This window comes from Copadichromis virginalis, linkage group LG14 (genome assembly GCF_057382275.1).
Source record: "Copadichromis virginalis isolate Kocher_CV1m ecotype Utaka linkage group LG14, C_Virginalis_male_GT1.1, whole genome shotgun sequence".
In the NCBI taxonomy this organism is placed as follows: Eukaryota; Metazoa; Chordata; class Actinopteri; order Cichliformes; family Cichlidae; genus Copadichromis; species Copadichromis virginalis.
Genome location: NC_140631.1, coordinates 26,004,752 through 26,148,930, shown reverse-complemented (window position 1 = coordinate 26,148,930; position 144,179 = coordinate 26,004,752). Strand labels below are relative to the sequence as shown.

The window sequence follows — 144,179 nt, the reverse complement described above, 5'->3', positions numbered from 1 at the left end:
TTGGAGAAGCACCTGCCCACCCTCACCACCTGAGTTCTGCCGGTGAGGAAGTCCAACACCCATGCACACAGACGGCTGTTAAGTCCCAGATCCCTCAGCTTTGCGAACAGTCTGCAGGGCACTATTGTGTTAAACGCTGAACTGTAATCAACAAACAGCATTCACACATAGTTACCCTGTTTCTTGTCCACATGGCTGAGAGTGGTGTGTAGGACGTGGGCGATGGCATCCTCTGTGGATCTGTTGGATCTGTAGGCGAACTGCAGCGGATCTGTGGTGTCTGGGATGGAGGAGGAGATGATGTTCTTCAGCAGCCTCTCAAACACCTTTATTACTACCGAGGTCAGTGCAACTGGCCGGTAATCGTTCAGGGATGAGGGTTTGCTGTTCTTGGGCACAGGGATGATGGTGGATCTTTTGAAGCATGTGGGGACCACAGACTTCGCACAGACTTCGCCACAGACTTCTAATGTGCTCCCTTTGCTAAACTTGCTATGTGTGCATTTGCTATACTAAAACAACAAGTAGTGAAAATAATAATTGTAAAGTGAATATGTTTTTGTTTTGTTTTTAATCAAATTCTCTTATTCTGTCAGCTTTTATTTTCTGTGACAAAAATTACTGAAGGGTAAACAAAGCCCCAAACTGAAAACTAAAAACAAGGAACTCAGAACTGGGAGACAAGGAAACAGGAACTAGAAGCCAACTAGGAAACAAGTAGCATGGAGGAAACACACAGCAACATAGGACGACATGACAACGAGCACAGGAAGACAAAGAGCTTAAATACACAGAGGGTTAATGAGGAATGCAGAAACACAGAACACAGCTGGGAGAGATCAAACATTATGACAAGGGAGGAAGGATGTGAAACTGTCAAAGTAAAACAGGAAACATAAGACACACATGAAGACATGGACTAACCGAACAAGGGGAGCAGATGGAGCAAGAGAAATGACTGGCAGACAAATGAATAACCAGGGAGAACTTCACGTCTAGCCTGTCTTGTCTTGTTGAGGCACACAAAGGGAAACAGACTAAATGAAACAAGAAACTCAGAACTAGAAATACAACTGTCTAAACTAGAAAAAACAAGGAAACTGAACCATAAATAATATTAAAGTATAAATTAAACCAGAAAAACACAAGCACTAGATCACAGACCTTTGACATGACATTTGGCATGCTTTACAAATATTTGATTTTTAGGTTTAAGGGGGTTTTAACAGATGTTTTTAAACAAAAACTTGTTAAAAATGGAACCTGTGAGATTTATAGGGCCAGTAAAGGGGTCTAGCAATATTGCACAAATAAAATATAATTTTCTCATTGTATGCTTTTATGCTCTGCTAAATTTAGAGCTGATGCAAGCTACAGATGACGTTACATTTTAATCCAGATTACTTTGATATACAAAGGAGTTCATGGTTGATGAAATGACTGCAAGGTGCCCTGGTCCTGTGCAAAACGTGCCCAAACATCACCCTTCTACCACCATGCTTGACAGCTGGTATGAGGTGTTTGTGCTGATATGCTGTGTTTTGTTTTTGCTAAATATAACGCTGTGCATCTTACCCAAACATCTCCATTTTAGTTTTGTCTAGCTAAAGGACACTTTATCCTGATAACCCTTCCAAACAAGCCATACATGTTCAGCCTTTTTCTTTCAATTTCTCTGAGTTTTGTAGGGTCTTCTGGAAAGACACATCTACCTGAATGCTCCAGACAGGGAAACCGTGGAAAAATGAGTGTGTGTTTAGATTTGTATAGGATTCTATGTAGTCCTCTTAACATCCTCGCAGTCGTCTGTCTGCAAGAGGCAAAAAGAAAATCAAATACAAATGCTCACAGTGCACAATAACAGTAGGACACTCTTTGCGATGTGTTTGAGATTGTTTTTTGGTTTATCTTTGTATTCTTTTATGAATTACCTAGTGTGCTCTTTTTTATCAGCTATGTGAACATCGGGGATATGCAGCGCATGCACAAGAATCGTTATGGATCAGTAAGTGTGTCAGGGGGCCGGGTCTGTGACCCAGCATTTTGAATTATTTTGTATTTTTTGATTACTTATGAGATAATGTTAAGGTCTGGGGTTATTATTAGTTTGTCTTAGTTGAAGTTTAGTCTAGTTTACGTTATCGTCTATGTCTCCTTGTTTATGAGTCTTTTTCTGTGCGTCATGTTTTATCACCTTGTCTATGTAGGTTCCCCTTGTGTCTCTCCCCTTTCTGTTCCTTTTCCTCTCTCGCTCCCTCTCTCTGTCTCTTGTGTCAAGCTTGCTTGTCCCAGTTCATGTTGCTTCATGTGTCCTGTTTTATTTTGAAAGTGTTGTTTCCCTGTTCAGTGTGTTCACTTTTGCTTCCCCTGTGGCATCATGTTCATTGTGTCAGCTGTACCCCCCCCCCCCCCCACACACACACACACACACACACCACCACCACTTCCCTCATTATCCTCCTGTGTATTTAAGTCCTACGTCTCCCTCTGTTCAGTGTTGGGTCATCTGTTTGTATTGCTTCATGTCACGTCAGGTTCGTGTTCATGTTTTTTTTTTACTCAAGTCTTGTTTTTTTTCATGGTTCTGCTCAGATTCATGTTCTTAGATTAGATAGAACTTTATTAATCCCTCGGGTGGGTTCCTCTGGGAAATTCGATTTCCAAAAAAGCACAGCACCGACAGAAGTTACAGAGTTACAGAATATTATATATATATATATATATATACACACACACACACATATATATATATATTCTCGTTTTCATGTCATATTTTTCACAGTTAGTCTTAGATATTCCCAGTTTAATTTCTAGTTTAGTTTTGCCCCAGTTCGCCTTGCCTTTGTTTTTTCTTTTTCTTTTTCCTTATCAGCCAAATAAACGTCTCGCTTTTTGTTATGCCCTAGTTTTCTCTCTACCGTGTCTGCTTTTGATTTTGCTCCGCAAACACACTGGCCATCCCGGCCGTGACAATATGTCAAAGCAAATGGCAGTTGTGGTTTATGATACTTGACTAACCTGTTACAGGAAAATTAAACTTCATTAGCATGCCAATACTATTACATTCTGTGCTACAAAAGCTTAGTTCTTTCATATACTTAAGGCTTTTATTCATACAAACATATATGAGTAGAGACTGAGGTCCTTTTTTTAATGCAATGGCTAAAACAATGTCTGTAGTTGTTTTGCTTATGATGCTGTCATGTGAAATAAAGGGTTATTAGATTTTCTGGTTGATGTAAAAGCATGAAAAAACACAAGCTGAAGATAATGAGTGGCATTCTGAATTTTTTTGTGTGTTAAACTGTACTTGTTTGGTCTTATAGTTAAGCTACTTCATGATTGTTCACAGTCTTTCACAGTTTTAATGCCCAAAAGGAGACTATTTATTTTTGCTGAGATTGCAGAGTTCTCACGGCAGCTGTGTGACTCTACCGCTACAGCTGACTCAGAATGTCATTATACTGCTGATCACAAGATGCTCAGTGAGTTAGTTCTTGGCAGGAAGAAACCTCTTGCACAATCAGGCTCCAGAGCAGGCAGCAAATGAGTGGGTGGAGGGGCAAAAGAAAACATTACACTTTTGGGGACTGTAAAGCATCAAATGGCCAAACACATGCATTTTAAATAGGCACTTTCTACTTATGTTTAGGACAAATTCTTGTTAAAACGGTTCCAGATCCCTTATTTATCACAAAAATGCTGTGTACTGTAAACATCCAGCTATCCTTTATTAATGTGCCACCCAATGTGTGGGAGGCACAGTATCTTGCTGACCAGCAACATGCATGTGCGAAGTTAACTCTACTTGGACAAACTGCCCAAAATGCGTTGACAGAACTCCAGATGCGTTAAATGCGTTAAAAATTTTAATCGCATTCACCGTGATGGCGGATTCATTTGCGTTAAAGCGCTAATTTTGATAGCACTAATATATTTATGTAATTTTAATTATGCTATTGGTAATCAAAAGACTAAGGATATAGTCGAAAATACAAGATATGAACGGGAAAACAATAATTATATCAGTATTTCTTTTTAGTTAACACACAACAAGAAATGAATAGTTGTTTTGAAAATGTAAGTATTTAATCAACTTAATAAAAGAAGTGATAAAGAAGTCTTGAAGTTTATTTTTCCTCATTCAGTGCGAAAACTAAAGTCTGTTTTGGGCTTCAACAAGTGCACTGATTTATCTGGACAAATTAACACTTCAGAATCCACGTAGCACTCTTTAATAAACTTTCCATCAGAAGATGGTTCAATTCCTCTTTTAAGATTTTGTGGGATATGACATAACTTGCCAGCTGCAAACCTGGATGTGTGTAGTTTTGTAAAAAAAAAATTCTTGTTGGTTTTGCAGTTTAGCTAGCAAAGCATCCGACTCCTTGAGCGGCTATTCAAAAGACAAGTTCTTGTATTTTTCTGCACGTCTGGTCACTGAGTGATTTAAATTATATCAGAATCAGAATCAGAAAGACTTTATTTATCCCCAAGGGGCAATTAAGATACAACAGAGCAGCATGACGTTGAAGATAAGGACAGGGTATAAACAGGCAATAAGAGTGAGATAATAAATACACAGAATATACAGTATATACACAGTTTTAAATTTAAGTTGAGTGAAAGGTTAATAAATAACTGTAAGTGAGTAAAGTGTTGGCAGTATAAAAAGAGTGTTTACGTTTATGGGTGTGTGAGATGGTCTTATTGGCTGGAGTTAAAAAGGCTTTCGGGAAAAGGTGGCTTTCCTTCTCTCAGTCCTGCAGGAAATACAGCAGAGGCGGAGGCCAGAGGGGAGCCATTGAAATGTGAGAGGGGTCTTTGATGTTTTTGGCTGCCTTTCTAAGGGCCTGTAGACTGAAAACCTGTGCCAGAGTTCTGACAGGCAGGCCAATGATTTTAGAGCACACTGATGCAGTCTGCTGCAGTCTTTAACATCATGGAAAAGCATGAGTGATAAAGCTTAGATTTAGCCGGCAGCACCTGGAAGCAGACAGATGTGAGACCATAATTCTTCCTTATTGAACTTACACATAAAGTAACCCCAAATTGCTCTCCGATGCATCCATCGGAGTATGAATGTGTGTGACCGTGGGCGACCGTGGCTCAGGGGGTTGGGAAGCGTATCTGTAACCGGAAGGTCGCCGGTTCGATCCCGGGGCTCTCTGTCCTGGTCGTTGTGTCCTTGGGCAAGACACTTTACCCTACTTGCCTACTGGTGTTGGCCAGAGGGGCCGATGGCGCGATATGGCAGCCTCGCTTCTGTCAGTCTGCCCCAGGGCAGCTGTGGCTACAACCGTAGCTGCCTCCACCAGTGTGTGAATGTGAGAGTGAATGAATAGTGGCATTGTAAAGCGCTTTGGGTGCCTTGAAAAGCGCTATATAAATCCAATCCATTATTATTATTATTATTATTATTATGAATGTCAGTTAGAAAGCACCTAGGAAAACGTGATTGTGCGAATGGGTGTGAATGGGTGAATGCTCAAGGACACCTCTAGGGAAGGATCTGGCTGTTTCTGGTGGTCCTCTGCTTGGGCTACCAGAGAATTACTCCCTAATAGAGTGGGCTGAATAAGACTTTAATCAAAGCCCATGATTTCTAAGTTAATTCGTGAGGATGAACACAATTCATCCTCTAGACCAGTGGTTCTTAACCTTGTTGGAGGTACCGAACCCCACCAGTTTCATATGCGCATTCACCGAACCCCTCTTTAGTGAAATTTTTTTTTTTTTTTCAAATTCAAGACATAGATATGTTTTTTTACTGGTGCACAAAATGAGCCGTACAAGAACATCACCTTGTTCAAAGAACAAAACCAACACAATGCATGAACTTACAACAAATTACATACCTGCAAATCAGTGTGACTTCTGCTGTTGCCTTTGAGAGACCAGTTCAGATATGCGTGGCTTCACCTTGGCAAGTGCCAGTCTCATGTCATTTTCACAGAAAAGTCTGTTCCTTTTCTTCGTTTTTATGTCCAGCATCGTCGAAAAGGATTGCTCGCAAAGATATGTTGTAACAAATGGTATAAAAAAATCCAGGGCTTTCTTAGCAATAATTGGATACTTGTCCATTTGTCGACACCAAAACGTTGAGAGTGTTGTTGTTCTGAAGAGTTGCTGTTGAACCTGGCTCTGCTGAATTTCAATGATTTCGTCAAGGTATTCATCATTGACATCTGCTGTCTCAACAGCAAACGTGAACGGCTGTCTCACCCATGCTGGATATGACTCTCTTGTAGGGAAATATCTGTCGAGAGACTTTGCAAGCTCATCTAAGTGCGTTGCAATTGTTTGCTTCAGTTCCGTGGATACAGAAACATCTCCGATTCCAGACACATCTTCGACCTTACTTACACAGTTGTCCAGAAGGGGGAAGTTTGCAAAGTTGTTGTTCTCTGTTCGTCGTTTCCATAACGTTAGCTTTTTTTGAAAAGCCTTCAGGTGTTCTTCCGCTTCTATGATATTGACTCCACCACCCTGCATCTGCTGATTGAGATGATTGAGAGCTGCGAATATATCAGCCATGTACGCTAAAATGAGAATGAACTCAGGATTTTTGAAGCAATCTGCATGACAGTGTTGGTGCTCTTGCAAAAACAGGGCTAATTCCACACGCATGGCAAAAACACGATTCAGCACCTGTCCCCGGGATAACCACCGAACATTAGAATGGTACAGAAGTACCTCGAATTCAGAGCCCATTTCTTTACACAGCTCACTGAAGATGCGGTGCCTCAGAGCACTATTTCGCACATAGTTCACACATTCCACCACGGTTTTTAATACTTCTGCCATTTTTGGAGGCAAGGTTTTTGTTGCCAATGCATGCCTGTGCAAAATACAATGAGTCACAATGATGTGTGGTGCATCGGCTTTTACTAGCGCACCAAAACCAGAGTTTCTTCCCAGCATGACGGGAGCTCCGTCTGTACAAACTGCAGAAACCATGTCCCATGAAAGATTGTTGTCTCCGAAGAAGTCATCCACAAGCTTCTTCACATCGGCTGCCTTAGTTGTTGTTGTAAGAGGCTTACAAAATAAAAAAATCTTCTTTTATCATGTCATCTTTCACATAGCGCACAAAAACAGTAAGCTGGCTTAGATTAGCAACGTCTGTGCTCTCATCGAGCTGAAGGCTGAATTTTGCCGGGCTTGAAATCAGATCGGCGACTACTTGAGCCAAGATGTCTTTACTCATGTCTTCTATTCTGTCGCTGACGGTGTCATTTGAAAGAGGAATTTGTGATAATTTACCTTCGGCCGCTGTTCCGAGTATCAGATTTGCCATCTTTAACGCGGCTGGTTTCACGAGTGTTTCACCAATGGTGTGTGGCTTGCCCTGCTTTGCGATCAGGTAAGCAAATTCGTACGATGCTGTGAGGATCGGTTTGTTAACGGGTACAAATCCAAGAGCAGGCAGAGTGGGCCTTTCATCGAATCTGGCTCTCTTCACCTTGAATTCAGCAAGTGTTGTGTTCTTGTATTCCCCGTCTCCATGCAGCTTCAAGAAGTGTTCCTTTAGTTTTGCCGGTGCGAGACTAGAGTTGCTCAACTTGGCGTTGCAAATCATGCAGATAGGACGCTCACTCCCATCACGTTCCGTGATACATGTAAATCCATATTGTACATATTCGTCCAACCACTTTCTTTTTTTGCCCGACATAGTTAGTATGGATTAAAATGTTAAAAAAAAAATCACGCGAAGTACTACCACGACATTCACATGTTGACTACTGCGCGCGCTACATTCCCCGCAGCCCTGATTGGCCAAGCAGTGTAGCATGATCGTCTGCAGCCAGTGATGGCCAGAAGGGGGCGTGTCATCACAAATTTACACGATAATTCGGGCGTGGCTGGACCTCTGCGACCTCCGCAGTGGAGGCTCTGCCGAACCCCTGAGACCGACTCACCGAACCCCTAGGGTTCGATCGAACCCAGGTTAAGAACCACTGCTCTAGACCATCTGTTGTTTGCAGTGTGGGAGGTGCCCCAGGCCTCCACTGGATTTTTTCCCCCCTTTGAGTTGTTGTTTGGCAGGAAGCCGCAGGGGGTGTTAGACTTAATAAAAAAATTAAAAAAAAACTAGGAGGAAGGTCCAAGCCCATAAGTAAAAATGAAATTCAAAAGACTTGAGAGCAAAGCTACAAATATTGGGGAGGTTATGATGGGAGAATTTGCTCCAGGCCCAGGAACGTCAGCAGTACCTGTAAAACAGTGCTTGGCTATCCGGTGGGTGTTGGCTCCCTTCACTATTACCTCCTCTGCCGATTTTGAACCTGCTGTTTAGATCACACCCTGCTACAATGAATCCATCGTATGAAGAATGCCAGTGCAGGCTGAGACATTCTGAAAAGGTGTAGCACAAAACAGATGTGAAAGACTTCTGTTTGTCAAGTGCAATGGTAAAATAATTATTATGTGTGAATGTGTGCGTGAATGGGTGGATGACTGGATATGTAAAGCGCTTTGGGGTCCTTAGGGACTAGTAAAGCGCTATATAAATACAGGCCATTTACCATACAGGCCATTTACCATTATCCAAACTGGAAGAGCTTAACAAACTGGCACTCCAAAATTCGTTCTTTGCTTGGCAGTTCTTTATGCATATTTTAAGGTTTCAGTTTTGTTTTCAGTTGAGAATGTTTCATTACCACAATTGTTAAAAAGCAATAATATAAAAGTAATTGGAATCATTACAGTGTAGCTCAGTTTTTCAGTGTTGTCAGGGTCCTTATATTTCAACTGTATTTGTTTGCAGTGCCCATCCTGAGTGCAGATGCCTGGGCCAACATGATTGTTACTATCTCCTAAAACAGGGGTCACCAACCTTTAACACCCAAAGAGCCATTTGGACCCGGTTTCCACGAAAAAAGCCCAAAAAACCCCACTGGGAGTAGCAAACACTTTTTGACATCTAAAATGAAGGTAACACTATATATTGTTTTGTTTTTTTACCTTTACACTTTGTATAAACAACTATAGTGTGTTGCTTATGAAATCCATGAAGTGCTACAGAGAAAATTGAATTTTATTTATGAAATAAACACATTTTGAACATTTTGTACTTTTAATAAATAATAACAAAAAAGAAAAACAATTAAAAAGCTATACTTAAATGATTCATGTAGCAAACAAAAGCTGTTGTGAGCCATCATCCTTATATCGCCTTTGGGCTTTTGCAGTATGTAGGGGAGCAATGACCTGAATTTTAAAAATGAACTGGAAAAAGGCACTATGCCACTAAACAATGAAGAATAAATATTTGCAGAATATCGGCATAAATATATATTCTACCTGGTTAATGTTACGTCTGCTCCTGAACCTCTGCACACAGCATCTGCAAATCAGGGCTGTACGAAGTCACTTTCATCTTTCCGCAGGACTGTAAGCCGTCATCTGAGAGGCGTGAGCGATGTTTGTTTTTAACATAGTTCATGGTGGAGAATAGCTGCTCGCATACATACTTGGATCAGAGGATCGACATGACTCCAAATGCATATTTCTTCCTGTTTATGTGTCGGGGATGGCATTCCATGTTTCAAATACGAGTTTGTCCGGTCTTGGGTTCTCAATATCCCTCCAATTGTGATTCTGAACAACAGTGGCCTTCTGATGTAAAGTGTGACACTTATTTTGAGCTACAAAAAATAATAAAATATAATTTTATTTTAATATTTCTAGATCACAGTAATCTCCCAATTTAAAACTACAATTTTCATAAAAGAACAAACACAAATCAATACACTTTAATTAAATACTTGTAATATACTTTCCCAAGCCACCCGGAGCCTTAGTATAAGGTTGAAAGAGCCGCACGCAGGTTGCCAACGCCTGCTCAAAAAGGTCCAGGGGATGAGGGGAAAGTAACAAAAGATGTCCAGGTTGAAAAAGTAGATAGGGAGGCAAAATGGTTTAATTAAAGGGTTTTATTAATGTTTCTATTACTAACTAAACTAAGAGAGACAGACAAACCACTGCCACCTTTTAGAGAAGGAAAACAACAAACCCAGGCATTAGTCAATAAACTGAAAAGTAAGTCAAAAAAGGGTTAGTCACTAAAACACTCCTCTCCATAGAGCACAGAGCTCCACACACACACACACACACACACACACACACACACACACACACACACACACACACACACACACACACACACACACACACGCAAAGCTCTCTGGCACTAGCAGAGATGACAATAAAGTTTACTTTGAGTTTAACCTTTCTCTGGCCTTAAGTACCCTTAAAAAGGAGAGTTGTTATGATCACAGCAATAAGCAACAAGAAAGACATAAAGAAGCAAAGTAGCACGTAAAAGCACTGCGTCTAGCTATACTGCAATTTGGTTAAAAAAATACTGAAGGTCAGTGTGCGGCACACTGAAATATGCATTCTTCTTCTGATTCACAGTTGTCAATGATCCTGTCATCTGCCAGTAGACAGCACTCATTGTGCAACTTAAAGCAGGGATAGGCAACCTTTCTGATGATGAGTGCCATTTAACATTTCCTCAGAGGTCAGTGTGCCATATGATTGCATTAGCAATAAATTTAATAACGCTCTATATTAACAGTTACACACTATATAGAACCACTTTATAGAATTATATTTGTTTGCAGATGTTAGCAGCTATCAGTGAATGGTTATTAGCTATTTTGAAACAAAAAAAAGACACTCTGGTCTCCCACTCAGAGACACAGGTCTCCGAGTGTCCAGCATTCAGACGGCTACCTGAGGACTCTCTTCATGTGAGAGAAAATCTCCTCATACAGATGTGTAGAGCCAAATACTGTCAATAAGGCCTCTGCAATGTTCTGAAGACAGTTAAACTTGTCAGGTAGTGATGTCCAGCAGGTGAAAATGCAAGCTCACGCACAGCTGTGGATTCCAGCTGCTTCGATGTTGCATTAACTGGCATTAACTCAGCCAGTTAATACGAGACAAATCTAACTGCTCATTAAAGATTTCTGGTTTGATCAGAAAATAAAACATTGGTCCATACACCTGAAAGTCCCAAAAACGCATTGTGCATTCTATCTCGAGCCTACGGATGTATCCGTGTATTTCCATGGTGCTGATGCTGCGCTGAGCACCAGGTATTACAGCCATAAAGCCTTTGAATGAAAATGCTGTTGTGACAGTGATGTACGGTGTCTTGTTGGTATATGTATGATTTCTATACATTTTACGTCAGATAAAAACTTTGGTTGTAAGCTTCAGATAATTATTTAATAACAGCCAGACATTTTAAATGAGAATAAGAAAGAGAAGTATTTCTTTGTGCCCCCCTTTCCCTGTTAATGTCCTTCATGGCCCCTTGGCAAAACTTTGCTAGACCTGCCCCTGCACAGTTCCCAGCTGTCAGCTGGTAACTGGTGTTAACTGGATCCTGGTGTTATTTGTCTCTCAGAAACAGTTCATAACTTCCCTTCAACTCATTCATGTCACCTAGGGTTGCCAACTCCCTGAAAAATAAATAAGGGACACCTCGTGGCCAGGGCCGGGCAACCCAGTTCACCCTTCCCAGTGTGGTAGCTCTTTTTTTTGTGTGTGAAATTATTTTTTAATCATTTGACTTGAATTTGATTTAAGCAGATGCATATTCTTTGTGATATGACCATATGGGAAACAAATGATCATTTAGCCATTTATTTTTAGCTCACAAATAACAACATTAACACAGTAAAACAGGTCTCTTTCTTAAACAGAAGCCTGTCATGCTTAACTTTTGAGAATATAAGTAAATCTTTCTTTAAAAGAACTCTGTCCTGCCTAACTTAAAATTATATAAATTAATAGAAAACAATAGAACAAAGAATATTCTTGTAACTGTGCACATATAGTGCATTTAGTACAATTGGCTTCAGTTGAAGTATTATTTCAGCTTTTCTAATGCTAATCAGCTGCTCCCGTTTGTAAACCCACTTGTTCCCATGATTACGCATCATAAATGGTAAATGGCCTGTATTTATATAGCGCTTTACTAGTCCCTAAGGACCCCAAAGCGCTTTACATATCCAGTCATCCACCCATTCACTCACACATTCACACACTGGTGATGGCAAGCTACATTGTAGCCACAGCCACCCTGGGGCGCACTGACAGAGGCGAGGCTGCCGGACACTGGCGCCACCGGGCCCTCTGACCACCACCAGTAGGCGGCAACGGGTGAAGTGTCTTGCCCAAGGACACAATGACCAAGACTGTCCAAGCCGGGGCTTGAACCGGCAACCTTCCGATTACAAGATGAACTCCCAACTCTTGAGCCACGATCGCCCACATCATAACTCATTATCATTATTAATCTATGTATTACTTTTATGTATTAGTGATCTATTTGTTGTAATCATCCATCCTTGCAGTTGTTTATTACACAAAATAAATTATATTATCACACTTCTGGCCACATGGCGCTGATATCCACTGCACATGCCCATATTAACCTTAACCAGAGGGTTTAAAAAAAACAAACCAGTGTTTACATACCATATCTGCTTCTGCCGTGGCCTGGTGGACAAAAAATTGGTTAAGGGTTCCCCGAGCTTTCACGCCCCTCATGTTCTTCATGTGCCCACCACTAGAAGCATGCTTATGGAAAAAGTGCGCCGGCACACAGTGCAGTGTGCTTTATAGGTGTTATCGTGCATTTTCCCAGCCAGGTGTTTTCCTTTTCCCATTCCTCCCAGTACTTTTGCAGCCTTTTTTTCTTTCTCTGAGCGAACAAACATTGCTGGTCTAATGCTGGGCTTACACTGTGCGATTTTTGGCCCATTTTGAGCCGATTTTTGAGTCGTGTGACCGATTTGGTGATCGGCCCGATTTTGGCCTTCATCGTGCGTCGTGTAGTATACGTGGGGTAACGAGAAGCGATTAACACCTCACGACCAGCTCCCGATCATCAATCGCTCGTGAGGGTGTCACCACAGCCGCTCACACTGCTCACGCGCAAACATGTAAACGTCGGTGAAAAAGACGGCACAGCACGGCAGTGCAGCGTGTGATCCGGACACAAGCGATGGAGGCACAACTTGTAGAACTTTGGAAAGCTCATCCGAGCCTTTTCGATGTGGCATCACAAAATTATCACGACCACAACAACCGTGAAAATAGTTGGATTTACATTGCTGCTCAGTCACAGCTGCCTGATCAGTGTTTTAGCAATTTAGCAAAGTTGATGGTGGTGGCATGTCTGTGTGAGTGAAAGACAGAGAGAGAGAGAGGGAGAGCGACAGAATTTCTGTTATAACCTTCATGTTATGGAGGCACAGTGTGAGCACTCAGGTCGCATCAGAGCATCGGGCGGTATAGTGTGAGACCTGCATCGTGACCTACCAACTTCTAACCCCTGCGAGTCAATCGTGCAGTTTGAGCAGGAGCTGAATAACGTGACTGAAAAAATCGCACAGTGTTTGCCCAGCATTAGGTGTACTGTCGTCCGAGACTTGCACCGCGGTGTCTGCGTTTGTTTCCCTGTTGGCCATGCTTCTTGTTGTGGTCATCTGTTGTCTTCCGTTATTTTCTCCGTAAGCGACCTTTCCTCGACCAATGAGATGAGCGGTAATCTGAACTGTCATACTCGAATTGTCATAAGTGTGCTGTCAGCTCATTGGTCACAAAGCAGGAGAGGGGCTGGGAATTATGTTTTCAAACAAAGCGTTAATTCCATAAACATTTATAGACTACTTTTGATTCTCACTGTATTACGGGACAAAGTGCGTCCCTTATTAGCTCAATACGGGACGTGTACTTTTGTTTCTAAATACGGGACGATTCCGTTTTTTAAGGGACGGTTGGCAACCCTAATGTCACCTAAGGTACAGGTAAACCTGTTTCTCCATCACCTGTTCAGTAAGGACATCTCCTGGTTTAATCTTCATGTTTCCCTCACACCAGATAACCAAACAGACATCATGACCAGCAGCTTTTACAGCTGTGGCTCCAGCAAACATCAGCTGACACTAGAAAGTAATATTAAATACATGCTAACAACAGCTGATCAAGCTTAAACGTGCTGCTGTTGTTTAGCGCGGACGGTTGGCAACTCTACTAACTAACCTTATGAATAAAATAAAGTTCACTATCAGTAACATCATAGCACCCACCCAGCTGTATAGAAACTCCGTCATGCTAGCTAGCTAGTTATTGTAACTGACTGTAAAAAGTCAGCACAACGAAAATAAACTACACCTAAACTTGGTTTATATATGACCCAGATAGACTGCAGGTTATAACTTCTTACCTGAAGTTCAGTTCACCTGACACTCGGACCGGCGACTGCCTTGGGTCTCTCCTCCTCCTGCCTCCCCTCTCCCTCATTCACCTGCTGGCCCCCATCACTTGCTAATGTCACTGAATCTGTGGAAGCTACGCCATAGCCACCACCAAACAACTAAGTTATTTTTACACACCAACCAGCATCTGGCCAATCCACCACCTTTCATTATTTATACCGTTGCAAAAAAAAAAAAAAAAAAATCATTGGGCCATCGAGCAAATGCCGGGTATGCCCGATGGCCAGTCCAGCTATAGTCGTGCCATCAGTTAACCCTTCACGTGCCAACTGTGACACGCGTGCCTAGGGTTGCCAACCCCTAGCTTGAAGGTTATTTAAAATGTATTACAAGTCACAGGTTTGCTATCATTGCAGCTTAGTTTTGTTCATATCCTGATTTTATGTAATCTGCAAAGAAAATTAAAAGTATACAATAAAAGTGTACATACAGTGTCAAAAGTATATGCAGACTTCCACTAATATCTGGTTAAATGTCTTTTAGCAAACTGTACTTTGACCAGATGGTTTTGTTAGTCAGCAGCAAGTTTCTGGGAATTGGAATTTATTCACATTAGCTGGTTTCCCGACACAGTTCAAGCTTAAGCTTAGTCTACAAATTTGTATTATGCTGAGGTTGGTGTTTTGGCAAGGGCATTACTGAAGCTTTGTATGTTTCAGAAATAGTTTTGAAAAAACTAAAAAAAAAATAAGAAAGAAAAAAGTTATATTAAAAAAGTAGTTGTGTAGTCCTATGAAAGTGTAAAATTGAAGTTATTCAGTAAGTCACTATGCTATCCTGTACAATTTTCTTAAGATAAGATAAGATATGATAACCTTTATTATTCCCACACGTGGGGAATTTGTTGTGTCACAGCAGAAAATGGACAGTGCAAAGTTATAGTAGCAAAAATTAATACAAATACTGGCATAGAGTAAGATATTAAGAATAAGATGCTATATGCAATAGAATAAAATACTACATTATCAGGAAAAAGAGAATTGCACTTAGTGTTATTGCACATTTGTGGATGTGTGTGTTTGGTCATCTGCAGTGTTGGGACTAACACGTTATTAAGTAACGCGTTACAGTAACTACGTTATTATTGTGGTAAAGAGCACGGTAACTAGTTATTATGCCAAAATCAGGAACGCGTTAGTCGTTACTGAGATTTAGATAGGCTCGTTACTCGTTACTTCGTGTGGTGGCTATCGCGGAGCTTCCACAGATTCAGTAACATTAGCAAGTGGTGGAAGCCAGCAGGTGGATGAAGGATAAGGGACGCAGAAGGAAAAGAGACCCTAGGCGGCCGCCGGTCCAAGTGTGAACTGAACTTCAGGTAAGAAGTTATGACCTGCAGTCTCTCTGGGTCAGATATAAACCAAGTTTAGGTGGAGTTTATTTTCGTTATTCTGACTTTTTCCGTACTGCGCGCTAGCTAGCATGACGGAGTTTCTATACAGCTGGGTGGTGCTATGAAGTTAATGATGTTGAACTTTATTTTGTTCATAAGTTATTAGAGTTGCCAACCGTCCCGTCTGGTATTCAGAGAAAATATTACGCGTTTCTTATTGAGGTGAAAAGGAACAGTTTGTCCTGTAATTCAGCTACAATGAAAAAGGCACAAAGCTGGAGTTATTCTGTGTTTACGCTGCACAGCTGCCTCTTCTTCTCTCATTCTCCCCCCCTCCCTCTCCCGTTTCTACTTCAATCATGAAAACTGATCAATGATCAGCTGATCGGCTTTTCTCTCGTTTGTTTATCGCTCACTTTGCGCCGAAAGAGGAAACCAGCGGATGTCGCACTAAACAACAGCAGCACGTTTAAGCTTGATCAGCTGTTGTTAGAATTTATTTAATATTAATTTCTAGTATCAGCTGATGTTTGCTGGAGCCACAGCTGCAAAAAAGCTGCTGGTCATGATATGGTTTGGTTATCTGGTGAGAGGGAAACATGAAGATGAAACCAGGAGATGTCCTTACTGGATCATCAGAGCTGAACAGGTGATGGAGAAACAGGTTTACCTTTTAGGTGACATGAGTGAGTTGAAGTTTTGAACTGTTTCTGAGAGACAAATAACACCAGGATCCTTTTTTAGGTAGCTGACAGCTGGTTACTGTGCAGGGGCGGGTCTAGCAAAGTGTTGCCAGGGGGGCATGTAGGGCATTAACAGGGAAAGGGGGGCACAAATAAATACTTTTCTTTCTTATTCTCATTTAAAATGTCTACCTTTTAAAAAATAATTATCTGAATCTTACAACAAACGATTGATAGATTGATGCATATATACCATCAGAACAGTGAACATCACTGTCACAACAGTGTTTATTTTCATTCAAAGGCTTCATGATTTTTCCTATAATGGCGGCCAGTCTCTAGTCAAAATGCCCGGGCCAATTTTTGTCCCAGTCCAGCCCTGTATGCAGCTCATCTGCAGTCTGGTGTTACCTACATCTTCCTATTCAGAAGGCAGAATTTCTGAGTTCTGAGTACAATCGAAAGCACCACGACTGCAGTTTTTGTGTTGGATGTAAAAAGTGCACATGACACTGTGACGTAGGCTAGAATCATGGCAGCAGTCAATGACGGTCCAGGCGTGGGATTTCTCTCGTGGAAATATGCACATTATCTTTTCCTTTCTATTGGTAGGTGGCACAGTGCACTTGTGGCAAGTAAGCAAGCTAGAAGACTGGCAAAGTTATGGAAGAAACACATTAACAAGAGAATTCTGAGTAAAACCAAAGTTACTTTCCTTAGTAACTAGTTACTTTGAAAGTAACGAGTAACTTGAAGTAACTGAGTTACTTTTGAGAGAAGTAACTAGTGATGTAACTAAGTTACTATTTTAAAGTAACTTACCCAACACTGGTCATCTGTAAAGTCTTTGTTGTGGAGTCTAACAGCAGTAGGAAGGAAAGACCTGCGGAATCTCTCCGTCAGTCTTGCAGTCTTCGTTCAGTATATGCACAAGGACTTGGTGATCCATGCTTGTGTGGTATGTATAAAATTACTATGGAAGCTTATGTTTACTCCTTTACACAAAAGCTAAGGTAGACACTGAACTCAGCAGACATTCAATTGATGTCAACACATAAAATTATAACTTGCCTGCACATTTCTAGGACAAAAAAAATTACTGCTTTCATTTTCATGCAGTGACTCTTTGTAGTGATCACAACACCATCACAACCCAAATTACTGACGCTCATGCCTAGTCAATTACCTTGTAGTCATGTTCTGGTGTGTATGTAAGGCCAAGGATAATAGAAACAAACAAAATTGTGGGATTTTTTTCACTGCTGGATTCTCACTCTTTGTGGTCATTTTTTTCTTTATCTTCCCTGAAACAAAAAGATATTTGTGATGTGAGGGAATGCACGAAGAAATTAAAAAAGTTTTTTTCAATTATTGTGCACATCCCCTCAAACAAAGTATGAACAAATTACTTAATCTGTAACATAATAAAATATAAAGAAACTTGAGTATTTGCCTTCTCCATGGCAGAAGCCCTGCCTCTGCCATGGAGACTTCATGTTTTGGAGTCCTTTGTACAGATTGGTGTAATAATTATCTAACTCAACTTTAGATATTGTAGTGGGAAAAGAATGAATAATGTATGGCATTTGTTTGTTTAGGATAAAAAATTTGGTGTTTCAGTTTTTACCAACTAGTACTACAAAAACAACCAGCACTGTGGAAATATTGCTGGTGGATCTTTACCTGAAGCACAGTAACCTCAGGTTGTTGACAGCCTGGTCACAGTAAGTGTTAAACTACCTAAATAAAATGTAGTGTGATTTCTAATGACCAATTTAGCCATGTCTAAGGCCTCGTATTTGGTCCTGTACAGAGATGGGCACCAATCCTTTGACCATCTCTGTAGAGGTGAATGGACTACGCCATTCACCTCTAGATGGCTCAATGACTCCCATGTCAAGCATGTCTTCCACCTCTTGTTTTAATGCTGGCATCAGCTTTGCAGGAACCCGTGAGGTCATGTCCCTAATAGGTTTTTGATTGGGACAGTGGAGTCGTATTTCATGTTGGATGAGATTGGTGCAACCTGGTTTGGTGCTAAAAAGATCAGCAGGCATAATTGCTTTCAACTCTTTCTGTTGTTTGGAAGTAAGATGGCTCACATCAGGAACTGGCTGTTGACCTGCTGTAGAAGGAAAGAACAGCTCCCGTGGTTCCTCCTCTTCGACCGTGGCATGGGCCCAAAACTCTAGCGAAGATGCTGGCTGATCAAACCATTCTTTCAACAAATTTACATGAAATATTTGATACTTCTTGCGATGCTCAGGCATGTACAGTTCATAGGTAACTGGACCCACTTTCCTACTGATCGCATATGGTCCCTGTCACTTGGCAAGGAGACTGTTCTGGGATGATGGAAGAAGCAGCAAAACCTTTTGTCCCTCATGAAAAATCCTCCTACGACCTGCCTTGTCATAACTCTGCTTCTGACGTTGTTGGACACCAACCAGATGAGTATTGGCCAGCTCTTGGAGCTCCTCAGGCTTATCTCTCATTTTCAGCACGTATTAAAGAACATTGCATTGTTTTCTGGGATTTGGAGCCTCCCAAGCCTCTTTCAACACATTGAGGACCCGGCCTTCGCGGTCTAAAGAAAGCCGGGTAGTACGTCACGAGCTCCCTAGGTGGAGTGAAACTTGCCGTCTGCTCCTTGCTATCTAAAATATAACAGGGCGCTGGCGTAAACTCTCGACCGTCTCACACTTTCTTTAATTAGTTTTCTGTTTGACGTTTATTCAGCTGTGTGAAAACCCTGGAGGAACCCACCCGGGGGATTATTAAAGTTACATTTAATTTAATCTAATCTAATTACTTTAATCTCAGCCAAACCGATTTACTCACAAACAAATAAAACACTGAAAAAGCCAAACAATAACATTTTAAGTTATCAATGTGACTTATATATCATGTTTAACCTGAATAGTGAAAGACAGTGGGGGTTTGAAGACGATGTGTCGGTCGGCTCAGATATTTGAAGTTTACACAGCTACATCCTCACCTGAAAATATGTTAAAGGTTTTTTTGCGAACCAGAAAGAGAAATAAGAGTATTAACTAAGTAGCTGCCGTCATTGTTGTAAACTGGAATTGGCTGGGCCATGCTATGAATTCTGCGATATGGTTTTTCAATTTTGTTGTCCGGGTGGAAATTCGGGAGAATGGTGGCTCCGGGATTCTCCCGGAAAAATCAGGAGGGTTTGCATGTATGGTTGTGGCAACATCACTAACCTTGTCAAACACCTCAGAGTAAATCATATCACAGAATATGAGGAGTGTATGTTGAGACGAAGAGGAGGACAGGGACAGGTGATGCTAGGGTGAGACAGACGTCTCTCACGGAGTCCTTTAGTGCTGCAGGCAGGCAAGGTGTTCAAATAGCGCACAACTTCAGTTTTTTTTATTTATATATGATGAACCCTGCATTATTAAGTGATAAGAACAAGTAATCTGATGTCCTATAATCATTATGACGCTATAATGTGAGATACAATAAATAAAATAAGTTTTTGTACAAAGTATCGGTATCGGATCAGTATCGTCGATACCACCCTGAATATTACTTGGTATTGGATCGGAAAGGAAATCAGTGGTATCGCACATCACTACTGTTTGCGTTTTTCCCCTCCTTCGTCCAGAGTGGTTTTGCTGCGTCTGTCTACGTCTCCCTGCATCTCCATTTGTGTCTCTAGGTTTCTGGTTTGTTTTCTATTCTTAGTTTTCCCAGTTTAGGTTTACTCAGTTCTGTTTTTCGCCACCCTCGCCTTTGTTACTTGAACACGCTTCTTCAATAAAGCTTCCTCACCTCAGTTGTGCTGCATCTTGGGTCCTTCAATAATTTACACACATCTTGTCCCGCAAACCGTGACACTATGTACATTTCATTTATCCACCATCATACAATAAGCCAAAAAGAGGTCAGACCAGATAATGCAAAGCATTAAATAATCAATATTCATCTGAAGAAAGCTTACCAGTTAGAAAAAACGGTGGTATAGTGGTTAGCACTGTCGCTTAGCTAGAAGGACTCAGGTTTGATTCCGGGGGTCAACCGGGTGCCTTTCTGTGTGGAGTTTGCATGTTCTCCATGTGTCTGCGTGGGTTTCCTCTGGGTACTGTGGTTTTCTCCCACAATCCAAAGACATACATATCTGTATGATGTACTGGCGACCTGTCCAGGGTTCCCCACCTCTCACTGTCTCAAAGACAGCTGGGATACGCTCCAGGACCCCTGTGACCGTTACGGGGATAAAGCAGCTTGGAAAATGAATGAATGAAAAAAAAAAGGTTTCTGATGTCACAGAATAAATCAGTGTAATGTGGGTTTTGTTTTGTTTTAACAGATCATGGCTCAGCAGTGGACTGTTGGAGAAGTATCTCTTTGGCTTGAGGAAAATGAATTGGCAGATTTTCAACAGGTCTTTGTAGGTGAGCATTTCTGTGGATGTGCCATATCATTTTCCATAGTGCCGCACAAGAAAACCAACAAATGAAAAATAGCTGAAATATCAACAGATATATTATGAAAGTAAATAGGGATTCTTCAGTGCCTGCGGACCAAAAGACTGTCCCAGAAAATTCTTGTCTGTGAAATCTTTGAAAAATCACATAAGGAAGAAACAATAATATATTAGAGTCTGCCCCAGACTGTGACACTGTGACCCTGTCATCCAGGAAACTGTTGAATCTCCCGGATCATCTGAACTAGCTCTGAGTGAACTTATAGAGAACTTTACAGAGACTGTGAGAAACCAATTGGCATTGTTTTCTTTGAATCTTCAAGAGAAAAGCATTGTAAATAGAAAAGTTCAAACATTTGTTCTTAATGAAGTAGAGTCACTTTTCAAGTATTTTATTGAAAACTATAGGGAGATATTTACTCAATGTTTGCAGACTCTTAATTTTGATATATCAAGTCTTCATTATATTGATGGCAGTAGTTTGGTAGAACATTGCTTCAGTGCAGTCAGGAATACATATCAACTAGACAGATACCGTGTTGAGAAATTAAACTTGATTGAACCTGTTGAATGCATCCTGGGGATAGATCCTTTTTACTGGGAAACAGGAGACTTTTAAGTATATTCCACTTCTAAAAGTTTTACAATTATTATGTAATGATCCTAACATTTTAAAACAAATATTTAAGCCAGATCCCTGTGCTCCTGAAACCTTAACAGATTTTAGTGAAATTTTAGTGAAATTTACAAAGAACATGAGTTTTTTAACACACGCAACCTACAAACTACAGATGACCGTGGCCTTCAGCGGATTGTCAGACAGAAGATTCAAGAATCTGGCAGATTGGAATGAGCCAATGTCGGAAGCAACTCAACTGAACCAAGGAGAAGATGGACTGGACTGTTGGCCAGTGGTCAAACGTCCTGTTTTCCGATAAAAGTAAAGTGTGCCTTTCATTCAGGAATCAAGGTCCAAGGGTTTGGAGGAAGATGGGTGAGGAACAGAACCCAAGCTGCTTGAGGTCCAGTGTGAAATATCGACAGTCAGTCATGATTTGGGGTGTAGTGTCCGGTGCAGGTGTTGATAAACTCTGTTTTCTTAAATCCAAGGTCACCGCAACAGTCTACCAGAATGTTTTAGAGGATTTCATGAATCCTTCTGCTGAGGATCTGTATGGAGATGCAGATTTACATCTATACACAATACTAGAACAATGGCTGCAGCCTACAGCCTTTAAACTCATCATTAAAATGATGTCTGTAAACACATCAGTCCAGATGTATGTTACCCCATTACTTTATGATACTCAGAGTTAAAAGAACCGAGACAGAGTGATTAAAATAATAGCTCTCAGTTCTCTCATTCAGTATATTATTGCCTTCTAACAAGACGGGAGATGACACTACTCATTTCAATTAATCTATTTTAATACACGAATATACACATTCATTTTCAGATGGACAAAAATTATGATGATCAAGAACCATGTGCAGTTTTTTATGCCTGTCTTTATTAATGCATTTTGAAAATGAATACACGAAAGCTAGATGTTTTATAAATTAATCAAATCCCTGCATCTAACACAGTATGCTTAATATGAGCATTGAATGTCCACTATATTTCAATGAGTATAATTTAAGCATCTACAGCATCTGTACCTGGTCAAATGTGTGGTAAAGATACAGATAATCAAAAAGAATGAAAAACGTTGAAATTGATTCCGTTCACCACTTTTCTCTGTATGCTCTGTCATTATAGAGGCCCTGAATGTTGTGCTATATACAATAAATGATGTGAAATGATTAGATCAGTAACTTTCCAGTAGAGATGATCCACTGTTATCTACTTTTTCCCAGGCAAGCATGAGCGAGAATCTACAGCTTTCTACTTCCCAAGGACACGTAGTCTAATGCCTTTATTTTTCAGGGCTGTGTTCACTTAATACTATACTATATAACTTTATAACACTTATTAATAAAAAGCATAGCATTATTCAGGCACTTCAATTAATTTTTCTCAACACCTGTTGAAAATCATGCAAGCATCTCACCACATATGGCAAATAAGTTCCATTTTATAAAGTACACTGTTGAAATTATAAACTTATCAGTAATTTTTTAGTAAATGGATGTCACTGATAAATCAGTGGTGATTCACCGGCAATTGTTTAACAAACTTTGTTTTTTGTTGAATTCATCAGCAGCTTTGGAGGGATGCATTCGAATATCTTCTGTTCCACTTTTTCAGCTTTCAGGTGGTGAAAAAGCTAAAAAATTGTGCTAAAAAGAGGTGAAAAAGCTGAAAATTGTGCTAAAAAGAGGTGAAAAAGCAGAACTTTGTGCTGAAAAAAGGTGAATTGGCAGATTTTCTGCTGAAAAGAGGTAAAGAAGCTGAAGTTTGTGCTGAAAACAGCTGAAGAAGCTGGAATTTGTGCTGAAAAGTAGTGAAAAACTACTCACGGCATTCACACAATAAAGAATAAAGAGAAATAGGAATGCATTCACACAATGAGTTTGGGTGTTGGGAGGATGATCTGTAATTGGTTAGGGAACTAACACTTATGGAGGGGGTCAGTTTCATCTATGTTGCAAGGACCTTCACTTTCCCTCAGCTTTAGTGAGCATTTCAGCATCTAACAGTTCTCTTAACTTTAAAAAGGTTGATTGAATTCAACTAGACACAATGCTTTTCAGTGGGAGAATCATTTCATCCCTCATCCATTAGTTGTGTGTGATACTGCATATTTTGATATTGATCCGATACCAAGTAAATACGGGCCAGTACCGCCGATACCAATACCGATACTTTTTCAATAAAGGTGGATGCATCACTGAATTGCTAAATCTCAATTAATTTTCATGACCTGAAGTGTTTTTTGTGATGATTCCTTTTTTATTCTTAAGTAGTAAAAACCCAGGACATAATTAGGACAAAGTTTATAATTAAATTAAAAAATACTTTATTATTGTGGCGGGGCATGGTCTGCAATGCAGCTGCCTCGCTGGTTTAAAATCTGTGCTCTGCTTGTGCTGTCGTTGTTGTCGGTGGTGATGTGTACGGCTGGCTTCGGAAGAGCTGCAGCCGTTGAATGTACTGTTACAGCAACCGTGTGATTATTGTAAGGGTGGACGGTGCGCAACTCGGGATGAGCCGGAGGCTGGCAAGCCAGCAGGACAGACATCATTTTAATCATGAGTTAAAAGGCTGTATTCTGTGCATAAATATAACAGGGCTCAGTGCTGGTTCTTGGTCTGAGCTACTTGAAGATTTATTTGTGAAGAGCACATTAGTTTACACAAAATGGTAGCTAGCTTGTACTGTTGGAAAGTAATATTAACATAAGCTAATGTGATCTTAAAAGAATGGGGGTACATGGGGTCATGCAAGCGTTAGCTAGGTTAGCATGTTACTCCAACTGGTCTCCAGGCTGTCCACAGGTGCACACTCTGATGTTCAGCCTTCCATTTCATTGCAGAGTCCCTTCATTCTTCATACATCTGTGTTGGGCAGAGTGTAAATCCCGAGGCTGTATGGCCTTTTGTACAAGCACGTGTACACTTCATAGCAGTGCAAAGCTATTGGCACAAACAGCAGTGTAGCAAAATCCATTCAAACAGCTTGCTTCAGTCTTACAAATCAGAGTGCTCATTACATCGCATAATTTGCATTGCTTCTGGATTTTGGAAACGAGAACCAAAATCCAAAAGTTAATCTGTTAGCTAATCCAGTAGTTAACCCAAAGCTAATACATTTGCTAATATAATACCTAATCCATGAGCTAACAGGAAAGGAAATCCAGTGAGGAAATTGGTTTTCAAATCAGAATCGCTATTTTCAGTCGCAAATAAACATTTGATTTTTTTAATACATTTACTTTTTTCCCTTTTTAAATTGTATTTTTTTTTTTAAATAAATTCATTCTTTTTTGTGAAATGAATTGTTCATTTGAAATATTTGTTAATGGATTCATCATTTGTTTTTGAAATATTTATTTATAAATAGTGTTTTTATGTTAAACTATTAAATAATAAATTACTTCAGTAATGTTCAAATAAGATGAGATAAGATGCTTTTCATACAAGTTTCACACAAGACAGATACAAACTTTATAAGATTTCAATATGGACAGTGTTAGTCAAGTTACTTGAAAATAGTAATTAGTTAATAATTATTGATTACTTCTTTAAGAAAGTAATCCTGTTACTTTACTGATTACCCATTTTCAAAAGTAGTACTTTATTACTTAGTTACTTTTTAAAAACATGACACACAACCTAATTAAATTTGTAATGGTCTTTTGCATTTAATGCTTCATTGAGCTGTATGTCCGGATCTTGCTCTTTTTCACCATCTGGTGGTGCACTGTGGAGGCTACAGTTGTTTGCAGTTTGGGTCTCCACCCGACCGTTTTATTTGCTAACGCACATGGTGTCTGCTAGTGATGTGGATTAACAGTAGTCCTGTGCCATGCTACAAATTTTGGTATATATCCAATACCCAGTCAATACAGGGCCAGTATTGCTGATATCAGTACCAATAATTTTAATTCATTCAGGGAGCTAATATCAGCAGAATAGAATGCCATGACTTATGAGGTGAATTCTCAATCTGCAATTTTCTGAACATATTTTAATCACTACTATATTACTGTGGTTGTTACTTTCCAAAATAATTGCTTAACACAGTGGCTCCCAAATTTGGGGGGGGGGGGGGGGGGGGGTTCCCAAAATGCAAAGCCATTGTAGGGAGGTGCGGTATAAATTAAAAAAAAAAAAGACACTGCTAGCATAATGGACAGGTTTTTTTAAGGGGTTCCCACACAAATGAAAAGCAGAAGATGAAGCATCGCCAAATATGCTTCCAAACCAACTTCCTTCCAAGCCAAAGACTATAAAATATGATGAAGCGTATCTACCTTTGGCGTCAGCTGCATAGCGGTGGTGCCAAGTAGGGGTGGGTTTCAATAATCGAATTTCCGATTAAAATCGTTTTTATCTTTTAAAAAAAAGGTATTGATTCATTAAATCCTGAATTGATTTTTAAATATAAACATACGGTGCCAGAAACGCCAGGATCTTAGGTTAATTACCTTTAATTACCACGGGCTTGCCGGCGGGCCCAATTTACAAGCACTGTTAAATGATCCTAACTCCGTCATCGTTTATGCTAGAATAAAAATGCGAACGGTTTTGAAAAGAAGAGAAGCAGAGCTTTACGGGGATATGCGGTGCTTTACGCTAGCATGAAGCATACACAAGCTAATCCTGTCTGAACTGAGAAGCAAAACTCCACCTCCAATTTTACCATGTGTGCATCACGCTACTGTAACTCTTCAAGCATTTGAGCAAGAGATGAATTTTAAACAGCGACTGAAAGCTGAGAAGACGAGCTTTACAAGACTTTATGGTGCATTATTCAAATGCACATGCAAAGACGGTCCCATCACTGAGCAGAGACCGGTGTTGCGCAGCGGAAGGTTCGGAATTTTGAAAAATCTTATAGTGAACAGAGAAAGAAGAGAGAGAAAATGTCAAGAAAAAGTAAAAGACCGAGAAAGCTACCCAGAAGGTTCATAGAGGAGGAAAATGACCTGGAAGGAACAGGAACAGAAGGAACCAAGCTCGTCTGGAGTTGCTCAATCTAAACAAAAGTAAGTAATGAATTTTGCAAACATAAGAAAATGGAGATTTACTTACCTGGGTGATTGAGAATGCATCAAGATAAGAAAATAACAATTTTGCTAAACCCAAGTTTCTGCTTTGTGTGATTTTTTTGTTATTATTATCTGTAACTTTATTTGTTTCAATTATCAATTATTTTTTACATATTCTATACATACTTTCCATTATTATTATGCTATTTTACAATTCTTTTAGTTTTTTTGTCTCTATGTATGCACTTACCTTTACCTTTAGTTACCTTTATTCACAGCTAATGCATGATTATCTTTTAGTCAAGTTTCTGCTGTACAGACCTCCTCTGTAATGGAGAGGAGTCTCAGCCAGGGTCAGACTTGCGGACAGCGGGATCAAACATCTGGGAATCCTATTCGCTGAAAAACTGCTAAAACCCTGATGTGGTTCCCCAGCCACCAAGGTTTATCCCCAAAAGAACCCCTGGTGTACAGCCACCTCTAAATTGTGGAAATCCATCAGCTGGTGAAATATTTTCACATTTTTTTATGCTGATGTCCTCAAAATGCTGTGTACAAACACCAACAAAAATGCAGCAAGAAATCTATAGAGAGGGAGGAGGTTTGAATGGAAGGAGCTAACACCAGTAGATATCCAGAAATATCTTGGACTGCTACTCTACATGGCTGTTTTGCGCCTCCCAAAGAAGACTTCTGGAGGACAAAAACAATTTTTCAAACTCCCTTTCCTGTCTCTATTATGTCCAGGAATCAGTTTTTTTATAATATCAGCTAATACTGGATCACATGAGTGATCCAGCTGAAGATGTCAAAAATGACAAGAAAAAAAGGCAGGTCTCCATTAGGTCAGGCCTCTTCTTGAAATGATGAGGAGCATGTCCCTGTATCATCCGAGGCAGAATATTTCTGTGGATGAGAGTATGGTTGCTACAAAGGCCAGGTTGGGAATCAAAAAATATATGAGAGACAAACCAACTAAATGAGGGCTCAAGTTTTTTGTACTAGCTGATGTAAATGGGTACACCATAGATTTCAAGCTATACACAGGCAAATCCAAAGTGGCCTCTGGATCTCCTTTGATGTGGTCACATCTCTCATCAAGAAGGACTACGTTGGCTCTGCCTACATCATATACTGTGACAATTTCTACACAAGCCCCCTCCTCTTCCATCACTTGGGCCAGCAGGGATTTGGGGCTTGTGGCACCTACAGGCAAGGGAGAACAGATGTTCCATCCACCCAAGAAAATGCCCTAACTAAAAAAATCACAGAGAGGGTCAATAAGGTGGATTAGAGATGGTGACTTATTATTTATGAAGTGGATGGACACCAGAGAAGTGTCAATCTGCAACAACATCTACATGGCTGTTTTGCGCCTCCCAAAGAAGACTTCTGGAGGACAAAAACAATTTTTCAAACTCCCTTTCCTGTCTCTATTATGTCCAGGAATCAGTTTTTTAATAATATCAGCTAATACATGCTAAGACATGTCAATCTGTCTGTGCCTGGCTGGTACCTGTCATCGGCCTAGATGGGATGTCCCGAAAACCCTGCTCTCCTCGCCCCCGCCGACGTGGTGTGAATCTGCGGAACCTGCGGCCTCTGTGTCAGGCTTCTAGGACGGCTAGCGACGGGGATCCGCTGCTTACCACCAGGATTGGCATGGTAAATGCTAGGTCCCTAGCGAACAAAACGTTTATCCTGAAGGATTTTTTCACATCCCGAGGACTGGATTTTCTTTGTGTGTGCGAGACGTGGCTGAGCGCCGGTGAGTGCAGCATCTTCTCGGATCTTCTACCTGGCGATTGCTGCTATTTTAATTCCCCACGTATGTTGGGCCGAGGAGGAGGAATAGCTACGATCTTTAAAAGTCATTTTAAATGTAAGCAGCTATCAACCCCGTCATTCACCAGCTTTGAACTGTCGGTGTTTGAGCTGGGCTGCTCTCACACAGTGTTGTGTGCGGTGGTTTACCGGCCTCCAAAATACAATAAGGACTTTGTGAGTGACTTTGCTGACTTCTTGGCTGAATTCATGCCAAAATATGATCGTGTTCTTATTGCTGGGGATTTTAATATTCACGTGTGTTGTCCTGACATGCCCATGGCGAAGGGCTTTTTAAACCTTATTGATTCGTTTAATCTGGTGCAATGTGTGACAGGTCCCACACATGAACGTGGACACACGCTTGATCTTGTTTTATCTCATGGTTTTTCTGTTTTTAACATAGAGATTTGTGATACTGTGTTTTCTGACCACAGTCCTGTGATGTTTGAAGTTCCTCTTGCCTGTGCCTCAGTTAAAACTCGCGCTGCTGCTCATCGCTGTCGTGTTTTTAACTCCTCCACTGCTGAACACTTTTCAACAGTCTTTGACCAGATCTGTAAGATCCCGGATTTTTTATGCAGCCAGACTGAGGAACTGAGCTCATGGTTTTATTCTACCTGTCGGACTGCTTTGGACACTGTGGCTCCATTAAAATCCAGACTGCCTAAAACTAAATCTGAGCCCTGGCTGAACGACTTGACCCGAGCTGTCAGACGCGACTGCCGTCGAGCTGAGCGCAAGTGGAAAAAGGACAAACTACAAGTGTCATTCCAGATGCTGAAGGACTGTTGGCGTCAATATCAAAGAACTGTAAAAGATGCCAAAAGAAAACACTTATCTGACATTATTTTGTCAAACTGCCACAACCCACGTGTTTTATTTAAAACTATTAACTCTGTTCTTAATGCACCATATACTGACTGTATTGAGCCCTCATCAGAAGCCTGTGAAAATTTTTTACACTTTTTTATCGAGAAGGTCTCCTCCACAAGGGCTCAAATCTCTCCTCATGCTCACGACCTCTCAGTCTCTGTTTCCTGCTCTGCTGTCTTTGACAGGTTTGAGCCTGTGACTCTGTCCTTTTTAAAGGAGACTGTTGGTCATCTTAAGCCTGCAGGGTCTCCAAATGATGCTGTCCCTCCTCGACTTCTAAAAGAGGTGTTACCTACAGTTGGTCCTTTGGTGCTTGAGCTGGTAAACCATAGTCTGATGTCAGGTGTTGTCCCTAAAGATTTTAAACATGCAGTAGTCAAACCCCTGATTAAAAAACCTGCTCTTGATCCTATGGTTCTTGCAAATTACAGGCCTATCTCCAAACTACCTTTTCTTTCCAAAATTCTTGAAAAGGTAGTTTACAACAAAATAATGGCCTTCCTGGAAAAGCAAAATGTTTTAGAGGTTTTCCAATCTGGTTTTAAACCCTTTCATAGCACTGAATCAGCCCTTTTAAAAGTTTTTAATGACATATTTTTAGCGACTGATGCTGGGGACTGTGTTGTTCTTGTGCTTTTAGATTTGACAGCTGCGTTTGATACCGTGGATCATGCCATTTTATTCTCTCGTTTGGAGCACTGGGTGGGCATTAGGGGCACAGCACTGGAGTGGTTCAGGTCCTACTTGACGGGGCGAACTTTTTGTGTCAGCCTTGGTGACTATGTGTCGTCCTCCGCTCCCCTCTTGTGTGGTGTCCCACAGGGCTCAGTTCTAGGCCCCCTCCTCTTCTCTTTATATCTGCTTCCTCTTGGTTCTGTACTGAGAAAGCACGGCATTGCTTTCCACTTTTATGCTGATGACTGTCAGATCTATGTCCCTCTAAAGGAAAAAGGCAGATACCTTACACAGCCATTACTTCAGTGTCTCGATGACATTAAGGCTTGGATGTCTGTTAACTTTTTAAAATTCAATGATAAAAAGACAGAGGTGATGGTTTTTGGCAGCCCCACTGAGACCCCCAATGTGTATGTAGATTCCCTGGCACAGTATGTTAAGCCAACTGTCACAAATCTGGGGGTCAAAGTGGACTGTGATCTGAAGTTTGATAATCAAATTAAGGCCGTGGTAAAATCTAGCTTCTTTCACCTCAGGCAGCTGGCAAAAATAAAGCCAATTCTTTCACGGCAGCACTTTGAGACAGTGATCCACGCCTTTGTTAGCACTCGGCTGGATTACTGTAATGCACTTTATATAGGGGTCAGTGCATTATATATTAGTCATCTACAGAGGGTGCAAAATGCCGCAGCTCGTCTTTTAACTGGCACTCGAAAGTTTGAGCACATTTCCCCTGTTTTAGCTTCACTTCACTGGCTGCCCATTTCTTTTAGGATTCATTTTAAAATTCTTTTATTTACTTTTAAAGCTCTCCATGGCCTAGCTCCATCTTATCTCTCTGAGCTGCTACAGCCTTATACACCCACCCGCTCTCTCAGGTCAGCTGATCAGCTGCTCCTGAAGATACCCAGGACTGGGCGTAAACTTAGAGGAGATCGTGCTTTTGCTGTAGCAGCTCCCAAACGGTGGAACGAGCTTCCTTTAGAGATTAGACAGGCCACTTCTTTATCTGTTTTTAAGTCACTCTTGAAAACCCACCTCTTTACCCTGGCCTTTGACACCACGTGAGATGTTGGTTTTTTTAATTTTTATTTTATTTTAGTTGTTTTTAGGTGATTCGATGCTGTTTTATCTTGTTTTTGCTTTAACATAGGGCTGTTTTAATTTTATGTCTTATGTGTTTTATTTATTTAATTTGCTGTTTTTTGTTATTCTATTGTTTTAACTTATTTTCTGTACAGCACTTTGTTCCTGTGCTGGGTATTTTAAAGTGCTTTATAAATAAAATTGGATTGGATTGGAACATCCACACTGTCTACACCGGTGACACAGTGTTACAATGGCAGAAAGGGGAAGATGGTGAGCATCGAAGGGTCCCTGTCCCTAGGCCCCTAGCAGTGGCTGACTACAGCCGCTACATGGGAGGAGTGGACACGTCGGACCAGATGCTGGCAACTCACTCAGTCCTCCGTAAAACCCGGAGGTGGTACATTACAGTTTTCCCGCATTTCCTGGACATTGCTGTGACCAACAGCTACAATAATTCATAAAGAATCATGTGCCAAACAGCAGCAGAAACAGCAAAGTCGCCAGGAGTTCCAGGAAGCCTTATTTGCTCATCTTCTTGGTGTTTCTCTGAAACCTGAATGCCCACCAGCACCTGGCTCCAACCATTTTCTTGTCCCCACTAGCAGCAGGGAAGGACAGTTCAAAGGGAAGCATGGCCACCCAGGGAAGGCGAAAGTGCATTCTGCGCAAAAGAAAAACTCCCTGGCTTTGTGAGCAGTGCAGTGTAGCTCTCTGTCTCCAGGTGAGTAGGAACTGCTTCAGGATCATTCACACAGGCCCAAAAACGCCTGGATATTTGTAATATAAAAAGGCCAATAAATGAAAAACTGAAAGAGCAGGGCTAAAATACTTTTTTGTATATATTTATTATAGTTCATATTGCAAGTTGATGTTGTGTTATATTTTGTTCATGTTGAATATCAGTTTCCAGTTAATTATAAATCTCAAAAAACAAAGTTCATTTTTTTGTTTTAAACAATATAAAACACGTACAAACTCTTTGTGCTTTGTCTCTAGGGGCCACCGCATATATAAACATATATAAATAAAACTCCTTTTTTTTTTACATTAGTAATTCCTTGTGTGCAGAATTTTATATTATTGTTAATAATAAATTAATTAAAGCAACAAAACAAGCTGAAGAGCCGGTTGGGAGCCGAAAGAGCCGGTTCTTTTTAGTGAGCCGAGCCGAAAGAGCCGGTTCTCCAAAAAGTGCTGGAAATCCCATCACTAGTAAACACAAAGTGCGGACCTGACGTATCAGAATCTGTGAGATGTCGGCTTTCTCACCTCACACCAACATGCCGTAGTTCTGACCAAAATTGACTGAACCAGCAGCAAAAGAAGATTCAAAACACATTTCTAGCATTAACTGAACTTCCAAAACAGAGCTACCTAGATCACTTAAATTACACAATTGAAAGCATATGTGTATGTTTGTGTATTTATACACAAGCACTCATATATATTCAAATAATTAAAAAAAAAAAAAAAAAGTTAATTTACCTGTTACTACCACACACCAAATCCGGTCGTTGGTACTTTCTGGCTTGTGTAGCCACTGAGTAACAAAAGCTCAACACTGCGCCTAGCATCCTGGAACACTTCTGTTGTGTTTTGTACGTGCTTCGGAGTTTGTACGTGCTTTGTCTTTAGGGGCCACCATAAATATTCTTTTATTTATTCACTCCACATAAAATGTAATAAATAAATCATATAATACAAAAACCAAATATTCACATTTCAACTTTTAACTATTTAAATAATGTTTTTTAAACTGTTGTTCCATTGTCATAACAATAAAATAACGTAAAATGTCTACCAGGTATTGAACGCTAAGGTTATTCTGAATAAAGGGGCAAAAGCATTCACTTATAGTATGATTTCTGGCACTTTTACAGCCAAAACTACCAAATAAGTCCAGGCAGCCTAAATGATGCTTGGACAGTTTCAACAACCACCAAACAGCTAAAACAGTAGTGATGGGATTTCCGGCTCTTTTTGGAGAACCGGCTCTTTCGGCTCGGCTCACTAAAAAGAGCCGGCTCTTTCGGCTCCCAACTGGCTCTTCGGGTTGTTTTGTTGCTTTAATTAATTAATTAATTATCAACAACAATGTAAAATTACACACAAAAGGAATTAGTAATACAAAAAAAAATGTGGTTTTCTTTATGTATGTTTATATATAAATATTTATGGGGGCCCCTAGAGACAAAAACACGTACAAACTCCAAAGCACGTACAAACTCCAAAACACATTGCTAGTGTTAACTGAACTTCCAAAACAGAGCTACCTAGATCACTTAAATTACACAATTGAAAGCATGTGTTTATTGTTTTTGTATTAATACACAAATACTCATTCAAATAATTTAAAAAAGAAATTCATTTACCTGTTACTACCACACACCCAATCCGATTGTTGGTAGTGATGTGCGGATCGATCCTGAAATATCGATTCCTCCGATACCAGTCATTTATGTTCTAGAATCGATTCTCACATTAAAATATCAATATTTTAGTAATTTAGACTAAATTTGTAGTTTATCATTAACAGGAACACAGTGGAAAGAAACTATAACATTCGGATTGTCTACATTCAAAGGAACTACTTTCTCTTCCGCCTTTCATAGTCATGTGCGAAATACGGATGTATAAATGCCTCGCAGCGCCTTGGCGTGCGCACTCACAACAATGGCTGAGCGTAATTGTGCGGACGTATTTTACCTCCACAAACAGCTGAGATGTGGATTACGATACATGTGGCAAAAAAGTGCTCCAAGAGTGAGGTGTTGTGGCCGTAGCCTACTAGGGAGACATTCAAAAGGTCTGTTGGGGGGGGGTGTAGTAAATACATTTTACAGGGTTTATTTATCGGATAAAATACGTTCAGAGGCTGCTTCCACCTAAGGACCCAGCCTTCGCGGTCTAAAGAAAGCCGGGTTGTACGTCACGAGCCCCCTCGGTGGAGGGTGAATACAACTGGGCGCTGACGTAAACTCTCGACCGTCTCACACTTCTGTTTAATCATTTTCTGTTTGATGTTTTTCAGCTGTGTGAAAACCCCGGAGGAACTAGGGATTAATAAAGTTTAATTTAATCTAATCTAATAACTTTAATCTCAGCCAAACCGATTTACTCACGAACAAATAAAACACTGAAAAAGCCAAACAATAACATTTTTAAGTTATCAAAGTGACTTGTATATCATGTTTAACCCGAGTAGCGAAAGACCGCGGGGGTTTGAAAACAATGTGTCAGTTGGCTCAGATATTTGAAGTTTACACAGCTACATTCTCACCTGAAAATATGTTAAAAGTTTTTTGCGACCCAGAAAGAGAAATAAGAGTGATATTAAAACTAAGTAGCTGCCGGCATTGTTGGAAACTGGAATTGGCTGGGCCCGCTATGAATTCTGCGATATGGTTTTTCAATTTTGTTGTCCGGGTGGAAAATCGGAAGAAATTCAGGAAAATGGTGGCTCCGGGAGATTTTCGGGAAGGGCACTGAAATTCGGTATTCTCCCAGAAAAATCGGGAGGGTTGGCATGTATGGTAACACATATGGCAACATCACTAACCTTGTCAAACACCTCAGAGTAAATCATATCACAGAATATGAGGAGTGTATGTTGAGGCGAACTGAAGAGAAGAACAGGGACAGGTGCTGCTAGGGCGAGACAGACGTCTCTCACGGAGTCCTTTAGTGCTGCAGGCAGGCAAGGTGTTCAAATAGGCACAACTTCAGTTTTTTTTTTTTTATTTCTACATGATGAACTCTGCATTATTAAGTGATAAGAACAAGTAATCTGATGCCCTTTAATCATTATGACGCTATAATTTGAGATACAGTAAATAAAATACATTTTTGTACAAAGTATCGGTATCGGATCAGTATCGTCGATACCACCCTGAATATTACTTGGTATTGGATCGGAAAGGAAATCAGTGGTATCGCACATCACTAATTGTTGGTACTTCCTGGCTTATGTAGCCACTAGGAAACAACAGTTCAACACTGCCCCTAGCATCCAGCACTTCCGTTGTGTTTTGGAATTTGTACGTGTTTTGGAGTTTGTACGTGGCTCAGGCGATTAGAGGATCATCAGGGGGTCCTTTTGTCCCTCTGTGGGGGGTCACTCCCACTAGGTTTATATCTGGGACTCTCCACCATTTGACCTTAGAACTGAAGAAGCTTCTCGGATGAGAGGTGAAACATCTTCAAGCAACTTAAAGAAGTCCAGACGCTTTTCTTTGCAAGCTCCTTTGACTACGATGACCTGGATGACTGAGAACCTTCACAGACATCTTGTACGTGCTTTGTCTCTAGGGGCCACTGTAAATATACTTTTATTTATTCACTCCACATAAAATTAATAAATAAATTATAAAATACAAAAAGCAACTATTTACATTTCAACTTTTAACTACTTAAATTTTCAGCTTTTTCCTTTTAAACAAATTTAAAGTGAAACAACACAAAACACTGCAAACCACAACACAGTAAAATATAAATTGAAATATGAAAAAAGAAAAAGAAAGATCACCCAGATATTTAGTTAAGGGAAAGGTTGGCATTTAGAAATATTAATATCACACTCAACTGACTGCGTTTTATCTTCCCTGGGTGGACAGTTCTTAGGTGCCTGTGCATGTTGTTTGTGGAAACGGCTCTATATGATATCCTTTTCTTGCAGACTCTACAAACTGCCTTTGTTTTGTCAATAAGATTGAAATGGTTCCAGACTTTGCTTCTTTTCTTAGTGTCACTTATTTTCTTTACCGTACTTTTCCAATGTGACGGTGTTGTCTCTTGTAGTTGCTCCTAGCTCTATTTCTTTTCCTCTCCCTCCTGCTCTATTTGTGTGCAGTGTTGCCAACTCCTCAGTAAGGAAAATCGCTATTGGCTGTCCTAAAAGTCGCTAGAAGTCGCTAAATGACGCCATCGCCTAATTTGCATAATTGGTCATGCTAATCTAATTGTAACCTATGTTGTTGGAGAGAGAAATAACATCGTGGAAGAGATGTAAAGTGAGTAAAAAACGTCCTAAATGCATTTAGAGTTTATTTAGAACTACAAATTAAATTTCTTTTAGCAATTATTGTTTTTTTTAATGTCACAATTCCAACCCTGCTGCTTTACCTGGGCTTGGACCGGCAAAAGTGACCCGAAATAGGTGCTCTGGTGGAGTTACTTTGTGTGTGTGTGTGTGTGTGTGTGTGTGTGTTTTGTTTTTTTTTTAGAGAAAAAGTCGCTAAGGGGTCTGAAAACTGCTAACTATAGGGACAAAGTCGCTAAGTTGGCAACACTGGTTGTGTGCTACTGCCGTTGTGAGTGTAACTACCGCCCCTCAGCTCAGCGCTGAGCAGAGGGGGAGGGGCGCAAACGCAAGGCTCTGTTTGGCGTCTCTGCTCCGCGCAAACACAAGGCACAAGGGTGACTTGCAGCGTGAAGCGAAAAAAAAAAAAAGTGAAAGAGAGGGCAAGAGAAAGAAAAAAACAAAACAAAAACCATGGCTCCCAATAAGGAGCTGGCTCGCATCGTTCACTTCAAAGACCCGGCTCTAAGAGCCATTTCGTTCGCGACCGACCTATCACTATAAAACAGCAAAGGAGAGCAGGTAAATGGATTCTGCACAAAGACGTAAACACCAGTGATGACTGCGAATGAAATGGCTCTTAGAGCCAAAAGCACGTACAAACTCCAAAACACGTAAAACTTGTAAAAGAAAAAGTGGTTTTTTTTTAATATATATATATATATATATATATATATATATATATATATATAAATATAAACCAACCCATATTAAAGGCCACACGCTTGATTTGGTACTATCCTACGGTTTGGACATTTGCATTACGGACATTTATAATCCTGGGATATCGGACCATTTCCCGGTTTTGTTTAATGTCAATGTGTGCAATATGGAGCTGAAACGTGAGGGTCCTGTGCAAAATATACGCATGATTAACTCAGAGACTATTGCTCAGTTTTCTATGGCTCTGACCAACACTGCCTTCTGCGAAATTAACTGGGATACAGCTACACCGGTTAATGATCTCGCTAACTCCTTCATCGCCACCTGTACTTCTATTTTAGACACTGTAGCTCCCTTAAAGACCAAACGCCTTAAACCATTCCGTCAACCGTGGATGAATGACTATACTCGTACCCTCCGACGTGAATGCCGCCAAGCGGAGAGGAGATGGAAGAAAGACAAACTCCAGATCTCCTTTGACATTCTCCACAATTGTCTGAAGAAATATCAGAAGGCTGTTAAAACTGCAAAAGCCTCCTTCCTTTCGGAGATCATTGCGACTAATAGTCATAAGCCGCAGGTCCTTTTTGGCATTTTTAATTCGTTAATAAATCCACTCTCCACTCAGACCGAGACCTCCCAAGCTTTATGTGAAAAATTCCTAAACTATTTTTCAGATAAAACTATAGCACTAAGATCCACACATCTACCCATTGAGGACACATCTTTAACATCCGAACCCTCGTCGGTACTAGAACAGTTTGAATTTGTTTCCTTTCCGACCCTTAAGGAAATAATAGCTCAAACGAAAAATTCCAATTCCCGTCATGATGTGCTCCCTTCTCGCATTATCAAAAACGCCCTGAATATTGTAGGACCCTGGATTTTACTTATAATGAATTCATCACTACTATCAGGCTGCGTCCCTGCCGTGTTCAAACATGCAGTTATCCAACCTGTAATCAAGAAAAGTAATCTTGATCCTAATGTCCTCTCAAACTATAGGCCGGTATCGAAACTCCCTTTTATGGCTAAAGTCTTAGAGAAAATTGTTCTCAAGCAATTGCAATCTTTCTTAGAGGCAAATGGAATCAATGAAAAATTCCAATCTGGTTTTAAACCTCACCACAGTACCGAGACAGCTTTACTGAGAGTTTTTAACGATCTCCTCGTAACTGTTGATACAGGGCGCCCTGTGGTTTTAGTTCTTTTAGACTTGTCCTCTGCTTTTGATACGGTTGACCATGATATTCTCCTTTCAAGACTTGAACATGTAGTTGGCCTTAAAGGCAAAGTACTCTCATGGTTTAAATCATACCTATCCGAGCGGTTTTTCTCTGTCTCTATGGGAAATCACTCCTCTTCCCCCGCACCCCTTCGTTGCGGTGTTCCCCAGGGGTCTGTGTTAAGTCCCACGTTGTTCTCTCTCTATCTGTTACCCCTGGGAAAAATCTTTAGAAATCACAATATCTCTTTTCACTGCTATGCGGATGATATCCAAATCTATTTCCCTTTGGATTTGGATCTTCAATCCCCGCTATTGCCGTTGCTTAATTGCCTGTGTGACGTCAGAGACTGGCTACTGCATAATTCGCTCACCCTCAATGAAAACAAAACAGAAATTATCGTCTTTGGTAGCCACATGCCGTTGAAACAGCTTTCGGAGACTTTAGGTTCCTATGCCAGCCACTTATCACCCACTGTCAGAAATCTCGGAGTAATGCTGGACAGCTCCCTCAAATTAGATAAGCAAGTGGCTGCAGTGGTAAAAACCAGCTTCTACCAACTACGCCAAATTTCGAAGGCAATGCCTTACCTACGACATAAAGACCTTGAAAGGCTCATTCATGCTTTTATAACCTCTAGACTGGACTACTGTAATTCTCTTTACTTAGGCCTCCAACTCTCTCTTATTCAACGCCTACAATTAGTCCAGAATGCCGCAGCACGCCTTTTAAGCGGCGCTAGAAGACAGGATCATATTACTCCCATTCTAGCTGACCTCCACTGGCTTCCTGTCAAATACCGTATTGTTTTTAAAATTCTTTTATATACTTTTAAAATCTTAAATAACTTGGCACCCAGTTATTTGATTGACCTTCTTAATCTATATATCCCTACAAGGGCACTCAGATCCTCTAATCAGGGGCTTCTAATGCAACCAATGTCTTGATTAAAGACGAAGGGGGATCGGGCCTTTGCTTTCGCTGCACCAAAACTCTGGAACAGCCTACCGGTTGATGTCCGTGTGTCGGAAACTATCCAATCTTTTAAATCTCGGTTAAAAACCCATCTGTTTAAGCTCGCTTTTCAAACTACTTAGCTTAATTTTCCCTGATTCATGTCTGTTCTTATATTATTATTTTATAATTTTATTCTTTGTTAACTGTTTTCTCCTGTTGTAAATTGCAAGTATGGTTCGTTTGTGAAGCACTTTGTTGTACTTGTGACTTTTAAATGTGCTATAGAAATAAAATTGAAAATTGAAATATATATATATATATATATATATATATATATATATATATATATATATATATATATACGCGGTGGTCCCTAGAGACAAAGCACGTACAAATTCCAAAGTAAGATCAAACTTTTCTTTTTTAAATTATTTGAATATATAATGAGTGCTTGTGTATAAATACACAAACAATACACATATTCTTTCAATTGTGTAATTTAAGTGATCTAGGTAGCTCTGTTTTGGAAGTTCAGTTAACGCTAGAAATGTGTTTTGGAGTTTGTACGTGCTTTGTCTCTAGGGGCCACCGCATATATAAACATATATAAATAAAACTCCTTTTTTTTTTTACATTAGTAATTCCTTGTGTGCAGAATTTTATATTATTGTTAATAATAAATTAATTAAAGCAACAAAACAAGCTGAAGAGCCGGTTGGGAGCCAAAAGAGCCGGTTCTTTTTAGTGAGCCGAGCCGAAAGAGCCGGTTCTCCAAAAAGTGCTGGAAATCCCATCACTAGTAAACACAAAGTGCGGACCTGACGTATCAGAATCTGTGAGATGTCGGCTTTCTCACCTCACACCAACATGCCGTAGTTCTGACCAAAATTGACTGAACCAGCAGCAAAAGAAGATTCAAAACACATTTCTAGCATTAACTGAACTTCCAAAACAGAGCTACCTAGATCACTTAAATTACACAATTGAAAGCATATGTGTATGTTTGTGTATTTATACACAAGCACTCATATATATTCAAATAATTTAAAAAAAAAAAAAAAAAGTTAATTTACCTGTTACTACCACACACCAAATCCGGTCGTTGGTACTTTCTGGCTTGTGTAGCCACTGAGTAACAAAAGCTCAACACTGCGCCTAGCATCCTGGAACACTTCTGTTGTGTTTTGTACGTGCTTCGGAGTTTGTACGTGCTTTGTGTTTAGGGGCCACCGTAAATATTCTTTTATTTATTCACTCCACATAAAATGTAATAAATAAATCATATAATACAAAAACCAAATATTCACATTTCAACTTTTAACTATTTAAATTTTCAGCTTTTTCCTTTTAAAAAAATTTAAAGTGAAACAACACAAAATACTGCAAATCACAACACAATTAAATATAAATTAAATTAAAATATGAAAACAAAAAGAAGCTGCACATTCTCTGTCATATGGAATGCATGAATAAACTTTCTGAAGCCTTTATCATCTGCAACTGAAAATAGTTTTGGATGATTATTATATCTTTCTAATGTGACGTTGTTGTCCCTGGCTCTCTTTCGGTCTCTCCCTGTTCCTGTGCTACTGCCAGTGTAACTACCACCCCTTCCCCCTCTAGAAATTGACAGACCACAAAAAAAACAAATTACACTACACTACTGAAACCTTCTGCTGCTCTTTTTAAAGTTCCCATGTTACCAATATACGGAGCCCCGCAGGGGACATGGGAGGAAAAAAAATTAAGACGGACTTTTGCGAGATCTCGCAAAACAAACTCGGGATCTCGCTAAAGTTTTAGCCGCATTCTTCCCGTTAGCTTCGAGCTAACGGGAGGTCTTGACCTACTACAGCCGGGAGGAACACCGCTTTCCCGGCACATCGTGCCTCGACCTCCTGGTCGGCTTCGAGCCGCAAAACTTTTGCGAGATCCCGCAAAACTTTTGCGAGATCCCGAGTTTGTTTTGCGAGATCCCGAGTTTGTTTTGCGAGATCCCGAGTTTGTTTTGCGAGATCTCGCAAAAGTCCGTCTTAATTTTTTTTTCTCCCATGTCCCCTGCGGGGCTCCGTACCAAACTGTAAAGTGCTCTGAAGATTTAAACGGTTTTAGATCCATTACACTCTGTCTTATGTTGAAATGTCTGTTACGGTGCCAACATGCATTTTTTGGTGAACACTAACCTAAACTGGGTGAACTAGAACTAAACATGAAAAACCTTAAGCATAGTGAACTGACAGCGATACCTGGAGATGAGACATGGATGCGCAGACGACCTGACCAGGAATGACTGAAAGCACGCGGACTAAATACACACAGGAGGATAATGAGGAAAGTGGGAACACATGGGGAAACAGCTGACACACATGAACATAACGACGTGACAAGGGGAGCGTAACATTAACAACATTGAACCTAGGGACACAGGAACCCTTCAAAATAAAACAGGAAATCTAATGAAACGCAGACCTGACAACATAAGACACATAGATAAGAAACACACGAAGCGAAGGGCAAGGGAGACTTCACAGGGTATGACAATACAAGGGGGAACTGATAAACAGATAGGAAACACATAGGAAACATAATAAGCTAGAACATACACTAACAGCATCAAAAGAACTGAAACTCAAAACACTGGGCCATAAGACCCAGGACCGTGACACTCAGAGTGATCCACTGAAACACTGAAAACATCTTTGGGGTAGGAAAGGTTGCGGATCCTCCACTGAAAGCTGGTCTTTGTGTCTTTACGCATGAACATGGGATTTGAGCTGTTCTCTTTGATCATATCAGAGTCCAAAGATGCCACAGAGCCTGCAAGGGGCTCCCCAACCTCCACCAGCCACAAGCCCTGAACTCCAAGCGTGCTTTTATGGCGCCATTTTCTCACGAGGAGCTCATCTGTCTTTAAGTCATATTCGTCTGCCATTTCTTTTCCATCTGTGAAGAGATAGTGGATCTTCCTTTTTCCATCATGTACACTGCAAAAAACGATTTTCAAGAAAGTAAAAAAAACCTTGTTTATGGACATTTTTTCTTATTTTTTGCCTAAAAAGAAAATATATTCTTAACAAGCAAGTTTTGGACAAGAAAATAAAGCTTATTCTAGGACAATATGTCTAACTTTTCCTTAAAAGGATATTTCAGCTCATTTTGAGCTTTATTTACCAGTTACAAGGCATGACAATGGTTTGGTTGAATTTCCAGAATAAAAATAAGATTATTTTTCTCTTTTCAAGAGTAAGGGCATTTAAACAGCTGCTCAGTTTAAGAAATGTATTTATTGACACTAAAGTTTAATATAATTGCTGTCAAGTTTGACACAATATGCAGTATATGAACAAAGGCAGGAACTAAAAGCACATGGTAAACATGAAATACAGGCCCATTTGAAAAACAGAAACAGCACAACTCATTCACTTTAGGCCATGTCAAACAGAATAATAGATCAGCATCAGTATATCTATACTATGGCAATCGCATTCAACTGTCAGAATTTATAGGAAAACAACAACTTCATTTCAAAAATTGTCACAAAACTGTCCAAAACAATAACCTGAAAATACAGTTCATGCATGTAAAGCAGTGTACCTTTTATAAAACATATGTTGAGCTCACGTGTAGTCCAATTACATCACCCAGGTAATATTTCATGACCGCACATGTCATATCTTTGTGTGTGAAACTGTAATATGGAATGAAATCTCATATCATATCATTGTTGGCTGGCTTTCCACCACTGAATCGGTCCTGTATGCCCACATGTTACTCAGATTTCTGTTCACTGCTGATGAGGGTTCCCTCCTAGAACTGCAATTGAGATTGGTTGATTAATTGACTAGTTGCGGATAAGGAAATTAAATACAAGGTACACTGATAATCGTCAAAGAAAACGGCTTTAACATATTAAAGCCGTTTTCTTTGACGATTTTAGGATATCACTCCAGCTCTGCCACCAACATGCATTTGACTGTACCAAGTCTCTCCTTTGCAGTGCCCCTGTACTGGCTGCTCTGGACTTTGAAAAAAAAAAAAGATTCAAGCTGCATTTATTTATATTTCCTGTCACCTTAGATCTTCACTCAAAGACAGGTTCCTTTGACACTGTATATATAAATGTATTATATATAAGAGACAAATATTGTTCTTTCAATATGTTGGCATTGCTAAATTTCTCTCAGTGCTTACTTTAAATATCCATGAAATTATCACATTCTCTGTAAGATTAAGGTCAACTATTGAACGGCGTATATTTTAAAGTAAAGGCTTTAAAACCAAGTTAGTACAAACATCGCTAATGTCACATAACTTTGTCGACATGTGGCCAACAGTAATGTTTTAATGTTCTTCATTATTAAACATCTGCACATAAATAAGTGACATAATATTCAGTACTTACTTTTAAAAGTTTACTCTTCGGACGCCCCTCATCCGCCGTTTTTTTTTTCTGGCAAAATTATCCACACCCACCGCCGCGATATGTATTCTGGGATATGTTGGGCCACGAAGTCAACACCGCCACATCCTTAAAATTCAGGGAAATGAAGGACGCATTTGAGGGCCACATTTCGAGCAGCCTTTGAATTTGGACAGCCTTTGTCGCGTCGCTGTGACGTAATCGGGCTTAAAATGCGACCTTTAAGGCTGCAGACCCTGAATTGGGATACAGCCATAGTCTGCCATCCCAAACTGCCACGCCCCTTCCACTTCCCTCATTTTGCCAGAGCTGTGAGCTACAGTGGATTGGGCAGCAGGCTTTAGTGTGTGTGTGTGTGTGTATTTAAACTCTGTGTAACTTTGGTTTTCTTTCTTTATTGTGAGCAAAGGTATGCCTTTACTAGGGATGGGTATTGATAAGATTTTCACGATTCCAATTCCATTTTCGATTCTGTTTAACGATTTGATTCTTATTTTTAAAAAAGGAGAACACTAAGGTCGATTAGCTTAGAACTTTGTTTTATATCTTCTCTTTGCCCTGTTGTCATCCGTTCTTGTAAAGTATAACCAAACTTTTGAGCTTTTGAGCCGCTTAGGCGCTGTGTTTCCTGCCAGGTAAATGACGCTCCGCAATGTGGCGACGTCATTCGGGGCGACTGGAATCGATAAGGGAATCGTTTGCAAAAATGGCAAACAATTCCAAGGAATTGAAACAGTGGGAACCCGTTCTCAACAAGAACCGGGTTTCAATACCCATTCCTAGCTTTTACTGTGTAAATTGGTTCATCACAGTGGAAGCAGGTAGGGGTTCTCTGCCATTTTTGTTCAATCATTTTGCTGTCGCGTCGTCCATGTTTTCTACAGTCACCGGATTCGATCCCTGGCTCCTCCAGTTTGCATTTCAAGAGTGTAAATGTGTATGAATGTAGTTAGGAAGCACTTAGTTTAGAGAGATTGGGTGAATGTGGCATTTTGTATAGAGAGAGTAGAAAAAAGTGCTATATAAGAATCAGTCCATTCACTGTCTGAAAAGAGTTTCGTCATGTTACTTTTGCACTATTATGCACATTTTGTTATTAGATGGCTTGATTAAGGTTCACATTAGGCTAACATCTGTAACTTTTCTGGGCCAGCAGTGTGTCTGTAACTGGCCCGTGGCTGCACACAGCTTACACATGGCCCACATATCGCAGAGGTAATCCACACATGGGCCAGCACAGGACCACCAGTGTGTCTGCAACTTGCCTTGTGCTGCCCAATATGTGGGCCACCTCTGGCAAACCAGATATGGGCCACTAAAGGGCCGTCATTCCTTGTGGTATGCGGGCCAAGTGTGAGCACATTGTGTGGGCCATATACGGGCCATACCGGTTTTGCTATGTGGGAATAAGGAGGATTTCAGTTTTATTCTCATTACACTTAAGGAAATTAGAGCTGAACCAGGATTTTAATTTGGATAAGCATTCTGTAAGAGAATAAGGTGGGAGGGAGGAATCAGGCCTGAAATATAACTGGGTGTCATTGGCAAAACAGTGAAAATGAAGATCAAATTTATGGAAAATGCTACCAAGAGGGAGGATGAAAATTAGGCAAGGCTAGGACAGTGACATGTCTGCTATCTTGCTGCTGCTACATCTGCTACCACCATCTTCACAAGGGCGAAAGAGAAATATGTCTGCCTGTTAAGCTGTCAATAACCTCATCAAATTCCTATAGGTATGCTGTTTAAAATATACCTTCCATCACCTCCATCGTTAAGTTGTGATCTAAAGATCACAGTGATGTGATCTAATCTACTGTCAGAGGATAATCTGTAAATACTGCTGTTTAATGTGTTGTTGTAGGCTGGAACTACATTTAGACAACATCACCTGAAGCAGTCAGCCCTACCTTCTTGCTAGGGACCCACAAGAAACACCATTCATGCCTTCTTCATTGTGATTGAAAAGCATATACTTCCATGTAAAGTGACAGGTTCAGTAGGAGCCCTTAATGAACTCCTTAAGGCCCATTATATCTTTTGTACATCATTTTGAGTCCAAAACAAAACGTCCACAAAAGGCACAGGAGCACAGAACAGTCCCAAACAGGATAGGTGTCAAGACCCAAAAACACATAGATCTGGAGGCCGTGGCACAACATTTCAGGAGGCCGACAGAGCAGGTCCGGAGGCCGGCCGCGAAGCCAGCGGTGGCGACGAACCCGTTCAGGGGACCACCCTCGACGGCGATGACATCCAGCTGGTGGCCTGGAAAGTGGCCGGTGAAGGCGAGGTGGTACAAGCCGAGCTGCATCAGATGGCACTGTAGCAACTGCAGGACCAGACGAGGCGGGACCAGACGGCAGCATGGCAGCTGCGGAACCAGACGCTGCAGGCGACGATGTGGTAGTTGCAGATGGTGGAGCGGGTGGTGGCTGAACAGACTCCCCAGAGTCGTCAGCGGACACGAGGATGTGCTTTCTGGGTCCTCCAGGACCCCCAGCTGACGAGGCGTGATGCTGGCTGGGTTCCCCTGAACCCCTAGCAGACGTGGCTTGATGCTGGCCGGGCTCCTCAGAACCTCCAGCTAACTTGACATGATGCTGAAACAGTTCTCCTGAACTGCCAGCGGAGACATGCAGCGGAATGGGAGCTGCGAAGTAATGGATAAGCTCACCCAAGCTTTCAGCAGGAGCAGAGGGTGCAGAAACCCCTGGCAGCATAGGTAGCTGAATTGATGTTTGCACTAATTGCTGAGCTACCGGCTGGGCAGTTGACTGAAACAGAAGTTGTAGTGGTGGTCGTGATGATGGTTGTGCTGGTGGTACTGATGGTTGTTGAACTTGCAACGGAGCTAGTAACCGACTCTCAGCAACTCTTCTCCGGGGAACAGGGACGGGTACTGTGCCTGGCCGAACACCAGCCATCCCCACCTGAAGAACAGATACAGGTGCAGGGATGAGCTGTGTTCTGGCTGCCTTTACCCTCGGAGTCAGTGTGGGTGCAGGAGCTAGCTGGACCTCCGCTGCTCCCACCCGAGGAACTGAAACGGGTGCAGGAGTCAGCAGGGTCGTAGTTGCCCTCACCTGGGGAACCGGCACAGGCAACGACGGAGTGCCCGCCATTCCCACCCGAGGAGCAAGTATGGGTGCAGGGATGAATGGAGCCTCAGTTTGCCTAGGAACTGAAGCAGGGTCCAGCTGGACCTCAGCCACCCCCACCCACGGAGCTGGTACGGGTGCAAGGGAAAGCTAGGCCCGAGCTGCCCTGGGAACCGGAACTGGAGGCGGAGAGCAGAGCAGAGGAGCCGTAACAGTCACGGGGAAAACCAGATTTATGGTATCAGACATAGTTCTAGAAAACCGAGACTTATGGCAGGCTGACCTTGGAAAAATTGCTACCCTTAAGCCGTCCAGGTTGACAGTCTTAGGAAAGGTGAGTTCAGGAGCAGTCACAGGTGCTGGGGAATTCATACAAGCAGTGTCTGAATAAACTGGGTGTGAATCAACATTAAACACAGTCTTACCAAACGCAGTCTGGGAAGTTGCACACATAGTTTCCAGGACTACTGGCTGAAAAGCATGGCACGAGTTATGCAGACATGATCGTGGAACTAAAACTTTAACTCTGCAGTGTTCAAACCAAGTGCTTTTGCCAGCTTGTTAACAGCAGATGACACCTTGTTGCTCTTAACCTGGACAGTCACAGAATGCACAGTGAAGAGTTCACAATCAGCAACACAAACTTGAATGAATATTCTGGGCTTGTGATTTTTAACTCAGGACAGGTTATGAAAACATGAGGTTTTTCACAGGCAGCCTCAGAATGAACTGGCTGGTAAGCTGCGTAACTGATGGGTAAAGCAACACCAACAACAGTCTCATGAGGTGTAGCCTGAAAAGCATAGATGGAATTTGGCTGGAAAATTGAACTGTCCATGTTTAGTTAAGCAGTAGGAGAAATTGTCTTTTGAGCAGTGCAGCAGATAGTCTTTTGAACAGCATTTTTAATGTCCTGAGTGAGATTATGATTGTCCAAGTCATAAAATTCCATAACAGATTCACACATGTAATCTACATCTGAAAGCTCACTATTAATTAGTACTACCGAAGCCATCCATTAGAATACTCAGAGTCCCAAAAAGCAACCTCAGAGTCAGCCATCTTAGGATCATGAGTTTCTATCCTTACAGACTCGGAGTTAACGGTCAAAAAGTTAACTGAGTCTTGATTCACTGGCTCTGAGCTTAATAATCCCAGCATGGAAGAAGCCAGGTGAAAACTGTTCTGTTCACTCACCACGTCCAGCTCTTCAGAGCAGGACCTGGACACGATTGCGGTGAGGGACAGCAATGACAGCTTTCTCTTAGAAATAGGACTGGCAGAGAAAACGGAGGGTGTTGGAGCAACGGTGACTGGCCCCTCACCCTCCGACCGGGTGGTTGGAACCAGACGTGAGGGAGGAAGGAGTCCGATGCTACATGACGGAGTTTCTATACAGCTGGGAGGGTGCTATGATGTTACTGATGTTGAACTTTATTTTGTTCATACGGTTAATTATTAGAGTTGCCAACCGTCCCATAAAAACGGAATCGTCTCGTATTCAGAGAAAATATTACGCGTTTCGTATTGAGGTGAAAAGGAACACAGTATGTCCCGTTCTTCAGCTACAATGAAAAAGACACTAAGCTGGAATTATTCTGTCTTTACGCTGCAGCTGCCTCTTCTTCTCTCATTCTCTCCCCCTCCCTCTCCCGTTTCTACTTCAACCACGAAACTGATCAATGATCAGCTGATTGGCTTTTCTCTCTTGTTTGTTTATCGCCCACTTTGTGTCAGAAAGAAGAAACCAGTGGAGGTCGCGCTAAACAACAGCTGCACGTTTAAGCTTGATCAGCTGTTGTTAGAATTTATTTAATATTAATTTCTAGTATCAGCTGATGTTTGCTGGAGCCACAGCTGTAAAAGCTGCTGGTCATGATGTCGGTTTGGTTATCTGGTGAGAGGGAAACATGAAGATGAAACCAGGAGATGTCCTTACTGAATCATCAGAGCTGAACAGGTGATGGAGAAACAGGTTTACCTTTTAGGTGACCTGAATGAGTTGAAGGGAAGTTATGAACTGTTTCTGAGAGACAAATAACACCAGGATCATCTTCTATGTAGCTGACAGCTGCTGGTAACTGTGCAGGGGCGGGTCTAGCAAAGTTTTGCCAGGGGGCCAGGTAGGGCATTAACAGGGAAAGGGGGGCACAAAGAAATTTTTCTTTCTTATTCTCATTTAAAATGTGTTGCTTTTAATAAGTAATTATCTGAATCTTACAACAAATGATTGATAGATTGATACATATACACCATCAGAACAGTGTACATCACTGTCACAACAGCGTTTGTTTTCATTCAAAGGCTTTATAATTTTTCCTATAGTCAAAACGCCCGGGCCGATTTTTTGTCCCAGTCCAGCCCTGTATGCAGCTCATCTGCAGTCTGGTGTTACCTACATCTTCCTATTCAGAAGGCAGAATTTCCGAGTTCTGAGTACAATCGAAAGCCCCACAACTGCAATTTTTTGTGTTGGATGTAAAAAGCGCACATGACACTGTGACGTAGGCTAGAATCATGGCGGCGGTCAACGACGGTCCAGGCATGGGATTTCTCTTGTAGAAATATGCACATTATCTTTTGCTTTCTGTTGGTAGGTGGCACAGTGCACTTGTGGCAAGTAAGCAAGCTAGAAGACTGGCAATCTTGCGGGGTATCCAGTTATGGAAAGCATCACACTAACAAGAGAATTCTGAGTAAAACCAAAGTTACTTTCCCTAGTAACTAGTTACTTTGAAAGTAACGAGTAACTTGAAGTAACTGAGTTACTTTTGATAGAAGTAACTAGTAATGTAACTAAGTTACTAATTTAAAGTAACTTACCCAACACTGCCTATTACATCGTATGCCATTTCCTCTGTGCATTCATTCATAAATGTTTCCATGTCTACTGGCATCCTTGAGAGGCTTTCTGCATCCACATTTTCCTTACCAGGGCGATATTTAATTGTGAAGTGGGAATCTGCCAGTTCTGCTACCCATCGACAACCTGTTGCATTCAGTTTGGCAGTGGACAGTACATAGGTAAGTGGATTATTGTCGGTGTACACAGTGAAGAATGGTGCATAATATAGGTAATCACGGAATTTTGCTGTGATAGCCCACTTGAGAGCAAGAAACTCTAAGTTGCCTGAATACAGATGGTAATTCTTCACAGCTCCAGTTAAAGTGCGGGAACCATACGCAATCACACAAAGCTTTCCATTCTGCTTTTGGTACAACACGGCACGTAATCCCTGGTTTGATGCATCAGTGTGAAGGGTAAATGGCTGTGAAAATTCTGGAAAGCCTAGAACAGGGGCTGAGTTAGACAGTATATCAACTGCTCTAGTGCTAACTGGTGCATGTCGGTCCACTCAAAGGGACACTACACCTGTTTCGCTTTCTTTGCCACTTTAATCTTGTGTTTCGCTGGGTTTCACCATCTGCAGGTCCCTTGAGCAAGTCATACAAATACAGAGGATTTGCAATTCTGGCAAAATCCTTGATGTATTGTCTGTAATAACTTAATAGGCCCAACATTGCTTTTAGTGAACTGTAGTTCACCAACAGTACCTGGCCGTTGTTTTTCAAAGCTGTCACAACAGCGGTATCTGCGGGATCTATCCTGCTTCCCTCTGCTGACACAATCCTGCCTCACACCAGAGAAGAGTAAGATGAGTTTTATTTTTCCACCCACCCCTGAGCTATTAGGTCCTGTAGGTAGTTTTTCATTTCCTGATACAAGGGTTTTGGTACAGAGATATAAGTCCGTGTGACTGGCTCATTATCTTTCAATGAAATGTTCATTTGCAAGTTTTCAACACAGCCTATCTCATTATCAGATTTAGAGAATGATTCTGATTCTTCTCTTAACATCTGACTAACAGCTCGTCTCTGGTGGTCATTCACATGAGTCAAATCGACAGATGGGTCCCATTGTTCACTTTTAGGTGTGTTCTCACCTGAGCTCTTAGCCTGGATGGGATGGACTGATGCATTAGGGAGACAGACAGTTTTGAATACATTAGCAGGATATATTGATGCAACAGACTGCACAGTTCCAATAACATTCCTACTTGGCAGTGTGATGTCATGGCTATGGGATTTTGTACACTAATGACAATTTTTGTGTCATACCAGTCTTTACTAAAACAAGGGTATCACAGAACTCGAGTCCTTCAGGCCACTGTGGGTTCTCACAAGGCTCGAAGATGAGGGTTCTATCTTCTTTGAAAGGTGGGACTTGCACTCGACACTCGATTTGGATGGAGCTGTGTTTAGGCACTTCAACTCTCTCATTTGTTATTCTTACGCTGTGCTCACATGGCTGTCCCACTGTCACTGCATTAACAAAAGCTCTTGCCCTACTCTTTCTGAGGTGAGGAAAAGCTACTTTTACTGTTTTCATGAGTTTCTCTATATTCTTATTGTTTGTCTGATCCTGTACTCTGTTTGCAACTAGGTGTGAAATCACATTGAAGCTAATTATTGTCAGTGTTGGGAAGGTTACTTTTAAAATGTATTCCACTACAGATTACAAAATACATGCCCCAAAATGTATTTTGTTCCGTTCCGTTACTCAATGACAGTAACATATTCTGAATACTTTGGATTACCTATTATATTATCGTGCTTTTTATAACTACATGAATGTACTACTGCTGTATGAATTATTACTTTTACTGAAGGTTACTCGCCATACCAATACCGACTAGATTTTTAAATCTTAATATAAAATGAGTAACAGTAGGGTGGACACTAGGTAAGGCTGCACTTTTTGCACTCTGGTGGCCCAGATCTGGTTTGCCAAAGGTGGCCCACACATTGGCCAGCACAAGGCCAGTTGCAGACACACTGGTGGTCCTTTGCTGGCCCATGTGTGGATTACCTCTGGAAAACCTGGTCTGAGCAACCAAAGGGCTGTCATTCTTTGCGGTATGTGGGCCATGTGTAAGTTGTGTGCAGCCACGGGCCAGTTGCAGACACACTGCTAGCCCAGAACAGTTTCAGCTCTGGCCCCAGATGTCAGCCTAATGTGTATCTTAATTAAGCCATGTAATAACAAAATGTGCATAATAGTGCAAAAGGAACATGACAAAACTCTGTTCAGCCAGTGAATGGACTGATTCTTATATAGTGTTTTTCAATTCTCCCACATTACTCAAAGTGCTTTATACAACATTTACCACACACTTTCCCTTAACTGGGTGCTTCCTACCTACAGTCATACACATTCACGCAATGCAGATTGGAGGAGCCAAGGATCAAACCACTAACCTTCCGATCAATAGGTGACCTGCTCTACCGCCTGAGCTACAGCCACCCACTGGCAAAGCTGAGTAAACCCTCACTAGATTTTGGATAAAGTGTACACTCACAAACCTGTCAAACCTGCATTTGAAACGTTGGCTACCAGAGCAGTATAGTATTGCAACATGGCATTTGTTGCAATGACACATCTGCTTACCTGTATCTTTTGCTCGTTTCTCCTCCTCTTCTTTAATCATAAATACATAATGGGCTTGGATTTACAACATTATACATGAAATATGCTCTATTTGGAAGTGCCCCCCACCCCTTTGACAGGTTGTGTGTGAGACTTCATCATCAAACTGTAAATTATAAATTTTAAATTGTCATTGATACCTTTACCCCTAGTCCTAAAGTGTATATTTATTTTCTTACTCTTCTTATATATATTGTTTGTTTACTTGCACTGCTGTAATTGGGGCGTCATCATCTCGTCTCTCTGTATACTGTACTGTATGTAGCGGAGATGACAATAAGGTTTACTTTGACTTCAGCAGCAAGCAGGCGCACCGAGGGCTCTCGCGCTCACTTTTCACGTATAGAATTTTGAAAAAACATCGGTGCAAATTATAAGTCTGTATCATAATGTCTCGTGTTTTCGTGTTTGTTGGTTTGTTTTTATTTTGTTTTATTTTGCGAGTTGGTTATTAGATGCTGCTCCAGCCAGCCAAAGAAGTCCCCGCTGCCCCATTCTCTCCTCCCTGTGCCGCAAGCAGCAGGCACACCTCACAAACGGATGGCGCCCTTACTCCCAGCAAATGGGCGATATAAAACCAATCGGTGCCTATGCCATTCCCAATATGCGCTGGCATGACATCGGAGCAGCATAAGAGCGAGCAATTTTTAAATTTTTTGCCTGTGATGCCACCCCTCACCACGATGCCCCCCCAGGCAACTGCCCATGCCGCCCGTATCAGAAACCGCTACTGGCCCAAAGCATGCGCACCACAAAGCGCCATACTCGGGTCCACCAATAGGTGGCGACAACACAACATAGGAACCGGCTTAAACATCCACACTTGAAAATTACAATCACCTTATAAACACATTCCAATGCGACAGCTACAGTCAAATTGTGAATGTTTTTATGTTGTTGAAAAATATACTTTATTATTTATTCTCTGTGAGAATGCCTTACTGTGAAAATTGATTATTTTATGTTGTTTGTACAGTGCTCACGGCATCTTTGGTGGCACATGTGTCCAATAAATGCCAGCAAAAATTAAGAACGCCTTATGTCCGTTTTTCAACTTGGAGGGAGTTACACTGTCTTTCCGCTGCACAGCAACTTCAAAAGTGTTAAATGTTTTGGTGTTAGTGGTCTTCTTGCAAAAGTAGAGTTAATTTTACTCTAAGTAGAGTCACATTCTTTTAATGTAACTCTGAGGTGTAAAATGATAGTAGTTAAAGTCGAGTGTTAAAAATGAGTGTTTCTAGGTCAAATCTGGAGGTGTTACAATGGAAACATTAACTCTTGACCTCCTAACTCTGAACTCCTACAGGGGCTATGACACCAATAGAGTAAATTCACAGACTCCGCCCCCAGCACCATAGGCTCCAGTCGAAGCTGAAGTGAAGCCTTTTCAGAACATTTTGCTCTACATATTTGAGTTGTTTGCCATGCTTGGTAAGTCATTTTTTCAAAGATTGTTTCAATTATTATTATTAGCTTTTACTTCTGTGGCTCTTTGGAGTTGAGACAAAGCTGTGTGAAAGGCATTAGCCATGTTGCTCGGTGATAGCATAATATTCTGTTTTAGCTAGCTGAAAGGTATTGTTTGCGGGCAAATACCACAGCCTTGGAAAAAAGCTTGCATGTGAATTTTCAGTCAAATTTTTGGTCAAATACACCTAAAACAATGTCTAGAATGTGAAATGTTGGTATAATGGTACTTGTAGCCTGAAAATGATCGCCCATAACAAAATGAGCAAACAGCAGTAGCAGATGTCCTGACTGGGTTCTACGTTAGCATTTAGATCCCTCCAGAGTTTTGTGCACATGGTTTAGGTAAAAATGAAAAAGGTTGAGGTTTTACATTTAGTTCAGTATTACCTGTTGCCTGTGTCTTTGTCTTTTGGGAAAATACTTTACACAAGTTGACTCAAAAAGGATTCCTTTTTTTTTTTACTGTGCTGCAATTGATTACTGGATTATTTGTGCCATTAATTAGTGTCAACTAAGTTTTATTCAATCTCCACATAGGATATGCTTGTGAAGATGGAATATGGGGAGAGCAGAATCAGAATACTTTATTCATCCCGAGGGAAATTAGGGGTTACAGCAGGCAGCACGCTAATGGCGCATGCGCACTTACAAAGGAACCTTCAGACCAACTTTACACAAACATCACATTGGGCAGACATGTCAGAAGGTAGGCTGATAGGAAAAAACAACGAAAATACACTACATGAGGTAAGAGGTGGAGAAAAAAAACTCCACTCAGACTGAGCTCCTAGTGGGAGAACAGTTTGATAACAGAAAAAACACCTCAGCACAAAAGCACATGACTATCAATACACCATAGAAACACGAGACAAGCAACAGGGGCGGGTAAAGGGTAAGAGAGAGCCGGTGTAGACAGCGCATCCGGTCCTGCAGCATCTGTGCTGGTCCAGTTGACTGCTATCTTCCCCGGTAGGGCACAAGCATCGAAGGCGTTGGAAAGGGAGGGGGGATGAGTGAGTGCTTATCAGTATAAGTGTGTGTGTGTGTCCATAGTTTAGCTGAGACAGTGTCCTTCGGCCTATCAGGCTAAGTAAACAGTCCTCCAGCAATCCAGAAGTGCGTTGCAGTTCCACAAAGTAATGAATGAAGGACATGTATATTGTATTTTGTATTTATTGAAATAAGTGATGAGAATGCTGTTATTTGCATTTACCAGCTCACCTATGTCAGACCTTTTGATAAACAAAATTCTAATGAAAGTGAGAACATGTACACTGTTACATCTTTCAGAAAATGTTTTGAAATTGTGGTGCACAGTTCAGAATAAATGTTTTTCAAAAACCATTGCGTCTTTTTAGTAAATGTTTTTTTCCAAGAGAAATTTTTAGAAGTTCAGAACAGTAAAATTCCCACTTTTTAGAATTAATTAGAAGATAACTCTTACGTAGTTAAACTAAAATACTCTTTGAGAGTTAATATATTGTCACGGTTTGCCGGGGCAAGCCGTGTGGAATATTTAGGACCTGGGCCCTATTTCAGGAAGCCGGTTTAGTGGAAAAACTGAGTAAGTATACCCTGAGTTAACGAAAACTCTGGGTTTTCGGTTTCACAAAGCGAGTTCAGCTGAAGCCTGAGTGAGTCACTATGACGACACACGCCGTGAAGCTAACCTGCCCCCTAGCAGGTTTACTACAACTAACCCTGACTGTCTCCGCCCCTTTGTCGGAAACCTGACTGTAGGATAGGGCTGAACGATATATCGCATTTGCGATAATATCGCGACATGATCAAGTGCAATTTTCTAACCGCAAAGGCTGCGATTATACTCTGGACATGTCCAAATTCATGGGCTGCATCCTCCTGAGGCCGCATTTGTAGACCGATTACGTCACAGCGACGCGCCGAAGGCTGTCCAAATTACTACCATATCCCAGAATTCATAGCGCGGCCCAGCCAAACTCCAGTTTCCAGCAATGGCGGCCGCTACTAAGTTTTAAAATTACTCATACTAATCTTTCTGGGTCACAAAATAAACTTTTAACATATTTTCAGGCGAGAAAGTAGTTGTGTAAACATCAAATATCTGCTCGGTTTATCAAGATATCCCATATTTGCAAAAGTGCTTCGACGTTTTCAGAGGCGTCTGCTACCCACCAGCTCGACAGCTAGCCGGGAGCTCGAGGGTTACTGATGCGGCCGAGAACGGCACAACTCCCGGCACATCATTTTCAGATCACCGCGGAGTTTCGCTGCTCGGGTTAAACGTAATATATAAGTCACTTAGACAACCTAAAAATGTTATTGTTGGGCTTTTTTCAGTGTTTTGTTTGTTCGTGAGTAAATCGGTTTGGCTGAGATTAAAGTTATTAGATTAGATAAAATAAAACTTTATTAATCCCCCGGGTGGGTTCCTCCTTGGTTTTCACACAGCTGACTAAACGTCAAACTTATTAAACAGAAGTATGAGACAGTCGAGAATTTACACCAGTGTCTGGTTATATTTTAGATAGCAAGAAGCAGACGGCCGAGTTTAATAAACTCCACCGAGACAGCGGTGACGCTAATCAGAACCGTCCAATTTCACGCCTTTAAATTTTAAAGGCGTGTTTGTGTGTGTGTTTATACAATTGCTATTATGTTTGCACTTTATGTGTAATGTTACTGACTGCAGAGATCAGTAAGATGTGTGTATTTTTTATTTATTAGTTTTATTTATTTAATATTATTTTTTAATTGAATGACTGTCTAGTAGTTCACAGATGTCAAAAAACTGAGTGTGGTAAAGCCACTGATTTTGTTTATGTATATTTCTGCAATCTGCACATTGTACTGACTTTCATTTTAATGTTTACACCAGGGTTCCTTGTCAGCACTTTATGCTCAGATGTTTGTAAGCTAAAAATAAACTATTGTGTATGTTCAAATATACTGTTGTGATTGAAGAAGTTAAATAAAAATGTCAGTCATCAATTCATGCATCACCTCATGTCATCATAACAGAGGTCTGTCTTCCAGGAAAGAACAGTTTAAAATTAATGTAATATAGTATTGGCCATACTATATGATGTATTGCTTGTCTTTGTTTAATAATACAGAAGACAAAGACCTTAAAAAATAATCGCATATCGCATCGCAATCGCAATATTGGGGCAAAAAAATCGCAATTAGATTATTTTCCATAATCGTTCAGCCCTACTGTAGGAAGTGTCAGACATGGCGTGCTCCTTTCTTGAAGAGCCAGTAGATCGTGAAGCCCAAATTCTCCGCAGAGCTCTCCGCCGGGAGAGAGTGATCAGAGCGCGTTTGGACATTTTATCATTTCCTGATGATTTTCTGTGCAAACGTTACCGTTGTTCAGCACAATCTCTAAGTTATTTGAATAACATCCTCAGGCCTAATATTGCTCATGTGACACATCGCGGACATCCTCTCAGTTCATTGCATATTATTTGTATTGCACTTCGGTTATTTGCAAACAGGAGCTTTCTGTATAATATTGGTGACGCTGAGCACGTTTCCAAGGCTACCGTCTGTCGGGCAGTCAGGAATGTTACAGTTGCACTGAAACGTCTCCTGTACTCGTTTGTGGTGTTCCCCGGTCATAGACCCACAAGATTTATCAAAGAGGGATTCCACAAAATTGCAGGTATCAGGATGAATGAAACTTAATTCATGATGTGGTGATACTTGAACTACTACTTAAATTTTACATTTATTTTCACGGTTCCCAGGCGTGATTGGCTGTACAGATGGTACTCACATTCCAATCATTGCTCCTTCAGTAAATGAAGGAGACTATGTGAACAGGAAGTCTTTCCACAGCATTAATGTACAGGTACATAGTTCCCTGTAGCATTTCAAACTAACAAATTATTTCATTATAGTAATGGATGCTAATTTGTGTTCTCTGCACTGTGAAGATCATATATGATGCTGCCAACATTATCACAAATGTGGAAGCCAAGTGGCCAGGCTCTGTCCATGACTCACAAATATTCCGTGAATGTACACTGAGCACAAAATTTGGACATGGTGAGTTGAGAATACTTTAAAATATATAAAGACCAATTGCTTCAGGGACATTTGAACTGAAGTGTACCCTTCTGTCTTAGGAGAGTTCACTGGCTACTTGCTTGGTGATAGGGGGTATCCATGTTTACCCTATTTGCTTACCCCTTACCCTGACCCTGAACCGGGCCCACAGCAGCGATATAATCTGGCTAATTGCAGGACAAGAGCCAGAATTGAAATGACTATCGGAATGCTTAAGGCCCGGTTCCAGTGCCTGCAAAGACTCAGGGTCACCCCAGAAAGGGCATGTGACATTATTGTGGCATGTGTGATTCTTCACAACATTGCCACAATTAGAGGAGAACACTGTCCTTCTGAACCAAACATCAGCAGTGATCCAAACCATGAACATCCTGACCCTCCCACGGACATACAAGATGGAAGCGCAGTCAGAGACACCATATGTCACAATCATTTCCTTTGACCCATCACCACAACATGTTGAAAGAAGAATAAACAGATGTTTTGTTCAACTGGCTTTATTGGTCGCCTGTGTTTCCTGTACACAAAGTATTAAAAGATGTACACCTCATAAAGTGTCTCTGTTGCTTCCTCCTCTGTAACAGCTGTCAATGTTTCTTCATTATTTTCCTGCAGTAAAGAAATTAACAACATTGCTGTTCTACTGTAAACTCATATAATCTGTGGAGTATTAAGAGTACTCACAACTGCATGTTGGTCTGGCTCAACAGGAGGCTGCACCAGATGCAGTACACCACCACCATCAACTGATAGAATATGAGGTTTATACAGGTCACTTATAACTTACAAGGGACCAAATGGCAATTAACAAACATACCAATCACCTTACACTTCATTGTCATTATGCTCTCAAAGACAACCAAGACTGAGGGAAGGCAAAATCAGTCGGAAAATTACTCCACTACAAAATAATCCATTATGGTAAAGAGTTTATCAGATGAATGAGTAGCACTGCAAAGGTGACTGTGAAGAAAGGATGTATGCACATCATGTATTATTTTGAATTTACCCCTTATGTAGGCACTTGTGTCTTGCGGGGTTATTGACTCAGAGGATGTCCCCGCAGAGATGCCTTCAGCCACAGGGCGCCCACTGTTTTGGCTGAGGGCCAACTGCTCAGCCTCTGTGAGTGGTGGTGGTGGAGGACCCCCACCTGTTTTTCAGGCCTCCGCTTTTTTTCTGTTGGCTATAACGGGTCACATTTGAGCATACAGAGTAAGCAAATATGTACTTGTAATGTGCTCAGATAATTTCAATAAGTGCTTACAGAGGGGAAATTAATGTAGCCTCTAACTGCAATTGATTTACATCGGACAAACAGACCAAGCACTATGGCTCATAATACAATTACACCTCACCTGTTTGGACTATATTTTTATATTTCATTTTTACTTGCTGCCAGGAACGTTTGGGGCCTGTTGGGTTGCACCTGCGCTCACATCACATCACGAAATCAAATGTATAAAATGAAAAATAAAATAAAATAAAATAACGTGTTAAATGGGTGGAAATCCCTCGATCAATGTTTAAATTAACACTCACGCATTGACTCTGTCGGCTTTGTTTTGCCATGCATGCTCTCTTTCTTTTGCAGCTGAGGCTGTGTTACTTTTTTTCCGCAAAATTTGCATGTTATCGGCATATACTGCCATCAGAATTTCGGCCTCAAGCGCTGTAAAATACATTGACCGCACCTTCTTTCCCTCCGTCTCCATGGTGACTCGCTTATTCTGTGCTCCACTAATCAGGGCTTTATGTATCCTCGTGCGCGCGCTTAACTTGGGGTTAAAGCAACTCCGCGTTGACTGAACTACTTGTTATCAGCCTTTCTGAAACCGAATATTCCGAGTTGGACAGTTCGGGGTTACTCAACCCTGAGTATCGTTTTTCACTCTGAGTTTTCTAAACTTGAAAAGACACAACTTAAATACACTCAGAGAACACAGGGAGATTACACACAGGTGGGGAACACAGCCGGGAGTGATTAACGTGACAAGACTAGGGAGGCAAACTGAAAACACTCACATAAGACGCAGACCTTCACAATAAAACAGGAAACACATACACGCAATGACATAACCCACCAACTTAACACAGACTCAGGGACACAGAACATAGGAACATGAACCATGAAACAGAAGAGTACAAACACCCAAGGCAACCAAAACCACAGAATACTAATAAACTAAACATAAACACGGAGTTTATATTCCTGGAATATTTAAAATACACATCATTGATTTACAGGTTTGTCGTCTGTATAGCTCAGTGTATGCTACTCTGATTTGCATTGTGTTTCACGCAAACTCATTCAACCTAAATCATTACACTGCAAATAATAGCGAAATGTAATTTTATGACAGTACATTCTTTGAACACGTTTTGTATACAGCTACATCACTTTGCTTACATCACCTGTGCTCACCTGCAAAACACCGAAACATAACCATGTCAGTTCAACGGGAATGCGCAAGCAGGCCGTCCTTGCACCAAACAGCACAGGACCCCCAGCCCCCTCCCCCACCCCTTGCCTGCGTAAACTTTGCTTCTGGGTCTGATACCTAACGCTAAAACATAATAGTTGGATTGCCCGTGAACATAATGTATGTCAAGGATAAGTGAAGATGTAAATAAACACTAACAATATCTATTAGAAATACATTCTTCTGTCTTCGACCATTCTGAGTCACACACAATCAAGCACAGTATGACATGTCAGACCGAGTGTTTCCTAAATCGTGTTAAGAGACAGGGCCGTGCAGAGAGGTTTAAAGGGGTGGGTGCTCAAAGTTAAAAAGGGGCACATTGAACCAGGCTGAATAACAACAACACACATTCATCAAGAATCTAATATGGGAAGGGCAGGGCTGTGTTGATCTGAGACTGTAGACATTAAAAAGTCCACAGGAGAGATGGTAGCTGATTAAACAAGTGTCATGAGATAATAACAAAATGCAAAGATTGGTGACAGCGCTTGGCAACAAAACACTGTGAGAAATAAACTCGGCTCTGCCTGTGAATCACTCTTTGCTTCTCTTCTTCCTTCCATCCCATCATTTCATATATCACTCTCCACTTGCTGTCTATCTGAGAATAAGGCACAACTTGCTATTGCAATAAACTATAATCTAATTATCCACACCTAACAACTCTTGCACTTAATCTATAATAAAATGATGACAGAAAAATGTTATAGCACTGCCTTTAGTAGCATCACACAGCTCCTGCTGTTTCCTCCTCATGTCCTTACCAGGCATGTCTGGACAATGTTATATCATGAGTAATATTTTTTTTTTTTTAAAAATCCATCTAAATAAAACACACACATGTACGCACACACAGTGACATTTTAGACCTTCTTCAGAATACTGTATATACTTTGGGCATCATGGTGCTGATCCAGAATCCTTACATTATTATTTATTACTAGAGCTACAACAATAAAGCAATGAGGAGGGGGAAGTAATAAATATGAAATAATGTATTGATGATGATTCCATTTGTTTCACTATCCACTCTGTGCAGGGGAAAGCTTATTACATTTTTAAACTGTAGAGATACAATAATTTTGCTGCTGTAAACTCCAAATTTTGTCTTATTTAAAATATAAATCTAATATAATCTGCTTCTTAATGTATGTTCTTTAAAATACAGTGTGTGTTTTTTAATATATTATAATTATAATAATGCATAATTATGTGGACATGCATATTAGATCGTTTTTAGTGAAATATAATCCCTCCAGAAAGGCAGGAAAAGTCCTGTAACTTACTTTAAAACTAAATATGTTCCCTAAAACGGTGACAGAGCTACAGACCCATGACAGCCTTACACAGGTAGCCAGCAGCTATGACCAGCACTACTTGTGCAGTTAATAAAAGGACAGGTAATGTTTGTCGCGCTGTCGCACACACAGCACGCTCGTTTGTTTCAGTTCGTCAGTTGCCACAAGACAACTTACCAACGTGTACGTAATAAGCCAATACTCCTGTGTGCTATACACTATATATTATTGTTGAGGGGCACAGACAGGACTCCACACGCACGCACACATAAAAAAATTTTTTTTATTTTTTTTTTAAAAAGTTGCCTCAACAAAGGGCACTTTGGGCACCCATCAGGAAAGGGGCGGGTGCTCAAGCCCCTCTAGCCCCCCCCCCCCCCCCCCCCCCCCTCTGCACGTGCCTGTTAAGAGATGATTCTCCCATACAACCTCTTTTTAAAAGAGCCTGCCACCAAAGAAAATTTGCTTCAATGTAAAATTGGCTTTAGTAGACTACATCGAAGGAAAACCAGACAAACAAGTTCAGCCTACAACATGAAGTACCCTAGATCAAAACAGAAAGCACAAAAAAACCACAGAATACAAGTGTCATGCCAAGAACTTTCATGTATTTAAATGGTAGTAAATGTTTGCTTATAGTCTGTCAAACATATCTCATCACAATTCTATAAATACATTTTAAGATGCCAAAAAGGACACTGGATTGCTCATAATGAGGAACACATAGGTACAATGACGAGTCATAAATATACTTGCAAAACGGGCAATTCCTTTATTTTATATATAACCCTTCAATACTCATGAACCCATTAACCGTATGCTATCTACCAACATAAATAAATATTCTGTATGTTTAGACATAAAAAAAGGAAAAAGAAAAAACAGAAAACTCTTTTGTTCCCGATTGTGAGATGAGGGATCTGTCAACAACGATTGCTTAATGTGGTTCACCACCTGCACAGACAGGTAAATGAGTTTTTTTGCCAACCTACAAAACTTTCTACCTGATATTCTGGAGATAATAATTCGACGAGTTACCAGTTAAACGGATGCTTGGAAGTAAACGGAAGCGTCATCTCCAAGATGGAGCTAAACGCTGCAAAGTAAGTCAGGAGTCATGAAGCAGGTGAGTCGATAGAACATAAAACACACATGTACACACACACACACACACACACACACACACACACACACACACACACACACACACACACACACACACACGAAGATTTGAGCTTGGAGTGTATGTTCGACATGATTTATTAGTGAGTTTTTACAACATAAGTCAAGCCTAATGAGTCAGCGGTAAAATAATCTACTGGACGAGTGGCCTGGGATGGAGTCGAATTCACGTCCTTGATGATCTTTTTGTTTTCCTGTCCCTCCCTGTCTACAATGCTATCACACCAGATGGATTAAATGGAATGAAGGACCTTTACTTTTAACGGTTTTTTCTGTCTTTTTCTCGTTTTTCTTTTTCTTTTTTCTTTTTACTTTCTAAATTGATTCAGCAATATTTTCCTCGGGGATTGGAGTATGTACGGTATGTAAGTTAAAATAAGAATCCTATTATCAGAAGGACTGCATGTAGGGCGCAGCGCTCCCCATGACAAACAGATGGGAACTAGCAGCATTTGGGTAGCTCTCGTCAGCATACGACAATCGTTAACATGTCACACACACACATGTAGACAATATGGTTCAGCCCATTTCAAAGACGATCACTTTTCAAACACCCTGTCGTCACTTGTAAGAAGATTTCATCATCTAAAACATGTATCAAGCTGAATGAAAAACTGAATTTTCACAAACTAACTCCCATGGATGACTTGGGAACTGCATCAAAGTAAAATGCTGCAGTAACAGACAGAGATAAAAGTGTTCACCATCAGATCTGGACTATCTAAAAAATTGAACCCACCAACAGGACAGGAAAGCCAGGTTCCCCTAATAAATCTTCATCTCAGTGGGATCTATTTCAGGTATAGAAATCAGTGCACACCTGAGTGCGGTGTGTTTAAAATTGGAATCTATATTGTCTAGAGCAGCTGCATACTTTAACAACTGCATGTTACAAGTCTTTTATTGTTGCGGAGCTTCTTGGTTTGCATACCATGTAATCAAGCGCTCTGGTTGTGTGCCCCCGCTACCTTGACCCTCTGGTTATAAATGACATATTTTTAGGCGTTATTACGTGGGAGGTGGGGCTAATTAGACTATTTAGCCGCATATGTTTGCCTCTCAGACTCAATGGGAGACACATTCTCCTAAAAGGATTACAGATGTACCTGCTTCAGACTCTCGGGTTTGGTAGGATTTCGTACCTTTGCTGATATAGATATATTTGAGTATTTTAAGGCTGTATAATGATGGTTCTCCACCTGTTCTTTTAGCTTGGCTGATTTTTGGATTCTCTACTGATTGTGGTAAGTGATATTGATTTATTTATTAGTTCTTTTTGAGTTGTGAGGATCCGTGTATAGGGCCACTGGCTTGACACAACTGATAAGGTTCCGACTGCTGGTGCGCTGTTTGTGGAAGCTTTGAGAGAGAGAGAGAGAGAGAGAGAGAGAGAGAGAGAGAGAGAGAGAGAGAGAGAGAGAGAGAGAGAGAGAGAGAGAGACCGTGCGTCATAGGTAATAATGCTTGGAGGCAAGGTACTTTCTTCTCCACTTCCCACTGCCAGTATTATAAATAATAATAGCATAAATAATAATAGCATGCATATATATAGATAGATAGATAGATAGATAGATAGATAGATAGATAGATAGATAGATAGATAGATAGATAGATAGATAGATAGATAGATAGATATGACGGGCAGAAAAGGGGGGGGGGGTAATAAAGGGATAGCGTAAAAAGAAGATAAGATAAGATAAGATAAGATAGAACTTTATTAATCCCTCGGGTGGGTTCCTCTGGGAAATTCGACTTCCAAAAAAAGCACAGCAACGACCGAAGTTACAGTTACAGAACTGTTATATATATATATACACACACACACACACATATATAAATACAGAGACAAATATAAATAAAATATACAAAGGGGATAAATAGAATAAATAGGAATAAAAAATAAAAATACAAGTGAATTGCACATTTCAAGTATTGAGTCTATTGCACTGTTGACTATTTACAAAAAGTATTGCACAAGGTATTGTACAGTGAGGTGCAAATGCACAATGTATCACCAACTGCCTCACCGCTATTAACAAACAAGCATGCAACACCTGGAACACAAACAAATCCACAGGTATATAAATCAGCTAACTTCTTGTGGTGTGTGTGTTGTTGTTTTTGGGGGTTTTTTCCCATCTTTTTTCATCTTCTAGTAATTTACTGTGGCGTTGTGGGAAAAAGAATGGGAAAGGTGATAGCATCAGATGCGTGACGTCAGGGCGTGGGCGGCAGACTGATTCATCCATTTGAAGACACCTCGGGGCAGTCTCGTGGGTTCTTCAGGGACGTCAGACTGTAGAATCATATATATATATCTTATATAGTTAACGAGTGGTATGGGGAATATTATTGGAGCAAAAGGATTTGTTTGTGCTTCCCAAACATTTAGATCTGTGAGGTCAGTTGTGTGTGCGTTATCAACTCGGTGTGTGTTTTGCAAGAATATTTACAGAACTTCATAAATAGTTCAAAAGGTGCATAGGCATCTGCAAATATGAATTAAGAACCTCTCGTGCATGCAGACCTTTAAATGTAAATTCAAACTTGAGGGCGTATTATGAGTAAATGCCCGGGACAAATCTATAAACGCCTCCAGAGATGTTCAAATTCTTCGATTAAATCACTGAAAATAGAGACAACTGTTTTACCGTCAGTCTTTTTTTTTTTAACCTGTGGTTCTTTACATTCTTTACCGTAGACAATCAAGATTCCTAATGCTATTCAATTTTAGTCCAAGTTTTTAGTAACTCATCATTTTCAATTTGTGCTTGCTGACAGTTTCTGCCGCAGGAGCAAACGCAGCCTCCAGAAACGACTGTGGGTGAGTCACTGTTTCTTCACTCGCTTTGTGTTCTTTAATTTCTGGCCGCTGATCAAAGGTCAAGCGTTTGGTTATAGACTACAGAGAACTCATTGTATTGATAAGGCTCCTCGCAATTTTAGAGTTCGAACAATTGTGTTGATTACAGTCCAGGCAGAGTGGTTATGCGGTTGTGCAGATGATGTTTTTTGCGAGGGCGGCGGCAAAGATGAGTGCAGTGCCAAGGAATTCCGCAGTAAGTTGAATGAAATGGAACAGCGTGTCCCCAGGGGGCTGGGACTGGTGACTGGATCAGATTTCAGTCGACATGTGTGAAGGGAACCTAGGTGATAAGGAAGTGTTGGGCAGGTGTGATGATAAGGAGAGAAAATAAGTTGGTTTTGGATTCTGAACACATTTGACTGCGTGAGAGTGTGTGTGTGTGTGTGTGGGGGGGGGGGGACGCGAATACAGATTAAATACATGGTATGCAGAAGCAGACGGTGCAGTCTGAAAGTGAATGGGAGACTTCAAGGTGGTGTCAGGTCAAACTACATGGTGGTCTGCAGGATGATTTAAGAAATCAAGGATATGAAGCAAGAAAAGCAGAGGCAAGGGTCACATGGTGAAACTGGAAACAGAAGAACATAGAGTTCTCGGAGGATAAAGTACATCAAAGTATTTAAAGGGAGAGGTTGTCAAAGAAAAAAGTGTGATATTCAGGGAGATGAATGTCAACAGGCTGTGAGGAGGTTGAGGACACACATGCAGACACATAGATGCGAGAGTGAGGTTTAACAGTAGGCAAGCCGTTTATTAATACCTGAACATAAAAAAAGCAAGAGGCAAAATGGAAACTGAGGTTTAACTAACATAAACTGGGTGAACTAACTCAAAACACTGAACAGCAAACCCGGAGATGGACACAGAAACATGGAGAGAGAGAGGGAGCAAGTTTGTGTGACTAAGGCTAGAGATAGAAATGTACAATGAGTAAAGAGAGCCTGTTGAGAGGGTGGAGAGTATTCTGAAAAGCTCATGAGAGTCAAAAGTGGAAGGATGGAGGAGTGTTGAATCAGGAAGTGCAGGACATGAAAAACACACACCACTGGGTTTTTGAACAGTTTTCACTCAAAGTCTGTCATCACTGTGAGTGCTGCTATAAAGTCAACTAAATAAAGTAAAAGGTATAACATTTATTTTAAAGCATATCCAGGCACTATGCATTACTGACACTGTAGGTATGAAAGGTGCTGCGCTGCAGTGGTTTGATCCATATCGTTTCCCTGTGTCATTAGAAGGCATAGCATACATTTTCACTGCTTTGCAGATGATACCCAACTTTGTCTATCCATGAAGCCAGATAACACACACCAATTACTTAAACTGCAGGAATGTCTTGAAGAGATAAAGACATGATTTCTAAATTCAGATAAAACTGACATTATTGTACTTGACCCCAAAAATCTTAGGCTATGTTCACACTGCAGGTGAAAGCGCATCAAATCCGATTTTTTTGACCCTATGCGACTCATATCCGATCATGGTATGACAGTGGCACAAATCCGATACTTTCAAATCCGATCTGGGTCACTTTCGTATGTGATACTGAATCCGATACATATCCGATGTTTCAGAAAGCGACTGCTCTTTGAACGGTCAAGTAGCATTAAATCCGTCTTTTACGTCACTGACACAAGACAGACGCCAATTATCAGCTCCGGAGAAGACATCGCGAACGCTTCCTGGCCATCCGGTGAAACTCCACTGCGGTCAAGTGAGCCCTCACTTACGAAGTCGCAGTCAAGCTAGCCGCCCCACCAGCCGCACCGAAAATGTTGTTGCACTACTCTTACGCATATTACGGTATAGGTGCCGACTGGCTTAGAAACGCAGTGTTTTCTGTCCTGACACTATTTTACTTCACAATCCACTCCCAGTTTTGGTTAATCTCCACTTTCCCCCCTGTGATCCACAGCCCAAATTACTGTATGATTCAGAGAAAATTAACAATAAAATTTACCCAATTTACTCAACTATACTTTTAATGTCCTCATCTTTGAGCTCAGATTACAGGAAAACTGAAAGAGGTGACGCAGATATCTCACTGGATTCTGACTCTGGGTGACCCCCACTCTGCATGCTGTGATCCACAGCCAAAATTATTGTACAGTTTTTGAGAAAATTGATAGTAAAATCTTCCCATTGTGCTTTACTGTACTCTACATATTGACATCTTTGATCTCCGATTACAGGAAAACTGTAAGAGGTGACGCAGATATTTCACTGGATTATGAATCTAGGCCATCTCCAGTCTTCACCCTGTGATCCACAGCCAAAATTACTGTACGGATTTTGAGAAAATTCATAGCAAAATCTTCCCATTTTGCTTTACTGTACTCTACATATTGACATCTTTGGCCTCAGATTACAGGAAAACTATAAGAGGTGACGCAGATATTTCACTGGATTCTGACTCTAGGCTGTCGCCACTCTGCACCCTGTGATCCACAGCCAAAATTACTGTACGGTTTTTGAGAAAATTGATAGTAAACTTTGCACAATTTACTCTACTGTACTTTTAATATCCTCGTCTTTAACCTCAGATTACAGGAAAACTGTAAGAGGTGACGCAGATATTTCACTGGATTATGAATCTAGGCCATCTCCACTCTGTACCCTGTCATCCACAGCCAAAATTACTGTACAGTTTTGAGAAAATTGATAGTAAAATCTTCCCATTTTGCTTTACTGTACTCTACATATTGACATCTTTGAGTTCCGATTACAAGAAAACTGTAAGAGGTGACGCAGATATTTCACTGGATTCTGACTCTAGGCTGTCGCCACTCTTCACCCTGTGATCCACAGCAACAATTACTGTACGGTTTTTGAGAAAATTGATAGTAAACTTTGCACAATTTACTCTACTGTACTCTATATATTCTCATCTTTGAGCTCAGATTACAGGAAAACTATAAGAGGTGACGCAGATATTTCACTGGATTCTGAATCTAGGCTGTCGCCACTCTTCACCCTGTCATCCACAGCCAAAATTACTGTACAGTTTTTGAGAAAATTCATGGTAAAATCTTCCCATTTTGCTTTACTGTACTCTACATATTGACATCTTTGAGCTCCGATTACAGGAAAACTGTAAGAGGTGACGCAGATATTTCACTGGATTCTGAATCTAGGCAATCTCCACTCTTCACCCTGTGATCCACAGCCAAAATTACTGTACGGTTTTTGAGAAAATTGATAGTAAACTTTGCACAATTTACTCTACTGTACTTTTAATATCCTCGTCTTTAACCTCAGATTACAGGAAAACTGTAAGAGGTGACGCAGATATTTCACTGGATTATGACTCTGGGTGACCCCCACTCTGCACCCTGTGATCCACAGCAAAAATTACTGTACGGATTTCTGATGAAATTAAATCTTATTCCATTACCAAACAAAATGAGTTCATTGAAGTATTTGCTTAACTACAAGAAATGTCTTTCCACACACAATTTAAATTTTTCAAAATGTCATTCACACACCACCTCAAGTATCAACTTCAGTTTTAGACATTATTTATTCAGTGCTTAATCACAACAATAGTCAACTTAAGGCACTTACATAATAAGTTAAACCTTACAATAATACATACAGAGAAAAACCCAACAATCATATGACCCCCTATGAGCAACAGTGGGAAGGAAAAACTCCCTTTTAACAGCAAGAAACCTCCGGCAGAACCAGGCTCAGGGAGGGGCGGCCATCTGCCTCAACCGGTCAGGGTGAGAAATTACATTTCTCAGATTACTGATTTCTCATATTACTACTACACAGTTTAGATACACTCAACAAAAATATAAACGCAACACCTTTGTTACTGCTCCCATTCCCCATGGGATGGACGTAGAGACCGAAAATTCATTCCAGATACACAATATAACCATCCCTCCCAAACAGTGGTCACAAATCAGTCCAAATGTGTGGTAGTGGGCACATCTGCCATATTGAGATAATCCATCCCACCTCACAGGTGTGCCACATCAGGATACTGATCTGACATCATGAGTAGTGCACAGGTGTACCTCAGATTTTGGCTCACCCTGACCGGTTGAGGCAGATGGCCGCCCCTCCCTGAGCCTGGTTCTGCCGGAGGTTTCTTGCTGTTAAAAGGGAGTTTTTCCTTCCCACTGTTGCTCATAGGGGGTCATATGATTGTTGGGTTTTTCTCTGTATGTATTATTGTAAGGTTTAACTTATTATGTAAGTGCCTTAAGTTGACTATTGTTGTGATTAAGCACTGAATAAATAATGTCTAAAACTGAAGTTGATACTTGAGGTGGTGTGTGAATGACATTTTGAAAAATTTAAATTGTGTGTGGAAAGACATTTCTTGTAGTTAAGCAAATACTTCAATGAACTCATTTTGTTTGGTAATGGAATAAGATTTAATTTCATCAGAAATCCGTACAGTAATTTTGGCTGTGGATCACAGGGTGCAGAGTGGGGGTCACCCAGAGTCATAATCCAGTGAGATATCTGCGTCACCTCTTACAGTTTTCCTGTAATCTGAGGTCAAAGATGAGAATATTAAAAGTACAGTAGAGTAAATTGTGCAAAGTTTACTATCAATTTTCTCAAAAACCGTACAGTAATTTTTGCTGTGGATCACAGGGTGCAGAGTGGGGGTCACCCAGAGTCATAATCCAGTGAAATATCTGCGTCACCTCTTACAGTTTTCCTGTAATCTGAGGCCAAAGATGTCAATATGTAGAGTACAGTAAAGCACAATGGGAAGATTTTGCTATGAATTTTCTCAAAATCCATACAGTAATTTTTGCTGTGGATCACAGCATGCAGAGTGGGGGTCACCCAGAGTCATAATCCAGTGAGATATCTGCGTCACCTCTTACAGTTTTCCTGTAATCTAAGCTCAAAGATGAGAATATATAGAGTACAGTAGAGTAAATTGTGCAAAGTTTACTATCAATTTTCTCAAAAACCGTACAGTAATTTTTGCTGTGGATCACAGGGTGCAGAGTGGGGGTCACCCAGAGTCATAATCCAGTGAAATATCTGCGTCACCTCTTACAGTTTTCCTGTAATCTAAGATCAAAGATGAGAATATATAGAGTACAGTAGAGTAAATTGTGCAAAGTTTACTATCAATTTTCTCAAAAACCGTACAGTAATTTTTGCTGTGGATCACAGGGTGCAGAGTGGAGATGGCCTAGATTCATAATCCAGTGAAATATCTGCGTCACCTCTTATGGTTTTCCTGTAATCTGAGCTCAAAGATGAGAATATATAGAGTATAGTACAGTAAATTGTGCAAAGTTTACTATCAATTTTCTCAAAATCCGTACAGTAATTTTTGCTGTGGATCACAGGGTGCAGAGTGGGGGTCACCCAGAGTCATAATCCAGTGAAATATCTGCGTCACCTCTTACAGTTTTCCTGTAATCTGAGGTTAAAGACGAGGATATTAAAAGTACAGTAGAGTAAATTGTGCAAAGTTTACTATCAATTTTCTCAAAAACCGTACAGTAATTTTGGCTGTGGATCACAGGGTGAAGAGTGGCGACAGCCTAGAGTCAGAATCCAGTGAGATATCTGCGTCACCTCTTATAGTTTTCCTGTAATCTGAGGCCAAAGATGTCAATATGTAGAGTACAGTAAAGCAAAATGGGAAGATTTTGCTATGAATTTTCTCAAAATCCATACAGTAATTTTTGCTGTGGATCACAGGGTGCAGAGTGGCGACAGCCTAGATTCATAATCCAGTGAAATATCTGCGTCACCTCTTATGGTTTTCCTGTAATCTGAGCTCAAAAATGAGAATATATAGAGTATAGTACAGTAAATTGTGCAAAGTTTACTATCAATTTTCTCAAAATCCGTACAGTAATTTTTGCTGTGGATCACAGGGTGCAGAGTGGGGGTCACCCAGAGTCATAATCCAGTGAAATATCTGCGTCACCTCTTACAGTTTTCCTGTAATCTGAGGTTAAAGACGAGGATATTAAAAGTACAGTAGAGTAAATTGTGCAAAGTTTACTATCAATTTTCTCAAAAACCGTACAGTAATTTTGGCTGTGGATCACAGGGTGAAGAGTGGCGACAGCCTAGAGTCAGAATCCAGTGAAATATCTGCGTCACCTCTTACAGTTTCCCTGTAATCTGAGCTCAAAGATGAGAATATATAGAGTACAGTAGAGTAAATTGTGCATATTTACTATGGATTTTCCCAAAAACCGTACAGTAATTTTGGCTGTGGATCACAGGGTGCAGAGTGGAGATGACCTAGATTCATAATCCAGTGAAATATCTGCATCACCTCTTACAGTTTTTCTGTAATCTGAGCTTAAAGATGAGAATATATAGAGTATAGTACAGTAAATTGTGCAAAGTTTACTATCAATTTTCTCAAAAACTGTACAGTAATTTTGGCTGTGGATGACAGGGTGCAGAGTGGCGACAGCCTAGATTCATAACCCAGTGAAATATCTGCGTCACCTCTTACAGTTTTCCTGTAATCGGAGCTCAAAGATGTCAATGTATAAAGTACAGTAAAGCAAAATGGGAAGATTTTACTATGAATTTTCTCAAAATCCATACAGTAATTTTTGCTGTGGATCACAGGGTGCAGAGTGGGGGTCACCCAGAGTCATAATCCAGTGAGATATCTGCGTCACCTCTTACAGTTTTCCTTTAATCTAAGCTCAAAGATGAGAATATATAGAGTACAGTAGAGTAAATTGTGCAAAGTTTACTATCAATTTTCTCAAAAACCGTACAGTAATTTTGGCTGTGGATCACAGGGTGCAGAGTGGGGGTCCCCCAGAGTCAGAATCCAGTGAAATATCTGTGTCACCTCTTACAGTTTTCCTGTAATCAGAGCTCAAATATGTCAATATGTGGAGTACAGTAAAGCATAATGGGAAGATTTTGCTATGAATTTTCTCAAAATCCATACAGTAATTTTGGCTGTGGATCACAGGGTGAAGAGTGGCGACAGCCTAGAGTCAGAATCCAGTGAAATATCTGCGTCACCTCTTACAATTTTCCTGTAATCGGAGCTCAAAGATGTTAATATGTGGAGTACAGTAAAGCACAATGGGAAGATTTTGCTATGAATTTTCTCAAAATCCGTACAGTAATTTTGGCTGTGGATCACAGGGTGCAGAGTGGGGGTCACCCAGAGTCATAATCCAGTGAAATATCTGCGTCACCTCTTACAGTTTTCCTGTAATCTGAGGTCAAAGATGAGGACATTAAAAGTATAGTTGAGTAAATTGTGTAAATTTTATTGTTAATTTTCTCTGAATCATACAGTAATTTGGGCTGTGGATCACAGGGGGGAAAGTGGAGATACACTAAAAATGGGAGTGGATTGTGAAGTAAAATAGTGTCAGGACACAAAACACTGCGTTTCTAAGCCGGTTTTCATCCATACCGTAATATACGTAAGAGTAGTGCAACCACATTTTCGGTGCGGCTGGCGGGGCGGCTAGCTTGACTGCGACTTCGTAAGTGAGGGCTCACTTGACCGCAGTTGAAACTCCTGGGAAGACAATGTTGGAGAAACGTTAACATTTTATTTGTACTGCATAGTCTGCAGACTCTTACAGAAATCTGCAACTATCCTTTGAAGCACCGCTCCTCTCTAAAACAGCAATAAGGATCATTATTTTGTTATCTACATTATTATGTAGATAACAAAATAACTTAAAGCAAAAATTGGGAAACGTGAAGTCGGAAGTCTTTATATTAAGGGCCATCAGTCAAACAATACTGTTGCTCTGGGTCTAAACAGAGCGCGTTGTGTGTGACGTCTTCTTTTGCGCATGCGGGCCGCTTTGAGCGTTCACACTAGAGCGCGTTTGCGGTCGCATTTTATTTGTAGTGTGAACGAGCAGACAAAAAAATCGGATTTGATCAAAAAATCGGAATTGAGCATCAAGACCTGCAGTGTGAACGTAGCCTTAGAAATATGGTGTCTGCCACAGTGAATAAATGGACTCAAGCGCAGGACTTTGTTGACCCTGAAGATGAACAGTTTATTTACAATGTCACCAGGTGCTATATACAAAGATGCAAGGGGAAAGGGGCTCCAGGGAATCCGGGGAGGGGGAAGGAAACACTCCACACTCCTGTTCGACCACACACGCTACTCGTAAACCACTTGCGCTCATGAACACACTCCAGGGATAAACAGGTCCAGGAAGATCTATATACAAGAGAGCACAGTTTCAAGCTAGGAAAGCACTAGAGACAAGAATAAACAGCAAAGAGCTGGGGCTACACTGACCTGTGTCGTGCAACGATCCAGCAATGACAAATACTGAGCTGTTGTCTTAAGTAGTAGCTGGAATGGAAGTATAACAAGCAGTGGGTGAGTGATTATTTGCAGGTTCGTAGGCCAGAAGCGGGAACTTGCAAGGAGTTCCACCCAGGCAGAGGAGAGAGGAGAGAGAAACAAGAATATTAGAGTGATGCTGAAAAGCTAGTTCATGCATTTATCACTTCTAGGCTTGACTACTGTCATTCATTATTATCAACTTATCTTAACAACTCCCTGAAGTGCTTTCAATTGATCCAGAATGCTGCAGCAAGAGTACTGACAGGGACTAGAGAGAGCATATTTCTCCTATACTGAGTTATTTTCATTGGCTCCATGTTTGATTCAGAATCTAATTCAGTAGTACCATATCACTCCAGTAGAGAAGACTGTAGGCTTACATGTGGATCCTGGAGTATTTAAAAGTACAGCATTTGAATAAAGTGAGTACACTCCTCACATTTTTGTAAATATTTTGTTATACCTTTTTATGGGACAAGATTGAAGATATGACACTTTGATACAATGTAAAGTAGTCAGTGTACAACTTGTCTAACAGTGTATTTAACAGTGTATATGCCTCTCTAAACAATTTAACACACAGCCATCATTGCCTAAACCACTGGCAACAAAAGTGTGGAGGGTCATCCTTTCGGTGCTCAGACAATACACCACACAGCATCAAATGGCTATTGTCCCAGAAGGAAGCTTCGTCTAAAGATAATGCACAGGAAAGCCCGCAAACAGTTTGTTGAAGACAAGCAGAATAAGGACCTGGATTACTTGTGGTCTGATGAGACCAAGATAACATTATTTGGTTCAGATAGTATCACGGCTGTGTGGTGGCAACTAGGTGAGGAGTACAAAGACAAGAGTGTCTTGCCTGCAGTCAAGCATGGTGGTGGGATGTCATTGTTTGGGGCTGCATGAGTGCTGCTGGCACTGGGGAGCTATAGTTAATTGAGGGAACCATGAATGTCAACATGTACTGTGACATACTGAACCAGAGCATGATCCCCTCCCTTCAGAAACTGGGCCATAGGACAGTATTCCAACATGATAACAACCCCCAAAACACCTCCAAAAGACTGCTGCCTTGCTAAACGAACTTAGCAAGGTACTTAACTGGCCAAGCATTTCTCTAAAGCTTAAACTCTACTGAGCATCCGTGGGAAGTCCTCAAAGGGAAGATGGAGGATCAAAAGGTCTCTAACATCCACCAGCTCCAGTATGTCATCATGGACGAGTGGCACCCCGTGAAGCTCTAGTGAACTTCATCCCCAACAGAGTTAAGGCAGTGTTGGAAAATAATGGTGGCCACACAAAATATTGACACTTCGAGGACAGCTTGGACATTTTCACTTAGGGGTGTATTCACTTTTGTTGCCAGCAGTTTAGACATTAGTGGCTGTATGTTGAGTTATTTTTAGGTGACAGCAAATTTACACTGTTATACAAGCTGTACACTGACTACTTGATATTGTATCAAAGTGCCATATCTTCCATGTTGTCCCATGGAAAGATATATTTGTATATTTACAAAAATGTACTCATTTTTGTGAGATATTGTATAATGGGAGGCAGAGCCTCCAGCTTTCAGGCCCCTCTTCTGTGGAACACGCTTCCAGTTTGGATTCTGTAGACAGACTCCCTCTCTACCTTTAAGACTAAAAGGCAGGGAACTTAACTTTCCTTGACTTTTCCTTAAAACTTTCCTTTTTGAGGAAACATATAGTTAGGGCTGGTTCAGGTGACCCTGAATTCTCCCTTAGGCCATGTCCACACTAACACGTTTTCGTTTGAAAATGCATCCTTTTGCCTCCGTTTTGGTCTTCCGTCCACACAGAGAGTAAAGATTAATATCAGTTTGTACATGCTTCAGATAGCTTTTCTTCAAATTCTTTAATTCTCACTCGCTTTTGCAGCTTTGTACTTTTGTGTTACTCGCAGCAACAACTCCACCTCTTTGTTAGTCCATTTAAAAAATTCGCTGCTTATCCTCAACATTTTGCCGCGACGTTTCAAAGAGCCAGAAAGTAAATAAATGACTGACAGAAGTGAGGTAGGTTGAATCGTCTTGTGTTTCACGCATGTGCAGTACTGGAGCATTAGTGTTTTCGCCTGTTTCAATGTGGATGAATAACTCTGTGAAAACGAATGAAAACAATAGTGTGGAGTGTTTTCAGACTTATACATCATTTTCAAATTTATCCGGGCTAGTGTAGACATAGTCTTAGTTATGTCACAGTAGGTCTAAGCTGATGGGGGAGTCCCATGACGCACGGCGTGTTTATTCTTCACTGATATTTTTCACACACAATATTTGTCTGTACACTACTCTGCATTTAATCAGTGGGAAACTTTTCCTTCCCACTGTCACCAAAGCGCTTACTCACAGGGTGTCATATCATTGTTGGGTTTTCTTTATTTTCTCTTTATTATTGTAGGGTTTTTACCTTACAATGCAAAGTGCCTTGTGGTAAGTTAAGGTTGTGATTTGGCGCTATATAAATAAAATTGAATTGAATTGAACTTTTATTTATACTATAGGGAGGGCCATCTTTTTAAGCAGTAGTACAGTAAATTACCTTGTATATTGTATTTTACAATGACAAATAAATGAACCATGAACTTTGAATGGATTAGTAAGGAGGAAGAGAAGACAGCAATGAAGAGGCTGAAGAATGAAAGGCAGTTGGTTCAGATGGCGTACCTGTGGAGGAATGTGAGGAAAAATAGAGAGGTATCCTTGTACTAACACTCTGAAAGCAATGTAAGCTTTGAGAGTATTGATGGAGTGCCAAGGTGCAACGAGAGGAAATGTGATACTGTATGAAGAAATCAGGAATTCCAGAGAAAGATATGAGGCTGATGAAGAAGATCTATGGAAACAGTGAGACAATGGTGTGTGGTAGGAGTGACAGGTTCATGGTGGAAGTGGGATGAATGTCAGGTGTGATTTGGGACAGAAGAATAGCAGCAAGAGTGAAAGGGAAGGTTTACAAAATGGTAGTGAGACCCACTATGATGTGGTGCCTAGAAAAGGAGACAGTGGCACCTAAAAGAACACAGGAGGTTGACATCCAGGAGGCAGAGTTAATGGAAAATGGTAAATGGACTGATACTTCTATAGTGCCTTTCTACTCAATATGACCACCTAAGGCACTTTCTACTACAAGATGATGGGGTAGTCTGTTTCACATCTTCAAAGAATCAGTTGAGAATACATAAACCTTTTTGTTTTTAATCATTAAGCTTTAAATTGTAAAATGTCCTGTAAGCTATAATGGAAATAACTAAGGATAAACTGCCTTATTAGAAGAGTGAGGAAGATGTATGGTAAAGGGGCATGGGTCAGATTCAAACCTGGGCTCCTAGCCATACATCAAGTGGTCACCTGCTCATCCCAGAGAGCTAAACCAGTACCCATGAGCTTCTACATTTAACCCAGTTGGAAAGATGTGATGGAAGACATACTAAGACAAGTTAATGTAAAAAAAATTCTGAGAAACTTCGACTTTGAGCTGGGATTTTAAGAAGTACCTTCCAGTTTTTGACATTTGGAGTAGAGGGAGGTTTTAAAATGTCCTATATTCAGATAAATTTTATGTCAGCACAGCAAGGGTGGAGGTGTTAAAAATACTATAAACAGCTTATGGGTATGCTCCTGTTGCTACATTTTAGTGTATTTTCATAGTTGTCCAATAGAGGGCATTAGTACAAAGGTTAAAGGGAGTAGTCTCTCTAGGTTTGACGGTGTAAAACAGCAATTTTCTGTATGCACTGTTAAGTCTATGGAATTTACTGTCATTGATAATAGGCTTTGGTTATCTGTGCTTTTCAGAAAAGACTGCAATGGGACAAAGTATGACACACAAGAAGCTGCTTGCTGTGGAAACAAACTTTACCCAGGGGCGAGTGTGTCTTGTTGTGGAAAGGAACCTTACAATCCTGAAAAAGCAACCTGTTGCAAAGTACAAGACGGAAACACTCTCAGAGGTAACGAACTTGAAATCTAGCTAAACTGAAACTGAAATTTTGACTTTGTAACTGGCCAATAAATAAAAGCACCTGAAGAGCACCTAAATTAAAAATCTTAATAGAAAATAAGTTAAAGAGCACAAAAACTCTTAACCACCTTTCTGGCTTTATGAAGCAGTTGAATTGTACCGCTTTAGACTAAAATTTGTTTTTAATACAGAATTTAATTGACTGAATAAATTGGAAGTTGACTGTATACACCCCCTACTCTGGTAAAAAAAAAAAAAAAGTCATGGCAGATACTGTAATAAGAAAATCATTACCCAGTTATGGATAGCTATGTTTGAACTTTTTGGGTGCTTGTTGTTGTTATTGTAAATTAGCATGCTTTTTGTCAGAGCGCAAATGAACAGAAAAAGAACAATAAAGTAATGATGGGAAGTCTGGATTCATTGCACACATCTGTATGTGTTCATCTGCTATCACTAAGTCAGATGTTTCCATTTATTCAGAGGTATTGCAACATTTCTTTTTTTGAACAACTGTGGGCCATTTAACACTTAACATAACACTTTCAGCTGTTACACTGCTTCTAGTGTTTGTGTCTTTATTATACAGCCAATGTTACTCATGGTCTGAGTGAAAAGGTGTCCAACTGCTGTGGGCTGAAGCCCTACAACCCTGTCAATGAAGTATGCTGTCAATCAACCATCACTGCAAAACCTGGACTAATGGCTGAATGTTGCGGTAAAGGTGAGCAGACACACTGATGAAAAACATCACATTAAGCATATATTATATAATTAAAAGGCAAAATTCGAAGACAGACAGTGTTACAAACAAAAAACAGGACTTCTTGAGAGTTGTGATTTTCTACTGCAAAATGTACTTATTTTATGTAAGTAAGGAGAAATAGTGGAAACAAAAGAAGATGGATTTGTGGTTCTAGATGTTCATTTGAACATACGGTAATGTTGTGTAGAAGGATCCCTCGTTCTTCAGTAGAACAAATATACAAGTGGAAAAAATATAATCAGCATCGGCAGAATGTTGCAGAGGCTTATCAGCTTAGTTATGGTTGAGGCCAAAGAGTTAAGAATCTCCATGGTAATCTCCACAGAGGCTTTTGCCAAGGACAAGCAATTGTGTTGCGGTGCAAGTGATAATAAGAAGATTCTGGTGAGAAATTCCAGTTTCCACCGGTGCTGCGGGCACAACCAGTATGATAACAGGACTCAGTGCTGCTGTGAGAATGAAGGTGTTCTGGAGGTACAACCGAAGGATTCATCTTGCTGTGACAAGAGCTCCACTACAGGTAACTCATTACTTTGTACATTTACATGTCAACTGTGGGTGACTCATTAGTTTGTACAGCCAAAGGAGTTTGCAAAGAAAAGCGTCTGGACTTCTTTAAGTTACTTGAAGACGTTTCACCTCTCATCCGAGAAGCTTCTTCAGTTCTAAGGTCAAATATTGGAGAGTCCCAGATATAAACCTAGTGGGAGTTTCCCCCCACAGAGGGACAAAAGGACCCCCTGATGATCCTCTAATCGCCTGAGCCAAGGTGTGAAACTGGTTGTGGGTCCCAATCAGCCAGAGTTTCGGGTGAGTTCATTGTGAAACCTGGCCCCACCTTATCATGCGAATTCCTGAAATCAGATGGCTCAGGATGTGAGTGGGCGTTAAGTGCGTCTGGGAAGGGAACTCAAAACTGGATTATAGATGGCAGACAGTTGGTGTCGTAAACCCCCGCCTCTGTTCAAAGATGGTCGCTCACAGTGGACATAAATGGCTTCTTTCACTCCTCTTTCAAACCATCTGTCCTCTCTGTCCAAAATGTGAACGTTAGCATCCTCGAAAGAGTGTCCTTTGTCCTTAAGATGCAGATGGACTGCTGAGTCTTGTCCTGTGGAGGTGGCTCTTCTATGTTGTGCCATGCGCTTGTGAAGTGGCTGTTTGGTCTCTCCAATGTAGAGGCCGGTGTATCAGAAAAACTCAGGAGGGTTTTCTCCAAGCATGACATCCCGGTGCATTTCAGACCCAGCAACACGCTCAGACAAAAACTGGTTCACCCGAAAGACAAAACGCCAAAACACAGACTTAACAATGTGGTGTATGCTGTACAGTGCAGCGAGAAATGCCCAGACCTCTACATTGGAGAGACCAAACAGCCACTTCACAAGCGCATTACAGACTAACTAATAAACCTGCCACATTTGTGTGTATTTTTCTCCCTTAATTCAGAACTCTATAAATGGTAAATGGCCTGTATTTATATAGCGCTTTACTAGTCCTTAAGGACCCCAAAGCGCTTTACATATCCAGTCATCCACCCATTCACACACTGGTGATGGCAAGCTACATTGTAGCCACAGCCACCCTGGGGCGCACTGACAGAGGCGAGGCTGCCGGACACTGGCGCCACCGGGCCCTCTGACCACCACCAGTAGGCATGGGGGGAAGTGTCTTGCCCAAGGACACAACGACCGAGACTGTCCAAGCCGGGGCTCGAACGGGCAACCTTCCGATTACAAGGCGAACTCCCAACTCTTGAGCCACAATCGCCCCACAAGCGATACCATATTTTATAAAAGATCTGCCATGTCTACAGTGCTGTTGATCCTCCAATAGTTGTCATATAGCAATCCAATAAAATCCAGACTCATAACTGGAGGTGATGACTTTGTCATTTCCTCTACAGCTTTCCATAGTTGCCTCAACAAACCAAAGCAACTACAGTGTCAGATAGCTGTTGTTTTTTTTTACAAACGTCCACAGAATATTGTTTAAACTGAACTAGAGCTAATCATAAGATAATCATTTTACAGTGAAAAGCAGTATTGCAGGATATACTGTACGAGAAACACATAAACACAAAGCTAAACATGAATTAACTATGACTGAAGTATAAGTCTTACAGTTTTTAGTATCTGATTCGTTTTCACAGGAGTGCATAATGTAGGAATTCTGCATTGTGGTCCGAATGATAATAAGAAGAGTCTGGTGAAGAATTCCACTTTCCACCAGTGCTGCGGTCACAACCAGTATGACAACAGGACTCAGTGCTGCTGTGAGAATGAAGGTGTTCTGGAGGTACAACCGAAGGATTCATCTTGCTGTGACAAGAGCTCCACTACAGGTAACTCATTACTTTGTACACTTACATGCAAGCTGTGTGTGACGAATCCAATAAAAACAGTTGCACTTGTTGTCATATTGTACATATGAGTCTTAATGCACATCAGACTTTGGTGAGAAATGTATTTGATTGAGTAAACATCATAGAATTAAATACTAATTAATAAACTTGCCTTTAAAAAAGATCTGCCATGTCTACAGTGTTGTTGCTCCTCCAATAGTTGTCTTACAGCAATCCAATAAAATCCAGACTCATTACTGGAGGTGATGACTTTGTTGTTGCCTCTACAGCTTTCCACAATTGCTTCAACAAACCCAACCAACTATGCTGTCAGTTAGCTGTTTTTCTCAAACCTCCACATAATATTATTTAAAATGAGAGAGCTAATCATAAGATAATCATTTTACTGTGAAAAGCAGCATTGCAATTATTATTTTTACGGTTTTCTCGTACAGTATAAGCTAAACATGAATTAGCTATGACTGAAGTATAAGTCTTACAGTTTTTAGTATCTGATTTTTTTTCACAGGAGTGCAAAATGTGGGAATTCTGCATTGTGGTCCGAATGATAATAAGAAGAGTCTGGTGAGGAATTCCACTTTCCACCGGTGCTGCGGTCACCACCAGTATGACAACAGGACTCAGTGCTGCTGTGAGAATGAAGGTGTTCTGGAGGTACAACCGAAGCATTCATCTTGCTGTGACAAGAGCGCCACTACAGGTAACTCATTACTTTGTACATTTACATGTCAACTGTGGGTAACTCATTACTTCATACACTTACATGTCAACTGTGGGTAACTCATTACTTCATACACTTACATGTCAACTGTGGGTAACTCATTACTTCGTACACTTACATGCCAGCTGTGTGTGACGAATCCAGTAACAACAGTTCCATTTTTTTTTCATATTGTACATATGAGTCTTAATGCACATCAGACTGTGGTGAGAAATGTATTTGATTGAGTAAACATCATAGAATTACAGACTAACTAATAAACCTGCCACATTTGTGTGTATTTTTCTCCCTTAATTCAAAACTCTGTACAAGCGATACCATATTTTATAAAAGATCTGCCATGTCTACAGTGCTGTTGATCCTCCAATAGTTGTCATATAGCAATCCAATAAAATCCAGACTCATAACTGGAGGTGATGACTTTGTCATTTCCTCTACAGCTTTCCATAGTTGCCTCAACAAACCCAACCAACTATGCTGTCAGTTAGCTGTTTTTCTCAAACCTCCACATAATATTATTTAAAATGAGAGAGCTAATCATAAGATAATCATTTTACTGTGAAAAGCAGCATTGCAATTATTATTTTTACGGTTTTCTCGTACAGTATAAGCTAAACATGAATTAGCTATGACTGAAGTATAAGTCTTACAGTTTTTAGTATCTGATTTTTTTTCACAGGAGTGCAAAATGTGGGAATTCTGCATTGTGGTCCGAATGATAATAAGAAGAGTCTGGTGAGGAATTCCACTTTCCACCGGTGCTGCGGTCACCACCAGTATGACAACAGGACTCAGTGCTGCTGTGAGAATGAAGGTGTTCTGGAGGTACAACCGAAGCATTCATCTTGCTGTGACAAGAGCTCCACTACAGGTAACTCATTACTTTGTACATTTACATGTCAACTGTGGGTAACTCATTACTTCGTACACTTACATGCCAGCTGTGTGTGACGAATCCAGTAACAACAGTTCCATTTTTTTTTCATATTGTACATATGAGTCTTAATGCACATCAGACTGTGGTGAGAAATGTATTTGATTGAGTAAACATCATAGAATTACAGACTAACTAATAAACCTGCCACATTTGTGTGTATTTTTCTCCCTTAATTCAAAACTCTGTACAAGCGATACCATATTTTATAAAAGATCTGCCATGTCTACAGTGCTGTTGATCCTCCAATAGTTGTCATATAGCAATCCAATAAAATCCAGACTCATAACTGGAGGTGATGACTTTGTCATTTCCTCTACAGCTTTCCATAGTTGCCTCAACAAACCAAAGCAACTATAGTGTCAGATAGCTGTTTTGTTTTGTTTTTTACAAACGTCCACAGAATATTGTTTAAACTGAACTAGAGCTAATCATAAGATAATCATTTTACAGTGAAAAGCAGTATTGCAGGATATACTGTACGAGAAACACATAAACACAAAGCTAAACATGAATTAACTATGACTGAAGTATAAGTCTTACAGTTTTTAGTATCTGATTCGTTTTCACAGGAGTGCATAATGTAGGAATTCTGCATTGTGGTCCGAATGATAATAAGAAGAGTCTGGTGAAGAATTCCACTTTCCACCAGTGCTGCGGTCACAACCAGTATGACAACAGGACTCAGTGCTGCTGTGAGAATGAAGGTGTTCTGGAGGTACAACCGAAGGATTCATCTTGCTGTGACAAGAGCTCCACTACAGGTAACTCATTACTTTGTACACTTACATGCAAGCTGTGTGTGACGAATCCAATAAAAACAGTTGCACTTGTTGTCATATTGTACATATGAGTCTTAATGCACATCAGACTTTGGTGAGAAATGTATTTGATTGAGTAAACATCATAGAATTAAATACTAATTAATAAACTTGCCTTTAAAAAAGATCTGCCATGTCTACAGTGTTGTTGCTCCTCCAATAGTTGTCTTACAGCAATCCAATAAAATCCAGACTCATTACTGGAGGTGATGACTTTGTTGTTGCCTCTACAGCTTTCCACAATTGCTTCAACAAACCCAACCAACTATGCTGTCAGTTAGCTGTTTTTCTCAAACCTCCACATAATATTATTTAAAATGAGAGAGCTAATCATAAGATAATCATTTTACTGTGAAAAGCAGCATTGCAATTATTATTTTTACGGTTTTCTCGTACAGTATAAGCTAAACATGAATTAGCTATGACTGAAGTATAAGTCTTACAGTTTTTAGTATCTGATTTTTTTTCACAGGAGTGCAAAATGTGGGAATTCTGCATTGTGGTCCGAATGATAATAAGAAGAGTCTGGTGAGGAATTCCACTTTCCACCAGTGCTGCGGTCACCACCAGTATGACAACAGGACTCAGTGCTGCTGTGAGAATGAAGGTGTTCTGGAGGTACAACCGAAGCATTCATCTTGCTGTGACAAGAGCTCCACTACAGGTAACTCATTACTTTGTACATTTACATGTCAACTGTGGGTAACTCATTACTTCATACACTTACATGTCAACTGTGGGTAACTCATTACTTCGTACACTTACATGCCAGCTGTGTGTGACGAATCCAGTAACAACAGTTCCATTTTTTTTTTTCATATTGTACATATGAGTCTTAATGCACATCAGACTGTGGTGAGAAATGTATTTGATTGAGTAAACATCATAGAATTACAGACTAACTAATAAACCTGCCACATTTGTGTGTATTTTTTTCCCTTAATTCAAAACTCTGTACAAGCGATACCATATTTTATAAAAGATCTGCCATGTCTACAGTGCTGTTGATCCTCCAATAGTTGTCATATAGCAATCCAATAAAATCCAGACTCATAACTGGAGGTGATGACTTTGTCATTTCCTCTACAGCTTTCCATAGTTGCCTCAACAAACCAAAGCAACTACAGTGTCAGATAGCTGTTTTGTTTTGTTTTTTACAAACGTCCACAGAATATTGTTTAAACTGAACTAGAGCTAATCATAAGATAATCATTTTACAGTGAAAAGCAGTATTGCAGGATATACTGTACGAGAAACACATAAACACAAAGCTAAACATGAATTAACTATGACTGAAGTATAAGTCTTACAGTTTTTAGTATCTGATTCGTTTTCACAGGAGTGCATAATGTAGGAATTCTGCATTGTGGTCCGAATGATAATAAGAAGAGTCTGGTGAAGAATTCCACTTTCCACCAGTGCTGCGGTCACAACCAGTATGACAACAGGACTCAGTGCTGCTGTGAGAATGAAGGTGTTCTGGAGGTACAACCGAAGGATTCATCTTGCTGTGACAAGAGCTCCACTACAGGTAACTCATTACTTTGTACACTTACATGCAAGCTGTGTGTGACGAATCCAATAAAAACAGTTGCACTTGTTGTCATATTGTACATATGAGTCTTAATGCACATCAGACTTTGGTGAGAAATGTATTTGATTGAGTAAACATCATAGAATTAAATACTAATTAATAAACTTGCCTTTAAAAAAGATCTGCCATGTCTACAGTGTTGTTGCTCCTCCAATAGTTGTCTTACAGCAATCCAATAAAATCCAGACTCATTACTGGAGGTGATGACTTTGTTGTTGCCTCTACAGCTTTCCACAATTGCTTCAACAAACCCAACCAACTATGCTGTCAGTTAGCTGTTTTTCTCAAACCTCCACATAATATTATTTAAAATGAGAGAGCTAATCATAAGATAATCATTTTACTGTGAAAAGCAGCATTGCAATTATTATTTTTACGGTTTTCTCGTACAGTATAAGCTAAACATGAATTAGCTATGACTGAAGTATAAGTCTTACAGTTTTTAGTATCTGATTTTTTTTCACAGGAGTGCAAAATGTGGGAATTCTGCATTGTGGTCCGAATGATAATAAGAAGAGTCTGGTGAGGAATTCCACTTTCCACCGGTGCTGCGGTCACCACCAGTATGACAACAGGACTCAGTGCTGCTGTGAGAATGAAGGTGTTCTGGAGGTACAACCGAAGCATTCATCTTGCTGTGACAAGAGCTCCACTACAGGTAACTCATTACTTTGTACATTTACATGTCAACTGTGGGTAACTCATTACTTCATACACTTACATGTCAACTGTGGGTAACTCATTACTTCGTACACTTACATGCCAGCTGTGTGTGACGAATCCAGTAACAACAGTTCCATTTTTTTTTTCATAATGTACATATGAGTCTTAATGCACATCAGACTGTGGTGAGAAATGTATTTGATTGAGTAAACATCCTAGAATTACAGACTAACTAATAAACCTGCCACATTTGTGTGTATTTTTCTCCCTTAATTCAAAACTCTGTACAAGCGATACCATATTTTATAAAAGATCTGCCATGTCTACAGTGCTGTTGATCCTCCAATAGTTGTCATATAGCAATCCAATAAAATCCAGACTCATAACTGGAGGTGATGACTTTGTCATTTCCTCTACAGCTTTCCATAGTTGCCTCAACAAACCAAAGCAACTATAGTGTCAGATAGCTGTTTTGTTTTGTTTTGTTTTTTACAAATTTCCACAGAATATTGTTTAAACTGAACTAGAGCTAATCATAAGATAATCATTTTACAGTGAAAAGCAGTATTGCAGGATATACTGTACGAGAAACACATAAACACAAAGCTAAACATGAATTAACTATGACTGAAGTATAAGTCTTACAGTTTTTAGTATCTGATTCATTTTCACAGGAGTGCATAATGTAGGAATTCTGCATTGTGGTCCGAATGATAATAAGAAGAGTCTGGTGAAGAATTCCACTTTCCACCAGTGCTGCGGTCACCACCAGTATGACAACAGGACTCAGTGCTGCTGTGAGAATGAAGGTGTTCTGGAGGTACAACCGAAGCATTCATCTTGCTGTGACAAGAGCTCCACTACAGGTAACTCATTACTTTGTACACTTACATGTCAACTGTGGGTGACTCATTACTTCGTACACTTACATGCCAGCTGTGTGTGACGAATCCAATAACAACAGATTTATTTTTTATTTCATATTGTACATGTAGGTTTCCTTCGAATGGAGCCTTAGCTTGACGCTCCGCTTAGTCCCTCTTTCCATATCCAAAAAAAAAACAAAAAACAGTCCTTGATAGTTTTTTCAATATTTACTTCAAAAGTCCAAACAGGTACACAGCAACAGAATTCCAAATTACGAAAACTTATAAAGCTCAATTCAAAATGGATGAAGAGAGATTGCGAGGTCAAAATACCATGTGGCTCCACTCTCCTCTCGCCCAACTTCCTGTTTTTTCTGCACTATCAAAATAAAAGCATACATTTCAAATTAAACTGCATGTAGGCTTCTACATTACCGGCCCCTAATTGTTATCAATGTCTTTGAAACAATTACTCCAAAATCTTTAACTTAAATGAAAAGGTCTATGGCTACATTACTTAACTGAACTTCAACTATCTTAAAGAAATCTTCTTTCACTTTCCTCCCCTCAGAGGAAACTAGTTCTTGACTTTCGAAGAGTGCATCAATTATCTTCAGCTTCTTGCAAAAGGCACAGCTTTGTAACTGGTCGGCCAAGCTCATTGGTCTTGGTCTTTACTTTCACCTGACGCACCAGACCTTTCTGGTCTGGAAAGGTCTCTACGATTCTTCCTAGTGGCCATGAATTTCTGGGTGCTGTGTCATCTACGATCAGCACAACATCACCAACATGGAAATTTCTCTTAGGTGTAGTCCATCGTTGACGCTCTTGGAGCTGCATGAGGTATTCCTTGCACCAGCGTTTCCAAAAAATGTCTGCAAGATATTGGATTTGTCTCCACCTGCGATTTACATACTGGGCATCCTTGTTGAAGATTCCTGGGGGTAATTCTGGCTTAACCTTCAGCAACAGGAGATGGTTGGGTGTTAAAGCCTCCAGGTCATTGGGATCTGAAGATTCCTTTGTAATAGGCCTGCTGTTCATAATAGCCTCCGCTTCACACAGCAAGGTGTGGAGACCTTCTTCATCCAACAGTTGTTCTTTTACTGTGATGTTCAAAATTTTTCTCACTGAGCGGATGAGTCTCTCCCAGCTTCCTCCATGGTGAGATCCTGCTGGTGGATTAAAATGCCATTGGATCCCCCTTTGCTGCAATGATTTTATGATCATACTGGAGTTCCATTCTTTAATTGCTTTCTTTAACTCACTGTTAGCTGATCGGAAGTTGGTTCCATTATCTGAGTACATCTCTTTAACTTGTCCTCTTCTGGCAAGGAATCTTCTGATGGCGTTGAAACACGCATCAGTGTCAAGTGAAGATGCAACCTCCAGATGTACAGCTCGTGTGGTAAGACATGTGAAAATGACACCATATCTCTTTACTTGACTTCTTCCCCTTTTTACCAGGAATGGACCAAAGTAGTCAACACCTACTTTGGTGAATGGAGGGTCATCAGGCAGGATCCTGCATTTTGGTAAATCTGCGATTATTTGTTTGCCAGCACTTCCGTGTAGCCTTTTACAGGTAACACATTTTGACAAGAACCTTCTAATGGCTCCATTTGCTCCAGGGATCCAAAATTTTTGACGCAGATGAGCCAACATGTGATTCCGTCCGGCGTGAGCTGTAACATCATGGGTATGTCTTAACACAAGCTGTGTGATATGTGAGTCCTTTGGCAAGATGACTTGCTGCTTAGCATCATCTGGCATTGCTGCTCGACTCAACCTTCCTCCAACTCTTATGACTCCATCTTGCAGTACTGGAGTCAACTTGTAGAGAGAGCCTTTTTTCTTCACCCTTTGATGTTCTTTCAGCATTGCCAAGTCCTGTTCAAAACTTTGCTTCTGACAGTACTTCACAATTTCCATTTCTGCTTCAGACAAATCGTCACAGGTTAGATTTTTTCCCTTGAAAGCTTTCTTGAATTGGCTCATCCTGATTTCCTCACTCATTGTGCTTGCTTCCTTTCTCTTTGCTATTAATTCCTTAAGCAAACTCTTCAGTTTCATGAACCAGGCTACAGCACGCTTTAGCTTTGTCCAAGATGAGTAGTGATTCATCAGCTGGTCTACTGAGTCTTTGAGCCCTTGCATCTGAATGACATGTGTCTGAGCTTCTCTTTTGACCTCTAAGTCATCAAAATCCAGCATTCTGGGATCTGGATTCTTCGGCCACTGATCTTCTGAGCAGAATAGAAAACTTGGACCCGAAAGCCAATCGCCACATTTTAAGAATGCTGCAACAGTCTGTCCTCTAGAGACATGATCTGCTGGATTCAAAGTGGTATTGACATATCTCCACTGCTGAATGTGAGAATGGCTCAAGATTACTGAGATCCTATTAGAAACAAAGGTCTTGAATCTTGTGCCTTCACTATTCAAGTACTTTAGCACAGCCGTGCTATCTGTCCAAAAAACAGATTCATGCAGTTCTACTTCTAGTTCCTTCTTTAGAAGTTTATCCATCTTCACTGCAACTGTTGCGGCAATCAGTTCCATTCGTGGGATGGTTGGACACTTCAAAGGTGCAACCCTTGCCTTTGCCATTACCAAGGTGGACTGAGTCTCGCCACTTGCATTGCGCAGCAACAGGTAGCTTGCTGTTCCATAAGCGTCTTCGCTTGCGTCAACAAAATGATGCAGCTGCGCAAAGACTGGTGCACCAAAATGCTTTGACTTGATGCTCCTGTCAACTCCAAAGTCGTCAAGCCTTTGCAAATCTGCAACCCACTTATTCCAGCTCTTAATGACATCCTCTGGTAGGGATTCATCCCAGCCGTATTTCCTCCGACATAAATCGTGCAAGATTTTTTTTGCACACAGAATCACCAGAGCAACAAATCCCAGTGGATCAAAGATGGAGCTGAGAAGGGAAAGCAGTCCTCTTCTAGTGTTCGGTCTGTTTTTAAGGTTGATCTTGAACTTGAACTGATCTGATTCAGCACACCACTGAATTCCCAATGCTCTTTCCATCGGCAAATTACTCTCGTCCAGATTCAGAACTTTAAATCCTTGTGCTCTTTCTTCATCAGGAATTGAGTTGAGCAACTTTCTGCTGTTGCTTGACCATTTTGTTAGTCGAAATCCGCCTTTTGCCAACATGTTCCTCAAGTCAGAACACAGGGTGATTGCTGCGTCTTCCTCTGCAATTGACTTAAGACAGTCATCCACATAAAATTTTTTCTTGACTGTCCTTGCAGCTTCTTGACCAAATTCCCTTTCGAAATCAGTAGCGCATTTCTGAAGTGCAAAAGATGCAACACTTGGCGAAGAGGTGGCACCAAAGATGTGGACCAACATTTTGTGTTCTGCAAGCTTCTCCTTGTAATTCCCATCAGACCACCAAAGAAACCTGAGGAGATCTGTATCTTCCTTGCTGACTCTGACCTGATGGAACATGGCCTCCACGTCAGCCATTACTGCCACAGTCTCCTGTCGAAACCTCAGGAGGACTCCCACCAGTGAGCTTGTCAAATCCGGTCCCTGCAAGAGATGCTGGTTCAGCGATGTTCCTTGAAAGCTTGCCCCACAGTCGAAGACAACACGTAACTTTTGCTTGACTGGATGTCTCACTCCATGATGAGGCAAATACCATGTTCGTCCCTCCAGTGACTTACATTCAGCATCGTTCAGTTTGATCGCGTAACCCTTTTTTAGGATATCATCCATATATGCAACATATTCTTCGTAAAACTTGACATCTCTGGTGAATCTTTTCTGTAAGTTCAGCGCACGTTGCACTGCGACTTCTCTGTTGCTTGGCAAGCACAGCGCCTTGCTTCTCACTGGAAGACAAATACTATAATGGCCATCCTCCAGTTTTGCAGACTGAGACACCATGTTCAGAAACTGACGATCTTCCTTGGACATTTCAAGATTTTCGTCTTGTCCCGCATCAGGAAAGTCTTACTTAAACTGTAGCTGCCAGAGCTCTTCCAACCTGGCTACTGATATCCTATTCACAGTCACTTGTGCCAATCTGTTTCTCCCACTCATGTCGCCTCCACTCCTAAGTGGTCCATTTACTGTCCAACCTAATATTGTTCTCACTGCGTAGGGTCCATTGTCCACGCTGTTTACCACCTTAAGCGGTTCCATGGTTTTGGGAACATTCACTCCTATGAGTAATCCAACATCCGCTTGGATAGTGGGAAGTTTCACTTCCGTCAGGTGTTACCACCTGTCAACATCCTCCTGGCATGGGATATTGTTTTTACTTACAGGAATGTGGTCTTGTGCATACACCTCTGAAAGTTTAATAAACTGGCTACCATCCAGACTACTGACTTCCAGTCCAGTCACAATGCAGGTGTTCACAACAGATTCATTTCCCATCGTTCGGAGTGAGATTTTCGTAATTCGTCCGTTCAGGTTCAGTTGTTTTATCAGTGACTCTGTCATAAAGGTGGCTGAGCTGCCTTGATCCAAGAATGCATATGTTGTTACTGTCTTGGTTCCTTTCTGGGCCTTGACACGTACTGGAACGATTGGAAGAATACAATCTTCCTTACCGGCCCCAGTCATGCTGAAAGTTGCTGTTGTTTGTACAAGAGCACTTGATACGAACTGTTGAGCCGCCCCCCTTGCTGTTTCTTCTTGTGAGTCCCTATTGGTGATGTGCAGCAGGGTAGGATGCAGTCGAGAGCATTTGCAGCTGCTACTCATGTGACCATGTTTCAAACAGGCAAAACACAGTCCTATGCTCCTTAAAAACTCAATCTTGTCCTTATGAGGCTTGTCCTTGAGCTTTCCGCAGATTTGGAGGTTGTGTTGCTCTCCCTTGCAATAAACACAAGGTTTGCTGCTTGAAGCAGCATTGCAATTATTATTTTTACGGTTTTCTCGTACAGTATAAGCTAAACATGAATTAGCTACGACTGAAGTATAAGTCTTACAGTTTTTAGTATCTGATTTTTTTTCACAGGAGTGCAAAATGTGGGAATTCTGCATTGTGGTCCGAATGATAATAAGAAGAGTCTGGTGAGGAATTCCACTTTCCACCAGTGCTGCGGTCACCACCAGTATGACAACAGGACTCAGTGCTGCTGTGAGAATGAAGGTGTTCTGGAGGTACAACCGAAGCATTCATCTTGCTGTGCAAAGGAGTCAGCTAACCCTGAAGGTCAGAAATGGTCAAATGCAGTCTCATGCATATCTTACAAATCTATTTAAGATTTAACTCTTAGCTTCATATTTTCTATTAAAATGTAATGACAAATGATGAGTTAATGGCAATTATTTTGGTTTAGTTTAGTTTTCCACTTCAAAAGGCTTTGTGCTTTATCTTTACAGGTTTTCAACAACTGGTAAGATACATACTGCAATAAAATATCATTCTTTTACTTTTTTGTGCAAATATATGAATGTTTGCCTTTATGTTTTATATTTCTCAGACACATGAGCTCCAACACTTTTGGTAAGTAAATGGGTTTTACTATAACAATTTTTACTATAATGTCATATGTAGACAAATGTAAATTTAATCTAGTCAAGATTAACTATCATGCATTCAGGCTTTGTAGGAAATGTTCTACTCTAATTTGAGTTTATTTACAGTTGTGCTCAACAGTGTACATAGACTCATCACTGGCATGAATATCATAGTAAATTTGTGCTTAAATTATTTCTTTGAACTGCTCTTTTTCATGAGAGACTATACAGCACACACCTTTAATAATTTAAAAAACAATGGGTGCACAATTTTGAAATGATTTTTGATCTTCTGTAATCCCCACAGTGCCAAAAGTCTAAATACACCCCAACTAAGTTAAATGTCCCTTAGTAAGTCGCACCTAAACCACATACTTTTGGTAGCCATGAGCAAGCTTTTGGCATAAATTTGATCACTCTTCTTGACAGAATTGGTTAATTAGGGGTTAGTTAATTGAAATTTGTTGGTTTATAGACACACAATTGGCTTTAAGCCTGGTCCACCAATTTCTTTCAGTTGGATTGAGGTCACAGATTTAATCTTTACTGAATGAAATCCGAGTACACGCAGTAAAGTGTGATGCTATCCAGTAGCCGGTAAAAATAAATATACCTGTTAATACTTTCTGTTCTGCTCTGTGGTAGTGTACCAGTGATATGGAGTGGTTTTTGTGTTTATTTTGGCTGTGTTTGTCTATCCACAGCACTGAACCAAACACACATCTCTGTGGGTCGACATGTTACAATCCAAAGACGCATCGTTGCTGTGAGAGACACCAAAAGCCTTTTTGGTTCTGCGCCTCAGGTATTACCGTCTCCATAGCTGTTTCTTTGAGTGAGTGTGTGCCAGGGAAAGTTTTCAAGAACTCTGCATAGTCCTGCAAAAACAAAAACAAAACTAAGAACACTCTTAAAGCTTCCCTGCAGATGTTCTATCTATCATTGATCATTATATGTGACATTGCATCATCCCATGGTTTTTATGTGGGCCTGTAGAGTGAGTTGAATCAGATAAGGAACAGCCCACGCTCCAAGAAAGCAGTTAGAGCTGAGTGAGCAGTTTAAACATGTTTATCTTACGTGCAACCGTGTAAAAACAAAAACTTATTTGCAGCATAAATTTCCCCTAAAGGGAACATTGCATCATTTGCTTTTGTGACACCATCTCATTTTGGAAAATCCCTAGAATGGAAAACTATAAAGAGATAAAATAACAAGCTTAACAGGTTCTATTGACAAGATGTTGACAAGAACTTTCATCTAGGATGATGAAACTATATTATATTATACTGTAACCTGTTTGCTCATTGTGAAGTCAATACCAAAAAACCCTTTTCCAAATGTTTAGGTGAGGGGCATGTTTCCCACTGTGCTGCATCCTCTTGTCTTTTTACACAACTTGTAAGAAATTAGGAGATCAAATAGCTTTTGAAGTCGCATGTTTTCACAGTCTCATGTTTCAAGTGCTAGCCAGTTTTTTGTCTCTTTAGTTTTCCACAAAGTGCCAGATGTTTTTATTGGGTGGCAGATCCTGAGGGAAGCATCAGTTTATCAGCCATGCTTTTATGATAGTTACAGACTGAAAAGAATGCAATCTTATCTGCACGTGTTCCTCCAAAGCATGTTCATTATTAATGGTGCTTTCAAGTTACCCTGGCCCTATGCCTCTATAATGGTACCCGTAAATAACGTTTTATTGGTCCGTATTTAGCTTGGATGATGTTGGCAGCTGAAAGTGTGATTCATCAGTCCAGAGAACAGTTTTCCAGTTAGCCTTATTCTATCTAAAAATAAGCTCAGGCCCAGATAACAGTATAACTAAGGAAAGATCATGGCTATGGGTCGAATAAAATTATTTCTGTTTGATTCAGTAATTCATCCAACACATTGTCATCTATACATGAACTCTTTATGTGAAGTCTTCCTACTAACAGCCATGCTTTAGAACTTTAAGGGTTCCTTTTACAACAATGTGATTAGTCACTTGCAGCAATAGTCCTGACAGAACGTTGATATGTTGTTATGCAAGTCAATAAGGTACTGCATAATACACAGTCTTTTCTCACTTGACCTTCCATATGGACCTCATGCCTGTATGGTGATTTAAAAAAAAAAACCCAACTATAATTATTATAGTGTGTTTAGTGTCAGGAAAGAGTCAGAGTCATCATGGGGTTGAAACGTACCCCAGCTGCAAGGCTCTGTTTTCCAACCAGAGGCAGGATGAGCCCCTGAACAGCTGATCAGTCTGCAGACTAGGACCCAGCACGTTCTTCTTGTGAGGCAACCATGTCAAGCGCTGCACTACAATGACTGACCCTGAACTTTAGTTCAACTACTGAGTTGTTGTAATTTAACTGTAACCGCCAACACTGTTATAAATCCATCAAATCAAATCTGCCACAGAGACAGTTTTAGGCCTTAAGTTAAATGGCTTTTGCCCAAAAAGAGGGACTGTTTTAAAAGAAGTTCACATTGACATTCTTATCTTGGGTGTGTAAATAACTCTGACAGTTAGAAAGTTAGACAAAGACTTTTTTTTTCTAAGGGTTCCCTGAAGACTTTAAATATTTTTTTTATCAAACTTTCAGACAGTGAAGTGTGTCTTTATTTTTCCAGACAGTACATCTTGCCAAGATCAAAATCATGGAAAATGTAAGCTGCGCGGAAGGGTGGTTCACTTACAAATAAAAACTTTTTTTTCTCCCTACATAGAAAAAGATTTCATTGTTCATATTAGCAAAAGGTTAAATTGCTATGGGAAAATGGTCTTGATATTTTCCCCCAGACCACACAATTGAAAGAGCTTCCATCTTTTTGAACCACCCTATGAAAAACATTAAAGCTTTGCAATGAATAAAAAGGGATAACTCAGGATTATCTTTGAATCCAAAAAAGGATGTGCAGCAGCTGGTTTGTTCAAAATCTTGGCATCTATATCAGTTACTGTACTCCACAAAAGACGTTTTTTTTTTTAAAATCACCATATCTTAATCACCATAAGGCATTAACTTCTGAGAGTTTACACTCCCTTCATGTCAAGTATTCCAGTGTGGAGAATTAAAGCTCTAAGCCCGGAGGTGGAGGGTTTTAAACATGTGGTTTGGTCTTTCCATAATATGTGAGCTGTTCAGAAATGTCTGGTATGCTTAACAGCCCACATCAGGGTGTGTAGTGTTAACCTTTATCCTTTTTTTTTGCATTTTCCTGCACTAGTTGAGCACTCAAAACACTTTCTACTATAAATCCCTTTCACCCAGTCACTTACATGTAGGACTAAGCACTTTTATCTAACATTCAGACACACTCACACTACCGTGTATGCATCAGTGGTAACTCAGTATCTTGTTCACTATCTTGCCCAATGAAATGCATAGTGGGGACAGCTCTTCTACCAACCTAGCCCCAGATGCCTCCTACAAAGACTTGGAAACCAACCGAATTCCTTTATTTTATAGTCAGTATTTTGCAAAGGAGGGAGAATAAAGCAACTTGTGTGTAACAAAGTTACACACAAGACATCATTAATCGCAACATGTTTTATTTTTACTGCAACTACTATCTCTTCTTTCCACCTAACCCCAACCCACCCCAACCCTCACACCTATCTGTTTAGGTCAAAGCAAGGCCAGGGTGTATGACCCACGTATAGAAGTCTGCTGTGATGGATCCGTATTTCGATGCAAGCCGTGGCTAGATCAAGTAATGTACAAATTGTTTTTTGGGTTTTTCTTTTCCTTTTCTGGGCCTGCCCAGCTGTTTGTGTTTTTTAATCAGTGTAAAGTGCAAAGCTCAACAGTTTTAATCTCCTTTTCTGTAGGAAAATGAAATCAAGCTTTCAAATTATGGCTAAAGCCTAAAGCACTGTTTCCTTAAAAAAACAAAAGGGAAAAACATATTAATGGCATTTTGGCGAGATTTTTCATTAAAGTTTTTGTTATTAAAAATGAAGGGCCTCATGCTGCAATGTTCAGTTTTACACAAATAACTGACAGCAATGGTACCTAGTGATCCCAGACAAAAAAGGTTGTTTTTGTGCAGCTTCGATGAGAGAGCTTAGAGCTCCACCCCGCTCCTCTTATACAGTAACTGAGGGTGTTTTTCAATCTGATGTTTAAACTCGTCTAGCGGTGTTGGTTTTGGTTACCACTACTGCAAAAGGTCCATAAATCTGGTAAGACAAAAAAAATTAGATATGTTATGTGTGGAAATGAGACCTGTGTAATGTTTGAATTGTTTCAACTTTTTGTTTTTTTCCTGATTTTTGCATTTCATCTTCTTTTTGTAAAAACTCATAAATTTATGTGTTCATCCATGTGCATTTAAATGCACAAATAAAAGGGTTTGGCTGTTTGTGGATTGTTGAGCAATTTACTGCATTATTTCTGATTCTTCAAGTGCTGTGGAGTGACTGCGTATTGCTCAGCATAACGTGGAGTTCTCTGTTGTAATGACACCTTGTACGAGGGCAGAGATGATGGAGAGGAATGTTCAGAGATGTGTATTCCTTACAATCCGGCTAAAGGGACTCTATGTTGTTCTCAGTTTTATGGCAGCCCGGGACAACACTGCTGTGGGACGGAAATTTACCGGCCTCGTACTGAGATCTGCTGCAATGGACACAGGTGATTGTGTGTGTGTGAGTGAGTGTGTTTGCGTTGCTGCTTTACATTGCTGAGAAAGTCCAGTGAAAAATTAGTTCTTTAACTTTGTTGTTTTAATCAGTTGGAATATAACGCTAGTTGGAATTTTGTCAGACAGGGTGGCTGAAAGTATGGAAACATTTTTTATATGTAGTCTGTCTCTTGAGTGAAAACAGAAACCGTCTGAGAAAGGTGAAGCAGGGAAAAAAAACATTTCGCACGAAACCGTCTGAGAAAGGCAGACGTTCTTTTTTCCCCTTGGAAAATGCGCTGAACTACTGTGCCAAGGAATCTCTCAAACAGCCTGTCTGGGTCTTTTATTGGGTTTGGTGCTAACTGTTAGTTGTTACACCCTGTCTGGTCATGACTTATGTCTTTCAGTGACTGATTTTTTTATTTTTTTTATGTGGACACTAACAGAGAGATGAAGCTGTAGCTCTAATGATGTTCTACTTTTAATTCCCAGCCTGTGTAAAGACTGTGGTAAAGACATTATCTTTCAAGCTGGCATCCAGCAGTGAACATGAGAACTCTAACTCAGCCTGTTAGGAGCATGTTTCTTCATGTCGCTGTCCATATTTAATTATAATTAGTACCTCTGTTTTCCACCCATACAAATCAGAACATGTGTGATTTGTTTAATTACTTTACATTGCTGATGAAAACTGGAATTTCCTCCTTTTTTTTAGAATCAGTATGGGAACACGGGAGCATGGGAACAACTTATTCTGTCTCTTCTGTGAGAACGAAGGGATTAAAAAAACATCTGCATGGCACAATCCATTCAAACAGACATGGTGTCTGAGATAGGAAGACACAAAATAAGCAGAAATTCAGCTTCATCTGTTTCCTCTTAACTTACTGTGCCAAACCTCTCTTTGTCAGCCTGTCTGAGTCCCTGACTCTGACTGCCATTTGAAATTTTTATGTTTAAAAACCCTGTCTGTGTGCATGACTCATCTCCTGGGATGCCTTTTTGTTTTCAGTCGGATTTCTCAGAACCCTCCAGCTGTGACGTAATAACCCTATTCACCACACTACTGTGTTGCCCTTACCGTTATTTCATCATTCAGTATTTCTCATATGGGTTGAAAGAAGTATTGATGTATAAAATATCACGTTCAGATCTCAGTTTCTGTTTTATGGTTAGTTCCAGATCAGCTGAACTCGTTGAATTGTGGCTGTTTTCAGCTACAGTAGCTGTACAGTAACAGCAACACTGGGTATAAATGCATTCTGTGTAGACTCTGAGTGTTGAAATTGCTCTGATAGTGTGTTTCTTTCACTTCACCCTGTGTAAACACTGTTTTGAAGCAGAGAGGAAGTTATCTTTCAGGCTGACTTCAAGCAACATACATAAGCAGTGATCTAAGTGGGCTAGTACTTATATATTGTCTTTCTACTCAAGCAAACACTCAAAGCACTTACTTCTATAAGCATCATTCACTTAAATATAGACATTCATACAGCTCATTTATGAGCCTAAGTACTTTGTACTAATATTCGGAGTGTAACAGCAGCAACTTGGGGTTCACTTAGCCTCTTATGAGCATACTTCTTTATGTCACTGTACTTAATTTAATTCTAACTGCTACCTCTGTTTTCCACTCAGACACCCCAAATCAGAAAACCTTCACTGCTGTGGGGTCAAAGCCTACAACATTAAAGACCCACAGATGAAGTGCTGTGCAGGAACACTGTACAATCTGACATCATTAGACAAGCATGGAGGGGACGCTCAGTGCTGCGGATCCATCCTGCAAAAGCCACAGGTAGATTTATTAATGGTGTTATCTGAGGATCTGTTGTTTGTGCATCTATTCATGTCTTACACTGTATTATATCATTGTCACGGTTCGCTTGAGGACTCACACGCAGGACTCAGAGGCACAGTTGGTATTTATTACAGTTCCACCAGGTGTATATACAATTAGTGCAGGGGTAGTGCTATATACAAAGCGGTGACAGGGAAAAGGCTCCGGGGAAATCCAGGTAGGGAAAAGACACTTGCTCCTCTTCTGACTCTCTCCTATCGTGACCAGTCTCTCTCCAAACACTCACAAAAAAACAGGAATCCACTCGGGGAATGCAGGGTCGGGTCCAGGGGATCTATGTACAGAAGGAAACACACGTTAGAGGTTTTGCGCAGGGAAGAACTTGCTCAGAGCTGGGCTGCACTGACGCGAGTCACACGCAAAGATCCAGCAATGAGTAGAAGCCACTCCCTGGCTTAAATGCTGGCTGCACTGATGAGGCCCAGGTGTTTCCTCTTCAGAGGGGCGTGGGCCAAGGGCATGAATCCACCATGAGTTCCGCCCTGGCGAGAGAGAGAGAGAGAGAGCAAGAGAGAGAACTAGTCAGCGGCCTGCTGATCCCCTGGCCGTGACAATCATAAGATCTTATAACATAAAACAGTTGCGAAGTTGGAGTAGTTATTGTTAATATCAGGCTCAGTGAGCTCCTCTAAGCAGTTTTCTCTAAGGCCATAGTGAAATCTATGTTTGAACTGCACTCTGGATCTATTTACTGTATATCTGACAGTCAGAATAACTTAAGTCAAATCCATTCTTCGTTCCCATGTGCAAAAAATATAGCTAAATTCAGCCAACGTACCAAAATTACTGACTGAACTTAATGTTGTGGCCTCACTGGTTGCAAACGATTATGCTTTCATTAACCATAATGAATTATATATCTTTTCAAAACCAGGATATTTGCTGCTCAAGCCAGGAAAAAGAGGTGCTTTACTCTGTCAAGACAGGATTTGGATGCTGTGGTCACCTCTATTACAACACCAGCCTGTGCTCATGCTGTGCGGAGAGGCTGAGAAGAATCCATGAACCAGGAAAGGATCAGAGAAACATGATGCATGGTCTGTTGTGTCTGCTTAAATGTCCTCTCACAAAGTTAAACTTCATTTTGTGTCATTTTGACTTCATAGCACAGTTGAGGTAATGCGTTTGACCAATAATATGCCTGTAATGTTCTTTTTTTAGGATCCAGACTTCTATCTTTGAATAATCTAAACACAAGTGATCTCTGCAAAGAAAGTAAGATATCATCTATAATTTTCAATATTGGAACAAATGTTGTTCTTAAATTTTTTTATGGGTTTTTAATGTAATGTACTTGTGTATCTCTTTATTTAGTGTACATTGGGACTGTGGAAAGTGTGTCTGTGAAGAGCGTTGTGTTCAGGAATGTGCTATGGGTTCATGGGAAATATTCCAACGTGACAGCTCTGCCTTTGCATCACATCTTGGACATAGATGATCACTGCAAATCACCTAAACTGTTTCTTGGGAAGACCTACATCTTTAACAACGTTAATATTTTCACTGATTTCAACCATGACTCTGTTCTTCAGTCGCTCCATTTCATTTTTTATAAATGTTCATCTTAGATCACCACTGTCTGATCTATGTATGGTCAGTTATTAGCTATTCCCTTGTTTTTGTCTTAGAACAAGTACTTAATTTTTATTTACTCAGTGCTGGTTTTCTTACTCTAAAATAGTGCTACACTAAGAGTAATGCATAGGGGTTTTTTATCCTCAGAAGAATGTACTGTTAAAGTACTCATTACAGGGATGTTCTCTTACATGGTCTATTAACAATATAACACTGAACCTTAGAAATGCCCATTAATTTGTAAAACTCTACCCTAAAAGGAAAGACCATTGAAGCTTAACATTTGGGCACTTTGCTGGTGTAAGCATAAAATCAAAGAACCAGCCATATTTCTATCACACATTTTATTTTTACATTAGTTATTGTTGTGCAAGCACACATGAAAATGTTTTAAAATGTGATCTTTTTAATCTTTTTGTTACCTAAATAATTGAAGAACATGTAACTCAATTGAATTAATTCATTAACTGAAATATGTTTACTCAATAATGCATTATAGAAAAAATTAACTTGATTAGGGATTGCATTACTTTTCAACTGTTTAAATTTAAAAAATCCAGAATTAGTTATTAGTGATATTACTTACAAGTTGCTATCAGTAATGCATTAAATGTTCAACGCTCATTTCCATCCAAACCATGTTGCTCTGTTTTTGAACGCATCCCAAAATGTGTGCTTGGTAATTACTACTGTTACACAGCTAATTAGTGCACAGTGTTGTTAACTTATACATGCAGTAATGCAATATGACCATTATCTTTCAAAGTCTTAAAAAGCTAAAGTAGTAACTAGGATATCCAAGCTAGTGTTGGTTTGAAATTAACAGTAGCTAACACCTTAGCTATCAGTGTAACAGGAAGCAAGGCATGCAAGAATGTTAGCATACAGCTTAACGGTCACATAAGCTAAAGTGCTATCAGCTAATATTGTTTGTCATTTGAAATTTTTGTGACTGTTATTTCTATGCCTCTTTTTTGCACTGAACTAAATTGTAAATGGCAACTATTTGCACTTTTTGAACCATACAATTGAATGTATAAATGTACTGTAAAGCATGATTTATTTGAAAGATAAAGCTTGTAACTGTCAAATGGTTAGTTGACAATACCATTATTATAAGCACCCCAGTTCTCACTGATCCCTCTAAAAATGCAATATTTCTGTTTCTTTGTAAGTACCTACTTTTAATCACCTTGACCCAAGTTCTTTTTATATATGTGACTTTCGGGAAGATGTTTGGCATTTATTGTACTGTGTCTTTACTAAATTGGTAAGAACATACCTTTAAGCTACTAACAGGACAAGCTCATGATATACAGTATATATATTATATATTATATTGCATGTTTATATTTAATATTTAATAGCACCTCCTGTATTATTAAGTTTTAAATAAATAAGAAGATAAGAATAATTGAATGTGTGTGTGATTTTTTTTATTACTTTTATTACTTATTATTTTATTTATTACTTTATTACTTTTTATTACATAACAATTTATTGGACTATATATACATAACTATTACTACATTTTATATACACATTGTTTATTTGTATATTCGTAGATATTCAACAGAATTAGATAATAAATCAATACTCTGTGCTTATTTTTCTTACTTTACTTTACGGATACCCATATGGATACCACATACCCAAAACATACTAGGGAGTGCATAATTTTTTCATTTTTTGGTTTGTTTGTTTTTTTGCTCTTTTTAAAATTCTTTATAAAACACAATGTCATCGGATTTGATTTAAGGTCCAGATTTTTCCTTGGGATTTAATGTTGCAGTCACATGCTGCTGTTCAACCATTTAGAAACATCTCATTATATTTAATACATTACACTGGGTTATATGTTGTAGATGTACATCTTGTGGCTCGAGCATGCTCCCCTCCAGCTACAGGACTTTACAGGACTACCTGGAGACCTTCACTCTGTCTGTCCTTTTCTACTCTAAGTGGTGTGTAGTGAATGTGACAGTGACCAAAACCACCTGAGTTCTTCCTAACCGGAAACCCTGGTAGACGAATGAAGAACAGGCTCTGATCAGAACTCGAAACACAGCCTTCAGGCTGGGGGACAGTTCTCTGGAGAGCACTGCCAGAGCCAACCCGAGGAGGGGCATCAAACAAGCCAAGGAGACCTCCAGGAGAAGGATTAAGGGCTTCCAGACAGACAACCACCGCCAAGTGTAGAGAGGCAGTCAAGCCCTCACCAACTTCAAAGGCCAGAGCCCCCCAACCCCCGACAGCAGCCTTTCTCGTGAAAACCAGGACCAAGACAGGTGACGCCTTTGCACCATGCCCACCACCGGTTTGACCTGCTGCCCTTCGGTCTGTGCCTAGGGTCAATCAGGTCCCACACCTCTAGACTCACTCCAATATCCTACTCGTGTTGTAGTTTTATAAACATCTCTCACTACCTAGCCTTGTTTACCAGTTTGCTTGGTTTTTGACAGCCGTGTACTTAACTTGTCTGTGTCCTCCTTTCTCCAGAGAGTCTGAAGGAAAGGTCAGCCTCATTCTTACCTTCTTTTTCTCCACTCTGTCACATCCTTTTAGACTCCGATTGAAACCTCTATTCCACAGGTGTCAAACTCCAGGCCTCAAGGGCCCCTGTCCTGCAGGTTTTATATGTGTCCTTGATCCAACGCAGGGGATTTAAATGGCTAAATTACCTCCCCAACATGTCTTGAAGTTCTCCAGAAACCTGGTAATGAACTAATCATTTGATTCAGGTGTGTTCACCCAGGGTGTTATCTAAAACCTGCAGGACACCGCCCTCGAGGCCTGGAGTTCGACACCCCTGCTCTATTCTGTCAAAAGAGAGGGGAGCTGTTGATTCCTGTTTAACACTTAACTGAAGCATATATATCTGATATTCTAGCCCCCATAAACTCTTTACAGACACTTAGCAGAGAATTCACCTTTTTACCATTGAAGACATACCTGTTGACAGACCAGGGTTTTTTAAAGCCTGTGGGCAACACTCAGCCTCTTAACCCTTCCACTCTGGTCCGCGTGCAGTCACTTGTAAACAATAAAAGATAACTGAAAACTATTTCATGCTATGCAGGGTGTGATGCTTTTATTTTGAAGTTTTGACTTTTATTTATGTATGGATGCATGCAAGTGAATCCTTCAAAGTTATGTCGTGTTTGTCACTGAAGAAACAACAGTAGCTTTGAGCTCACATCAGTTTCCTGTTACAATCACTTCATGACATAATGCATGCAGGATTTGTGACCGAGCACAACTTTATAACAAGCATTACTCATTCGCAGATGCAAACAGTGAGAGGTTTCATAAACATTCAAGCACACAGAATGAAACTGCTAACTTGACATGATGACAAGACAAGACTGGCAAAAACACTGTAAGACGATTCATGTGAAAATGCCTTACTGCTGATTTCCACCAGCTTGACATTTACTGACATTTGTGACCCTTTGGAAAAAATTATAGCCAACCCCTGTTCTAAATGATGCAGGCTACTGTATATTTTACATGACACAAAAACAAGACTGGCAAAAACACTGTTTGTAAGATAATTCATGTGAAAATGCCTAACTGCTGATTTCCACTAGCTCAACATTTATTTAAAAAACACAGATGTGTCTTTATATGAAACCTGCATATATAATACAAAAATGTTACAGCACCCTTTAAAAATCTGGGAACAATTTAAAATAAAGTTAATATTTAAAAACTTAATCATGTACTTTAGAAATCAGAATATAAGACTGACTTTTTTGGCTTCATCACACAACCACATAATACATAACATGAAAGCGATATGCTTTTCCTTTCTTTTCGATTATTCTTGTCACATTGGAAGGTATGCAAGTGAGCAGTATTTGAAAGTGATGTCTTTAAGAAACAGGGAAAAAATACAGCAAAGTGCTGACAGTGGACTACAGAGATGGATCTGGGCCTCCAGTTGATCATATACTGTACACCAAAGCCCCATCAGAAACGAGATCAGTGGAAGGGTGTCGATTTATGTTTGCACTATGTTAAACAGACCGTTGCATCTATTTCCCATTTTGCTGGCAAAATATGAAGAAGCGTGGGAGGCTTGTGACCTTTGCTGAGAATGATGTATGGAGTCATTTTTGAAACAATAAACAACCTCTCCCTATCTTCTGATCTTGTGTGTTTTTTCTAACAATGACTATGTGGAAGGGAATTTAAAATGCTCAAAGTCGAGGAAACACGTTGCAGCTGGCACTCAATCAGCCTTTACATGTGATTCTTTCCCGTTAAGCCCACAATTCCCACTGGAATATGGTGCAAATAAAAATGTACTGTGCACAACAGGGAAAACACCACTAACAGCATACTGGCAGCTTTAAGGGACACACCAAAAATACCTGACATGCCACTGAAGTGAGAGAATACTTTTTTTAGTATTTGGAGGTGGCCTCATGTTCACATTTACAAAACACAGAAGCGGTTTCTTTTACAGAAAGAAAAGGGGAAAAATATTAAAGTGGAAGCACAGAGAGTTTAGAGAAAAGCAAAAACTAGTAGAACACATATTGTCCAGTTTATAAGTGTGTTTATGACAACTGGAAGACAGCAGGTTCATTCGGTATTTTTGTGGCTCACAACGGGGAGTGAAGGTGGATCACTGAGATGCACAGATGTAAGATACAGTTAAAGCCACTTATAGACTCAGAAGCAAGTGTTACCAACATATTATCAACTGGAGAAACTGTTCTCTAAGTAGTGAGGATGTGGACTGATAAAATAATGTACAAATATTACTTGTTTTATTGCTGTTGCTTATTACCTCAAATTGCTGTAAAGCATTCATGGAAGGAAATCAGTCTCCACCCTTTACACATGACAATGAAGAAAGGTATGCCGCCTGGAACCTTTAAGATGGCACTCAGGAACACCATTGGGGGAAAACAAGGGCGAGACAAACTTGTCTCGGTGTGATGAAACCCTGTGAATGTGTCGAATCTTTCCAGTGAATTGCTTCGCCAAGTCTGCTGGTATTGCTCATGTACAGCAGCCCTCCTGTGTGTGGGCTACATACTAGAGATGGCACGATACCACTTTTTTATGTCCGATACCGATATCATAAATTTGGATATCTGCCGATACCGATATGAATCCGATATAGTGTTTTTTAATCGACAAAACTGTTTTTTTAAATATCTTGCTGCATTTTGTATAAGTTCATACTCAAGTTTAAAACAACAACTACACTAAAGCTATTCTGTTATACCTGTATGCAAAAAAAAAATTTCATAGTTCAGCAATACTGATCAATCTAATAAACTCAAACCTACACCATCCTCCCTATTCTGGTATTTTAAAGAGTACTTAGCGTAAATATTAAGCAACCTAACTAATAGGGTTCCAACTCCCAGCAACAACAAAAATAAATAAATAAAAAATAGGGAACCACCCCTCACGCTCCACCTCATGATGCTTAATCGACGTAATCAACCTTAATTTGATGCAGTGTGAAAAAAAATGCACAGAAATCAATTATTTTTCAAGAAATATTAAATAGATTCAACATCTTTCTTCAACAAAATTGCAGACTGCACAGATGGTACCTTCCCAAAGGAAAAAGTACTATAGCTTACTAGGGTATTTATATTAGACTTAATAGTCACTATATACAGTAATTGACTTCTATTCATTTTACATCAAATTAAAACTTTGGGTGTCAGATAATTATTTATTAAAAGCTAGACATTTTAAATGAGAATAAGAAAGAAAAGTATGTCTTTGTGCCCCCTTTTCCCTGTTAATGCCCTATCGGCCCCCCTGGCTAAACTTTGCTAGATCCGCCCCTGCACAGTTACCAGCCGTCAGCTACGTAGAAAAGGATCCTGGTGTAGAAAGTAATATTAAATAAATTCTAACAACAGCTTATCAAGCTTAAACGTGCTGCTGTTGTTCAGCCGCTGGTTTCCTCTTTCTGGTGTAAAGTGGGCCAAAAACAAACAAGAGAGACGGACTCCCGACAGAAAAGCCGATCAGCTGATCATTAAGCAGTTTCATGATTGAAATAGCAGCAAGAAGAGGCAGTCGCTTGTTAAGCTTAAGGCAGGAATGCTTTACAAACATTCAGAGATGGACTTACACACTTGCTTTACTTCTCTCGGGAATAACTTTGTCGGAGATGAAATGTTGCTAGCGAAGCTCCAAATGCTATCCAGACCACAGGTCCCTCATGCCACAGCCGCTCTATCACGTGATGCATACTGCTCCGACGTGCTAACGTTCTAAGGTGAGTTACAGCGTGTTGCAAGTTTTGTGAGGTGCTTTCATGATATTTAATGGATCGGATTACATTTTTTATTTTTCTCCGATATCCGATCCAGTAATTTAGGTCAGTATCGGACCGATACCGATACGTAATATCGGATCGGTCCATCTCTACTACATACCAGTGAAAATGTAAACATAATGGTCCTAAATTGATAGCACCCACAAAGTTATACTAATGTGGTAAACTTTAGAGAGGGGGTCAGGAAATGAACCTATCCGGTTGTTCAGTCTGATGTCACTAGCCGTGTCTGGACCTAAACTCCACTGCAGGTCCATATATCAAACGATCACTATGGCATTACTAAGAGTTGAAAAACTGTCTAAAGTCTTTCATCTTTAATAAAATGATCAGCGTTCTGCTCTACCAGGTGTAACAATTGAGTTTAACATCCAGGCATCCATGAAAACGGAATTTATGACATTTTACGGAGTTAGAAGTTAGCAGGGAGTTAGCTCGCTAGCTTCTATCTAAATACAATATAGCATGTCCTGACTGCGGAGTTTTGGAAACAAATTAAAACGTACAGCTCTGTTATCACTTCCAGCATAAATGAAGACAGAAAACTAAACAGCAGTGACGTTTGTAGGGTTACTGAAGTTGGGCTAGCTGGTATATAATGATGTGCTACGTGACCGCTAGCGACACAGCTATGTTAGCATAATATAAACAAGCTAACTTTTTTTCCACTCGATAAAAGTTAACGTGAGTTTTCTCGGTGGTCAGGAACAAATGTAATCGCATGGCAGGATGCTGTAAAAGGACCAAACTTCAGCCAGGAGAACAACTGAGATAATCCATCCATAATACGAGGTTAGTCATTCATATACTGCTGCATGGGCTGGGCTGTAGTTACATCCTAAGGTTTTAAAAACTGAGCTTAAATAAATGATTAGCGGTAATAAAAGCCGAGGGAGGTCAACAGTGATCACTGACTGTTTTAGGAGCTTTTTGAGATCAAATAGAAGAAAATACATAACATTAAACATGTTAACAACACAAAAGCCATATTAAACGCAGACTACTTTAGGCCCGGAAGTAGGATTCGTCGTGTCATCACTGAACAGCCACTGTATTCAAGATTGCAAGACAACAAGGCGGCTTTCACAAACGTTGTCAGCTCCTATGTCTTTTTAATATATTCATTCTAAGTTTATGGGAACACATCAAGTTGTTGGAAATGTAATTGCACACTAATTAAGGTATATTTATGAGTACAGCATTCTTTTTATTTCTATTAAATGACTTCAGGTACTTACTTTACCTTTAACTCCTTTCTGATATTTATTGTGAATTTGTTATTATATGGCATATATTCTATATAAGATAAACAAGACCAATGTATTTACTGCTCCAGTATTTACTATGACATCAACATCATAGAATGGTTGACCCATTCAGAAATACATCACTTCTGTTTTTCCCAGAATTTATAATGGTAAATGGCCTGTATTTATATAGCGCTTTACTAGTCCCTAAGGACCCCAAAGCGCTTTACATATCCAGTCATCCACCCATTCACACACACTGGTGATGGCAAGCTACATTGTAGCCACAGCCACCCTGGGGCGCACTGACAGAGGCGAGGCTGCCGGACACTAGCGCCACCGGGCCCTCTGACCACCACCAGTAGGCAACAGGTGAAGTGTCTTGCCCAAGGACACAACGACCGAGACTGTCCAAGCCGGGGCTCGAACCGGCAACCTTCCGATTACAAGGCGAACTCCCAACTCTTGAGCCACGATCGCCAAGTCTGCTGGTATTGCTCAGCTAATGAGTTCATTGCTTGGGTAAGACCATGGGGAAATTACACAGGATGGGTGTTGCATGAGCAGGTAGCAAGTACTATTTTTAAGCTTTCAAAGTTTATTTTCTAACTTCTTTTTTTCTTTCTTTTTCTTTATTATAATTTATATTATTATATTATTTGCCTATTCATCTCTTTCTCACAAATATTTTTTGTATTTAGGGTTTTTCCATCTAAAATATTTGTGTTTAATATTAATGTATTTTTTTTTTTAAACTTTCATGAAGAAAAAGAAAGGATGACCAGTACTTTGGTCAACACAAAAACTGGAATGGGTCAAACTGACCCTTAACACAATTAGAAGGTGTATTATGTGTAGTGTATTATGACAGATGTTTAAATGTCACTGAGGCAAAAGGATATGAAGTCACAGACAAAGGTTAAAAGCTTCCTTCTTCGGTCAGAGTAAAATCCAGCCATAAATTAGTCAAAAATAAACAAAAGGAAGGACAAGGAAGGCAACTTCCTCTGGTACTGAGCAGAGCAATCTTGTCATAGTTCAAGGAAACACTTGGGAGCTTGGGAGCATTTCTTTTGCGTGTGTGTGTGTGTGTGTGTGTGTGTGTGTGTGTGTGTGTGTGTGTGTGTGAGTAGAGTCTGGCTAGTACACTGTCAAATCTTATTACATTATTATACAATATTACAGACCAGAAATACATACAGACAAAGTCATAAGCACGCTAAATCATTTCACAGTGGTTGCAACATAGTCTTCTCTGAGAGAGAGCACTCAGTACAGTGGGCTTAGAAATAGCACCATGGGGGTGCCACTTTTTCAGGGTGCTGAACTCTAGCCAGCGAACACTGAAGTGGATGTGTGATAATATGCTAAACTACATGCTAATAAAACTGTCTTTCTGACTCTAAATCACTGGTAATTAGGGCTGGGCGATATGACCCAAAATTCATATCTCGATATTTTTTAGCTGGATGGCGATATAAGATATATATCTCGATATATTTTTTTAAAGTCATAAAGTAAGAACAAAAAGAGAGTTCTTAGTCAAAGCTGTGTCCCAGATGTCACACAGGCACTTTTATTAACATAGAGCAGATGTACATAAAATTTACTCAAAAATAAATTATGAGCATTTATTAAATAATAATGCTCCATAAATAAAAGAAAACAATGTTGTTTTTGTGCATAACAAAAAGCTCACAATTGTGCAGTCAAAATGTAAACTAAAAGACGCTGAGCACAATAACAAAGACAGATTTCACAGCTGCTCTGTTCCCAACTTGTACTGCGTGACTGACAGCCTGGAGTTTGAAATCCGCTTCGCAACCACGTCTCTTAACAGGTGCCATTTATGGTCCTTATACACAGTAGGGTAATATTACGTTGAAGCACAGTACGTATCACTCCGCGAGGCTCAGCCGTAATCCTCCGACAATCCATCAAGCGGTGCAGCTCCGTAGCTTATCAAAGTCGTACTAAAGCATTTTTTGACAGATTGCTGAGCGCCGTGTTTCACATAAAATCGGTTCGCGGCCATCAAGCACAACCAGAATTCATACATAAGGCGCGCTGTCAACTTTTGAGAAAATGAAAGGATTTTAGTCCGTGCAGCCCCTCTGGGCTGCATGACGTTAGCGTCGTTAGCTCGTTAGCGTGGTTAGCTAGCTAACACGTTGACGTCGTCCAGCCCCACACACGGGGCGATGCGCAGTAACTCGTTAACGGAGATTTGCCGTGTCCATCTTGTCGCTTCCTGCAGGTGAAGCGATGGGGGAGGAGGGGGAGTTGTGTTCAGTGAAGGAGAGGCGAGGCCGAGTAACGTTGCGTAAAGACGAAAGTGGACGAAAGAGAGGCAAACTTGTGGCTCCACAAGTATAATTATAACGTAACATAGACTATATCGATATAAAGGATATTGTCACATCTTATATCTCGTATAAAAATATATCGATATTTTTTAAAAACTCGATATATCGCCCAGCTCTACTGGTAATGGTTTTTATTGGAGGTGAAACTCATTGGATTTACAAACAGTTTCCATTTCAGGCCACAGCATGTGCTCCTGGTGTTTTTGGCAAATGCCTTTGTGATGAAGCTAAAGTCAAAACTATATGCTATAGAATCAGAGACATATGCCAACCAGGGAATAGAGAACTGCTCGTGACTGTTTAGCATTGCTCCTTCACAGCATGAAAGTTCTGGATTTCTACCTAGGTTCTACCTAAGGTTGCATGGTTTTCCTTGCATTGTCTCGCTCAGTCCAAAGATATGTATGTTAGATTAAATTCTGATTCCAAATTGCCCATAGGTGTATGTGAAAGGTAAATAGAGAGTGAAAGTATATGGAATAACTCAGTTGGTGAATAATCTGTGAAATGTTTATTGCTTTGAGTTTTCAGTTAGTCCATATACAATGCAGTCCATATACCTTTAAAGCAGGTGTCAAACATAAGGCCTGGGGTCCAGAGTCAGCACAGCAAAGACTCCAATCCATCTTTGGAAAATATGAATGACGGCATAAATTTAGACTTTTTAACTGTTTTTTCCTTCAGATTTACAGCCTGTCCTACTGATAAAGAACTCCCCACAAGAATTCATGCTACAAAAACATAACTGGTAATAGATAAACGTTTAAATAATGCTTATCCTGTTATTTTTCACCAGTTGCCTTAGAGTTTAACTTGCTTCCGATTTTTATCCTCTCATATCTATTTCCTTATGTATGTATGACTAATGACGCTATGCTTACAATTATGGGTAAAAAGCTGCTTTCATCCGGTCGTTAAGTGATGACGTGACGAATCCTACTTGCGGGCCTAAAGTAGTCTGCGTTTAGTCAAGTCAAGGCTGACCAAAGTGCTGTACAATAAAATACAAATATAAAATACAATAAAACACAAGTACATAAAACACCTCACTGATAGTTAAACCTTGCTAAAAGCCAATGAGAAGAGGTGAGTTTTAAGAGCAGTTTTAAAAGTTACTAGGCTTGTGGAGAATCTGATGTGAGGAGGTAAACTGTTCCACAGTCTGGGTGCAGCCACAGCAAAAGCCCTCTCTCCCCTAGTCTTTAATCTGTACCTGGGAACATCTAAAAGCATCAGGTCTGCTGACCTCAAAGATCTCCTGGGGCGGTAAATGCTAAGAAGCTCTGCCAGGTAAGGAGGTGCAGTACCGTTAAGAACCTTAAAAACCAGCAGTAAAATTTTAAAATCAATCCTAAAAGCAACTGGGAGCCAGTGGAGAGAGCAGAGGACCGGAGTGATGTGGTCTCTCTTTTTGGAGTTTAATATGGCTTTTGTGTTGTTAACATGTTTAATGTTATGTATTTTCTTCTATTTAATCTCAAAAAGCTCCTAAAACAGTCAGTGATCACTGTTGACCTCCCTCGGCTTTTATTACCGCTAATCATTTATTTAAGCTCAGTTTTTAAAACCTTAGGATGTAACTACAGCCCAGCCCATGAAGCAGTATATGAATGACTAACCTCGTATTGTGGATGGATTATCTCAGTTGTTCTCCTGGCTGAAGTTTGGTCCTTTTACAGCATCCTGCCATGCGATTACATTTGTTCCTGACCACCGAGAACACTCACGTTAACTTTTATCGAGTGGAAAAAAAGTTAGCTTGTTTATATTATGCTAACATAGCTGTGTCGCTAGCGGTCACGTAGCACATCATTATATACCAGCTAGCCCAACTTCAGTAACCCTACAAACGTCACTGCTGTTTAGTTTTCTGTCTTCATTTATGCTGGAAGTGATAACAGAGCTGTACGTTTTAATTTGTTTCCAAAATCAAAACAAGGACATGCTATATTGTATTTAGCAGAGGTGGGACCAAGTCATTGTTTTGCAAGTCTCAAGTAAGTCTCAAGTCTTTATCCTCAAGTCTCAAGTCAAGTCTCAAGTAATGTCAGGCAAGTCAGAGTCGAGTCTCAAGTCACTGGTGTAAAAGTCCGAGTCAAGTCACAAGTCTGAAACTTTGAATTTCAAGTCCTTTCGAGTCTTTAAAAAAAAAAACGAAAAAAGAATGTTGCAGTTATGCTAAATGTAAATATTAGACCATGTAATTTTAAAATCTGTGTTTTTCTCAACACATGACAAAATAGTGAACTTAGAAAATATACACAAATTGTGAAATTGCACCTCTTTAAAATGCAGCTCAATTAAACTTAGCTCCAAGAATAATTTTCACCGACAGTTCTGAGATAAGCTGCATGTTATTCTTGGATGCGGTTGTAGGACCAGCTTTAAAATCGCATGACAAAAATATCATACACATTAAAAAAAACTGTATCACCAACGTAGCCTGGACAACATTTGCTAGTTAGATGAAGTCAGCTATCTCATCTTAGCATATTTATATGCATATTTATAATCATACGGTTCTTGGAGTGAGTGCATACACTCATGAAGTTTAGTAACTTCAGGTCACTGCAACAAGCCCAGGTACAGTTTACCGACGGATGGGTACAGGCCCTTGAAACGCACCGTGTAGAACGAAAGACCATCGTACGTATCATAAGTTTACCAGTCTCACAAATTGTCTTCATAAATACACATTCGTTAACCGTTTATTAATAGGACCTTTGAGCTCAACGGTAATTAATTAGTAGTGGAAATAATTTCTGGTAGCATCACAGAAATGTAGCAGTGACAATAATACTGTATGCTGTAATCGTACTGGGCAATTAGTGATACAAAAAACCTGTTTTATCCTGTGAATAAAAGTATATGTTTTTGTCAATGTGCCATAATAACAGAGGCGAAACGCAATATTGTGTCAGGACAATTCACTATTTATGCACAATAAACAAAGGAGCATAGCGCGACAATTTCTGTTCAGCGCCAGACTTGCTTGTAACCTATATCACCAATTATGTTAAGAAAAATGACGCATTAACTACAACAGCAGACTGACCTTTGTGGGAATGCTTGGAGCAGACTAACCTGTGAGCTGGAGGGTTCTGGGACGTTATATTTGGTCTTTGAATGGCTGCAATCCAGTCGCGTCTTTGTTACTTCGGAAACATGGCTCGAACAATTTCTCTTCAACGACGTAATCCGATAACAACCGATCTCTTTACCCGTCGGCTTCCCGTGGCTGTCATGCGACCGGCTATTGCAGTTAATAATACAACAGCTTCTTGACATTTTTGTGTTTCTTTTTATCGCTGTATAACTGATTTTAATTGAAAGCCTGCGTGCGCTAGTACCGCTTGCCACGAGTTCCCAGAATCCTTTGCGGTTCTACCCGTGAATGACGTCACATTTTCAATCTCTATATAATATGCGTGTTAAATTTTATATTTGGGGTAAAATATCAAGTCTTTTCAAGTAAACCGGTTCAAGTCCAATTCAAGTCCCAAGTCATTGGTGTAAAAGTCCAAGTCAAGTCACAAGTCTTAGAACATTTTTTCAAGTCAAGTCTAAAGTCATAAAATTAATGACTCGAGTCTGACTCGAGTCCAAGTCATGTGACTCGAGTCCACACCTCTGGTATTTAGATAGAAGCTAGCGAGCTAACTTCCTGCTAACTTCTAACTCCATTAAATGTCATAAATTCCGTTTTCATGGATGCCTGGATGTTAAACTCAATTGTTACACCCGGTAGAGCAGAACGCTGATCATTTTATTAAAGATGAAAGACTTTAGACAGTTTTTCAACTCTCAGTAATGCCATAGTGATCGTTTGATATATGGACCTGCAGCGGAGTTTAGGCCCAGACACGGCTAGTGACGTCAGACTTAACGACCGGATTGAGGGAGGCTCTGCATGTTTGATTTGGCAGATGTTAATACCAAGCCACCCTTCCTAACACAAAACCAAAGGAACTCTCAGGGATTGTATGTGTGCCTGGAAAATGACCCCAATGCTGTTCCAGTAAACGAATAATTATATGACGGTAAAGCAGAATGAGTCAAAGCACACCTGCCACAACTTGAATCCCAATTTCATCCCTGGGCTTCTTCTAAGATTAACAATCAATCACTGAAGTATATGCTACCCAAGGTTAGCCATGTCACAGTTCAGTGACCAAAAAGTAAGTTTCCCCTAACCACGGAAATCCACATTTCTGCTGCTGTTTATAGATCTTCTCACTAGTTCCTGGCTTATAGAAATTTAAAATGTCTTCTGACTTCCAGGAAGTTGATTCTGTTTATCTGGACAAATTATTATCAGTGGGAGAAACATTTAGTCACTCATCTTCACTCAGCTGACTTCCTCAATCTCACCTCAGCCTTAACACCATTATAAAATGACCAAAATTAGCACCACTGAGCATGAGAACCATTAGGAGATTTTCAGAAACCACAAGCCGCAGGTATATAAAGGTAGGCCTTTATACCCAGAGAAGAATCAAGCAGGCTTTTGTAGTGTTCAAATTTTTCAGAAGGGAGTACAGGAAAAAGTATCTATCATTTAAAAATATTTAATTTTCTTCAGCAGTTGAAATTACTAGTTACAGTGCTGGACCTTTCTGTGAGTTCAGGCCATACAGTTTTTATACTGCGAGAATACCAAATGATGTCTGTCTTCTTCCAGAACTTATCCTGATGTCTCCATTCGACCTCCTCTTCGCCCACATCCGCTCCTCGTCGACCTCCTATCTGCACCTGCATCACAAAGACACACACGAAAACACTTCAAACTTCTGCAGCCAATGCTTAAGCGCAGTAATATCTGACTCTCCAGACTTGATTTTAGCTCCATTGTAACTGAAATTTTATAGCGGGCATCCATCAGAACACATATCGCATTCCAATTCAGTTTTCTTTATTTCATTAAAACTTTAAATAATGAAGCCCTTCTGTAAAAGTGAATTTATTCTAACAGTAGCCCACTGTTGGAAAGAAAGCACATTTGGCTTCTTTCATGCTCCACTTAGTTGCACATCAGTGGACAGGGTCTTTGAGAGAAAGAGTTTCTGCTAAAGCTGCTGTGACAAGCTACACCTCACAAATTCATTTGGAATTAACTTATCCAAGTAGTTTTATTGCCTAAAAAGGGAGCAAAAGTAAAATTCTCCTAAATTACTCATGCTAACATTCCACAAAATAAATAACACTTCAATGTACAGCATAATCTCTCAACAGCCAGTACAGACTCTCATGCTAATAGTTGAAGAGAGTTTAAGTTGTATGAGTGTGTTTTTAAACAGCATTCTATCTATTCCAGACATACTCACAGTCTGCCAGATGACTAGATAATAAACTATTGCATTTCAGCTATACCAGGGGACAAACCAGACACAGTTATAATGGATGAAGGCTTATTCTAAATTATGTAAATGATAAAATGATTCTGAAAGTGGTCCAGTGTTAAAAAAAAAACCTCTCTATGAATGCGCACACACCATAGGGTCAACAGCAGTCATCTCTACACAACTCTCCTCAGAGTTCCAGTTTACTGGTATTGAGACCTAATAAACAGTCTAAATACTTTGGTAGGAATTTAAATGGGCAGCCTAAACCACATGCAACTAAATGAAAACAGTTCTGAACTAGCGGATCAAAATTCCTCAGTGGTTCAAAGTTCAAACAGTACTTTGCAGATACTGAGTGTTTGTTTGACCCCAAATCATATTGCTAGCCATAAAGAATTCACTGATGATAGAGATTTTATCTTTTTTCAACAGATTAAATTAAACCTCGTGCACTTAATGTAAAATGCAAAATCTATAACTGTTCTGTAACAGTGACTAGTACTTACAATACTCATGGTCCTGAGTTTTCGACTCAATGTGTAGTTCTTTTTTAATTTTGTTATCTTCGAATGATTTGTAAGGGCTCTTTATGGCTTTGTGTGCTCAGATCTTAGCTTCAGTTCCGGATGACTTGAAGTTTATTTAATTAAATTCCTTTTGTGGTCCCATTCTTCTTAGTTTAATTAGTCAAGTTAAAAAATATTTTCCTGTTCTGGTCAGTTGTGGTTGAGCCAAGCGTCTAGTCTGCATCTTAGTCTATTTCCTGTTTTATTTTGACAGCTTGTGTCCTGTGTTCAGTTTTGCTTCTTCCTGTGTCATTATGTCTTTTCATCCCAGCTATGTTACCCGTGTGTTTCCACTTCCCTCGTCATACCGTTTCCCTTTCGTCATTGGTGGGTACGTTCCATGATCCACCTTTCCTTTGTTAAAGTGTTTAGTGTTTTGTCATGGTCCCTGTGTATCTCAGGCCGGCCCCACGAGGCTACATTTATTTATTGTAATACTGCTCTCTCTCATGCCTGGGCAGATCTCACTGCGGGCCTCCACCTTTGGCCCACGCACCAAAGGTGCGTCTCGCTTTCGTTCACTTCCATCTCAGCTGTGTTGTCTGCATTTGGGTCCTCACTTAAAACATATGATCTGCCGCCAGTAATCATGACACAGCTGGGAAAAGTTGGTTTAGTCATTTTTGTTCAAAGCACATCATGTAAGCCAGCGGTCCCCAACCCCCAGGCCATGGACCAGTACTGGAAGGGATAACAGGACTAATTACTGCCGTCAGCTGATCCCATGTGTAAATAATGCAGCTTTCCATTTGTCCAAAAAAAAAAAAAAAAAAAAAAACCAAGCAAAACAAAAAGGGTTACTTTCTTTTGTTTGACATATTCTCATGATGAAAAATAACTGTAGTAACTGTAAGAAAATAACTGTTTCCTAACAGTCATGTTTATGTGCGATAAACACCCACTCAGTAGACATAATTCAGCTCCACACTCATTAGTTGTGATTTCCTGCCTGAGGAAACCATTGCTGAGACAGCACACATTTCCTGAAGTTGTGATCAAGAACCGCTAAGAGGTCTCCAGAAACCACAGACCATTGGATGTAGGCCATCGACTTTGCTCAAAGCCTGCTGGCAGAACTGATCTGCAAAGTCTGCCAGCAGAGTCATTTAGGGCCAAATGACAATTAAATTCTCTAAATTCTCTATTCTCTCTCATTACAATTTTAATGAATAAAGTCGTACTGTAAAAGGGATTTTGTTCTAAAATTACCTCACTGTTGAATAAATACATCATTTTTGCCATTATTCACTATCATGCAGACCAATGGAAAAGGTCTTTGAGAGACACAAAGGTGAGGTGGTAAAGTTGTTGTCTGGTGACAAGCTACTCCTCAGCTACACGCCAGGATACATCCCAAATAGACCTATCCAAGTAGTTTTAGTGACTAAATGATGTAGAACAATGTAAAAACAAAAAACAACAAAAAAAAAAACGTAGACTAACAGAACGGCACACAAAAAACAATACAGCAAGAGTAAAATTCTCATAAAAACCCACATTATCAACAGCATTACTAATTCTGCCATATGCAACTAATTCATCGACAGACAGGCCAGACTCTGTCATGCTGATATATGGGGCCAGCTTAATGCAATACAAAATGTCCTCATCAGATACCTCGCATCTCATGACACGCCACAGTTCATTATTACTGTGTAAGGCACTGGGCCTGCTGGTATCTCACAGTTTACTACACAGCAGCCATCACTACAATTTCCTTCACAGAGTAGCTCTGGGGAAAATGTCAATCAAATTAGGAGGTATCCACAAGCAAGGAAATTCCATAATTCCAGTTGTTGTTGTTTTGAATTACGTCTGTTCTCTATTATTATTTTAACATTTAAAAAAAACCCATACTGTCTGTTTGTTAGCCACTAGTCATCCACTTCAAGACTGGGTATACATGTTTAACTTCTCATTATCACCAAAACAGAAATAACTAATCAGGCCATCACAGCAACTCAGCCCATGTACACAGCAAAATCTCCAGTGTTAAATTAACACTAGAGAGTGTCTATATGGGTCCACACCTCTGAGTGTTAAATACAACACTGAGTGTTAAATTAACACTTTTGACAGTGTTATATGTTTAAAAGTAACCTAGTCAGTTTTGAAGATTAACAAATACTAACACTGAGCAGTGCTGATTTTCTAACACTGGAATATTTCTAACATTTTGAGTTATTTTCCAGTGTTAGAAAATCAGCACTGCTCAGTGTTAGTCTTTGTTAATCTTCAAAACTGACTAGGTTACTTTTAAACATATAAATGTGGAAAGAAAACACATTTCTGCCTTCTTCCATGCTCCACTTCCTTACACATCAGTGGACAGGGTTTTCACCAGATCCTCCCAAATTCATTTGAATTAACCTATCCAAGTAGTTTTGTCTAAAAAATGAGGCATGAGTAAAATTCTCCTCAATTACTCATGCCAACATTTTTTGACAAATACCCAGACCAGACTCTCACGGTAATAGCTGGAGACACTTTAGGTTGTGTGGGTGTGTTTTTAAACAGGATTCTATCCATTCCAGACATATTGAACTATGCCGTTTCAACTGTACCAGGAGACAGACCAGACAGTTTACTAAACACATTCACTAAAAATCTAACTTGAAAAGATTTACTGAGCCATTAAGACACCGACACAGCTAAAACATGAACATAACCATGCTGCAAGGATGCTGATTGGTCTGAACCAAAAGCACACAGCTGGACCCCTGAAAAAATGGATCACCCTCTGATTACAGCCTCACAAATCTCACAAGAATGTTTCTGTCTGCCATAGTAAGGGCTTCAGCACCCAACAATCTGATTTTTGTACAGCTACTTTTCATTTCATTTTAGTCACAGGCCACAACTAACAACAACTAATGGTTGATGGATGCATTGCTGTGACATATTTTTCTATTGGTGTGAAACTACTGTTGTGTTGGAATCTATCATATATGTGGGATGCTTATAATTAGATTTTTATGGTTGTTGTTTTTTCCAGGGAGCTTTGTTGTTAACTGAGCTGTCAGTTCAAGATCATCCTCACTGAAGATCTCCCAGTTAATTTACCTCCATTATGTCAAACACCTAAATATTTATAGATGAGGGAGTTAAGAAAAGGGTAAATAACCAAATCCCTGCTACTCTAATAACAAGAAGACCAGTGGTTGTATTTTGATGTGATATTGTTAGGGTAACACAGGGTGTCACACAATCTGGCATCTATAACTGGGTATAAAATACAAAAAAAAAAAAGGCTGAGTGTTAGGATTGGTAGTGTTGGTTGCAGATGATTGCTTTCTTTTATCCATTAGTTCTTGGAACTTAATCTTTCATGTCTAAAACTTCACGAAGAGATGAATACTGAGTCACTCTCAGTGTTGTGACAGGCCAGCTTTAGCTGGTGGGTAGGCAATCCTAGAGCAATGTTTCCCTCTGCTGGAGTATTTGTAAATCACATTAAAATGTTCCTCACTGATGTTCACATAGAAATTACACTATATCCTTCTGAGAAGCGAGGAAAAAATAATCTTCCCATTAAACCTTTTTTGGAATTTCCTTCCCCTTTGGAGTTAAAAGAGGCCACCCAAACACCTGAGATATCAATGGAAAGTCGAGGATTTCCTCTATGTCATACATCAGGACCTAAGAGGGTAGCTCAAATAAGTCAAAAGATACAGACCAAAAACAAATGTCCATTACAGAGGACATAAAAAAATAAGCTGTTTCTCAGGAGGATATACTCTGTATCAGAATGCTGAAACTACAGTTTTACTGGACTGCTTATGCCTCACCAAAAACAGCTATTATTGATAAACCTTTTTCCTGTGGTTTAGTTGGAAAACACCGTGAAAACTGTAAGCCAAACTGCGTGAAAAACCAAATTGACACTTGAAATTGCTCCATCCACTTACTAGAAAGAAAGTGCTGTACGCTGGACCAGTGGATGTTTCAAGCAAAACTATATGAGCATGGTGACAAATGAATTTCAAAGAGATGTATTCAAAATAGCACACTGCTTCACACTTTTGAAAGAAGTGCTGCCTTCACAGGAAACGACAGAGAATGTACAGGATCAAGGTCACATCATGTTCTCATCACTCACCATAAACAAGCTGCTGGGGAGTTTATGAGGAATCAAAGTGAGACAAAACACCTCCTCTAAAGGATCCTGGTGCAGTTGTGTGGCTTGCACTCAAGTCTGATTACTGTGTTCACAAACAAACTACACTGAAGTGGAAAATTAAACCAGAGCTCAATTTAAACAGACTAAACAGCCCAGCTATGAAAACGCGCTGCTCCTATTCTAGGAGGAGATGGTGGAGGAAGAAGTCCAAGGAGACAATTAGTGTCAGAAGAAATTCACTCCACTCTTATTGGCCATCTTCACAAACTTCAGAGAGTACTTCTTCTGAGAGACAACCACATGGTGGAGACAAAGGTTGTTAATAGAGCCTCATTAGAGGGAGTTTGTGAATATGGTCATCACCAACAAGATGAGAGATTCAAAGGAGAACACTTGAAACCCAGCACATATTTAAGTGGATAAATACTGTCAGATGTTCTAGGAATTGAGGAATTGGGAGCATGAAATAGTTTAAAATGTCTTGGTATGCTGATGCATTAAGAGTTCCTTTCACTGGAACTAAGGGTCCAAGCCCAGCAGCATTCAGCCCCACACCATATTCACACCGTATCAAACTCTACACTTGGCACATTAAATGTCATGGTTCGGCCGTGTGGCAGGCAGAACTGGACCAAAACGCAGGACTCGGAGACAAGGGTGAACTAAAAGAGGCAGCCGTATTGCGTTGTAGCTGAAAACTCCATTAAATAAACTTGCAAAAATAAAACCTAAACTAGAACCTGGAAACGAATAACTGAACACTGAGAAGCTAGAAACTAGGCTCACCGCCACAGGGCGCACTGAAGAAAAAACCACACAGCATTATGAGGGCACAACACTGACAGAAAGAAACACGGGGCTTAAATACACTGAAGGATAACGAGGGGATGAGACACAGCAGGAGAGCACAGCAGAGAGTAAGCAAACATAATAAGACAAGCAAAATTAGATACACTGCACACAGGAGAGTGACTATCAAAATAAAGCAGGAAACATGGCACAATTCACAAAGACACAGACTAGACACTGAGACATGAAACATGACAGACCTGGACACAGAGGAAACATGAAACACAGAGACAAAAAGGTAACCAAACATGGAACACTGGGAAGGTACAGAAGCAAGAAGCTAGAAGTATAAAACATAACATCAAGAGAACTAAAGCCAGGAATAGCAAATAAGAAATACAAATTAAACAGATACAAAACACTGGGTTAGCGACCAAGGACTGTGACAATACAGTCATGTATCACTCAGCCATGGAAACATATTCCATGAAGCTTTCTGCGCACTGTTCTTGAGCTAATCTGAAGGCCACATGAAGTTTGGAGGTCTAATGATTGACTCTGCAGAAAGTTGGTGACCTTTGTCATTATGTACCTCAAAATCTGCTGATCACTATGGGCTCAAAATGTGGTCATAAATATTTTGTACTTGTAAAAAAGATTTGTATGTGTAAAAAAGATTTGTGTGTGCGTAAAAAAGATTTGTATGTGTAAAAAGAATTTGCGTGTGCGTAAAAAAGATTTGTATGTGTAAAAAAGATTTGTATGTGTAAAAAAGATTTGTGTGTGTAAAAAGAATTTGCGTGTGCGTAAAAAAGATTTGTATGTGTAAAAAAGATTTGTGTGTGCGTAAAAAAGATTTGTATGTGTAAAAAAGATTTGTGTGTGCGTAAAAAAGATTTGTGTGTGGACTTAGAAAAAAAAACCCTGCAAGTTACAAGTATGGATTTTTGACCCTATTTTTCTTCCCTTCATCTGATTGGTCAATGTCATGTCAATCACAAATGTAACAATCCAATCAGAGAACAGATGGGTTTGGCTGTCGAGGGGCGCTTTTTTTGAACTGCAGGTCTTTGAAGGGAATAAATGCCCTTTTACATGCCAACCCAGCGTTTTCCTGCGGACCGCGGGGTGGGGGCGGGCAGTGTTTTGGAAATGACAGTCTTCATTACAAAGCTTTCTTCGTTATGAATTAGCATACATGTTTTTATTGAACATTTGAAGAACTAGCAAAAAAAACAAACTCTTGTAGAGGACATAAAGTCAGAGATAGAAAAGACAAGGAGCAGGTGCATCTAGTACAGGTAGAGCAGCTGCAAAAACCCACAGAGCCCAGCAGCCAGCGTAACAAATTCTGGATCCTTTGCTTTTAGTTAGCAGTTAGCATTAGCAGCGTATCCTGCATCCGATGTGAAAGGACTTTTATGCTGCGCCCTGTGACTCACAGTAATGGTCCTGGGTCAGCCCTGACTTTGTGTTAAACTAATCCTAAAGTAATAATGTTATTTCTAACCACTGATATACCACAACTTTTTCCTTTCAACAGCTACTGAAAGTTAGGGGACCTAGCTGCTATCGGATATTTATATAGCGATCCTCCAGCTTCAAACGGTATCACCCTTCAAGGACCTGCAGTTCAAAAAAGCGCCCCTCTGACAGCCTAACCCATCTGTTCTCTGATTGGATTGTTACATGTGTGATTGACATGACATTGACCAATCAGATGAAGGGTAGAAAAATAGGGTCAAAAATCCGTACTTGTAACTTGCAGGGGGGTTTTTTCTAAGTCCACACACAAATCTTTTTTACACATACAAATCTTTTTTACGCACACACAAATCTTTTTTACGCACACACAAATCTTTTTTACGCACACACAAATCTTTTTTACACATACAAATCTTTTTTACGCACACACAAATTCTTTTTACACATACAAATCTTTTTTACACATACAAATCTTTTTTACGCACACACAAATTCTTTTTACACATACAAATCTTTTTTACGCACACACAAATCTTTTTTACACATACAAATCTTTTTTACAAGTACAAAATATTTATGACCACATTTTGAGCCCATAGGATCCCACTCTGTGTTATGGCATTTGTGGCTTACTTGCTGTCATTCCCAATTGCTTCCACTTTGTTCTAATACCACTAACAGTTGACTGTAGAATATTTAATAGCATGGAATTTCATGACTAGATTTGTTGTACAGGTGGCATCCTATCACCCTAAGCACCCGTTCTTTCACAAATATTTGTAAATACCGTCTGCTTAGGTGCTTGACTTTATACACCTGTGTCCATAGAAGTGATTTGAACACCTGAACTCAATGATTTGGATGGGTGAGTGATAAAGTCATATAACAAATGTCTGTATAAACAGGCAGAGCCTCACTAAATACAGGATCTAATCAGCAGGCCTGTTAACACCCATGCATAATTAAGTTGTTTTTTTCCCCTCTGCCCAATCATTCTATACATTGTGATCAGCCTGCTCTCTCACTCTTCACAGTACTTACCGAAGTGAAACTATAAGGAAATGGCACTAAGTCTAATATATGCTAGTCATATGCATTCAAAAATCTTAAACACACAGAAACACCGTCTCACCTTAAAGTGGGCAATCTCAGTGCACAACCATAAATTGTAAATATTAGCTGGGAGTAAGGGCGCCCTCCGTTTGCAAGGTGCGCCTGCTGCTTGCGACACAGGGAGGAGAGGGCGGGGCGGCGGCGGATTCTCTGGCTGGCTGGAGCAGCATCTGACAACCAACTCGCAAAATAAAATAAAATTAAAACAAACCAACAAACATGAAAACACCAGACATTATAATACATTATAAGACATTATAATACAGACTTATAATTTTCGTGTATAATTCTATACACGAAAAGTGAGCGCGAGAGCCCTCGGTGCGCCTGCTCGCTGATGAAGTCAAAGTAAACTTTATTGTCATCTCCGCTACATACAGTCCAATATACAGAGAGACGAGACGACGTGGCTCCAGTTACAGCAGTGCAAGTAAACAAACAATGAATATAAGAAGAGTAAGAAAATAAATATACACTTTAAGACACGTGGTAAAGGGATCAATAACAATTTAAAATTTATAATTTGCAGTTTGATGATTTAAAGTCTCACACACAACCCGTCGAAAGGGGAGGGGGGGGCTGCTTCTTCCAAATAGAGCACATTTCATTCATAATGTTGTAAATCCAAGCCCATTATGTATTATTATGTGTTCATGATTTGGACCCTGGGTTGTGCAAAATCCCAGAAATAAACCCTAGACAAATCGAATCTGTGAACTAAGGTGTAAGTCTATTAGGTTATGTTGTGGTATCCTCGGGTTGGGGGATGGGTGTTCATACTGGAGTGCAAAATTAAAACCAATGGAAGATGGACAAGAAAAGTTCAAAGCCATCAGGTGCTCAGTTTAGAAAAAAGAGAAAAGAAGAGGAGGAGAAACGAGCAAAAGATACAGGTAAGCAGATGTGTCATTGGATAATGGCAGGTCATCCTGAAACAATCAAAATCAGAATCAAAATACTTTATTAATCCCTAAGGAAATAATGTCGGGGGGGTGCCAGAGGGAGTGTTCGCCCAGGGCGCCAAACAGGCTAGGACCGCCACTGAGTCCATCCTTAGTCCATCCGAATCTCTGAAGCTCCCGCAGATTTAATAACCTTCTGGCATGAGTTTACCACACAGATTTTCAATAGGATTCAAGTGAGGTCTTTGCGCAGGTCACTCCATAACGTTCACTTTGATCTCCAGGAGGTAGTTCTCCACCAGAAACAACATATTTTTGGATCATTGGCAGACAGACTGGAAGGCAAAGTGACAACCAAACAGTTTACTGCAGATTCTTTAAGGTTGTCTTTCAAAATCTTCACATATCCTTCTTTCTTCATGATTCCAAGTTCTACACGCACTGAAGCATCCCCACATCATAATACTCCCACCACCAGGTTTCACTGTAGCAATGGTGTTCTTTGGGTTGAATGCATCTTCATCTTTCTTCAAAGATAAGCAACACCTTTATGGCCATAGAGTTCTAGTTTCGTCTCATCTGATCAAAAGATGTATTTCTAGCATGCGTAATCTTTCTCCAGGTTATCCTTAACATACTTCAGTCTAGCTTGAAGATGTCTCTTCTGCAGAAGTGGAATTTTTCTTGGTCTGCAACCTCAGATTCCATTTCTGTGCAACACATATTTAGATGGATACATATTGTCAGGCATGAGAAAAACTGTAATTGGTAATTGGGAAAAAAAAAACAGGTTTTAAAATGGGAACATCACTGTCTTTGTCTTTGTTATTGTCGTCAGCAGATAGTCTGAATTATGGAACATTTGTTACTGAATCACTGTCAGTACATTTATAGAAAGATATTCATAATCTTTAAATTGTGCATTGTGGTTTAAGCGATTGATTTCTTTTAGACTGTTCTCGATGTTTGTTTTGAAGGAAGGAAGGTTCAGGGCTGAAGCAATCAGCATCATGGGCTCATCCGGTTAGAATAAGAAAAAGCAGCCATCTAATTCAGAATTATTCTCAGGGTTCTCCTTTTATTCTCAAATAAATAAGGCAAAGAAGGAAGGAAACAAAGACACACATGGACTGCCACAGCTCAGCTGCCGCCCCGTGTGGAAGTGAAGAAAGAGTGAGCCAAAAGTGAATGCAGTCCTTATATAATGTGTGACATATAATGTGTGACAGGTGAGTGCAATCGAGGACAAGCACCACACCCAATCAAAGGTGAGAGAACTAAACAAGGTGCATCTGGTGAAGTGAGTGGGTGTGCTGGGATGTGCTAAAAGGTGGGTCTCTACAACAATGTTACTAAGTCATTCATTTGTGTGTTGGAAGTTTTTCTGGGGTCTTCAGACACACTAATACTTTTGTCCAATTTGTATATGCGATTTGATTTGATCAAGAATCTTGGACAAGAGAAAAAGACATTTTGGAAGGTGTTCTGAAGACCTATTTTGGATTTGAGATCATGTTTTGGAGTATTTTGTCCCAGGACAAGTCTAATTTCAACCACAAATGTCTATTTTAGTATTTTTTGCACGAATGGTTTTTAAATTAATGAGCGGTACAGAAATTGCCCTGTAATTTTAAAATGGCCCATTAGTATTGTGTTCAGTATGATCACTGGAACACTCTTTTCTCCCATAGACTGTTTATGAGACGTGGTAATGGGGCTAGTATCTTTGCGCGGTTTGATTTTGTAAAGCAGCAAAAATTGTGGTTTGCTCTTTGTTAAGTGTCAAATAATTATTAGGCGATAAACAGTGAATGATTACCGCAACAGAACGAGCTTTTTAATGCTCGTGTATTTCCATTTTGACAGTGGATTCAGTGGGACTAAAACGTACAAGACAGCGGCGGAGGGATACACGGCTGTCAAACTGTGGTACAGCACGTCGCTGGTTTAGGTTTCCGGGCAACTCTGCTGCAACAGAAGGATACTGTCTACACAGATTTCCCGAAGCATTTCTTATACTTAAAGTCCTGTTTTATTTTATTGTTCTATTTGAGTAAGTGATCCCTAAGTAAATAAAATACAAGTCATTTAACTGAGCTTTTTTTCATCTTCACGGAGCTTGAAAAGTCAACGGGACGATGGTAAGTGTAAGCTAGCTAACGTAAGCTAGCTAGCCTTAGCTATGAATCGTTTAAATCGTAATGTCCTCATGCGACACTTTAATGCGTAATATAATCGTAAATGCATACGGTCTGAAGCAATAAAGCATATTCCGGCTTCCCTTCACAATGGCATTTATAATATTGGCAAACTGCAGAAAAATCCCACACCTGACGTGCATACAACGCTCTTTTTTTCATCATTTTATCGTCTATATATCGCAATTTTCGATCGGTGGTTTTATGTGTGCTTAACAGCTGACGAGATAGAAGAGAAGAGAAACGTTTTATTTATTAGTGTCTGCCAAATGCGCAGCACACACGCTGTATTGCGAGAGGACACAAACGGCCTGTTTAATGCTCAAATGTATCACCATTCATTCGGTTGATTAGCAGAGTTGTTGATGATGTGGTTGCAGTCCCCGAGCTTGGACAGATATTTGTGGCATTTGGTTTTTGGGTTGTTGTTGGGGTTTTTTTGTTTTGTTTTTTTGCTCACTTATTTATTTATTGGTTCGCTTGGACTCGAGAGTGGGCGTGGTGCCGGTGAAGGTGCTGTGTAAAAATAGACCGTCCAGTGTGAATGTGATCTTTACCCATCTCGTTAATCTTGCGAGAAAGACATTGGGACTCTGAGTAACTGTCATTTTCGACATGCCACATAAGGTGCTGCAGCACGGACAGTATCTGTGTTAGCCACATCAGCAGGGTGTTTTGAACGGACTCGGACATGCGCAACAAGCGAGAAAAGGGGTCGTATTCAACCACCGATTGGGGTTACATAAGAATACGGCTCACAGGTAGCAACACTTGTTTGTCATATTGCAAAGCTTTCAGCAAGGCGCTGCAACAATTTGGGAATAGATTCAGTACCACCATGACACCATGTCCTGCGTTACGTATTGCGCCATAACGTTGAACCGCATTCTGCTTCTGCTGAATGATCCTCTTTTCCACCCCTCCTTTCTCGCCTCCCTTCCCCCCGCATTGAACCAAGCATCCCTGGTGCAGTCGGCTGTCAGGACCCGCAGTGTACCCTCCAAGATGGGATCTAACTATTTTAAATACTTCTAATATATACTTGCATGTGAATATCTGTATCATATCTTATCATGTGTCGTCTGTTGTTCATCTGCATTCTGTAAGAGAGCAGGCGAATGGAGTCCCTTGCGGTCTTTGCCAAGTAAGGAAACTTGGACAGCTACAAAATCCAATTTATTCACATGCTGCTCAAACACCATTTGCAAATATGATTAACTGGCTGCACTTCAGAAAAATATTGTCAACATAAGAATATATGACATGCTCTGTGGGGTACTGATGAGTTGAAAGCAAGCAGTACTTTTTACAGCAGCTGTATAAATCCTCCAGCTGTGCTCTGATCCAGACACTGCTTGCTTCAGCAACACTGAATTGGTTGGCAGTGAGCAGACTGGATACTCTGCAGTCTGCCATGCTCCCTTCTGCCTACCCCCCTTCCCCTTAAATGGGTGACTCATTGAAATTGACTTGAATGCATGGCATTACCACCACCACCGCAGAAATTTTGCTACAGAAATGTTGGCTTTAATCTGTTTGGTTTTGAAAAAGCAAGTTCATTTGTCCATTATCTGTGGTGCAAGAGCATGTGGATACAGTGAAAACATGTTTATTCGAGGCATTAGCTCAACAGCAAATGCACAGTGAGTCCTTAGGCAGTATTACATATAGCATTATCAGCTTATCCCCATCAACGAATTAGTGTCAGTGCTAAATTGTTGCAGACTCTAATGGTCTGTTTTATGCAGCAGGTATTTCAGTTTTCTAACAAACATCCTGAAGGAATATGCAAAGCAGAAGGCACATTCAAAGGGTTTAATCTGTTTTTTGTTTTGTTAACATAATGTATTTTTTTATTTTATTTTATTTTTTTTAATTAAAAAATTTTTTTTAAAGAGTCGAGGAGGTGGTTAGTTGCGGTGATATTCAGTGTGCTACATTGGCGACCCTGTTCGTGTCTCACTAATTATAGCAGGCGTGTGTATTTCGGGCTGTGGAGTATTTATACCAGTCCCTCATCGCACTTTCTCAGCCTGAAGTGAGCATGTTGACTGACTTGGACAGGCCTGATAAGGCTTCACATGGAGCGCACAATTATGTCTCAGATGAACTTGAAGAATGAATTTGTGTTACATGAGTTTAAATTCCTTGTTTGATTAATGAATTTATTTTGTGTGTGTGTGTGTGTGTGTGTGTGTGTGTGTGTGTGAGAATGTGGTAAAAAAATATTGAACACTGTATGAATCAGCAGACACCCCACAATAAGAAATCACAATAATTCGGTCATGATACAATATTATTGTGATTTTTAACCATTTGCAACTTTGCATTAACACATACTGCCATTTTTCTTCTTTTTTCAAATGAGTATTTTTTTTCCTCAAAGTTAATTTGTTTGTATTTTTTATTTTATTTTTTTATCCAATAAAAAAGTTATCTCACTTCAGTTTTCTATTGGTGGGGGTGGGGGGTCAGGCATACAAGCACTGTTATAGTTAGACATTCCTATTTAACTATTAAATGTACTCTCAGTAACCTTCTTGTTCTGTTGTAATCTAACTAGAATACAGCCGGTAGGCAGCCAGTCGAGTCCCCTCGAGTTGTGCTCGTTGACAAAGGCTCATTCAGACTGATAGCAATTTTTTGGCAATCTGTCTTCATTTACAAATTAAATAAGTCATTTACAAACCTTAAGTAATTTTTCTGAGAGTGATTGAATACTGGCCAAGTCAGACTGAGACTGCAGAAACTCCAGTGTTGGATTTTAGGTTGAGCCGATTTAATGCAAGTTTGCTCGGCTAACAATATCTCAAGATGGTGGAGCTCTCTTGTTTCTAGTATTCCCAGAATATTTTCATTTAGTTATTAACAATTATTATTACATGAGTTCAAACAATATTTCTTTAATTTACATACATTTGTATGTGAAAATGTGAACACATCTACAGTTTAAGTTTATTGTAAAGCTTTTTATGCTGTATTAACATAGTTTTATCTAGGTCATAGGTAATGGCCGGGTCCAGCTGCCAGAAAATACTGCAGTCTGTTTTGAATTAGTTTGTCTAAATTGCATTTGGATTGGCAGAGCCTGTGTACACAGTGGAGCCTGATGCACATGTTCTCCATTTTGCCTGCTGGAAATTCTTTGTTTTTCTTTGAAAAATGATTGTTTTCAGGGTTTTTATATCAATCCAGAAGTGATTTAATTTGTTACTGCTTAGTCATTTCTTTTCCAAAAATATGAGAAACGGCTGTTTCATTTGTCTTTCTTTTCGTTTCTTGTTTATGAAATTTCATCATTTTCCCCATCAAGTTTAAGACCAGTTGAAAAATGGCAAAAAAATCATATTTTGCATGGTTGGATCTTAACAAGGTTCCAAGTAGAGTTTCAGTGTGCAACAAGAAGAAATAGGAGTGAGACAAAAAATTTTTTGAGCATGCAATTTATTGAAAACCACGCTTAAACTGAAACAGGCTGTTTTACAGCTCATCAAAAGTTTAGCCTTAAAAAGGCCAAATCTGTGCAAAAATGTGGATTCATTGTCATTTTCTGTCAGGTAGAAAATGTCACACCACCCTTCCAAAAGAACCGGAAACTACCCCAAAACAGAAATCGAAGTTCCAGACATGAACTCGGTAATGAGTAGGTCCACCATTATTGTTGGTCTCTTCAAAAATTCTTTGTGGCATGCTTAATGCAAGCGTTTCCATGAGTTGAGTGGGAACATTTCTTCAAGTGGTGAAGACAGCCTTATGACGGGCATCTACTGTCTGGAACTGTTGTCCATTTTTGTACATTTCCTTTACCATCCATCCCCAAAGGTTCTCAATTGAATTTAGATCCGGGGAACACGCAGGAGGGTCCAACAGAGTGATGTTATTGTCCTGGAAGAAGTCCCTTGTCCTGCAGGCATTGTGTGCTATAGCGTTGTCCTGTTGAAAAACCCAGTCGTTACCACACAGATGAGGGCCCTCAGTCATGAGGGAAGCTCTCTGTAACATCTGTACATAGGCGGCAGCCATTTGATGCCCCTGCACCTCCTGTGCTCTAGGGCTGTGCGATAGGACCAAAATCTCATATCCCGATATAAAACTTCTATCGTGCGATAACAATATAAATCACAAAAAATGTAATATTTCCTGTAAATTCTGTGAATCTCAGGTAGGTGAAGTGTTTCCAGCTGGGCGTCTTGTACCTGGAGTCGAGTGTTTTAACCGATGCATGAAACTACACATTTTTAGGCATAGGTTGTAACGGCCGCCGTTTTCTTTGTATTTATTACACACCGTGCTGCGGGGAAAGCCTGTTCTAACGTTTGAGTCTAAGGTTTATTTTTTTAGCACCTGACGACTCTTTTTTTGCTTCTCATCCGTCAATACTCTGCATACTTTTTCACGTGATTCCGTTTATTTTGAAAATTCTCAACAGGATCTTGAGCTTTCTTGTGAAAGGTTTATGTGGAAAATAAACAAGCGGACATGCGATGGTTTTACCTGGTCGTTGTTGCTAACGACAACCCATAAAAACAGGTGCTTGTCTGTCTGTAGTGTGGTTATATTAAATATAAGAGAAAGAGAGAACTTTAAGAAATTAATATAGCCACTACAGTGACCATCAAAACGATGAAAAAAATATTGCCGTTAACAGTTTATTTTGCGACACCACGAAACAAACGATAGCGTAAAATGAAACGATAGACGTTTTTATATCGTCATCCGATATATATCGTTATATCGAACAGCCCTAATGTGCTCCATATTTCCACTGAAGGAAAAAGCACCCCAGACCATTATGGCGCCGCCCTCCACTGTGGCGTGTAGAAAACATCTCAGGTGGATCTGCTTGTCATGCCAGTAATGTTGGAAATCATCAGGACCTTCAAGGTTAACTTTTTTCTCATCAGAGAATAAAACTTTCTTCCACCTTCAATGTCCCATGTTTGGTGCTTTCTTGCAAAGTCCAAACGGTCAGTTTTGTGGCATTCAAGGAGTAGGGATGGGTATTGTTTAGGTTTTATCCGATACCAATACCAAACCGGTACTTTTGAAACGGTGTCGGTGCTCGAACCGGTGCTTAAAGAATCAAGAACACAGACTTTGTCCAAAAACCTCTCATGTTTAGCTGTTTTTTGTAAAAAGATAACATTGTTATCCTTTTCTGCAGCTATAGGGCATATATGGTATCACTCTTGGCTGGAAGCAGTGCTTAAACAATGGAAAAAAACACCAACTTTGTCCAAAAACCTCTCATGTTTAGCTGTTTCCCACTTTTTCTTTGGTCATTTTAGCCTTTTTGGCCAGGGTGAAGGGAGTATCTGCCATCAAACAAGAAGACAGCCGCATGTAACTACGACGGTCTTTGCTAGTTCACCTTACATGCATTAATTTGATAACGTGGTTAGCCTACTCAACGTAAATTACACACAAACAACATTAAGCTGCTCGCCCAGAGAGGAACGGCTGCTGCTGCCATCATCATCTGTCATCATTTCTGCTACACGGCAGGGCTAGGAGCCAGGACTCTCCTCTTCGGGTTCAAGTTGCTGACTCCGGGTCGATAACAGGCACCACACCCGCAGTAGATGTGCTCGGTGTGAGGTCTCGCAGCAAGCTATCAAATAGGGTGCATTTCTCGGCTTTTAAAAAAACGCTATGCGCCACCATGTGTTTCATCAGATTTGAGGAGTTACCTCCTTTGCACAGTATTACAGTATCAGCATAATAGCACTTGTTGCAGGCTGCTGAGTTTGCATCTTTTGCTGTGAAGTACAGCCAGACTTTTGACCGTTTCGCCTTGGGCATTTTTAATCTGTAGCCATAATGGCACCGGATATCGGTACCCATCTCTATCAAGGAGATGAGGCCTTTGAAGACGTTTTTTGTGTTTGTGGCCCTTCAGTCTCAGATGCTGTCTGATGGTTATGGGGCTGCAGTCAGCACCAGCATTGGCCTTAATTTGGGTCAAGGATCGTCCAGTGTCTTGACAGACAGCCAGTTGGATCCTCCGGCTCAGTGCTGGTGAAATTCTTTTGGGTCCTTTCACTTGACTTTTTTGTTCCATAACCATCAGGATCATTTAAGAAATTCCAAATGACTGTCTTACTGCGTCCCAGCTCAGCAGCAATGACGTGGTGCGAGAGACGCTGTTTATGCAGTTCAACAACCTGACCAGGGGTCCGTTCTTCGTACCTCACTTACTACATCCAAGATCAAATGACACATCCAAGATCAAATCATCGCGCTAACTTTGAGCTCGCTATCCCGGTTCTCCAAACACACCTGTTGTTGACGATTAGTATAGCTGGATGAAGTAATGTGAGATCACTGGGTGGCTTAACAGGGGCTACGCATCGATAGTAGAAACATTGATCGGCAACCCTTTGATTGGTTGGCGAAAATGTCAAAGGAGCGCGCTCGGTATTTTTCGGCAGCAGAGCAAGAACTCTTGATTGAGGGATTTCAGGAGTTTCAGAGTTTAATTAAAACGCAAGGGAACGCTGCAAAAGCAAGGAGAGAGGGCTGGCAGAAAGTTGCTGACAAATTAAACTAGTAAGTAATTTATTAATAATAATAATAATAATAATAATAATAATAATAATCATCGATTGGATTTATATAGCGCTTTTCAAGGCACCCAAAGCGCTTTACAATGCCACTATTCAGTCACTCTCACATTCATACACTGGTGGAGGCAGCTACAGTTGTAGCCACAGCTGCCCTGGGGCAGACTGACAGAAGCCAGGCTGCCATATCGCGCCATCGGCCCCTCTGGCCAACACCAGTAGGCGGTAGGGTAAATTTATTATATTATATTACATTATATCCTCTTTCACATTAGAGCCACAACAGGACCCACTAGAACATGGGAACAAGTAAAAGTGAAATATAAGAATATTCTACAGAATGGTAATATTTATCACTTATATTGCTTTTAGTCTCTTGAAAAGAGACCCTGAAATAATCAGTTTGTTTGTTTATAACAGCAACCAAGAAAAGGGCAGAGCAAAAAAAGACAGGTGGTGGTCCTGCACCTCCTCGTCAACAAGTTGGTTAAGTAAATAATACCCTCACGGGAAAATGAGCACACTGTCGCGCTGAGCTAAAGGATCCTGTCTGTCCCGCAATATACGCGGAATTCTGAAAACTCTCCTTATCAATCTTGCACCTTCCGCAATGGGTGGCTCGCGTATACGGACAGGACATGGCTGCGACCGACTTCCCAAATCCACCTTCGCTTTTATAGCCGTGGTCTCTCATCTTGATTACACGAAGTAATTTACTATTACTACTCTAAAATATGAATTACATCTGAAATAATCAAATACATGAAATAGAATGATTAATAGTACATTTCCCTTTTTTTAGGAAATGACCTAAAAAAACCCAAAGAAAGAAACAACAAAGGCAACATTTTACAACTTCAACCTAAAGCGCTCTATCTATGCAAGATAGCATGGGTGCTCTGTAGGAGTAAAGTCAGTTTCAGTCCACTTCTGTATCTGTATGGAATCAATAAAAGAATCAAATACTGCATTATCTTTAGTTACATTGATAATATTTATTTATGGTAAAACAGTGGTAAAATATCGCTGTTGCTTTCGTATAAATGAAGCGGACATACCTGAGTGGCTGGGATCTAATCTTGTTTACATAAAGTAAGCCTGCTCCCGAGCAGGTTTACGCTTACGGATCTGTTGCTATGACAGCAAGTCCCGGATGAGCTTCGGGGAACCGAACGATCCAAGATCACGCGAAATCGTCAACAATCAAATCCAGCTAACTTACTTAGCGAGGTACGAAGAACGGACCCCAGGGTTCAGAAAGGGAATGTTTATTTGCATTGCCATCAGAACGTCATGACAGTGTGACATTTTCTGTCTGACAGAAAATGACAATGAATCCACATGTTGAAGCTCTACTTGGAACCTTGTTAAGATGCCAAATATGATTTTTAATTTGTTTTTATTATCATTATTATTATTATTTATTTATTTTTTTTTTGCCATTTTTCAAGTGGTCTTAAACTTTTGACCAGGACTGTATATGTACATATATTTATGTCTAAAGTATATTTCCTCTACCTTGTATAATGTATATTTTCTTCAGTTGTTTGCATAGTATTGTTGTTCTTAGGCATGATGCAGCTGTGTCTATATAACTGCCCTCTCTACTGTGCTGTTGTAACAGTGTGAATTTCCTGTCTCTGGGATTTAAATGCTGTCTTATCTTATTTGCCTAGTCCTGATATAAGTTGAACTTGCCATTAAAAACTGTATTTCTTGAATACAATGCACGATTTAATAATTGTAAATGGTGGCAGGGTTGAAAAAGAGGTTATTTCCATGCTGAAGCATCAGTGTTTTATCAGTGTCTTTTTCCCTTTTCAACAGGCTGATCAGCTGACTGAGGAGCAGATTGCTGGTGAGTGCATACCTTAACCAAGCCTTTTTGACTTGTTTTAGGTTTAGCAACACCTAATTTCTCCAACAAACCTTAGAAACTAGGCTCTCAGAGATTATACAAGATGTGCAGGTCTATGGGATTGTATGCTAATTATGGTCCCATACTATTAACTAGATAATTGCATTCAATTTGTTTTCCCTAGGTATAAAATCAGACCCTGGGTAATGAGAAGCAGCAGGGTTTTGAGTCAGGTGTCCTAGAAATGCTTGCATGTCTACATTAAAGCTGCAGTGCTTTGTATTCAGCCTGTGCTCTTCTTATCAGGGGTTGTCTGTTCAGTGTCCCAGTTGTTGCAAATGCACTGACTATTGTGTATAGTCAGTGAATGTTCATTGGATTCAGTCTTCATTACAACTCACAGTTCTCTTTCTGCAAATGTACAGAGTTCAAGGAGGCCTTCTCACTGTTTGATAAGGATGGCGATGGTACAATTACTACCAAAGAGCTCGGGACTGTCATGCGCTCTTTGGGACAGAATCCTACAGAGGCTGAGCTGCAGGACATGATCAATGAAGTAGATGCTGATGGTGAGATCAAACTAACATGCACAAGAGCTTGAAGTTGCATTACTTTTGAGAAAGCTCTTCATGAAGAGAATTCTTTTGTCATTCAAGAATTTAGTGACTGGCATAAATGCAGATCCTGATATCTGAGATGGCATAACTTGTTTCTGTTCTCTCTGTATAGATGTGTGTAGATTGAATCTAGTCTTTGTTGTTTTTGTTGCCTTGTCTGTTGTGATTAATAAAAATGATGTGCATTTCCTTTTATACTTTGAACTACCTTGCATTGTCATAAGCTAATTTTCCTGATCTGATTTTGAGTTTTTCTGGTAAATTACACGGTGATAACACTTTTTTTCTGGTTTGTTATTTGTTTTTGTTTTATTTATTTATTTTATTAAGGTAATGGTACAATTGACTTTCCTGAGTTTCTGACAATGATGGCCAGGAAGATGAAAGATACAGACAGTGAGGAGGAGATCAGAGAAGCCTTCAGAGTCTTTGACAAGGTAAAGTAGGAGTAAAGTGGAAATATTTAATTAGACTATTCAGCAAAAGGAGAGCCTCTGTATTTGTTAGAAATGACTTTGATCCATGATGATGGCTAGACAAAAGAGTGAAAAATGTCTGCATAAGCGATATTCTGGAGCGTTTCTGTCTTTCTGCTAGCCGGACTATTATATTAAGCGTCACAAACACACAAATATTGAACATTTAGCTCAATAGACTTCCTAAATCAGGATCTCGACATCACAGGTGAAGGGAATAGCCTTGTCTCTGGCGCTATGGTATCTGTAGACACACACCTGCCTGTAAACATAGAAGACACCAAGCTAACTTTCTGCTTTTGTTTTGCCACCTGTAGGATGGTAACGGGTACATCAGTGCAGCAGAGCTTCGGCACGTCATGACCAACCTGGGTGAGAAGCTCACTGATGAGGAGGTGGACGAGATGATACGCGAGGCCGACATTGATGGAGATGGTCAGGTCAACTACGAGGGTGAGATTTTAGTTATTAACCACCATACTTTTTGTGAGTCTGCAAATGTGAAAATCTACAAGTTTGTGTGTATGCACTTATTTTTTTTCCATCTGGTAATGGTGCTGTTACAGTTAGTTATTTGTTCATTATTTAACGTAACTTTAAATGTTGCTTTCTGTTCTTTTGTTTTCCACAGAGTTTGTCCAGATGATGACAGCCAAGTGAAGAGAAATTTGAAATTTCTTTTAACGTTGCTTATCCTCTAAGATCACTGTCAAATATGTCAAATATACCAAAAAAAAGAACAATTCTCAAATGATAAATTTACCCTCCCCTCCAGAAAAAAAATCATTTATCTAAACCGTTTGCAAATTGTGCTTTAGTGCATCCAGCTACTTCTAAGGTATCTGTTTCATCACCACCAGAACAGAATAATCCCTAGAGAAGTTAATGGACCAAGCTTTAAGAGGGCCAAAGCCCCTGGTACTTCAGACCAAGATTCTGCTGAGTCACCCTGCTCCTGATTAATTTAGAGGAAAGCGCAACATCGTAAAAGGCAGAGGGATAGGAACCTATGCCACGGTTCATGTAGAGAAGTTGGCTTTTCAATTCTTACCTGATAGTCTTGAACAAAGAAAATCGACTCTCTTGCACCAGTGGTGACTCTCCAAATACTGAATTGAGTACTCTTCTTGCATGCACCCTTTCTGTGACTGTCTCTCGTGACAACAAGGAAGCTCTGATCTTGTCAGAGGTAGTGTTCAGGTTGTGTACACACTGGAGGTATATACATAAATATATAGCTATATATCTGTAAAAAATTTGTGTCACTATTGATTATTGCAAGAGCAAATAGTTGCAATGTAGGGTGTTTATTGGTGCTCTGCTGGAGATGAGCATTCTTATAACCTTGAAGAGTTCGAACGAAAACGAGGGACTGAAAATTGCTGGATGGTTTTTCTTTTTTTCTTTGTTTGTTTTCCTCAGTTGGATGTTATTTTGTATTGTTTTGAGTCGTGGGTTTTACGTTGCACTGATTGAAGACGGGAGTGTGTTGAATTGCTTCAGGATGATTATTGGGAAAACACACTTGAGGACTGCAGTTGATACATTTGTTCTGCAAACAGATATCCTGATGATGCAATATTGATGTAACGCTTTATAAATGTGTTCTCAAATATTAATGTATTGCTGACGAACTTTGGTCACAAATTATATCTATATAAGTGTATCGTTAAATTTGCAATGCCTATTGTTGTAGTAAATGATCTGTGACATGTTTTCTCTTCGGTTTTGAAATGTGCCATAATACTCTTAAAAAAAAAAGAAAAAAAAAAACCTTCAACCTTCTTGCAAGACCTGTAGTTCTTTAGAATAGAAAAACTCTACTTAATATAATAATATAAAAATACATGCAGTTCATCATATTTGCACTTTGGTATAAACCATGTGGTTGTTTAAAAAAATGGAGGACAAAAAAAGTTTTGTTTTAAAAGAAGAAAAAGAAACCAAATGTCACTGTTGCTGCTGCTATAACAACATGTTTCACTCATTGTCCTTGTTGTTGTCTGATCTTCAATTTATAGTCCGGTGATTCAACCTCCAGTCGGCTTGCTGTTTTACTAAACCGAATACATTCAGTGTATACTGACACATACTGCTTGTGGTGGGGGGGTGATGTGTTTCATTGAGGCTTTCATATGGGGAATGAAATGGGTTTGTAGCAACGACTTCAGCTTTAGATGTGCAGTTGGTTTCAGTGTTAGGTTTTTGAACAGTTGGCTAAATTTAAGCTGGGGAATCTTGTGATTTCCTCAATGTGTGAAACTTAATATACTGCTCTGTTTGAGGCGTACTAATTGGTTACATTTGAGTCAGATGTTTGGAAGTAAATGGTTATTGGACTGTTAATTTCTGAAGGTGTGTCCAGTATGGAAAGATGTGATATATTTTCCATAAATCAATAAATTGACTGAGCTTTACTTCACCTGCATTTCCTTGACATGTTTATTCTAAAATTAGTCATTAATGAAACAGACATCCTTTTGTTTCTTCTTTTTTGTAACTGTTCACAAATTCCCATAATGTTGCAATACACTCCCCCGTCCAGTGCTTCTGTGTTAGAAAGGAGACTCTTCCAGATGGCCTCAGACTGGGTCAGGGCAGGTCAGCCTAGGTCTTCACTCTAGAAACTATCCTGGGCAGAGGCTATATTTGGCAGCTCATGAGATTGCTGCAGGAGCCTGTGCTAATCCAGGTCAGCAAGGGTCACGACCCCTCACACAGTCTAAATGCAAAAAGCCTTTCTTGTTGAGAGGCAAGATCAAGAGCCAATAGAACAGCGTTTTATCTGGGCCAGGTGAATGTGATTGGATGTGTGTCCACATGCTAATCGTGTAAGTGTAAGTAGATAATATAAATGAATTAGGAAACAGGAGCACACTCAGCAGTACAATAAGAACCGTAGCACTACAGACAGGCAGGTGTGGTAATCCCTCTGCGGTTGTATAACAGGCTGGAAAGGCTTGCTGGTTTACACTGAGAATCAACAATGCACTGCCTCTTCTGCAGTGAGGGTTGTAGACATTCATTATAAATAATTGAATTACAAGTTTTACTTTCGATCTGCTGTATCAAGTGGAGAAAAGAAAGAGAGGCAATCACTTACAGATTACAACTGTACCAGCAAAACAGATTACAAAATCTGATAAATATCAAAGACACAGTACACTGAAAAACAGCAGCGCCCCCAGCACACACCAGCCATTTAATGTGCTGCTCAAATCACAATGCCTCAATGAATACGATCCAATAATCAAATAACACAAGGCTGTGTGTGTGTGTGTGTGTGTGTGTGTGTGTGTGTGTGTGTGTGTGTGTGTGTGTGTGTGTGTGTGTGTGTGTGTATATATATATATATATATACATACATACACTAAATGTTTCACTACATTTCCAATGCAGTAATTTTCACTGACATTAAATGTTTATAACGTAATTCTACAGTTTGTATGGAAACTTGAGTAAATTTTCTGAAGCACAGTAACTGAATCCTTGGTAATTAGGCTATAGCAAAGGGGTTTTGGACTTGTTTATGTATGTTTATGTATGTATGTATATATATATATACATACATACACTAAATGTTTCACTACATTTCCAATGCAGTAATTTTCACTGACATTAAATGTTTATAACGTAATTCTACAGTTTGTATGGAAACTTGAGTAAATTTTCTGAAGCACAGTAACTGAATCCTTGGTAATTAGGCTATAGCAAAGGGGTTTTGGACTTGTTTAGCCATCAGTAGTGGAATATTTAGTCTGGGTCCTCTATATCTGAGATGTCCGATTCTGAGTCAATGCTTCCGAGTTCCTAGCTGGCCTCATAGCAGCCATGTTACTTAAGATATTAAAAAAAACCATCAGAAAGTACAATGTTTGAAATGCACAGAAAACTATAAACAGGGCTGCACATACAGTGGGGCAAAAAAGTATTTAGTCAGCCACCGATTGTGCAAGTTCCCCCACCTAAAATGATGACAGAGGTCAGTAATTTGCACCAGAGGTACACTTCAACTGTGAGAGACAGAATGTGGAAAAAAAAAAAAAATCCATGAATCCACATGGTAGGATTTGTAAAGAATTTATTCGTAAATCAGGGTGGAAAATAAGTATTTGGTCAATAACAAAAATACAACTCAATACTTTGTAACATAACCTTTGTTGGCAATAACAGAGGTCAAACGTTTACTATAGGTCTTTACCAGGTTTGCACACACAGTAGCTGGTATTTTGGCCCATTCCTCCATGCAGATTTTCTCGAGAGCAGTGATGTTTTGGGGCTGTCGCCGAGCAACACGGACTTTCAACTCCCGCCACAGATTTTCTATGGGGTTGAGGTCTGGAGACTGGCTAGGCCACTCCTTTCAAATGCTTCTTACGGAGCCACTCCTTTGTTGCCCGGGCGGTGTGTTTTGGATCATTGTCATGTTGGAAGACCCAGCCTCATTTCATCTTCAAAGTTCTCACTGATGGAAGGAGGTTTTGGCTCAAAATCTCACGATACATGGCCCCATTCATTCTGTCCTTAACACGGATCAGTCGTCCTGTCCCCTTGGCAGAAAAACAGCCCCATAGCATGATGTTTCCACCCCCATGCTTCACAGTAGGTATGGTGTTCTTGGGATGCAACTCAGTATTCTTCTTCCTCCAAACACGACGAGTTGAGTTTATACCAAAAAGTTCTACTTTGGTTTCATCTGACCACATGACATTCTCCCAATCCTCTGCTGTATCATCCATGTGCTCTCTGGCAAACTTCAGACGGGCCTGGACATGCACTGGCTTCAGCAGCGGAACACGTCTGGCACTGCGGGATTTGATTCCCTGCCGTTGTAGTGTGTTACTGATGGTGACCTTTGTTACTTTGGTCCCAGCTCTCTGCAGATCATTCACCAGGTCCCCCCGTGTGGTTCTGGGATCTTTGCTCACCGTTCTCATGATCATTTTGACCCCACGGGATGAGATCTTGCGTGGAGCCCCAGATCGAGGGAGATTATCAGTGGTCTTGTATGTCTTCCATTTTCTGATGATTGCTCCCACAGTTGATTTTTTCACACCAAGCTGCTTGCCTATTGTAGATTCACTCTTCCCAGTCTGGTGCAGGTCTACAATACTTTTCCTGGTGTCCTTCGAAAGCTCTTTGGTCTTGGCCATGGCGGAGTTTGGAGTCTGACTGTTTGCGGCTGTGGACAGGTGTCTTTTATACAGATGATGAGTTCAAACAGGTGCCATTCATACAGGTAACGAGTGGGGGACAGAAAAGCTTCTTACAGAAGACGTTACAGGTCTGTGAGAGCCAGAGATTTTCCTTGTTTGAGGTGACCAAATACTTATTTTCCACCCTAATTTACGAATAAATTCTTTACAAATCCTACCATGTGAATTCATGGATTTTTTTTTCACATTCTGTCTCTCACAGTTGAAGTGTACCTCTGGTGCAAATTACTGACCTCTGTCATCATTTTAAGTGGGGGAACTTGCACAATCGGTGGCTGACTAAATACTTTTTTGCCCCACTGTAAATGGTCTGCAGGTGCGCATTCGCTGTCATCTAAGGGTTAAATTCATTCTATTACATTCTAATCACGTTTTTTAAGTAAGGCGGTGCTCAAAAATGCACAATACTTTCTACTAAAGAGAAACTAAAGTAGAAGTTGTATTAAAAAAAATTGAAGCGCTCAAGTACGCCCATCAAATTTGCACTTAATTAAAAGTACACTTCATCACTGCTAGACAAAAACTTCTGGATTTCCCTGTCATTCTATACCTAATATCTTTGACATATTACATTGTAGGTAAAGAATATTTCCGTCGAGCACACACACTGCAAATAATCAAACACTGTCACCAGAATAAAACAACATGAAACATTTTACACGTCCACACGGTGGCAGTGTTTCATCACGTTCCAACTGGACTCAAGATGCGCTGCGCAAGACAGGAAGGAGATGAGACAGCCTAACTGGAAACAGATGAATGAAATCATTTTTTGAGAAATCGTGTTTTCTGTTGAAGAACATTAAAGGGTAGCATATTCTTAGTCACAGAAATCTTTAGTTGGAGGGTGAAATGGTCTGTTTGTGCACATGAAGAAACATGCGCGTGTGTTGTATGTGTGAATTGTAGGTGCATGGGTTTGCTTGGGTGCACCACACCCACTACCCATGCTTGTGTACGCTGTAACCTAACCACCCCTTTGCTTTAGAAACATATTATATTTCTTTCCACTATCATTGTGTCTGAGGGAGGTGGGGTAGTGGGCATTATATAAATTTCACGGTGTAAAGCAGACGCCTAAATAATGTATCTATTTTAGGGTTGTGTTTGGACAGTTGTTCTAACTTATTTAATTTTTTTCACACAACACCTCCCAAGAATCCCCTTCTTTCTCCTCATATCTACTTTTTTGACATAATTCAACACTGTGCAAAGCCTGGCACACTATCTCACTTTGCATGAAGCGGAACACATTTAGTTTCTCCTGCACGTTGTATATATTCTTCACTTTTGTATCTTAATGTTATCCACCAACTATCAGTGCTTTGGCTTAAAATATAAAGTGTCTCAAAATAGAAGAAAGAAGTGAAAATATCTAGCTGTTGCATAATCCTCTTGCTGAGACAATATACACCTGACTAGCCAACAGTTCCCAAGTTGTGAAAAGGTGACCTGGAGGCTATCTACCACACAGTAGCAGAATTTGAGATGCAAGTTGGGACAGATTGGATTAGAAGTTCTGAGGCACCACCAAAGCTCATTGAGAACAACAGGGCTCAGGTCCCGTGGGACCAACCAACATCGTGGTGACTGACAAGGACCAGAAGACCACAATCCCAACAGACAACAACATCAGGAAGAAGGTCCACGAGAATTATCAGAGGGTGAAAGAACAACTAGAACCGGAAAAAAAAAGTCCAAAGTGGTCCAAGTATTAATTGGAACCCTAAAACTTAAAGAGTGGCTCCAGCAAATTCCAGGCACAACATCAGAGCTCTCTGTCCAGAAGAGTGCAAGATTAGGAACAGCTGAGATACTGCAGAGAACTCTCAAACTCCCAGGCCAGCATGATTTATTATAAAAACTAAACAATCTTGGACCTTCTGCTCAAAGTTCCAATGCATGTTGTGTTTGTCCCCTAAAACTTCTGAATGTTTATTTTGAAATAGGCTGTCAAAATAATAGTTAGCTTTGTCTTAACCTTTAATAAAGACTTTGCATACATTTCAGATTATGATACTGTTAAGCTAAAGAGAATAAACAAGAAATGAAAACTTCTCACGGTTAAAGTACTAGATATGGAAAGTAAAGTTTCAGTATCCCTTTCCCATCTTCAAAAGAAGGGCTATGTGACATTTCACTTCAGGTTGAGTGCTTTCTCTAGCTTTGTGGTTCCTGGAGCGGTTTCCATCTAAGGCTGCTAAAGACTTCAGCCAAATAGCCTAGATTTTTCTAAGTATGATCTCTGGTATTTAATTTCCTTCTTTCTCCGAACTTACAACCACAATGGTCTCACTATGCTTAAAAAAAGAAACCATAACATCATTTTTAATGCAAGTCCTGTAAGTCTCCACACTCAGGATGCAAAACCTGACACTATAAAGTCTTTCAGGCTGGATCTACTTGTTTTGCAAAGCATAGAATAAAAAGAGTTTTGTGGAGTCTCTGCCCAAAGGAAATCATTTATCCATACACGTGGAATTAGTTGTGGTGGAGAAGAAAAATCTTCAAACTCTGTGTTATTTGAAAAGCTTTTAATTTGATGGACAGAAAGTAAAGCCAAGTCCTGCAAATAGATAAGACAAAGCAGTAGGGACCTCTTGAAAAAATAAAAAACAACCAATAAACAGCTGCCATCAGCAGTGAAGACGTCTTCATATACTATTGTGATTTGAATCGCATTAACCAAAGTAAGCCAGTGCAGGCCTGTCTTATTATTTTTGAATTGTAGCTGCATGTCTATCGTCAGGGAAGCCCTTTCCGTTTCTGTGTACACAACTGCTAACAATATAATTCTGGGTGTAGCTAAATGGCAGGAAAATGTTGTTGACTGTGATTTTCTTAAAATAGTTCAATAAAAAGTGATTGAATTTAAAAATGGAAAGAATACGAAAAAGAAAGTTCTAAGTTTTTACTTCTTGTTTCCTCTTTTGCATTTGTGGCCAGATGTTTTCATACATTCGTCACTGGCATGAATGTCACATTAATTTTGGGCTGAACCATTCGTTTTCCAGGTTGGAATGACTTTACAGCATACGTATTTAATGATGTATTTTTTAAAAACAAAGAATTGGGTGCACAAGTTGGATTTCCTCTAAACCACACAGAGTCAACAGTATACATAACCCCCCCTAATATTTAGTTTACCTTGACCAGATGCCGAAAACAAGCTTCAGACATAATTCTAGCTTTTCTCTCTCATCTTGGCAGTATTAGTAGCGTTCATATAAGTTGGCTGTTGGAATTCACAATTGA

At 40.1% G+C, this 144,179-nt stretch overlaps 2 protein-coding genes across 2 annotated transcripts; both read left to right on the top strand.

Annotated features, from left to right (window-relative positions):
• Nucleotides 1-59,813: 59,813 nt before the first annotated feature.
• Nucleotides 59,814-101,245, top strand: LOC146694066 (uncharacterized). Its single transcript, XM_085478686.1, has 23 exons — nucleotides 59,814-59,883; nucleotides 65,096-65,138; nucleotides 77,306-77,460; nucleotides 78,061-78,195; nucleotides 78,563-78,757; nucleotides 80,390-80,581; nucleotides 81,111-81,302; nucleotides 82,003-82,194; nucleotides 82,830-83,021; nucleotides 83,551-83,742; nucleotides 84,418-84,609; nucleotides 85,139-85,330; nucleotides 86,010-86,201; nucleotides 91,189-91,386; nucleotides 91,557-91,570; nucleotides 91,658-91,680; nucleotides 92,399-92,499; nucleotides 95,311-95,396; nucleotides 96,240-96,319; nucleotides 97,950-98,109; nucleotides 99,047-99,209; nucleotides 99,334-99,387; nucleotides 99,487-101,245. Exons 1-23 carry the CDS (start codon nucleotides 59,814-59,816, stop codon nucleotides 99,738-99,740), a joined length of 3,267 nt encoding a protein of 1,088 aa, XP_085334812.1. The 3' UTR covers nucleotides 99,741-101,245.
• Nucleotides 101,246-125,905: 24,660 nt separating this feature from the next.
• Nucleotides 125,906-138,130, top strand: calm3a (calmodulin 3a (phosphorylase kinase, delta)). The gene is made up of 6 exons (XM_085430156.1): nucleotides 125,906-126,137; nucleotides 134,585-134,615; nucleotides 135,041-135,184; nucleotides 135,563-135,669; nucleotides 136,026-136,161; nucleotides 136,340-138,130. The coding sequence occupies exons 1-6, from the start codon at nucleotides 126,135-126,137 to the stop codon at nucleotides 136,366-136,368; spliced, it is 450 nt and encodes a 149-aa protein (XP_085286282.1). The 5' UTR covers nucleotides 125,906-126,134; the 3' UTR covers nucleotides 136,369-138,130.
• Nucleotides 138,131-144,179: the final 6,049 nt, after the last annotated feature.

What these genes read in the sequence shown, in the direction of transcription:
- LOC146694066 (XM_085478686.1), top strand. Translation starts at nt 59,814, where the DNA reads ATGCGCAAGCAGGCCGTCCTTGCACCAAACAGCACAGGACCCCCAGCC. An exon ending in TGACAAGAGCGCCACTACAG is followed by an intron (nt 81,303 to 82,002) that starts GTAACTCATTAC and finishes TTTTTTTCACAG; the next exon opens with GAGTGCAAAATGTGGGAATT. An exon ending in AAGTGATCTCTGCAAAGAAA is followed by an intron (nt 99,388 to 99,486) that starts GTAAGATATCAT and finishes CTCTTTATTTAG; the next exon opens with TGTACATTGGGACTGTGGAA.
- calm3a (XM_085430156.1), top strand. An exon ending in CAATGAAGTAGATGCTGATG is followed by an intron (nt 135,185 to 135,562) that starts GTGAGATCAAAC and finishes TATTTTATTAAG; the next exon opens with GTAATGGTACAATTGACTTT. An exon ending in CCTTCAGAGTCTTTGACAAG is followed by an intron (nt 135,670 to 136,025) that starts GTAAAGTAGGAG and finishes TGCCACCTGTAG; the next exon opens with GATGGTAACGGGTACATCAG.